Genomic DNA, 144,179 nt, shown 5'->3' on the forward strand with positions numbered 1-144,179 from the left:
ACTAAAGTATTGAATGCTGAAAGATGAACTAAGTACTAAACTGATAGTGCTAAACTGAACATGCTGAAATAAAAGCTAAGTGCTAAACTGAACTTGATGAAATAAAAGCTAAGTGCTAAGTGATATGAATGCTAAAGGTTGAACTTTAGAAATGGTCTTGGACCCCTTCCTTGTGAGGTTTGAGTGGGTATTTATAGAGGCTTCCACCTATTGTTGTCCCTTTCAACCATTTCTCTAGAAATTGATTGGTTGTAAGCTGAAAGTGACTTTTCCTAACCACCTTGCTGAGCTGGTCAAGTTGACTGACTTGCACATCCCTCTATAGGAAGATACAAGTATGTCTGACATAGTATTTTTGACTAAATGGTGCCTTTTCTTTCATGCTTGATGATTTTGATCTTCAAGCCATTTTCAGCTCTCTGCACCTGTCATGTCTGGCTTAATTTGTACATTAGCCTTGAGTCATCTGATTACTGACAATTCTGACTTTCCTCATCAGATGTGGGTAAGAACCTTCCATCTGTAGTTCTGAACTTCTGATATTGTCAAGTTGTCCTTTTCTATTTCAAGCTCTTTTCACGTTTCCAGACCTGACTTGTTGGGTTCTTGAATCATTGGGATTCACAGCCGGTCTTCATTTGAATTACCCCAAAGATTCCTCAAGTGATTATGACCCGAGACCCCTGATCATGACCTTATTTGGTCATGAGTCTTGATCAGGGCCATAGTGACTAAAAATCTTGGTTAAGGTTCATGCTCATGACCATTATAACTTAGAGTCTTATGATCATAGTGACTGAGAGGATTTTGACCGAAAACTTATGATCATTGAGACTGAGAGAATTTTGGCTGAAACTTATGACCATTGAGATTGAGACTCTCATAACCACAGTGACTGAGAAGATTTTGGCTGAAAACTCATGATCATGACCATTGAGAAGATTCTAGCCTAAACTCATAACCATGAGACTAAGACTCTCATGACCATAGTGACTGAGAGTATGATGGCTGAGAAACTCATGATCATTGAGACTAAGAGGATTTTGGCCTAAACTCATGACCATAGTGACTGAGAGAAATTTGGCCTAAACTCATGACCATGAGACTGAGACTCTCATGACCATAGTGACTGAGAGAATTTTGACTGAAAACTCATGATCATGACCATTGAGAAGATTCTGGCCTAAACTCATGACCATGAGACTGAGACTCTCATGACCATAGTGACTGAGAGTATGATGACTGAGAAACTGATGATCATTGAGACTGAGAGGATTTTGGCTTAAACTCATGACCATAGTGATTAAGAGAAATTTGGCCTAAACTCATAACCATGAGACTGAGACTCTCATGACCATAGTGATTGAGAAGATTTTGGCCTAAACTCATGATCATGATGACTGAGAGAATTTTGACCTAAACTCATGACCATGGGACTGAGACTCTCATGACCATAGTGACTGAGAGAATTTTGACTGAAAACTTATGATCATGATACTGAGAGAAATATGGCATAAACTCATAATCATAGTGACTCAGAGAAATTTGGCCTAAACTCATGATCATGACCATTGAGACTGAGAGTCTCAATCATGGCCAGTTATGAGCTCGAAAACCTTATCTCAGTCATAATGGTCTAAAAATCCCACTTTTCTTAATTCTCAACCTTAAATCTGATCACCATGATAAGAAATTAATCTTTCGCCCCGATGATCATGGGTTGACCCAAAATTCAGACCTCGTGATTTCTAACCACGTGGCATGTTTGCTTTGACTTATATTTTAGGTGTTAACATCTTCATCATGGGTCATCTCCACCAAAATTTCATCCTTCAATTTTAAGTTAGGTTCATAATTTGAGGGGTTGTTAGATTACAAATTTACCTTTTTACCTATCACTTAAGGTTCCTGCATATTACAAATTACCATATATGATTACTCCTGCTATAGTATTATATAGGTTACTTGTTCATCACTCACCTACCCCCAAACCTTTTCCTATATATAAGACATTTATGTAATCTTCAATAATACAATACAATACAATATTATATTTTTCATTCCTTTATTTCTAACAATACGTTTTTAGGATAAGAGAGTTTAAAGGTGTGAGAGATTAGTTGAAAGTGAGACGTTAAAGCCCTTTGTAGAATGATAAGTTTGTAAGTTAGGTAGTTAGTTACCAAATATTTTCAAATTTTCATATTAGAAATTTTCCTTTAATTTCCCTTCAAATTCCATTGTGTCATTTTTTGAATAAAAAATTTGAATCCTCTCCTAAATTTTAACTTGTGTATGAAGTCATACAATTCAACATTCATGTATTGGTAAAAGGAATGGTACTCAACACCTGATTCAATCTAATTAAAACTCTCATAACAAGAAAAGTTGACGCATCAAAATTTAATATAATATCTTAAAAATAAAATAAAACAAAATAAAAAACCTTGAACTTAGGTTTTAATTGGATTAGAACATCAACTGATTTATGATCTTGGTAATTTTCCATGTACAAGTCAACAAAGTTATGTTTTGCAAGGATTAGACCATCTGGTTTATGATCTTGCATGTACAAGTCAACAAAGCTATGTTTGGTAAGGCAATTGTCGGCTCAAATTTTATTTCCAAAATAAGAAGGTTTGTTATGCCAATATTTTTTATTTATATATTTTCGTTTTGTCCGTGATAAAAAAATTCATACATCCATTTTGTTTTTTTTGAAGATATGTTATGAGACCCTTGGTGTTTGTTTATTGCCAATTGCAGATTAGTAGGTAACGTAACATTTGTATTTGAAGAGAATTCAAACTAAATCATTAACAGCTAACTAATTACAAATTTTGATTTAGAGCAATTTGTGGGAAGTTTGATAAGAGAACACGTGATTTAACAATAAAATTAATGTAAGAGAAATGAAATCACCTCAACATTCGTTTACAATAAAATTAGGGCTCATGAAGTGTGCAACTTGTGAAAAATAACTTGTGAAGTTTCTGTAGTACCAAATTGATGCTATAAAAAAAATAAAAAATAAAAAAAATCCTAGAACATGGTTACCAAACGCGATTATTGCTGCTGATTCTAATCTTTTGAAAATCGCAACAGAAAAATTGAAAATTGTAGCGCTTCTGAACAAGTAGGTCCACTATCAGATTGCTTGATTTCATCATTTTTCCATCGTAGTACTACATTTATGCTCTGGTCAATACAAATCCCCATCTTCCATTCCTCTCTCACAAGAAAAAGGAAAATATCAAAAATTGTAAAAGAACAATAAGATATTAATTTGATTTTAATTTCTGGGGAAAAAAATATTTTGGATTTTACTATTTCCAATATTTACATTATTGATAATAGAAATGATGTCAAATTTAAATCACATCCTCAATCTTGGACCACTGCGTTCTGTTTTTTGTTTTTGTTTTTTCCATAAATAGTATTTGGAAAAAGAAAAAAAAAAACCCTGAAATGATGGAAATGCTCCCCTAAATGCTTTTTTTACATATCATATTCTTTTTCCTTTTTACGAGAAAAAAGGAAACACTTTTCAAAAACACTATCCCAAATAAACTTGATTATTTCACAACTATAATAAATATTATTAGGAGACTTTACAAATGCAAAAATACTAAGGTCACAAGCAAATGGCTCTTGACGAGAGCAGTAAAGGACCGTTTGGCATAGCTTTTACTTCTACTTATACATAAAAATTATATATTGATATGGGTTTTGACATAGGTAATAGGTTTTGAAATTTTGATTCTTGCAAACAGATGGATAAACTGAACTATATGGGTTTTGAACTTCTGATTCTTGTTGATTTTGTAGTTTGCGGCGGGCCCGGGGAGGGGGGTGGGGGGGTATGGGTTTTGAACTTTTGATTCTTGTTGATTTTGTAGTTTGCAGGCAATTGGGGAGGCTGAAATGATTTGCCCTAATAAGCAGGTTTGGTCGAATCTACAGGTCAGAAAGCAAGTTTGGTATTGGAGTTGCAAGAAGCAGGTCTGATACTAGAGTTGCAGGATTTAATTCTGATATGGTGATAATGGTATTCAGTGTTTGGAGTCTTCAAACTCACAGAGTACAATAATTTATCATCAATATTTTTTTTTTTTTTTTTTTTTTTTTTTACAATGGCTAAAATGATTTGCCCTAAAAATATTTTGTTTTTGTTTTCTATAGTACCAAATTGATGCTTTGAAAAAAAAAAAAAAATCCGAAAACATGTACCAAACGCGATTATTGCTGCTAATTCTAATCTTTTGAAAATGGCAACAGAAAAATTGAAAATTGTTGCGCTTCTGAACAAGTAGGTCTACTATCAGATTGCTTGATTTCATCATTTTTCCATCATAGTACTACATTTATGCTCTGGTCAATACAATTCCCCATCTTCCATTCCTTCCTCACAAGAAAAAGGAAAATATCAAAAATTGTAGAAGAACAATAAGATAATAATTTGATTTAAATTTTTAGGGAAAAAATATTTTGGATTTTAGTATTTCCAATATTTACATTATTGATAATGGAAATGATGTGAAATTTAAATCATGTCCTCAATCTTGGACCACTGCGTTCTGTTTTTTGTTTTTGTTTTTTCCAAAAATAGTATTTGGAAAAAAAAAAAAAAAAAATCCCGAAAATGATGGAAATGCTCCCTTAAATGTTTTTTTTCACATTTCATATTCTTTTTTCTTTTTATGAGGAAAAAGGAAACACTTTTTAAAAGCACTATCCCAAATAGACTTGGTTATTTCACAACTATAATAAATATTATTACGAGACTTTACAAATGCCAAAAAACTAAGGTCATAAGCAAATGGCTCTTGATGAGAGCTTTAAAGGCCCGTTTGGCATAGCTTTTGTTTCTGCTTATGCATAGAAATTATATGCCAATATGGGTTTTGATATAGGTAATAGGTTTTGAACTTTCGATTCTTGCAAACTGATAGATAAACTGAACTGTATGGGTTTTGAACTTCTGATTCTTGTAGATTTTGTAGTTTGTAGTTGGGGGGTGGGGGGTTGAGAATGAGAATAGAGATGGAGATGATTGGGGAGGTTGAAATGATTTGCCCTAATAAACAGGTTTGGTCAAATCTATCGGTCAAAAACAAGTTTGGTACCGGAGTTGCAAGAAGCAAGTCTGATACTGGAGTTGCAGGATTTAATTATGACATCGTGATAATGATTAGGGATGGCAACGGGGGCGGGTTTGGGCGGGTGTACCCTCACCCGCCCTTGCAACCATTTAAAAACCCCGCCCCCGTCCCTGCCCCCGCCCCAGCCCAAAACCACAAAAACGACGGAACTTTCCACCTCATTCCAGTAACCATTTAACATTTTTACCCCCGCAGGTACCCGCCCCGCACCGTTTAAGACCATAATTTAATTATTGATCAAATGGATTTGCTCTTCTTTTTTTTTTCATTTTCAATTATTTACCATTGCAACTTTCTTTTTAATAAAATTCATTTGTTATTTTAATATTATTATATAGGGTACTTAATATATAGTGGAAAATATATAAATTAATGAAATAAGATTACTTAAGTAATTTGTCTATCTAAATGGGGCAGGGCGACCTTCCCCCACCCCCGCATAGAGGTGTCAATTTTTACCGCCCAGTCGGGGCCCCGGCCCGTCTCGCCCCGTTAATAACGGATATGGAAACACCTTTTATACCGTTGGGGCGGGCATGGATACAAATTTTGTACTCGTTGCTGGTCACGGGGCGGGTAAGGGTTCAGTAAACATATCTGCAGGCCCTACCCCGCCCCGCCCCGCTAAGCATATAACTAGATTTAATATATATATATATGTGTGGTTAAATTTACTTTTGTTTTGGTTATTGTGGAAGTTGGAGCTTAGAATTTCTTGTAATTTGGTTATATTAAATCCTTAATTTTATTGATTATGTTTTCTGAATTATGTTATGTGCATGTTATTTTTATTTTTTATTTTTTATTTTTGTTGGGATTCATAATTTCATTTACGTTGTGTCATTCCTAGTCGTTCTATATTTAAATAGCAGCAGCTTAAGTCCCAAAAAGTGGGAGAAAAAAATTTGTTAGTGAGGCGAGCACGGGACACAATATTTTCCAATTGGGCGAGGCTGGACATGAAAATCCAACCCGTCGCGGGTCACGGGACGGGCATGGACTTGACAAAAATTAAATGGGGAGGGGCGGGATTTAGGGAAACCCGCTCCAAACCCGCCCTGTTGCCATCCCTACCCCCGCACCAAACCCTATTTGGCGGTTTTAATTGCATCAAACCATTCCCGCGGGTCAAATTAGCATCCCGAATAATGATATTCAGTGTTTGGAGTCTTGAAACTCACATAGTACAATAATTTATCATCAATTTTTTTTTTTTTGACAAAGGCTGAAATGATTTGCCCTAAAAATATTTTGGTTTTTTTTTGGTGACCCATCATCCATCGGCCTATAAATTTTGAGGCCCGACCGCCTTTGTCAGGTCAGGACGGGCCCGAGCCCTTTTTGTAACGGAAAAAGGTTTCTATAGTACCAAATTGATGCTTTGAAAAAAAATAAAAATAAAAAAATCCGAAAACATGTACCAAACACGATTATTACTGCTGATTCTAATCTTTTGAAAATGGCAACAGAAAAATTGAAAATTGTAACGCTTCTAAACAAGTAGGTCCACCATCAGATTGCTTGATTTCATCATTTTTCATCATAGTACTACATTTATGCTTTGCTCTATACAAATCCCAATCTTCCATTCCTCCCTCACAAGAAAAAGGAAAATATCAAAAATTGTACAAGAATAATAAGATAATAATTTGACTTTAATTTCTGGGGAAAAAAATATTTTGTATCTTACTATTTCCAATATTTACATTATTGATAATGGAAATGATGTGAAATTTAAATCATGTCCTCATTTTTGGACCACTGCATTCTGTTGCTTGTTTTTGTTTTTTTTTTCTAAAAATAGTGTTTGGAAAAAGAAAAAAGAAAAAAATCCCTTAAATGATGGAAATGCTCCCCCAAATGCTTTTTATACATATCATATTCTTTTTCTTTTTTCTTTTTTCTTTTTATGAGGAAAAAGGAAACACTTTTCAAAAACACTAATCCCAAATAGACTTGGTTATTTCACAACTATAATAAATATTATTACGAGACTTTACAAATGCCAAAAAACTAAGTTCACAGGCAAATGGCTCTTGATGAGAGCTCTAAGTCTTCTTCTTCTAACGCCCCATCAGCAGCCATGCCTTTTTCCTGCAAACCAAGGCCGAACACACAACACAAAAAATCAGGAGGCAATTGAAATTACACAACTCCCTTTGCCTAATTCAAAATCACAAATCCATCCCAGCCAAATTACAAACATAATCATTCTGAATAAAAAAGTTGAACCAATCTAAATCAAATATCAATGAAATTAAAACAGAATAATGGTATCAGTTCTTTTTAAAAAAAATAAAAGAAACATATAAACAATGGTTTTATACATGCTACATAGATTGTTTGTATCAGCTACTGTGTATGTTTCCACACGAATTCAATAACACCCTTAGTAACAACTACACAGTAAGGCCTTAATGATCTCCCTCTCAATGACAGGTCTATTGGTGCTCTATGGTATGAAGGTATGTCGGAACTTTCCTCAGGGAATTGGAACTACATCATATTTTTAACACCGGAACCTACCTACTTGGTTTGTCTAAAAAGATGCCACAATATTAACTTTCAGTCTATCACGGCCCCCTATGTAGGCTTTAAATAACCAAAATGATGATACGTTCATTGAGGTGCATCCCAACTTCATGAACTATAGAACAACTGACCACAAGCATGTCCTATAAGCATGCTCAAGTTAGGCTCAAGTGTTATTGATGAAATTCATTCTGATTCTCAAAGCCCCTTTCATTTCATTTTCTTCCTGTATAATTTTTTTTTTTTTTTTTTTTTTTTTTTAAGTATTCTCCCAAAATTTAAAGAAAATATTTAAGTTTGGATTATCACTTCAATTTCTACCAGGTCCTAGAAAAGATGGTGAAAAGTGAAAACGAAAAACAAAATAAAATGCCTCAAATTGGAAAAAAAGATTGAATGAGAAAGTCTTGACAAAATAAGGAATAAGAGAACATACAATGGGATCTTTAAAATTTCTTATGTGGAAAGGCGGGTCAGATATATCATCACCACTGAGAATTTTTGCTCCGCATCCTGCTGTGTCCACCGTTCCTACAGCCTCTTCATCAACCAAAACTGCATCTATGGTATTTTGTCCTGTTTTGGCATCAGGAATCTGTGCACAGTGCAAATGAAGTTATGATGGTCCACAAGGGAAGTATCTAAGGACTAAAGATGATAGGGTTCAGTTCCTGTCAATCAGCAATTGCCAGCTTGTCACCAATCTCTGCTTGTCACAAGAAAGTGAAGAGGGGCACCATCATTGCTTCACCAGACATATGATGAAAGTTCTATGCTAGCTACCAGTTACCTAACACAAATTCTAATTGCTCATGCCTAGGTCTGGCAGTTATAACCCTCCTTTTCCCCTCACATGTTTCACCATACACCCAAGGAAAAATATTAAGGTCAGAACGTGATGAAGATGAACACGCCTGCAGGGAAAATTTGAACTCAAGGAAGTGGATTGCCACAAACATCAGTACCCGAGAACAAACTAGAATTTTCACAACATGAGGGGTGTTAGGTGGATCAACTGTGAGTTTATGAATATAATGCCCCTCCATACTGTTATGTAGGTTCAATGTGACTGGCAACATCCTGGTAATTGTGATTGCAGACGAGCTTACTGAAATGAGAAGGCAGACTTGTACTTCCATTATAATAATTTGCCAGAAATTGGATCCAACAGTATACCTCAAACATGGCTTCTGTAAGTATATTTTCTAATATGGTTCTTAAACCTCGGGCACCAGTGTTCTTTGACATTGCTTTCTTTGCAATTAACCTCAGTGCAATATCCGTGAAATGTAAATTGACCTGCCACATTATAGAACATTTTACCACAAAGAGGTCCACCTCATCTGCATGGAATGTTAGAGACTTTCTACAAAAGGAAAATAAGAGTACAGTATTTCCTGACCGGGACATACAGTAAATCAAAAGCTTACATTGTTCATGCTGAACATTTTCTTGTACTGTTTACCAAGAGCATTTTTGGGCTCCGTGAGGACCTAATAATACCAAAAAATTTGTTAACCTTTTTGTGACCGAGTAAAACAGAAATCTGTAAAATTAGAAAATTTTCTTTTCCAATTACGACTCTACTACTATTGCTCAGTGATGCGTAAGCATCACAGGAATTAATATACTTATATGAAGATCAGTTCAAGAAGGCAGTATTACTTGTAGGATCCACTCATTGGATGACTAAAAAACTTAATATTCATAAATAAATGTAGCAAAATGTGAAGGTTGAGATGCATGTGCAGCAATAAAATGGATATAATAAGAAATGAAACAGAATGTTGGTTGGCTAAAAAACAACATATTCATAAAGTGGACTTAATCCAATGCAAATGTTGATATGGACCCTCGGCAATTGGCAAGACAAGAATGGATATAATAAATAAAAAATAAAACTAACACATTCATGAGACAATCGAAGTAACACTTGCTCAAAACGGAATGAGAGAACTAGATTAATAAGTTTAGGCCACACTTGGGGAAAAACAAACAGATGCACCAGCGAGAAAGACTACAGTAATGTGATCCATATTGAAGGTCAAGGGAAGGAGAAGACAGAACAACTAACAGGATTGAGATAGTAAGAAAAGATATAATAGAATGAACTATACAATTTTAATTATATCGAATGTAATGACAAAAACATATTCATGTAACGAACTCCAAATAGTTGGGAAAATACTTTATTGAATTGACTAGTATCAAGCCAACAAGGCAACGCACTCATGTCCAGAATAATCATCAATTTTCTTCTAAAACTGCAGGTGCAGGACAAGAACTGCCACCCATCACTATACAGCAAAACAAGCCCCCCCGTGTTTACCGACACACCATCAGGAGGAACAAAAACAATATATATTTATATATATAAGTAGAGGAAAAAAGGCACTCAAATAAATATGATAAATATATGAACACACCTGAACAAGTTGATCCTCGTTTAGAGCAGAAAGACTCACTAAAATAGGAAATCTTCCTACAAATTCAGGTATGAGGCCATATGCAATAAGATCACCACTTTCTACCTGAAATACCAAAAGCAACTTTCAGGCAACCTTTTCAGGGAATTTGGAATCTAAAACCTTATATTAGAAAAAAACTGAATATAGAATAATGAGCAAAATCTGCATATAGCCATGATACGTTTAAGTTCTCACAGATTCCAATAACGATGACGTCACTACAGCATTAGTTAGTCTGCCAAGTCTCATATTTGCACGAACTGGTGCTCCGAAACCGATAGAAGAATCCTGTCGTCTGTGACAAAGTAATGAAGAGTTCGAACTTTTCAATCCCATAGCCAAAGAAGTTATCTTTAGTAAATCATTTCTGAAATCAAACAACATTAAAGAATAATTAAATTACCTTTCTGAGATGGTCTTTTCCAAATCAACAAAAGCTCCACCACATATAAAAAGGATATTTTTTGTATCTATCTGACAATCATCTCATCAAAATAAGAAGATGAATAAAAGAATAACGATCCTATATGAAAATAGTGATGAAAGGTACAAGCAATAGGGAACACTTGTTCTTCCATGCTTTATGTTAGGTACAAACAACCATCTCGTGTTTCTTGGTAGAACTAAAAGATTATTATTTTCAGAGGCAGTGGAGAAAATCCACCCCTGGGTGTGCCTCAAAGAGAAGCATTAGAGAAAATGGTTCAGTGTATGCTTTGATCAAGCATTAAGAGAGTATTTATCAAAAGGAAAAAATATATATATATATATTAAAAATACTAGTTCACAGAAGTCAAATCTATGAAATATTCTCTCTTTAAGAATGATAAAATGCAGTCTAGTGTCAGCAGTAATGTTAAACTATTCCAAGAAAGACATTAAGATAAGAATGCTCCATTGTTCAATGTTGAAATAAATGTTGAAAAGAGAGTTCGAATTCAGCTTACTCATCAGCATTTTGAAATAAATGAATTTCCAGCTTATTTCGTCTCATTTTGACGATGCAAATAAATGAGTCCAACATCTATAAATAATCCAATTTTAGAGCTCTGTTAAGTATAATATATCTCAACTTCCATAAAATCTCTATTCTTTGTGCTCACTTTTCTATTTCCAATTTCCTTTTACACTCATGTTCTTCTAAAAGTCAATTGCCATAGCACTTCCAGTTTTTTATATCCATTAATATTCCTCAGTAATTTATCAAAAACGTGTAACGGGTATGGCGACTCGAACCAACCTCTTGTTTGACTCATTGATTTTAATTCTAAAAGAAATGAACATCTAGTGTTTCCTGTTCTAGTGCAGGTCGTTTTGAGAAAATAACGGTGATTACTCTAAGAGAAACTCCAGACTCAGAAGGTTTATGCCTCATTACCAGGTGCTGATACCTCTTGCATTAGGGAAGTGGAGTGCTTGAATTTATAAAAAGACCAATACAGCATATCAACTTTTGTTGGGAAATTTGGCCAGTAAAAGGCACAAATTTGGGAGAATTCACAGCAGTAGGAGCACAAAGTTCAGAACTCTCAATCTTTCTAAATTTAAGTGAAACTGAAATTTTGTTCTTCAAAATGCCAATATTTGGTAAAATTCCATAGCCTTCTGCTGATGATTTAACATATGAGCGTTTTTCTACTATTAGATAGTTTTTACTCATTTTGGTTTAATTCAACAATTAGTTTTTTGCATGGTTATTCAAGGCTCCATTGATCTCAAAACGTATTCGACTGTCAAGTCTGAGTCAAAATTTTGACCATGTCTATTCTTAATATTTCTCTTTTTTGAGGAAAAAATAGAGAGAAACATTTTAGGAAAAACATCCATTGACATTTCTGAAAAGAAGAGACAAATTAGGTAACAGTCATCACTCATCAGTTATTCTGGAAGGGATAACTCGGGTGGGAAATAGAAGGGATACTGTTCCAAACTTGTTTTAAGACACCCACTACCCTGGTAAAACACTTAATGCCAAAAGTCATAATAATGAAAGACTAACTTCACTTATGGTTGAGGCTAGATAGGGAAAGGACAGGAAGATGGAACACTAACTACAATCTCTTTTTTCCATTTATGGCCGTCTGTTTGTTCTATTTAGTCCCTTCAAACATCCCTACCTAGTTAGTTCACAATTTCACAAGAATTGTCTACAAAAGCAAAATCCATAACAAAAAATCTACAAGAATGGCATATACAGTGAACATTTATACTAGTGATCGCAAGAATCTGTACAACCATTTGACCTAACTGTTACATGACCTTAATATTTTTACAAATTATACAAATAGAAAAGAGGCGAAATCATTAATAATTCCAATGAGTTAATGAGGAAGAACAACTGTAACAACAGAATTTGAGTATCAATTTGAGGCAATGCATAGAATTCAATGACCAACACAAGCGTAGAATGATACTTATCAGTGACGATATATAAATAAAAAATAAAATTATACTTATTACATAAATACAAGAAACAATCACTTGGAAGGCAAAGAGTGAAAAGAAAAAAGACAGAAATAGTGTATAAGGCTCAGGATACCTGAATGCTATCACCACGAGGATGCCTTCGAGCTCTATTATCAGGAACATTAACTATCTGAACAAGAAAATAAACAAAATAAATAACCAACAGATGATGATGTTTAAAGCATCAAATTTGACATTATCAGATCTATAGACGAATAAGTACGGAAACAATTAAACCACTGGACCACTGTCCCAAGTGAGTATAACCCCTCCTCCCCAAAGGCAGGTGAGGGTTCGAGTATTCAAACATTAACCAGTATGAAAACAATTAAACATAAAAATAAAGCTGAACCACTGGAAGCAGCATAACACCTCAGATGCATGGCTGGAAAGACTTGATCAAAATTAAACAGAAAAGGCTATAAAGCTAATGCACTCACGGTTCCTTCCAACATTTTCAGCAATGCCTGTTGAACACCCTCTCCAGATACATCTCTGCCGATATTTAAGCTCTCAGCCTGAACAAAAATTTCAAAGAGAATAAAAATAAATCAGACATAGAAATATTACATTGCTCAATCCATAACCTAAGAACAACCTTCTTAGTTATCTTATCAACTTCATCGATGTACACAATCCCTTGCTGAGCTGCTTCCACATTAAACTCAGCAACCTAAAGGCCAACAAAAACAATCAAAATTCATACATACATACATACATATATATATATATATATATATATAGGTGGAGAATGCAGGCAGAAAGAAGTGGCACAAAACGCTAAACCATTATTACACATGGAAAAAACTAATTTTTTTAACAAATAATGAGAAGACAGATAACTGCATGCATGAAATAGAGCTCCTAGCTGACAAGATGTAAGATAAAGTTGGACAGAAGGCTCATAAGCACAACTGCACAAGGGCAATAGCATTATGCAAAGACATTAAACTATTTACATTAGAATATCAGTGAATTGAATTTATATAAAATCAATCAAGAGGACCTGAACTCACAATCAAATTCCCAAGACGCCATAAATTGATAGAAAAGATAAAGGCTGCTACTCCCTCCATCCGATACTAGATGCCATGCTTTTAGGATGTCCCAAAATAAGCGTCCACTTTCCTTTTGAGATGTTAATTTTCCCAAATTGTCCATAGCTTTTGAAAAAAAATCTCAAATCAATACGGCAAATGTCCAGATTTTGTCGGGTTAGTTAACTTCAGGATTGGGCACAGTATGAAAGAACTTTTAGATGCACATATTCCCCTGGGGGACGATTGGTACATGGACCTAAGGGTCTTTATGACACAATCAATAATTTGATTCGTTTTCAATTAGGCCTTGCTCTAGCTTCTTTAGGGGTCGATATAGTCCGTGGTGTCAAGCCCCCATGCATGCACCTCATCGGATGTTGCCCTTGGAACTGGTAAAACATGAGAAGCAGATGACATAGTTTTCAAAGTAGGAGTCCCAAAAGGACTTATTATGGAACGGAGGGAGTATTAAAATTACTTATGGACATATTAAGCAAAATGTTTCATAAACATGATTAAACAAATATGTTCTTTCAACATTCATATGCTTGCCATTCATTTAAAATGTGAAAATTCGTAAATAATATTTTGACATTTATGTATAAACAATATAACATATTTTATAGGTCAACCCATTCCGAAATCCGCCTTCCATATCAAGTAGTGTCTGGCGGGTGCGGACCAGAGACAACACGACAACGAAATATTAGTATTATCGCTGTAGTACCTATTATATGAGGTCAGTAACATGAACCTATAAGATTCCTCAAACCACCAATTGCAAAAAACTTGGGATTTGTGACAAAAAATAGTCAGGAGAAGTTATATGCAGGAAACAGACTGGATGTATATGCACCCCTATTAAATTTGGGGTGGGCCCAATTGAATGTAAAAGCTCAACTAATGGGTGTGTGTATCGGCATATGCATATGCATATTCACACATCATCATCAACAACAACAACAACAAGAAAAAAGGAGTATATGCGACACAATATACATCTACACGTCAATTAGGCATCTCACTCTTCCATACATCAACTTATAAATCTAAGAGGTGGCTATTAGACATAAAGAAGCATGGGAGAGCAAGAACAGGGAAAAAAAAACATAAAACAGGAGCCATAAGAAACAAAACATCACAAGCCATCTCAGAAGCAACAAATTAAAATATTGAATTATAAAAGCTCTTGAGGATGTAAATTGAGATACAATGACCTAAAGGCCAAGCCCGAACAAGATACTTCTTTCATGTATTTATCCACACTTCAACAGATCAAGATATTTTCGACACATATGTTCTTCGGGTGAACTAACTTGGATCCCCTAGGGGGTATCTGAAATCCAAATTATAAGAAATCCTCAGTCTTATTTAGTGCCTATTTCCTATATTGGTAATGATAAAAGATTTGTATAGTAGAAAGGAACTGAATTGAAAATATAGATCTTTGCAATGGGGAAACGGGTCCACACCCTTCACAGTCACAAGTCAGCCTTTTAGGTTTGAAGAAATTGTAGCTAAGCATTCAGGCATCGGCAGTTCTGCATTTCATTGGCTTATTCTTATTTTACTGGTTAGTAAAAAGATTATTTCTTTCACATGATACATTCACACAACCAAACTCCATAGATATTAATCATATCTCTTTCACATTGATATATTAACATACCAAACTTCATATAGATTCAAATCTATCAAGATTACTCTGCACATTTGTATATCAGACACATGGAATGAAAATGACCATACCGTAAGTAGTTTGGACAATATGGATTCCACATCTTCTCCAACATAACCTGCCTGAGAGAGAGCGGATAGAGAGTCAGTGCCATTCATCCAAGCTAGAGAAAATGTTTATCAACTCTACATCGGAAGATATTCAAGACAATATGCAGTAATAGTGTATTATGGCAATTGAAAGAAGCCAAAATCATATTTGCATGCATAAAAAACAGTAGTCCAGAGAGACTTGTACAAGGATCCTGCCATTTATAATGAAAATAGAGTAAGGGTATCCCTTAGTATCAAATGGAACTTCTACAAATTGACAGCAACTAGAAGAGTAACTAAGAATGCCCCTAGAAGGATTTATTTTTTTTTTTTTTTTTTTTTAATGTCTTTGGTAAATCATGGCAATCAATGAAATCATTTATGCTTAAACTTATAAAGAACGAAAAGAATATTTTTGCAAACAACTAAGAAAGGAAGGGTGAAAAAGAAAGAGAGAGAAATTGTGAAAAAAAGAGCATACTCTAAGATACAAAAAGGAAATCAATCATAAACAGTATCACTTTTCTACAAGCTTAACACTTTGCAACCAACAAACTTGAAGAAGTAACAGTTTTATAAACTGAAGCAGTGTTGACCCTTTTAACCACTACAATGGTGTCACACCGATTGCTTCATTCCAAGGTTCCTGTCCTTCAGCTGCCTAAATAAAGCAAATAGATATTCCTAGGGAATTTATGAGTCTGAACCATGGTGTTTAAACTCCTACCAGTAGGAACTAAACCAAACTATGGAAATGATATATGTGGAACCAGAACAAACTGCTAGCGTAGATGGATGTTTAAACTATTTTGTGCTCCATTGTTTCTCCATCATCCTAAAATAGCACAAATCTTTTGACTAGTAACCTTTGCATCAGTCATAATAGTTCCTTTCCTAAATCATAATAATTTCCATAAGAACCAATTATACTCTTCACACTTCAAGAATCTAACTGAACTCCAATGGCCTCAAGTTAAACAACAAATTTACATCCAAACTTTGTTTAGCAAGAAGCTATGGAGATTTCCCAATGCATCTTCATTGTTTTAGCTCGAACACCTCCCTCCATTGAGAAGATGACACCTACATAGGTCCACCATCCCTTCGCAAAGAATTCCTTTCCATTATCTAGGTCATAACTTCCAAATTATAGCAAAGATGGAAAGTATCTTAGTAAGTTAAGAAACGATTATTAGAGCAGTTATTTAACTTCTTCCTGATGGAGATCAGGGCATTACTCGTACACACAAGTTGCACATGACTCTCACCTATGCTTGGACAATGGGCAAGGACAGATAGGTCTTAGAGTTCTATATATTTTAGGAATTATAACAAATATGAGTAGTTTTCGATATTTCCTTTTAATTAGTATTAGGTTCTGTTTGCTTATAAATAAGGTATGTGGTCTTGCAGCTTTGTTGGAAATGAGCAAAACTACTTTCCAATTTTAAGCATAGACATGGCTACATGTCTCACTAGGTTCATGGCAACAATTTTTTTTGACTTTTTATGTTGGCGGCAGCTATTTTAGACTTTAGGGTCATTGTATTGCCTATATATACATAGGCATATGTATTAAGTTGATGACCTTTTGATGGTTGAATAATATTGAGTATTGAATTGCAGAGTGCTTCTCTCCTCTCTTCTTTCCTCTCTCTTGGTTTACATCATTCACACCATCCATTCTACATCACTTCCAAGACTCCAAAACTAAATAATCCTTTCAAACAGCCCAACCCCGTGACTTAATTAACTGCCACTATGGGCGATTTCACCCCACTAGGGGCGATTTTAAGGCGATAGTGACTTTGTCCTTTTGTTTTAGTTTGCGATGAAATCTTATTTAGAAACTGCAAGGATTCCAAGAATTTCACTGAGAGGGGATGTGAAGTCGGCAGTTCCACATTGAGGGCCGTCTTTGTACATCGACGGGGAGTCCGTCGGAGGGAGGAAATCAGTTCTCTCATCTTGCTTGGTTGGTCGTTTTGATAAGGAAGTTGGGGGATGTGATCGGGTGGAGGAATGGGTGGCGAGAGCATGGAACACGTCCTATGGAGTGCGGGTTACTCCCTTATCTGATTCGTTGCTCCTATTTAGGTTTCCTTCCCAGGCCAAAGTTCAACGTGTGTTGAAGGAAGGCCGGCGTCAATGGGGATCTGCAACCTTGCGGATCGATGTGTGGTCTTTTAGGGTTGGTTGTTGCGGCGTTCTTAGAGACAAAGGTCTCAAACAAATCCGGATGTTTGGACTTCCCCTTCATCTATGGTGTCATGCTTTATTTGTTGAAGTAGGGGAGTTGTGCGGCGGATTTGTGGGAGCTGTTGCTGATGAAACAAGGGACGCCGAAAGCGTTCGGATTTCAGTGAGAATAGGATCGACCTGTCCGCAATTTGTGTTTATTAATGATGGCACTTTCTGTTACAAGGTGACGATCTGGGAAGAAATTGCGCCAGCGTTGGTTCCCTCGACAGAGAGTATTGAAGGCAGCAACGGCTCTCCTCATATGACGGAAGAAGGATGGGTGCGAGGAAGATCAAGTAAACGACACGTGCCGGTCACGCGCGTTACAGCTGACAAGGATACATTTACACGTGGCGCTCGTAGAGGCTCACTTCCAGATTCGTCCCTATCCTTATCTACAAGGGTTGGTGAGGAGGTTGGGCTGGGCCGCACAGATTGGCCTAAAGTTGATTTGGGCCGGAGGGGTTATGGGCAAACTAAAGTGTTAAGTCATTTTGGGTCTGGGAGGAATGGGCTCAAGTCAAGCCCAATTTTGGGCCTAAGCCAGCCTACACTAAAAGACGGGTTTTAGAAGGAACCAACTCATTTTCTTTTTTCTTTCTTAACGAACCAGATTCGAGACAAGCCCAGGTTCAAATTCAAGCCCAAAATCAAACTCTCTCCTCTTCTTCATTTCAGCGTTGGACTAAGAAAGAAAAGTGGAGACGGCCGGTTGCTTCAGCTAGTCGCCAGGGTACTCGATAGACTCGCACTAAAAAACAGAAATGGGTAGCACGCTCTCCTTCTCCTTCTCCAGGTTCAACCTCTGTTTCTCATTCTAAGAACTCATCTTCTACCCTTTCTTCGTGTGAGGTGATGGGAAATGGTGAAGGTGGTGTGGAGGATCATTTGGATCAAAAGAAGGGTTTTTCTAAAGCCATTGTTCCACGGGATACAGAGTCATTGTCTTCAATGACCAAGTCCAGAAGTATTGGTTGTTCCAACGGGGTGACAGTTTGTGTTGGACGGGACCTTCATTTTAAGTTGACAGATGATTTAGCCTTTACTTTACTTAACGAACTTAAGCTCTATGTTGCTCTAAAAGGCTTAAATGGTCTACCCTCCGTGACTGGGACGAACTACACCCATGATTTGATGACAAATTTTACGGATGACCCTGGAACATAGTTGAATCTGCAATTAAACTTGTATCAGAACAATGTTGAAAGCAAAGGGGAGGACTTTGAAGATCAGCTTTCTTCTCAACAAATCTGTCCTTTTGCCTGGGATATTGATCAATCTGATGTGGACATTATGGAACCCTTAGCAACTGTGCACCCTGATTGCTTAGAGACGATTAACGATTTGGGTATGGACTGGGTGTTGGAAAATATTGGTGAGGTCAGTGAAGCTTTGGGTGTCTCCTCGGAAGGAGATGATGATCGAACACAAACCATTCTTCATGATATTGTGGCAGGAAACAATAATACATAGACCTTTAAAAGCACAAAAGTTGTTAAAAATAGGAAACATGCACATCGGAAAGGAGATCAGGAGGTTAAGAACCTTATTTCCAATGTCAATTACGAAGGGAAGGATGGGGTGAATAGAGAAAGGGGAAGGACTAGAAGTGGGAAGCAGGGAGGAGGGGCACTGATTATTTTTGGTTCTCAATAAAGATACGAATTATCACATGGAACGTCCGTGGGTTAAATGATCCGGACAAAAGAAAGGTGGTTAAAGTTGCTTTAAGGAAGTGGAATGCCCATGTTATTTGTTTGCAAGAAACCAAGTTGGTTTCTATTTCTGATGATGTGATTAGAAGCCTTTGGGGAAGTAAGTTCGTGGATTGAGAAGCCTTGAACGCCTCTGGTACATCAGGCGTCATTCTTATTATGTGGGATCATAGATGGATGTCCAAAACGAATTTCTAGAAAGGGCTATTTTCTTTGTCATGCGTGTTTCAGATGGATGATGATAACTTCAGTTCGTTTATGGACCCGTTATTGATTGTGATAGACCTGTTTTTTGGCAAGAACTTAGCTACATTAAGGAATTGTGGTCGTTGCCTTAGTGCTTAGGTGGGGATTTCAATTCTGTTCGGTCTCCATTTGAGAGATCCACAGGGGGGAGGTGGTCTTCGGAGATGACCCAGTTCTCTGACTTTATTGATGGTCACTTTCTTATTGATTTGCCATTGGAAGGGGCAACTTTCACTTGGTCTAGCGGCAGAGACCCAGTTACTCTATCAAGGCGTGATAGATTCCTGATTTTTGGAGATTGGGAGGAAAAGTTCCCGGATGTCACTCAGGCAGCTTTGGTTAGAGTCACGTCTGATCATGTGCCCTTAGTTCTTGATTGTGGAGGTATGAGATCTAGACGTACATCATTTCGTTTCGAAAATATGTGGTTGAGAGCTAAGGACTTCCAAGGGAAGGTCCAGTCCTGGTGGGGGGAAGCAATGTTTACTGGCTCTACAAGCTATGTGCTTGCTAAGAAGTTTCAGATTCTCAAATCTGAGCTTAAGAAGTGGAACAAAGAGGTGTTTGGGAATCTTGAATGGAAGAAAAATAAAGTCCTGGCTGACATTGCTAAACTTGATCGTCTTGATGAGATAGGGCAAGAAACAGAATCTCTACGCTCTAGAAGAGTGTCATGTCAGGCGACTTTTGCTGAGATTGCTACTTTGGAGGAGATTTCGTGGCGTCAAAAATCTCGGGCTGACCGCAATACTAAATTCTTTCACAGGCTTGCTAATGCTCATAGAAGATACAATAACATTGGGCGTATTCATGTGAATGGTTCAGAGCTGTGGAAAGAAGATGAGGTGTGTGGGGGTATTATTTCTTTTTATCAGCAGCTCCATACCGAGACTTTGGAATGGAGACCAAAACTTGACGGTTTGCATTTCGATGCTATTTCTACACTGGATAGTGATATGCTTGAGGTTCCGCTCTCTGAAGAGGAAGGTCTTAAGGCGTTATCCAGTTGTAATGGTGATAAAGCTCCAGGGCCAGATGGATTCACTATACGGTTGCTTAAGGAGAGCTGGGAGGTGGTGTGTAATGAGGTAATGGGCACTTTTCAAAAATTTCATTCTCATGGTACGTTTGAGAAATCATTGAATGCATCTTTCATTGCTCTTATTCCTAAGAAGGGTAACACTTCTGACATTAAAGACTTCCGGCTAATCAGTCTAGTGGGATGTATGTATAAGCTTATTGCCAAGGTCTTTGTTCTTAGAATGCGAAATGTTTTGGATGGAATTATCTCAGAGTCACAAAATGCTTTTGTTGGTGGTAGACAGATTTTAGATTCCGTTCTTATCGCAGGAGAATGTGTCGACTCCAGGTTGAAGAGTGAAGTTCCTAGTGTCTTATGCAAACTTGATATCGAGAAACCTTATGATCACGTGAATTGGAAATTTCTTCTTTACTTGCTTCGGAGAATGGGGTTTGGGGATCGATGGATAAAATGGATTGAATCTTGCATCTCGTCAGTTATGTTCTCTGTGCTTGTGAACGGCTCTCCTGCTGGTTTTTTCCCGAGTTCACCTGGTTTGAAACAAGGAGATCCTTTGTCGTCTTTTCTTTTCCTTATTGTCATGGAGAGATTGAGTAGATTAATGAAAAGGACAGAGGATCTGGGTTACATAAAGAGGTTCACTGTTGGTAGAGATGTCGCTAACCAGATTGAGATATCCCATTTGTTGTTTACAGATGATACCTTGGTTTTCTGTGATGCTAATGTTTCCCAACTCAGGTATTTGAGGTGCATTCTTATATGCTTCCAAGCAGTGTTTGCTCTTAAGATTAATGTTGGAAAGAGTGTGCTTGTCCCAGTGGGGGATGTCTCTGATATTTCCTCCTTAGCTGTTGTTCTTGGGTGTGGAGTGGGTGCTTTTCCACTCCCTTATCTGGGATTACCTTTGGGAATCTCCTCCAGGATAGTGGGGACTTGGGATCCGGTGATTAACAGGTACGAAAAAAAATTGGCAGGGTGGAAAAAACAGTATCTTTCGAAAGGGGAGAAGGTCACTCTTATTAAGAGCACCCTCTCGTCCCTTCCCACATATTTCTTATCTCTGCTTCAAATCCCGTGCTCTATTGCTGAACGGATCGAAAAAATTCAAAGAGATTTTCTTTGGGGTGGTAAAGGAGAGGAGTTTAAGTATCATCTTGTTAATTGAGAGCAGGTTTGCAAACCTTTGAAGTTTGCCGGTTTAGGAATTCGGAAGTTGGTCCCTTTTAATAGAGCCTTATTGGGGAAATGGTTATGGAGGTTCGGTAAAGAGCGTCATCGACAATGGAGAAAAGTTATCCCTTGTCGTTTTGGTGAGGAAAGTGGAGGTTGGTCCTCTCGTCTTGTTTCTATTACCGGGGGCGTTTGCGTTTGGAAGTTCATTCGGAAAGGTTGGGATGTGTTTTCCACCCATATTCGGTTCAAGGTTCATAATGGTATGAATGTTAGATTTTGGGAAGACTTATGGTGTTGTGATCAGTTGTTGTCTCTTTCTTTTCCTCGTCTCTTTTGCATTGCCGAGAATAAGCATGCTTATGTAATTGACTGTTATCATCTTGATAATAGTGGAGTTACATGGGATGTGCGTTTTAGGCGTTCTTTTCAGGATTTGGATATAGCAGAAGTTTGCGTCTTTTTGAACCTGTTGTATAGACAGAAGGATGTTGGCAAAGGTTGTGATGACATTTTGTGGACCCCCTCTCTTCATGGTAGATACGAAGTTCGATTCATGTTCTTGTGTTTGTCTAATTTTTTTTTTTTTGATAAGTAAATTGTATTAAAAGCGTTCAAAAGGGGAACGCGACCCAAACTATACAAAGACAAAACGGAGCCTATGAATTCAAAGAGCTCATAAAATCAACAATTTCCTCAAGAGAGGAGTAGTCTCTCCCCTGACCCCAACAAAACAAATTACAAATGATAGAAAATTTTAACACCCCAATGGAGGATTCCTTTCCCTCAAAAGATCTTCCATTACGCTCTCTCCAAAGGCTCCACCAAATACAAAAAAGGATCACCCTCCAAAAAACTCTGACCTGAGCCCCCACCCATTGGCCCCTTCACATATCTAACAACTCCCAAGAAGACCGAGGCATGACCCAATGAATACCAAACAGGCCAATCATCAAACTCCAACAATCATGAGCCACAGGACAGTGCAACAAAAGATGATCCACCGACTCCCCATTAATCTTGCAAAGACAACACCTATTAACAATGATATGCCTTCGCTTCCTCAAGTTGTCCAAAGTCAAAATCTTACTCCAAGCTGCAGTCCACACAAAAAAGGCCACCCTAAGAGGCGCCTTAGACCTCCACACCGTCTTCCATGGGAATGAGGTACCATGAAAACCAGAAAGGCACACAAAAAAGGACCGGACCTGGAACATCCCCTGAGAAGAAGGCACCCAAATCAAGGAATCAGCCTCAGACCCCTCCACCTCCTGTCCGTAAAGAAGAGCCAAAAACCCAGTGACATCATCCAGCTCCCAATCCTGAAAAGCTCGCCGGAAACGCACATCCCAAGACAACCTTCCACTATCAAGGCGATAGTAGTCAGCAACCATTGCATGTTTGTCAACAGCAATCCTAAAAAGCCTGGGAAACAATAGGGCCAAAGACCTATCATCACACCATGGATCCTCCCAAATCCGAACAGTTCTTCCATCCCGAACTCTGAATCTAATATGTTTGGAAAAGGCATCCCACCCCTTACCAATGGCCCTCCACACCCCCACTCCGCTAACAGACCTGACTGGTCTAACTGACCACCCTCCTCTCTCCTCCCCAAAGCGACATGAGATAACCCTTCTCCATAATCTATGTCTTTCCTTACCAAATCTCCAAAGCCACTTACCAAGAAGAGCACAATTGAAAAGGGCCAATCTCCTAATTCCAAGCCCTCCCAACCGAATAGGCCTGCAAACCTGTTCCCATTTGACAAGATGATACTTGAACTCTTCTCCGCGACCCCCCCAAAGGAAATTACGTTGGAGCATTTCTAGTCTTCCAACAATAGAGGCTGGAATACGAAAAAGCGAAAGAAAGTACGTTGGAAGGCTTGACAAAGTGCTCTTCACTAACGTAACTTTACCGCCCTTTGACAGATATTGTTTTTTCCAACCCGCTAATCTTCTCTCGACCCGCTCAATCACCGGGTTCCAACTTCCCACCCTCCTAGCCGAGTCCCCCAGCGGCAAACCCAAGTACGAGATGGGAAAGCGTTGCGTCCCACATCCTAGAACAGCAGCCAGAGTGTCCACCTCCTGAACGTCCCCCACAGGAACAATCACACTCTTTCCCACGTTAACTTTCAAACCAGAAACAGCTTGGAAACAAACCAAAACACATCTCAGATACCTCAACTGGGAAATATCAGCCTCACAAAAAACAATAGTGTCATCCGCAAAAAGTAAATGAGAGATCTCCAACTTCTGAACTGATTCAGGGCCAATCTTGAAACCCCTAAGAAAACCCAAATCCACCGCCCTTCTCATCAGCCTGCTAAGGGCCTCCATAACAATAATAAAAAGAAAAGGGGAGATAGGATCCCCCTGTCTCAACCCACGAGAACTGCCAAAGAACCCCGAAGGAGAGCCATTCACCAACACCGAAAACCTGACAGTGGAAACACAAGAAACAATCCACTTCCTCCATCTCTCACCAAAACCCATCCTCTCCAACAGATAGAACAGGAAATTCCAGCAAACATGATCATAAGCTTTCTCAATATCCAACTTGCACAGAACACCAGGAGTCCCACTACGAAGTCTAGAATCCACACATTCGCTAGCAATAAGAGCGGAATCCAGAATCTGTCTACCCCCAACGAAAGCATTCTGAGACTCAGAGAAAACTCCATCCAGGACCTCCCTCAATATAAAGGCAAGGACTTTTGCAATGATCTTGTAAATGCACCCGATCAGACTAATGGGTCTAAAATCCTTGATAATCTGCGTAAGAGAGGTAATACCATTGTTAAATGGTACTGTCTCTGTAAAACTGATGGTGAGTCCGTGGACCATCTTCTTATGCATTGTCCTGTTGCATCTGATTGTTGGAATCTCATATTTAGTATTTTTGGAGTTTAGTGGGTAATGCCTAAACACTCTTTCCAATTAATTAACGCTTGGAGAAGATGCCCTATTACTGGTCATGCTTGTGATTTTTGGAAGGTTGCCCCACAATATGTTTGGTGGTGTATTTGGAGAGAGAGAAATAACAGAAATTTTGAAGGAAAGGAATCGTCTCTTGCAAACCTTAAGTCTCTTATTCTTCGCTCTCTTTTTTGTTATGTTAGAGGCAGCGCTTGCTCCTCGATTGATGATTTTTTTGTTCTATTGGACTCTATTGGTCTGTAGGTTTGGCTTTTGTTCTTTCGTTTTTGTGTATTAGGGACGCGTTCCCCTTTTGAACGTTTTTCTAATATATTTTTCACTAATTAAATTAAAAAAACAGCCCAACCCCTTACCATATCCAAACAGGACAATACACCTTAGATCAACCCAGGTTAAGTAATCAAGAGGTAAGCCCAAGGTTCACATTAGGACGAGCATACGGGGTCAATCACTCAGCTAACCAACCAATCAATCTTGCACCTCGTTTTCAAGGTCAACTCATTTAAGCATGCAATCAAAATATCACTATTAATTATTAACCAAGTCATAAACTTAGTTTTTCGCAAATTGTTTCTTTGGTTTTAATTGTATAAACTTAGTTTTTCCCAAATTGTCTCTTTGGTTTTAATGGTAATCTAATGCCACAACCTCAACCTAAAATTAAGGTTGCATATTCACTAGTAAACCTGCCCAAAAATAGATATCCACTATATATATGATTTCAATTTTCAGTTTTGTTCGGGTAAACCAACTGTCCGACCTAGATTTGAACCACTCGTGGTTGTTTTCCTAATTTCACACTTGACCTAAGCGATCTCATAGGAGAACCAGACTGAAGTCACTAAACAAATTGTCTCTTTGGTTTTATTGGTAACCTAATGCCACAACCTCAACCTAAAATTAAGGTTGCATATTCACTAGTAAACCTGCCCATGGTTCAATGGTAACCTAATGCCACAACCTCAACCTAAAATCAAGGTTGCATATTCATTAGTAAACCTGCCCATGGTTCGGTTCAGTGACTTCAGTCTGGTTCTCCTATGAGATCGCTTTGGTCAAATGTGAAATTAGGAAAACAACCACAAGTGGTTCAAATCTAGGTACCTGAACAAAACTAAAAATTGAAATCGTATATATAGTGGATATCTATTTTTGGAAAGAGAGATGAGAATTTATAACTTTTAAAGTGAACGCATCTTTTATTGCTCTTATTCCTAAGAAGGTTGGTGCTTCTCACATTAAGGATTTTCGACCAATCAGTTTGATTGGATGCATTTACAAGCTCATCGCAAAAGTCCTTACTTTCCGTTTGAGGGAGGTCTTGGATGGAGTTATTTCTGAGTCCCAGAATGCTTTTATTGGGGGTAGACAGATCCTGGATTCTGCTCTTATTGCCAGTGAATGTGTGGATTCTCGGTTGTGTAGTGGGGCTCCTGGGGTTCTTTGTAAGCTGGATATCGAGAAAGCTTATGATCATGTCTGCTGAAATTTTCTATTTTCCTGTTGGAGAGGATGGGATTTGGTGAAAGATGGAGGAAATGGATTGTTTCATGTGTTTCCACTGTCAGGTTTTCGGTGTTGGTGAATGGGTCCCCCGCGGGGTTCTTCGGTAGCTCTCGCGGTCTGAGGCAGGGGGACCCTCTCTCCCCGTTCCTTTTTATTATTGTTATGGAGGCTCTTAGTAGGTTGATGAGAAGGGCGGTGGATTTGGGTTTTATCAGGGGTTTCAAGAACGGTCCCGACCCCGTTCAGCAAATGGAGATTTCTCACTTGCTCTTTGCGGATGACACTGTTGTTTTTTGTGAGGCAGAGGTGTCCCAGTTGAGGTATCTGAGATGTGTCTTAGTTTGCTTTCAGGCTGTCTCTGTTTTGAAAGTCAACGTGGGCAAGAGTGTGCTTGTCCCTGTGGGGGAGGTTCAGGAGGTGGATACTCTGGCCGCTGCTTTAGGGTGTGGGACACAACGTTTCCCTATCTCGTATTTGGATTTGCCGCTGGGGGACTCGGCCAAGAGGGTGGGAAGTTGGGGTTGAAAGAAGATTAGCTGGTTGGAAAAAGCAATATCTCTCCAAGGGTGGTAAAGTTACGCTAGTGAAAAGCGTCTTGTCAAGCCTTCCAACGTATTTTCTTTCGCTCTTTCGGGTTCCAGCCTCGGTTGTTGGCCGTCTGGAGATGTTGCAACGTAACTTCCTTTGGGAGGGTCGTGGAGAGGAGTTTAAGTATCATCTTGTCAGGTGGGAGCAGGTGCGCAGGCCTCTTCAGTTGGGCGGACTTGGGATTAGGAGATTGGCCCCCTTTAACAGTGCTCTCCTTGGTAAGTGGCTTTGGAGATTCGGCAGTGAAAGGCATAGATTATGGAGAAGGGTTATTTCCTGTCGCTTTAGGGAGGAGAGAGGGGGGTGGTCAGCTAGGCCAGTCAGGTCTGCTAGTGGAGTAGGGGTGTGGAGGGCCATTGGAAAAGGATGGGACGAGTTTTCCAAACATGTTAGATTCAAAGTTCGGGATGGAAGGTTTGTCCGGTTTTGGGAGGATCCCTGGTGCACGGATAAGCCTCTGGCTCTTTTGTTTCCAACGCTGTTCAGGATTGCTGTTGACAAACATACTATGGTTGCTAACTGCTATCGCCTTGATAGCGGGAGGTTATCTTGGGATGTGCGATTCCGGCGATCTTTTCAGGATTGGGAGTTGGATGATGTCACTGGCTTGTTGGCTCTCTTGTATAGACAGGAGGTGGAGGGCACCGGTGTTCACTCCCTGTTTTGGGTGCACTCTTCTCAGGGGATGTTCCAGGTCCGGTCTTTTTTTGTATGCCTTTCTAGTTTTCCTGGCGCTTCCTTCCCGTGGAAGACAGTGTGGTTGTCTAAGGCGCCTCTTAGGGTGGCCTTTTTCATGTGGACTGTAACTTGGAGCAAGATTTTGACTTTGGATAACTTGAGGAAACGAAGACATATTATTGTTAATCGGTGGGGTCTTTGTAAGTTGAATGGGGAGTCAGTGGATCACCTGTTGCTGCATTGTCCTGTGGCTCATGATTGTTGGAGTCTCATTTTTGATTTGTTTGGTATTCATTGGGTTATGCCTCGGACATCTCGGGATTTGCTGGATATTTAGAGGGGCCAATGGGTGGGAGCTCAGGCGAGAGTCTTCCGGAGGGTAACCCCCTTTTGTGTTTGGTGGAGCATTTGGAAAGAGCGGAATAGAAGATCTTTTGATGGGAAGGAGGCCTCCATTGGGGGTTGAAATTCTCTATTATTTGTACTCTTTTTTGTTGGGGTTGGGGGAGGGATTGTTCCTCCATTGAGGATATTGTGGACTTTGTGGGTTCCTTGAGATCATAGTTTCAGTTTTTTGTATAGCTTGGGACGCGTTCCCCTTTTGAACGCCTTTTATACATTTTACTTATCAAAAAAAAAAAAGTGGATTGAACAAAACTAGATTGATATTTTCCGAATTAGTAGATCAACTAACACAACTTTTTAAGGTTATTCCAATAGATGCTTGACATGAACCAAAAGCATACTATATTAGAGGTGTATATAAGAAAGCACAATCAAGAAAAAGAAAAGAGGTTCGAAATCCAAGAACTAGGTACCAGTTTTTAGAACGAAGAAAGTAAGAATTATTTGAAAATAAGATGTTAAAAGAATCAGTACGAGATTTATAATAAAAAACCAATATAAGTGGAATAGGACAATGCATTTTAATATAAAAAAACATAAAAATAAAAAGTAAGGTTCTTAGAAAATCTAAAAGAAAAAGGATTGTTATCTCAGTAAACTCGAGGGTCGATGAGGACACCCAAACCACACTAAGAAAAAAATGGAGTGTTATTAAAAAGAATGACAAATAATGTTCTAAATATATAGATATACATTTCTTCTTCCATAAAACGTGCCTAACCCTGTCTCTCATACACGAACACATTGGGACACTTATCTAGATGGACTACACCCTGAAAATTGGGTTACTTAATGGAGTTAAGCTCACTGTATTTAGTCACTATGGCGGTTGATATAGATGATCTTTTGAAATTTTCATATCAACTTGAGAATGGAGAAATGAACCGAACAAACCAAGTTTACAGGTCTTAGTATTATTATACTTCTCAATCCTTTTGTCTGGTATTTGTTTTGGGTTGTCACCGTGAGAACTACCTGGGTGATACAATTTTAGGTTTGATAGCACTAACCGGACTAAAATGAGCCATGTGTACCAGTACTTTAGATCTATGTAAACAGTCCCGGTCCTCACTTCTCAGTTGCAGTTCAAAATTATCAATATTTCCATCACCTTTCTGATATATTGATAGCAAGAACTAATACAACACTAAAAGGCATCTCTTTCAACATAGAACAAAAGTAGAGAACCAATAGAATAAACCTGTGAATCATAAATATTGTAAAGCACTAACTAGCTCAAACCTGCCTGTGTTAATGCCGTTGCATCTGCAATAACAAAAGGCACATTAACCACGCGAGCTAGTGTTTTGGCGAGTAATGTCTTCCCTGTCCTTGCAGTAGAAGTTAAAATGTATGAGTCAGAATAAAAGTCCTTACATGCATAGCTGGATCTCACAGTACAGCCACAAGAAATGGTGAATTGTAATTCGAATGCAAGACAAAGCTTTTGCACTACATTCAACAACAATCGTGTGTAATTAGAAATTAACCCATCATACCTGAGCCTGTTGGACCCATCAGCAGCACATTGCTCTTTTCTAGCTCAACAAAATCATTATCATCATTTTCAACATCAGCCTTGCAAAATTCGGCACCTGACCTGGTATTGAAATCAACAGTGGTAGTCACAACCACGTATATCAATCACTTTGAATGCACTATCGACTAAGGAACAAAAAAGAGAGTAATTAGTATGAACCACAAAATTAAAATGTAGAGGCATAGTTCATAAATCATATGTTCAGTTAAATGTCTTTTTCTTGCATTTTTCATACTGTGTATTGTTATCATACGATGCATCATAAACATGGTTAAACTTATACAATAACTTTTAGTCAGGAAATATCATGCAAAAATATCAAGTACTTGGAAATGAAATGTTTAACAAGTAATGTACATAAATAAAAAACTTGGTACCAACTATTCGGTACCTAATTTCTAATTTTAATAAAAAGGTTTATACTTTATATTGAACACAAAAAACAAAAACAAAAAACAAACATAAAAAATCATTTTATAGCATTGGTTTTGCCGTTTTGGTACTAATTCGATACCACTTCTCTAATTTTAATAGGAAGTTTATATCTATATTCAATCGTAATAACAACTGCACCTAAAATTGGCTGAAACACCCATTGGGAACTCACTCTTTATGCAAGGCAGCATGATGTATTCTTTTGTAGTGGTTGTAAACTGCCACAGAAAGCACCTGCCATGGAAAGCAAATTGTTTCAACCAAAAATTCTGAAACTCTAAGAAATGCACAAATACAATAATCAATGACAAACTAAACTCCATTTGCACAATTATTAATGAAAATTCCAGAGATACAAAGAAAGACATAAGGAATTATAATCTTAGAATAGCCCTGGTTCATTGTAGAAATGCATATCAATAAACAGCATGCAATTAACTTCTAACTACAATGTGTGCAATAAAACGCTCACATCTTAATTAGAATTGAACTACAATATCTTCGTTAAGTTACAAAAATTTGAACCTCTCTCCATTGGAGAAATGACACCATTTCAATCAAAATCTTGAGTAGGATTTAACAAGATTAAATCAAAATTTGTGCAATAATTGCATTCCTCAAACCCGTCATCCTGTTCTTGTCAAAAAAATTACAAAAATTCACCATTAATGAAGCGAAATTCAAACCTTTTTAGCTCTTTCTTGCCCAATGACAAACTCATCGAGTCCCTTGCATATCTCCTTCGGAGTGGGTAAGTCCTTCCCCATATTCGACCCGCCCCAACCATTTCTCTCTCTAGAACACCCATCACCACCACTACCACCCGACCCACCACTCCCCGTCCGCACCACAGCATCCGACGCCACCGGCGTGCGCATCTCAGCCCCAATTGGACTCGCGGGCGTTGGGAAATCCTCCACCGTATCCCTACCGTACGACCTCAATTTCTCCCTAATCTTGGCTCCTATTTTCCTATTTTCGTCACCATCTGTGCAAACATTTCCATCTTCCTCCTTCCCTTTAACCCTACCAATCTCTATGAAACTCCCCTGCAACGGAACCAACTTCAACGGCCTGAAATAGAAGGCGGTCCTGCAATTAGGGCAGAGATTGAGGGCTTGGTATATACCCGTCTCTCCACCAGTGATTGACAACGGACGGTTCGAGAAGAGGACGTTCATGAGCTTGGAACACCGAGGGCAGTTCACTTCGGCGCGAATGTGATCGTACTCGTCGGAACTTCCATCCCATTTGTGCCTCTCCTGAAACCCTAGCCCTAGAATCGATTGGCGGTGACTGTGCGAGTAGGGTAAGAGTGTGAGTGGTGGTTTAACTGACAAATGGTAGAGAGAAGAAGAGGTTTTTGATAGGGACATGGATGTAATACTGCAGGTAATGTGTCTGAGTTTTGTCTTCCATCTGAATATCGCAGACATTTCTTCTTCTTCTTCTTCGAATTCAGAATATATGTTGCTCCGTGTGCATCTATGTGTGTGTATGTGTGTGTATAATAAAGAACAATGAACACAGCGAAACTGGGCAATCAGGCAGTCGGCCTTCCAAGCGCTCGTATGAACTCGAGTTTTGTGGCAAATTACAAATACAACCTTCAAGTTTCAAGTACTTGAAAAGCATTGAATAGTAATGAATACTTACAATTATACATCCTCTCCCACTCAAATACTTACAATTATACATCCTCTCCCACTCAAATACTTACAACCTTCAAGGTCTTCCTTGGATGGGAAACAATAAAAATTTTCAATTAAGGTAAATGTCTAAACTTTGCTGGGTTAGTTTTGTCTAAAAGACAGTTTCAGACCATGTGTGATTCTGTGACCATTTTGGATAAATTATAACCTGATCAGAAGATGACTAGTGTGATTTTCAAACGTATCAAATGACGATATTGGTCTGATTCTAAGGCAGTTTCAGGAATGACATTTGTTGGGCATGATAGATATTATGCTCCTTGAGGGGAGTGTATTTCTTAATATATTTATGTAAATTTTTCTAAATTAATTAGAGTAGTTAACTGATATATTGTAATTTATGTTTTACCATAAAGTTTCTCTGTATCTTATAAATTACTTTAAAATGTATTATAAAATATATTATTATTATATTGTGTAATACATTACCATATTTAGGTTTATCATATAAGATTTACGTTTTTTACTCTTCACATATCTCGACATTTATATAAACCTCATGTATCATATATCAATACAACAATGTACAATTTATCTCTTATATATCTCGAAGAGTAGGAATGATAAGTAAAATGATGAAGAGACAAATAAAGATGTAACTAAATTAGGAGAGTTGATGCGAGTTGCACAAAATTGAGGCAAAAATTAAATTTTTAAAGATGTGTCATAAGACCGGCTATGTTGTGTGGGCAGAGTTTTGGACACTAAAAAGGACAAAAACACCACCTTCATGTACCAAAATATTAAGGTGGACGAGTTGAGTTGAGTTGAGTTGAGTTGAGTGGAGTGAAGTGGAATGACTACAGCAGACCAACGCTAATGAGAATGTGAAAGAAAATTAAGGCTATATTTGGTAGGGTGGGTTTGAAGGGGAAGGATAACATTAGTTATGAAGGAAAGGGAAAGAAATGAAAGGGAAGGATAATTTTAATTTGGTATTGTGTGTTGGTTGATTAAAGAAGAAAAATAAAGGGAAGGATAATAATCATGTTTGGGAAAGAAAGGTAATGATATGAAGGACAATTATTTTTATAAATTTACTATTATGCCCTTTTATATTAAAAAAAAAAATATATATATATATATATATATATAGAGAGAGAGAGAGATAGCTATAGATGTATATATTCGTTCTATCTCTGTTCTCGTTCTCAACGCCGAACCCCCCTCTCTCTTTCTCTCTCTGCAACTACAAAGCCGAACTTCTCTCTCTGTCTTTCTCTGCAACTACAAACTACAAAAGCCGAACTTTTCTCTCTCTCTCCAACTACAAACTACTACAAAACCCAGATTGTTCAAAAAATCAAAACCCAGATTGTTCAAAGAATCAAAACTTCAAAACTCAGATTGTTCAAAAAATCAAAACCCAATTTCAGATTGTTCAATCCATCTCTGTTCTCGTTCTCAACACCGAACCCCTTTCTCTCTCTCTCTCTGCAACTACAAAGCCGAACTTCTCTCTCTCTGCAACTACAAACTACTACAAAACCCAGATTGTTCAAAAAATCAAAACCCAATTTCAGATTGTTCAAAGAATCAAAACCCATATCAGTTTCCATAGCCGCTGTTCCAATTCCGGTTCGCTGTTCGCCGTCCCTATCTCTCTCTGCAACTGCTACATCAACTAATCAAGGGCAAAATTGGCATCTGAAATCACACACCAAGCCTTTCCTTCCCTTTCCCTTCATTTCCACCCAATTTTGGGATGTTAAAAAATTCACTGTTCAAGGAACAAGTTAACCTTCCAAACCCTTTTCTCTCCTTCCCTTTCCCTCCACTCACTTTACCCAAACACAATTTTTTTATAACCCTCCATCACCTTCCCTTCACTTTCCCTTTAAACCCACCCTACCAAACTGAGCCTAAGTGTATCCCCGCATAATGTGCAAAAATAATATAAAATGAGATTATAAAAAAAAAATTTAAAAGCTATACTAGAGGAAATGACATAAACAAAAATAAAATTAAAGAGCTAATTCAAACGGCCTAGTCCATTCATACGGATTAACGGAGGACAATGGGTTTTAATTGAAAGCCAAATATTTTACTAGTAAAATTGAAATTCCAAAAAAAAAACAAAAAAATTTCTCAAAAAAATTTATTATTTTCTGAACCTCACATATTCCATCTAAATATCTCGTACAAACTTCATGTCACCACGTCAGATCCACGTGTCCTCCCTTCTCTCTCTCCTCGTTAGAGAGAGCGGCTGTAAAGTAAACTCTCTTTCTCTCTCTCAAACCTTTTTAGCTCCGTTGCCACTTGTTGGCAACCTGCCTGTCGGCCTTTCTGTTCCTTGCCACGGCGTGTAAACACGCCTCTCTCTCCTCCGCCTTCAACACCCAAGCCTTCACTCCCCCAATAACCCCCCACCACCACCACCTTCTCTATCTCATTGCCCCAACAATTCACAAATCTCATACTCTCTCTCCTCCAATCTCTACAATGAAAATCAAACAATCTTCAAACTCGGCCTCTCAAACCCTCACCGCCAATACCTCTCAAGATGCTCGCCTTCTCGTACGCGAGACTCTCCGGATCAGCGCCAACCTCGCGTCCTCGCCTCCGCCGTCGACGGTAGCGGCGGAGAGTGGTGGATTGAGGCGTGAGGCGAGCTCGGGACTGCTTGATGAACAATTTGTTGATTCGAGCTTGAGATTGATTTGCTGCGAAGAGCTCGATGGTCGCCGCTGGAAATACTTTGCTGAGACCGGCGGTTCTATGCAATTCAAGAAGGGATCGATCCGTGCTGTCAGTTTACAGACACCCCAGGCTCCCGTTGATGTCAGTTTGTTCACCTTTCTATATTGCATATATCTATAATATATATTCTTATATTTGATTTTAAGTATATGTGTTTTACCAACTGCTTGAATATAGATAGGTTATACACTTGTTTTACTTTATGCCTAATATGTTTCGAAGTAATTGATTGTTCATTTGTGCTTGTAATGTTGCATTATATTATTTACATTGATTTTAGTTCACAATTGCTAAACATCCCCAATAACCTATTTTTGAGTTCCATTTCCTATTATTATGTCACTTTATCATATTGAAAACAACAACAATTACAATAGTTGAAATATTTGAGAAAAGAAAAAGAAAAGTTTATTATTCAGTGTATTTTAAGTTAATTGTTTTCAGATGGACACATTTTCACAAAGCACGTTGATAGAGAAAGACACACAGAAAATGCTATCAAGAGGTTTGTCTAGTGACAAGCCATGAGCTCTTATTGAGAAAGTCATAAAAAAATTGCTTTGATATTGTCTTTCCATTCACGAATTTCATAACAGTTTTAGAACTCTTCTCTTGTCATGAATTAGACCTCTTGATTGCCTCACTATATGTATATAAATGCATACACATACCTATAACTAAAGTATTGTTAATTTGTTATTATACTGAGCTTTTGAAATTGCACTGTTGTTTGTAATGAATCTGTGGTGCAGGAGTTGATGTCATTTATAAGATCCTATGTAGTGCCAGAAGGTTTCCCTGATAGTGTTAGCCCTTCATACGTGCCATACATGACATGGAGGGCTCTAAAGGTATTTTTCTAGAACTACATTGCCAACACTGTTGTTTATTAAGTGATTTAAAACTACTCACTGTGAATAATTATATTGTAATTTAATGTGATAATGTAATATATGTTTGTATTTCTTTGTTGTCTTTGTGCCGTTAATTGCTATAATTTTGATTACATCTTTATCATAGCACTTCTTCGGTGGAGCTATGGGTGTTTTCACAACACAAACGCTGTTGAGTTCAGTTGGAGTATCCAGAAACACAGCAACTCAAGGTGCTGTAGCCGTCAACTGGATTCTTAAGGTATTTGCCATGCGTGCGTAGTTTGACTGAGCGACTATCCTTACTTAAAACAAGTGATTGATTGTTAGTGATAGTTTTTTGTATTTCTTGATCGCAAGATGGGATTGGTGTCTCTGAATGAAGTTGCTAAATTTACAGAGTAACATCGCCTTTGTAGAATTATTATACTGGCAGGGTGTTGATATTGCTTGATAGAATTATATGCCTTAACATGGAACTACAAGGTAGTCAAGCCACTATTATATTCGTTTTTGGCATTTCCATGATATCCTGTACTTTATCTTTGAATGTTTGACTCTTTTTGGTTAGATAATCTATATAAAAGAGTTCATAATTAGAAATTTAGGTTTTATGACGGTTACTCCTTTTAGATTGTCTATTTTTCCTATTTAACTTGGAAATATTTGTAAGTCAAATTTTTGGTAGTTGTTTTCCAGATTAATTTAATTGTGTGAAGATGGAGGATGCTTATTTTTTCTTGTAGTGATGAGATTTTATAAAAAATGGAATTTGGTTTTAGGTTAAGAATCCTAGCAGCCACAAAGAAGTGCCATGAGTGCTTAAAGCAAAAAGTGAAACTGGAAAGAGTATTAACTGTTAAGTAATCAAAATAGATCCCTAACTATAAACAGCAAGGCATATTGGTAATAAAACTAATGCTAAGGTTTGAGCTTGAACACCTCTTCATCCTCTTCCCTGTTGCCTGTTGCCTATATGAAGGTACCAGTATAAGCTTTCCTCTTTTTAGAACATATGAATGGAAATGAAGAGGGGAGCTTGACGAGACGAGCTGTTCTTTAATCTCTCTTCCACCCCACAAACATGAAACATATAGAGTTAGCATTTTCTTTCTGCCAAATCCGGCACAAGGTAGCACTTGGCGACATATTCCAAAGCAACTATTTGATAAGGCTGAAAGCAGAACTTCAAATGAACCAGGGAAAGCCCAAGCAAAGTTGGAGTGTTTAGAAAAATTGAAACACAGCTTTGATCTACTGGTGATTATGTGATTTTGGCATTAACCTACAAAAGGTTAATACATCGAGTTCTTTAGCGAATTTACTGCTAAATCAATTATGTTCTTTACTGCCATATCATACTCTTTGCTCCATCTGGCTTTACCACTCTTGTCTTTAGAGCTCCCATCTAGTGTATTAGAGATATTACTGGAGATTTAGTATTCCATGAATGGAAGCAAATTATATGATCTATGTGTAGGATGGTGCAGGCCGGGTTGGGAAAATGCTTTTTTCTCGGCAAGGGAGGAAATTCGATTATGATCTGAAACAGGTAAAATTAGTATCAAATATATATATAGTTTTGTGAAAATTTTCTCTGGACATAGTCTTGATTCCTGATACCTGTGATGCATTTTAGCTTCGGTTTGCGGGGGATATTCTGATGGAGCTGGGTGCTGGGGTAGAATTGGCAACTGCAGCAGTGCCACACCTTTTTCTGCCTTTAGCTTGTGCTGCCAATGTTGCTAAGGTTTGAATTTCTTTTCCTCTTCTTTTTCTCCCGTATTACAGTATTGTGGGTGTGGGTGTGGGTTATTTATTTATTTATTTTTTCTGCCTCAGTATTATGTGGTTGAGTTAGCTCTATTGCTTTTGATTCTTCTACATTTACTTGTAGAATGTTGGTGCAGTCACATCAACATCTACTCGTACTCCAATATACAAAGCTTTCGCTAAAGGAGAAAACATTGGCGATGTTACTGCTAAAGGAGAATGCGTTGGCAATATTGCAGATTTGGTATGCTTATCCAATCTATCCTACAATTTCCAAAATCTTATTTTGCAGTGGCACCAATAACCTTCAAACAATGGATTGTGGCAAGAATATTGTGCTTTCTGTTTCGCATCAATGTGTTAGTGTGTCTTACATGGACATGAAAGGCTAAAATAGAATGGGCAAATTGCGATATTTTTTCCCTCTCTCCATATGTCTCTTTTATTTGAGAGTTAGCCTTCTGATTTTGCCAATTTCTTGGTTTACAGAATTTAATAGAATGACTTTGATTTATCTTATACACTTTGTAATATAGACTTATTAGCATGCCAAACTGAAATCATGGGGTTGGTTCACTAGTTTATTTCAATCTGATCATTTTTTTTCCCTGTAAGTTTTCAATCTGTGCAACTTGACCTTGACGTGTTTGTATAATTTATAGATTTTATGAGTCGAACTTATTGGTCTCTTGAAACTAAATTATTTCTCATCTCTCTCTCTCTATATATATTATCTTGGCAAATAACACAAATCCACTTTACCCCTATGCAGACTCGAACTCTCCATCTTCCACTTTTGGAGGCACCAATGGGTCAACCCTTGCTCATTTATGATAATTATCTTGGCCCTAATTTAATATACTATAATTACTATTATTTAGTTTGTCTGTGCACTAAGTTCTTGTTAGCCTGGATTAATTTCATACTCATAATTCTTCTGTTCTAAAATAAGTTTCCCTTCGGAGATCTCAATTTTTAAGGGCCATGCGTGTCCCCCTCTGAATTTTCTCACTAAATTATCCACAATTTGAATATTTACATTGTTAATTTGAAAAGGTTTCAGAAGGGATAATCTATGAAATTCAAATTTTGTAATTTGTTTTTCGGCATCGGAAAAGGAGTTTACTTAATGTAGCCCTATTATTGTTAGGTATAACGGATACTTTTTGTGTGTATGCATCATTCTTATTTGCTTGGTATGGACTTGACTGCAAATTTATTGGACTGAATATTGGGAACATCACTTTAAACATGAAGTAAGATGCTATTTGATCAGAAAGGTTGCCTAAAGTAGGTTATGCATTAGGAGGATAGTATTACAATTTCAGGGTGAAGAATGAGTTTATGAATGCGATAAAAAGATAATTAAAGGGAAATAAGGAAAAAATTAGAGGGATGGGTTTGGTTTAGGTGTATCACCTTTCTATAATATGATGAACTATTATTCTATTGAGTTTTCTGGAACCCACCATAGGGGTTTCGTGGGAGTTTCATATTTGGAAATCGAACATTATGGTCTTTGTGAAATTTTAGGCAGGGAGATGCCCTGGTCTTATGTAATAATTTGGGTGTTTCGGAGTGTTTCTAATTTTCCTCACTCAGGTGAGTGAACAGATCTCCAAAATAAGGCGATAGAACAGTAAAGACAGAGTTTGTTTCCCATTTTTTCTTTCCTTTATTAAGAAGCACAAAAATCATCATTATCATAAAAGAAGAAAGGGATCTCCGAAGGGAGACAATCTGGAGAATGAGAATGGCAGGGTCAACAAGAACAGAGAGAATGTCAACTGAGCCAAAATTTGAGTTTTAAGCCTCTGCACTATGCAGTAAAATATTTTACAACAATATCCATCCAAGGAGAAAAAGAAACGATAAGAAAGTTCGTTACAATTTTATATTTTGTCTTTGGGACTTCAGGGTCATATCAGTGAGCTGAGAATTGGGTATGCATCACATATGTGTATTGTATTGGTCTAGTCCCCATGATAACATATTTATGCATAGTATGCATTTCAGTTCAAGCTAATTCCAGCAAACTTCTTTTCATGCGAAGCTGGGAACTGGATTGAGCATCATAATGGCAAAAAGAAATCCTTCTTTAGTCAACACATTTGCCCTCCTCTCATGTGGATATGTTCTCAGCTCTTACCAAGAGGTTTGATAGTGTATTATACACAATTATTTTTGTTTCTATATTTTAAAGTGTTAGTTCTCTTTGTTGATGGTTTGCTTATATCATCAATGTGTTTTGCCAGGTAAAATCTATTGTGTTGCATACATTGAATAGGGCAAGATTCACAGTGGCAGTAGAGTCCTTTCTTACGACAGGTTAGATGAATGCTTCACCTTATTGTGCAATTTTTTTAGCCATTGCAGATGATTTTACTGGGTGATATTCTCATGATTTGTAAAGTCTCATATACAAACAAAAGAAAGTCCTTTTTCTGATATTGGTGGCGTGATTTTGCTGTATATTCATTTTCAGGTCGAGTTCCGACTTTGCAGGAGGGAAATATGATGGAAAATATATTCAGTTTTCCATGGTCAAAACACAGGCCTATTGTTCTTGGTGCGCGCCCCCCCACCCTTCCCCCCTCCCCCTCCCCGACTTTCATGTATTTGACAGTGTTTCTACATTCTTTAATTGTAAATGTTTGACAGGATCAAGATTTAAAGATGCATTCCAAGACCCAAATTCGTATCTTGCAGTACAGCCTGTCTTTGAGGTATGCCTCCGTTTTTAAGTGGAGATGGTTATAACATGTGAAATCTGTGTCTTGCTCTCTCTCTGAGACACACACACATCCACCCTGCCCCCACCCACACACAACTAGTTCTCCCTTCTTCCTCACATACGTATCTTGAATACAGAAAGAGAGATATATAGTGACATATAACCCATCTAAGGGAAATATATATGCTCTGTTCAAGGATCAAGCAAAATCAGATGACATATTGAAAGCAGCTTTTCATGTGAGACCTCTGATTTCTTTGTGTTATATCACCAGTAATATATTGTAGTTTTGGTTTATGCTAAATTTACATTGTGCGACAGGCCCACGTTCTCCTGCATATAATTCGTTCATCGAATGAGCATCAGTCAGGAAAGTATCGAGAAGATAGTCATTCAGTTTTCAAGCCCACCTTTGTCAATCTTGAGGCTCGTATTGCAGAATCTTATAAACTGGTCTCAGCTTTATATAGGCCATTCAAGAGCAAAGCCATAGAAAAGGTAGGGGTTTTAATTATTCACAAGTACATACTAGTTATTTTCAACTCAGAATTGTACATAATGAAAAAGCTGAGAAGAAATATTCTAGACAGGGTAAATTGTACCAGCGTGCACACTAGTAAAAGAGAAATTAACTATTTTCAACTTAGAATTGTATTGGTGTGCTTGTAAGGAAAACCAAAGGGTATTTTAACCATTTAAGTGCAAAGTGCAATTGGCTCATTGATCATGAAACCTATTTGTTGTTCAATTTGTGTGGACATCATAGTCGAAGCACTTTCTTGAAAAGCATGGTAAATTTTCCTTCTAAAAAGAACTGTGTAACTAAGGCAGTTGTGTTTGTAAGCATATTTCTCAAATTTTTTTATGGTTGGGTATATCAGTGTGCTATTTTTTTCATATTATTTTCTTTTCTTTTCAAGTAAGATCGAACAGTCACCAGTGGAATGCCTAATGCCACTTAACTGCAATATATCTGTAGTGATTATTCTGTTCTTAACAAACATTCAATTGGTATGGATTTTTTGCAGGGATGGATGATGTCTGAATCACTTCTTAATCCTGGCCATGCTCGTCTATGTGAATTGGTTAGTTGAGATGATATGATTGCACTCAACCATTTCTACACAAACTTGGGCCTGGTTTGCCTGCCGTTCAGCTTGCTTTTGATTCTTCGAACATTTAATGGATAAGATCACAAAAGCATGCACGTAACAGGGAGGGTTTGCATTGCACCAATGAAGTGATGGAACTATGATTGCCATCGGTTCTCTGCTTGAGAAACTAATGCTCTTAGCCTCTACGTGATCTGATGTAGAGGACTGCATGACGCTTTGGCTCAGCTAAGGGGAAAGTGCAGTTATCATAGAGCTGTGAAGCGTAACAGTAAACTCTGGAACAAAGAGTTCATTTTTGTTTTCTTGTTTATATTGGTTTTGTTTTTCCTTCATAATTTTCTTGGGGCTGCTTGGTTTGTCAGCATATATATATATAGACGACCTGGGAATATTGGTAGGGGTAATGATTTCTTTATGTATCTTTTATTGCACAGGGACATTGAAAAATTGCAGTAAGCTGTTTTAGAGCATAGATACATGAAGAAAATCTGAGGTACTCATTTCTCCTGATGGAACTTGAGAGCCATGTTTGAGTAATTTAATATAACGAAGAACCAAAATTTCATGCTTGTTCCTGCCCATTTGGTTTCTGATTACGGACACGCGTTACACATTACTCCTGTCATTTCATTGTCTTGGATCGTCTTAAGCGTAGGATACTTAACAAAGCCTTATCCTATTTCCTATCTATCTCGGTGTCTAACCGTACAATCATTATGCTAATTATAGAGATAGATGGTTGTTTGATTTTTAGTAAAATACACATAGATGGTGAAGTAAATGTTGGTTGTTGACTCCCTTTTTTCTTGGTAATTACATGAGACTTGTAGTTATAAGCTGTACTATAGAGAAACTATTGCTATTAACCAATTCCCTCTTCAATCATGATTTCTAGCAAATAGGTCCCAACTTGATTTTTTGGAGTAACAGCATGCCTGTCCTTTTAAGGGAGTCTCTCTGCCTCCCATGTGGTGGTCCCCCTTTTGTAGTCCATTGATACAGCTGTGGAGTTGTAGATGTGAATGACCCTACTAGCACACACCCTTCACCGAATCGATCTGATCTTCATGTGGGCATATATGTCATTTAAGTGCCCAGCATAGCTCTGTTCAATTTGTCCTCTTTAACATATTAAATTTGGCTCAGAAGTTCATGGTTCTGAATTTTAGAGGCCTCTTAAATGAAAGGCAAATTACCCCCTAAGATACCAATACTCCCGCATTGAAAATTTGCAGTGGTGAAAAGTGAGACTACAATTTTCTAGAACCAGGTGAAAATTGTAGCATAGCTAAATACTTGCTTGCTTGGGAAAAATTGCTACACTGGCTGTATTTGGCTAGTTGAGCTGAGAAATTAGTGTTTGGGCTTGGATCGACCTCAGGTTGTTATATATATATATATATATATATATATATTTTCCTGAAGGTAAAATGGTACTTTAAAACAAAGTCTTTTGAGTTCAGATTCAAACAGAGAGAGAGAGAGAGAGAGAGAGATTGATGTGAAGAGTGGTAGGGACTATCCTCGAACACTACAGTAATACAAATTGGTCTCAGCAGATGTACTAACCTAACATACATTGGCAGTTTGTGCCGGTTTCACCTATGTTTTCACAGCAACAGGATGCTAAAAACATTATATCATAGCTGCCCTAGGCTATACTGAAGAATTAATCCGGATCCTCTCCTGTGTCTTTTTTTTTTCCTTTGTCTGTCCTGTGCTTTTACATTGCTAACGCAACAACTTATATTGCTATTGCAACAATTATTTTACATCCTTGTTTCACACGATGAGTGGCGCAAGATCTCCTACACAGGAGTGGATCCGGGTTCACTGAAGAATTGCTGCACTGCTTGTTTTCTCAACATAATTTGGCTATGAAGAATTGCTACACTGCTTGATTATGTGAGGGGTGTGTGTGTGTGTGTGTGTGAGAGAGAGAGAGAGAGAGAGAGAGAGACAACTAATTTATGTCGACGAGGCCCAGGATAGGTATGTTACATTGATAGAAGCATAAAATGTCACACAATTTAGCAAACATCATTGATGTTGTTTTAATGTCCTTTTCTTTCTTTCTTTCGAGTAGGAACTTATTATTGTGGTCAACTTTAGGTTGATGTGTGTCATAAATTGAAGACATTTAAGATGCATGTGAAAGTAATACAAACAGTTCTAAGCCTGATGGAGCTGTGCTAAGCCACCTTTTTAAAGTGAAACATGTGTGATGATGGAACAGATTATTATTATTTGTGTGACTGTTTATTGATAATTACACTAAAATCTGCCCCTTCTCTTTTGTGTTCCCACTGGGGACAAACAGGCTCTTTTAATAGTGACTATATATGTAAACACATACATATAAAATGATAGCACTTTCATGGTTTGACAAATATATATGTGTGTGTGTATATATATATATATATATGTACATCTTTACAAATTTTGAGAATCACATAATGTTGGGTTTAAATTAAAGTTTTGCATGTACACTTCCATACCTTTTTCTTTCTTAAAGTGAACTTCTCTTTCTTGAAAAAAATTGTTTAGTCAGACTAATATAAAGGTCAACAAAAGAAAAAAAACTGATTCGAGATCATCATCAACTGAAAATCACTATTCATAACCAGGGGTACAACAAAAATAACAAACCAAGATTTTTTATGTTTTGGTTATTTGGGTTCGCTACATGAATTTAATGTTTCTATTTTATCACGTAATCACGGATTGATGTTTTCAAAAAAAAAATATACTATTATTATTTAGTGATAAAATTGTTAAATATAGAAGAGCCCAAGCCTGATTGAGCAAAGTTTAGTTTTTTTTTTTTTTTAATTAATAAAAAATATTGAGAAGACATAAATTTTATAAGAAAGAAGAGGAACCACACCTAACCAACAGGGATACTGTTAACATCAGTAGGGACAAAAGACTTTGTCATTTCAACAGCAGTGTGAGGCCATTCCTTGCTGAGAATGAGATCCAAAATTCAAGGAAAGCTTTTTCTTAGTAGTGTTTTATTAGCATTTTGGAAGTCTTTAAATTACTTCAATTTGTCAAGTAAGTAGATTAAATCAATGTTTTTTATTAAAAAAAGAAAAAGAAGAAGAATAAATTCAAAAGTGAATTTGTTCTCGTATCGATTACTAAAGTTGAGATATCTTTTAAAAGGATGGTCAAAGATTCAAAATTCCTTACGAATAAAAATAAGTAAAGTGGTCGGAAGGCAGATAGTTTTTGTAGATCGATTTAATTGTCTAAATTAAAAAGGAGAAAGAAAAGAAAAGAAATACTCTCACATCCAACAGTAATTGTTTGATTAGAAGGGACATACTAATATTGTGTTCTATGTTCAAAAAAAAAAAAAAATCAATGTTTTAAAAATTACTTCAATGAGTCAAGTAAGTAGATTAAATCAATGTTTTTTATTTAAAAAAAAAAGAGAAGAAGAATACATTCAAAAGTTAATTTGCTCTCATATCGATTACTAAAGTTTAAATATCTTTTAAAAAGGATAGTTAAGGATTCAAAGTCCCTTACGAATAAAAAATAAGTAAAGTGGCTGGAAGGTTGAAAGTTTGTGTAGATCTATTTAATTGTCTAGATTAAAAAGGAGAAAAAAAAAATACTCTCACACCCAACAGTAATTATTTGATTAGAAGGGATATACTAATATTGTGTTCTATGTTCAAAAAAAAAAAAACAGAAAAAAAAAAAAGAATGATTTGACTAAAATTAAGATTCAAGAAGCTCTTCCATATATTAGAATATTCATACACAGGAGATCTTCATAGTGTATGTCAACCCATTTCTACCTAAAAAGGATTGGACAAGAAACATCATATATCACCCACAAATCATACCAAACTCAATTTTCCCTTAACTACATTACATCACCACTATTATTAAGAAAATAACTCCAAGAACAGACTCAGACAAATTAAAATAGTTAAAAAAAATATAAATAAAATAAAAGAGAAAGAACAACAACAACAATAATAATAATAATTTCTAAATTTGATCTTGATCATTGGTGGGAGTGATCTTCTTGGCTAGATTGTGCTTGTTGTTGTGCATCCAGACCTTGAGGACTCTTCTTTTGACACCAATTTCTTGGCAGAACTGTTGAACCACAGCTTCCTCTTGCTTCTGAATCTTCCACCCAACTTTCTCTGCAAAGTTGAGCATTTTGTCCTTCTGTTCCTGAGAAAACTTTGTCCTGAACCTCTTCTTCACCAGCTGGTAAGGCCTAGTCACAACTCCACCATCATCCCGCTCATCAGACTCTGAGGGCAGGGACCCCCCAATGTTGTAGGACACTAAGGAATGGTGGTGGTGTGGAACTGCTCCTCTAGAAGGGATGAGGAGTCCTGTAGGGTACCCTAGAGCCTCTGGGCCTCCCAACATGTTCTTGTGGTGGTGTCCCAGAATGACTTTCCTCCCAACATTGATCCTGCTGGGATGTGGGCTGTGGTAGTAGTCACAGGAGGAGGAGTTGGGCAGCTCATGACCTCCTCCTGTCTCCTTTCTGTGGAAGTTTCTGTGGCAGTTGCAGGCTGAGCAGATTAGGGCTTCTAGGGTACCCTCTTGTCCAGAGGGCATGAACTCCCCACAACCATCTGTGGCATTCCCACCCATTGCAGCTGCATGATTCTTGAGACACTCCCTGTACCTCACCGCCTGCAGTTTCTTGTTGTTGTTATTGTTGTTGTTGTTGTTGTTGTTGTTGTTGTAGGGCATATGGTCCTCCAAGGTTGTGGGCATGGGGGGAGCAGCAATATTGGAGAGCAATTGTGGTGGTGGTGGTGGTGGTGCTGAGGATGGAATAATGTGATTGTGGGGTGCAGGATCATGATGGATCATGTGCCCATGCCCTAGGCCATGACCATGTCCATGTCCCCCACCATATGAACTGTTAATTGGTATTGGCATCACCCCTTCTTCACTTGAAAGTTCCATTTCTTGTTTCCCAACCCCCCTTTCTCTCTCTCTATCTCTCTCACACACACACCCTCTCTCTATTTGTGTTGTTTGGTTGGAGACCAAAAGAAGATAATTAGAGGCCTAAATGATTAAATTAGGCTAGTTTTCACAACACTTTGTCTACTTTTCTGGAAGCAACAAACTATAGAACTAGAGCTTATGGATTGATCCATACATTGTTGGATACCCAAAGTGAGCACTCATAATTAATAGATTAATTAACTAAAAACACAAGCTTTGGTCCCTTTTTTTTGGGCTATGTTGAACTGTAAAAGACAAAGACCAGCCCTACAGCAACCTAAACTTGAAACATTTTCATTTCACTATCTCACAACTCTTGAGGGAAGAAAACAAAAGCAAAGAAAGAACCAATATGACCAAATAGATCTCTCTTTCTCTCTCTAAAAGTTGAAGAGAGAGAGAGAGGGGAGTCAAGAATCAGAAACAGTCCCCTGAAAAAGACAATGATAGATGAAGATGGAAAAAAAAATGTTTCTTCTTCAGTGTTGTGTTGTGTTGTAAGAGATACTCACATTATCTGATCTCTCTGAAAATCTTGAGCTTAAAACACCTTTGATAGCAAAAGACAAAACTGTAAGAGAAGACAGTGTTTGGCAAAGATAATGGAGAGAGAGAGAGAGAAGAGAGGTTTTGAATTAAGTTAAGTGTAGCAAGTGGGTGATGAAAGAATAAGAGAAGGGAAAGGAATGGGGTGAGAGAGAGAGAGACAATGGAGGTTTGGTAGCTAGTGAAGCACTAAATATGAGCTTATAGCAGTAGTGAGGACCAAAAAGGCAGAGAGAGAGAGGAGAGAGAAAAAAAAAAAAAGCAGATTATTTTTTTAAAAACAGAAATACAGATTATATGATACAGAGAGTTTTAGAGAAGGTGATAAAAAAAGGTGGGGTTCTTGCTTTGCTTGCACTATTAGGCATCAAGTTTACGCCATATATGGAGAGCAGTGTGTGTGTGTGTGTGTGTGTGTGTGTGTGTCAGAGAGTGGAGAGGACAAAGGAGAAAGAAGGAATTCTTGAAAAGAAATGGCCTTGAATATATATATATATATATATATATATATTGCAGAATATATTTTAGTCTATGATTAACTTGTCTTAGAACTTCAAAGGTTTGTGATTAATGTGAACTTTCTTGGCCTATAATTAGAACTTTGGTCACCACTCACCATCACACATTTGTATGTAATTATATATATATATATATACATACTGCCACATATTAAAAGAAAGCATAGTTATTGGTTCTCACTTTGTGCTCTTAGAAAGCACCTCAACTGGTTTTTAATTTCTTGACACAAACTAAGACCAAAGAAAAATTAAGTACAAACTCATTTTTTTTTTTTTTTTTATAAATAATTTGCAAAATTGCTTCCTCTATAAAATGAAAGTAGTCTGTTACTATATATTTATAAGTAACACGAACAATGACCAGGGACGAAATCATGATTTCAAGGTAGGGGACACCGTACAAAATATATATATATATATATATAGGGGGCACTGTATAATTTTTTTCACACACACATATATATATATATAGGGGGCACTGTATAATTTTTTTTATATATATGAATTTTTTTTTAAAAAAATTAACACTATATTATAGAGGGTGGGGCAAGGCCAGGGGTCCCGGCCCTTCATTGGTTCCGTTCCTGACAATGACCCTTTTGTGTTAAAATGATTCGTTCAGTGTGCGAGTTTCCCGTTCATTACATTACTTTATTATAAAAATTAATAAATCCTTACCACCAAAAAATAAAAAAATAAAACTTGGTGAAGACATTTAGGTTTTAACATTGCACAGGATTTTAGTTATGGAGCTATATATAACCTTTTATACATCATGCTTAAATCTTGATTTTAAGTTCGACAATTGACAAGTGATATCTATTTAATACATCATGAAGTTATATTTTTACTGTATGGAGTACTATATTCAATTTTGTTACATCTTGTCAGCTAAGCATTTAGCTAGAAGTGAAGAGACAATTCTGCCATGTAATGTTTATATAAAGCAGAGAGTGTGTGCGACTGTGTGTGTGTGTGTGTGTGTGTGTATACAAAAGTGATGATGAAGTGTTGAGCTGAAAATAGGTGACTTGTTGAGTGAGCTTTTCCAGAACCTGCTAGAATTACAGGTGTGGGAAAAAACTTACTAGAGCCAATTAAGTCCTTACAGTATTTATAAGTTACATGACACATAACATTGTCGTGTTGTATCGTGTAAAATTGTAAAAAGGTACTAGCACTCGATGACGACAATGATGTCCCATTGGAATACTAGGGACATTGGCATTTTCATTCTCAGACTCATCACATGAGAGATGCCTTTTTTAACCCTCTAATTTCAAATTATGAATGAACCAATTACCATAAAACACTATTTTTTTTCAAAAAAAAAAAAATAATTTAAAACATGGTCAGTCTGTATTTGATATATTTAATCTCTGACTTCTACTGGAGAAAAGACTTAAAAATCATACAACACCCTACGGTCCACATTTTCCAATCGGTTCCTAGGCACCATTGAGTGACCGGGACTCCTTGATAATTTAATGAGTAAATTAAACTAATGACGTTTGGATAAATCTTATATGGATGAATTGTTTGAAGTTTATTGCTCTGACAATTATAAAAAGTTAATTATATTTTTAAATATAATATATTTTTATAATACAAAATATATTATATTTAAAAATATAATTAACTTTACAAAATATATTATAAAATCTAAAAAAAAAAATCAATTTTCTATCTCATCTCTTTGCTCTCCACCATTGTTATCCTCTCCTAAAAAAATATTGTAAATAAATTAAAAAAAATAAGTGTAAGGGCAACTTGATCATTTTATAAATTTTTTTTACAAGTTTTGATGGAGAGGGGGTTTGTTGAACATACACTCAAATCTCAAGGGGGGATAAAACAATAAATCTGAAATGCTTCACTTGTGTTAGATTTGTCCAAATCTTAGGGGAGGTCAGTGTAATTTACCCTAATTTAATCCTCCAATTTGTTATGTTTTTATTTTTATTTTTTATTTTTAAGGTATACCCCGTCCAACTAATACCAAAAATCGTAGTCTAGTAGTACTTTTTCACCTTCAAAATAAAATGTTGATAGTTTAAATTCTTATAGGGCTAAACATTGAGTCCGCAAGTTTCTTGCTAATAAAAAAAAAGTTATAAAAAGTAATGCTCAGTTATCCGAGTAAGCGGGTATACGTGAATTCGAATCACTCTCGAAAAAAATAAATAAGGAATCTAGAAAACACATTTCCCCCTTCTTTCATTACGCATCCCAGAGGTCCAAAAATTTAGAATCAGAACCAGTTTTGGTGAGCTGATTTGTTGAATCAAGTGGTTCCTGATTGAACAGATTACAAGTTTGTCATCCACATATATATGCATTCCCAGTTACACACAAGCAAACAAAGATAATAGTAAAAAATAAAAAAAGAAAAGAAAAGAAAAGAAAAAGGTCACACAACCAAACACCAACCTAACCGATAGGAATCAATTTGATCATGAAATGATATTTGTACATGGGTCATTTTGTCGGACATTGTCGTTGTACTGCAATTAAATGAACGTGTATAGAATTTATTTTGATGCCAAATGGTAGATAAAACAACTTAAGTCACTCTGTGAGATTGTGACAATATTTATAATTTTTTTTTTTTAATCAAATGCACTCACCAATACCGACTCGAATTTTCAACCTTCTCCAGATCGTTCTTCATATACGTATGTTTTATGTACGATTTTTTTTTTTTCCAAATTTATGAAGAATCGTACGATCCGAGTCACCTTGTTGTGCCCCAATTTGAAGCTTCTTTGTCACCACCAAGAGATTATTACTTGGTACTGGTGCTCCTCCAAATGTGACGTTCATAGCTAACAGATTGATATAAATATTAAATTATACAATTTATATGAAATAAAATTATTCAAAAGAGTAGTGACAACTAAATACTAAAAAATACAAGGTATAATTTTTATTTCATTTCCTAAAATTTATTCTAGTGAACCCCCTTTATTAAGTTATCCAAAATCACTTTATTCTCCATGCCTTTATTCTTCAACCCACCAAAATTTAAAGTCTCTTTATATATATATATATATATATATATATATATATATATTGTCAGCACTTCAGTTGTCCCTAGCTTATTCTATAATTACTTTTGTTCTTATCTACATCTCATACATGGTATATTAAATTTATTAAAATATATATATAAAGGTCAAAGCATTCAATTCTGATTCATTAATTCTCTTTCCAAAGGAATATTAGAGAGTTGGATTATGAATATTCAGGATATACAGGCCCTGAATATGCTTATTATTATTATTATTATTTTTTCTCAAACATGGTTTATTCAAAATTGATTTTGTTATTAAAAACCATTTTTTTTTTCTTTATTCACTTTTTTGGTAGTTCGCTTATAAAAGTATTCCTGTTCCACTTTCGCAAATGCATAAACTATGTTACATATATATATATATATACACACACACACAGATGTGTGTGTGAGAGAGAGGTTTAATTGTAGTACCATATGAGGGGGCTACAAGAATAAATAGAGTTCGATGACAAACCTTTGATCACAATTTTCAAGCTCCATTGTTGGACCACTACCCTTATTTGATACGATCTCTCTTATTCAAATTAATAGGAGAGAGTTCGAAGAAGTTGAGAGCTCGAGTTATGTTATAAATATATTGAAATAATGAAAAAAAAAAAAAAAAAAAAAATCAAAATCACTCACGGCCAAATTTCTTTCCTTAAAAAACGGAAATGGTACATCCATTCGATCAGTCCCAATCAATGCCAGCCCAAATTCTCTGTATTGACTTGAGTAACTTAGGTCATAGGAGATATATATATATATATATATACACACATTTTCACATAATGTCTCATATATATATATATATATATATATATATATATATATATGAGACATTATGTGAAAATGTGAATTGCAAATTGCTATTGATGATAAGGGTAACATTGGCATAATCCTCACCAATGGATATCCTGTATTCAACAAACTGTCCTCACTATATAAGTGTATATATACATTTACACAAACACACATGACAAACTATAAGATAATTTGATTAATTTGGAGCATTTTACATATAAATTTTTACTTATATTATAAAACCCTATCAATTTTTGTTGAATTATTTTTTGCAGAATCATTACATAAAAATTTATGTCTTATTTGAACGTTATTGTATTTTACTAGTTACAATTATTATTGCTAGCTCTCTCTCTCTCTCACACACACACACTCACACACCATAAATAACTTAGAACAATTGAACCCTAACAGTGTAAAACTGATCGATTTTCTTTCATCATCATTTAAAAAGAATAGAATTCGCCTCAAGTGTGTTTATCTCAATCATCGATTGTCACATCAGTTGATTTTCTTTCTTTCGTGTGTAAAAATGTTGACACCCTTTTGGTAAATTACATGGGCATTGAGCAATGGGCTAAAATGGAACGTTTGGTAGTACTATGGTCAATGACGTGGATATAGTTTGAACAAAAGAGAAGTTATATTATTTAAGTGGAAGACAAATTGCATGCAACAGAATTGGAGGTATTTGAAGTAGGTGATAGATAAGGATTACAATTGTAGTATTTATCTTTTAGTTAACTTCAGAGGAATATTTATGTTTATGGATTAGGTTATTTTAAATTTATAGTTAGTTTTGATAAAGTTGTAATGCAAGTAAAATATTTACGTATAGGAGTTTGTTTTACATACTATTTTTCTATAAATAATTGTAGATATATGCTAAGATAGAGGTTCAACATCCTCAGAAACATTTATTATTATTATTGCTTTCTTAAGCTCTTTCTTCATATAGCATCCTTGCTATCCTCATCTCTCTCACCCTCTATTTCTATCTCGTTCTATATTTCTCGATTTCTATCTCTTCTCCCTATCACTTTCAATATCTATATTTTTTCTCTTTTTATTATCAAATTGTTACTATATTTATTCATTGATAAAAGTCTTTTTAATTAAGGGAATCCTCAACTCAAAAGAGAAGTTTTATTGTCGAACCACCTTATTGGTTCTGACACCCAGTAAATATTAAATTAGAATCGACTTTAACCGGCTGATTTTAGCGTCAACAAAAAATAATAAATTTCATCTTAAATGTGTTTGTCTCAATTATTAATTATCGCATTAGTCAATTTTGTTTAATGTTTTTCTAAATCAAGTGGAATCTCAGTCCCCTTACAAAGTAAGTAAAATTGAGGTTCGAGGAGGCTGTGATCGATGCCGGGGCCTACAGATCACTTACATATTAAATAAATAAATAAATAAATAAATAAAACACTTAAGATAATGAAAATACTAAAAGTTGTTCAGTTTGCTTTATTTAAGCTTTTTCATTTCTCGAAGAATAAAGCAATTAAAACATTAGATTCAAAGCTTTATCCTCGTAATATGATTGTAACTTTCAACTGAACTTTATAGTACAATCAAAGCATGCAATTTGGTCCTGCTCACCGACCACGTTTATCCTCATAATAATCAATGATATATATATATATATATATATATATATATATATATATATAAGCCAACTTTTGATTAGTAATCTCAAACCAACCAACAACCAAGCTAGCTCCTTTTTTATTCTACAGGTTCTAATAATCTCAGACAACCTTTTTATCTCACAGTTTATTATCTTGGGTTCTAATAATCTCAGACAACCTTTTATATCACAGTTTATTATCTTCCCCATAACTAAAGCTTGCTTTTTTTGTTTTATTTTATTTTTTTGCCAATCATTAATTTCTACTTACAAAAGAATCTCTCTCTCTCTCTCTCTCACACACACACACACTAATTGAAGAGTAAAAAATCTAGGGCTGCTCGACTTTAATTAATTAATTAATGATAAAAAGAACATAATAACAATAATCATGTCCTTTAAGAAATAATTTACATGATTGACACAGTACTTATAAATAATCATGTAAAGATCAGTCAAAAGGAGATTATAAAAAAATAATTGACCCTAACAATACTCTTCAGTACTTGTATCTATTTGGTTGATTTGAGTTTGAGTCAATTATTGGTTAAAAAGCTTCAGAAATTAGTGCTTTATTAGTTTGAGTTTAAGGTTAACATATTTGAGATAGTCAAATGGATATATATATATATATATATATACACTAGTTGTACTATGAGTTCTCCACTCTGAGATGATAAGAGATATTGTTGCTAGGCAGCAGTGACACTTTGTTTGGCAAGTACTCAACATATATGCAATATGTTTGTACTAGAAATAATAGGCATCAGTTGAAAGAGAGAGTAACACCATGTGGACATATCATGCTTGCTAATTTCATACTCATGTAGCCACTTTTCTATACCCTCTCACACACACAAACACACACATACATGTGGGGGAGTGGGTTCAAGTTCATATTCCACAAACACAGCAGCTCTTGAATAGTTTGGTTGCTTGAGTGCTTGAAATCCCTTGCACTGTTGGGATTTTAATTGAAAGCTGCAAAAACTATCATTTCACCTCATTCTGCACTCATACAATTTATATGATTTTGTTCAAAACACACACAAACACGCGCGCGCACACACTCTTTTTTCTCTTTCCATATTTCACTACTACTCTGCTCACGTCTCTTAGCCAACAATTTTCTTTCTTTCATGCATTCACTCACTTTTTTCCATCAAATGCCATGTGATGTGCACAAGCATAAGCATTTTTGAGTCAGAATTAATATGCTGCTTCAAGAAATATCAGACTAGTACTTCATGGACCATGGTCACTAAAATTAAATTCAATAATATTTGTCAGCACAGTCAAGAAAAGCCACTTAATTAAAGATGACAAGAGAGTACTTAATTTTAAAATCGAATGGAGATTTGCTTGTAACGTTTGGATTCTATTAAAATTAGCTTCGATTTAATGTCATATATTCAGCATTAATTGTTAAAAATTAAGCAAAGATAGAGTAATGGATAACTATATATATATATATATATATATATATATATATATATGCACTTAATTTACACCATATGTAGTAGCTTAATTAGTGTAGAAATCAAATTATTAATCCTAATCCTGATAATTTTACGTTTCGTTTTTCAATATGTAATTGTAGGAGCATTCTTGCGCATACCATTTTTCCATATTTTATGGCGTGTGGCGATTGAATGAATGGCTTTGGCGTGGGCATTTTGCACTTGTGGGCCCCACCTAATATTCTACACTCAATTCTCTACTTTTGTAGAATCACGTAGAGAATGTACACTTTAGAATAGTGTGACATTTGTGTCCTTTTATTATTTTAAATAAATTTATGGTGTATGAGTAGTGGGGAAATTTTTTAAAAATGCCATCGGGGCATAGCTGTGATGGTTGGAGCTTGGAGGCAGGTTTGAAATGGCTGGTGTTCGACTCTTTCCAAGCCATTTATTCCTCTCGATTGACTATTGCGCGTGTTGAGGGGCCAGTGTGCGTGGCACAGGTTTGTAACTTCGGGTGGATCCCTAAGGGGCCCTGTCCAGGGGAGAAAAATATAGAATATAAAAGATGAGTTAATTACTTACTGGCATGACATTACACTTTATGAAAGCGTTGAATGAGAGTGGAGATGTTGCATTGGGATACTCTAAAAATATCAATTTTACACTTATTTAGATATTGGGTCTATGCACGTAAATCAAAAACTTGTGGATGTGCCAGCGATAAGAAAGAAGTTTAATTTCATACAAGGTTAGAGACAAAGAAGACGATAATATTATAAACGACTTCAAAAGTTAAACATAATACGTCTGTAATATGACGGGTAATAGAAAATAATGGAGACATAAAATTCATATGTCGCGTCTCATTCATATCTAATTCAAATAAGAAAGACGATGATAACGATTAGGACAAATTGTGCAGCGATTTAGACATTGCGTAGGCTGTGCTTTCTGTCTTTGGGGCCCTATTCTTGTGATGGAATTTCCCCCCATTTCTTTATGAATTTTGAAGAAACCAAAAAAGCACAAAGAGACTAGCCGTTGGGAAACTCCCATTCACTTTTAATTTTGTCTGGAACCAGACATTCTTGGCATGAGATTCAAAGCAATTTTAGGACACATACTTACATTACATACATTAAAAGACTACCTTTCCTTTTACACAATCTGTTAGTATCACTTTCACTTTCTTATGCCCTATCACCACCTTCTAATGTATGATTGAGAATGTGACCAAAAAAAAAAAACATTTTAGAATTTTATAATTAGTGTCATAAAATTAATTAATTAAAATTTTCTTCTATTATTTTCCTTTAATGGAGGGTGCAACAATAAAAATTTGGAGTGACAGTCATGAGATCGCCTGCTTGGGTTGATGTAGTTTAATTATTTTACAGGTAATTTGACGATATTAAGCAATATTTTAGGCAATTGATGATTTAAATCAAATTAAATGCCTTAAATTTACACTATCACTAGCAAAATGGAGTGTAATCTCATTTTTAAGACACGGAAGTTCCATTCTATATATATATATATATATATATAGATGAGGTCACTAGCAAAGAAAGAAGTAGAGAATACTGCTTTGTTCTTTGCTTTTTCTAAACTCTTAATTCACATTCTCTCGTCAGTAGTGCTCTTTATTCTACAACAATCCTAGCTATATACCATGGCGAAAAAGATAGGTCTACTAAAGCAAATACCCTTGCTACTCCATGCTTTGGATTTTCATTTCTCCAAATACCTCATTATTAGTTTAAGGAAAATGGTACCTGATGTCCGACTATTCTATATGAATGGGGATGATATCATGACATCATTTTTTACTCACACAAATGCAGTCATATGTATTAGACTTTCGAATATTGTATCATACTCTTATTTTAATTGATGATTTTGTATCTCCAAAGATGGTTTTTTTTTTTAAAGAAAAAATGATAATTGATTCAAAAATCGGACAAATCCAACTATTTTATGATATGATATCATCATGACATCACCTTCCATTCACATAGATACAATCAGATTTATCCGACTTTAAAACGTTATATCACGACTCTTGTTTTATTTGATGAATTGAGAAAAAAGAGAGCAACAAGAAAATCTTCTTCCAGTCATGTGAAATTAATTCATGTATCTCACCTCTTAATTATATAAGAAAACCACTAATTTTCAACATGCTCCTAGGAGATTGCCACAAGCCTTAGGCCCTAGGTGATCATTTGAACTTAATTTGTATCCCAATATTTTTAAATGGGAGAATTGTATGTGTTTGATAGTGAACTTAATAGCGGTGCTCTCAGAGGCTCGGCGCCAACTTCATCAATCAAAAAAAGAAGAAAAAAGTTTACAGTTTCACTATTCAAATTCTAACATACAAACCATTACTAAAATTACCAATATATATATAATCTTTATATAAGGTCACGTTCTTGGTATACTTTAGGGAGTAAAAATATTATGCGAAATATATTTTAAGAGTGTTTTATGCACTTGTCCCCTTTATTTAAGCGGGCGTTCCGAGTAAATTCATATGTCATCATATATTATCTAACAATCTCGAGGAAAAGACTGTGCAACAATGCAACTCATCCAAATAGAGTGATAGCATTACTTTCCTATACACACTGTTCTTAATTGGAGTACTAGTTGTAACGAAATGAATATTTTTCAATATATAATAATAAGGTAAAATGTGATGTCTATAACTTTGCCAAAACATTTGTTTGCATAGGTAACATTTCTATGGCATAAAAATTCAATTTTAATATTAAATTAGGAAAGCCAAAGGGTGAGTTGGGACATACATATGGCTAATAATTGAGCACGTAGAGACATTACATCATTGTATTTAAGAACATTTAAAAAGGTTAAAGTGCATTTGCGTGATCCAAAGAGTTGCAGAAAGTGGAGAGAGAGTGTGTGTGTGAGAGAGAGAGAGAGAGTGTGTGTATTATGCTCATATCTTAGGCCACATTTAGGGCCCATTTCATTTCATTCGTCTCGTTCTCTCCGCGTCTCATTACCACTTCCACCTTATGCACATACACATTCACACTTCATTTTTCAATTCACTGTTAGGAACAGAAAATATGATTAAAACTTCACATTCACACTTCACTTTTTACTTCACAAGTTTACTGTTTCTTTTTTTTTTTTTTTGACGAAGGATTGTCTAATTTTACCAATAACACCCTGCTATTGTCACAAATCTAACATTCATTGTGATCTATAAAAATATTTATTGGCCTTAATTTTATTTAACATACCCTCGTTAAATAAGGTTGCGTTCTTCTGACATTCCTCATATCCTGTGAAAGATCGCGGTTCATTCTCATAAAGTATAATATCCATAGACCCCTAAATCTACCATTCAAACGATAAAGCAAATTCACTATTTTATTAATGTACGTAGGTTTTGTTTGCTTTTTTTGGTTTTTGTATGCTCAAAAAAACTAGTACTTCTTTTAATTTTCGGTAAATAAAGAAAACTAGTACTTAATCCAAATTATAAGGGAATCACTCCTCCAAGATGTTTCTCTGGTGGGGCACATGTGGGAGGGCGAACCTTGACACAATAATAAAATTGCACCACGCTTGTGAAGACTAGTGTACATCTAATTTGTGGAACTTCATTCAAAAATGAAACTCTTTTTGAATCACTATGGAATAAAATTGGAAAATCATTTCTATTTTTTCTCAGACTCTGCAACAACAGAAACATGGAACTCTGAGTTTGCCCCCTTTTAAGAACACATGGATGATAGAAAGGTTGATCCAATATTTAAAGCCGCGCCACTATAAAAGGCGGATGAACACTTGCATTGCACATAGTCCGACCTCCACACTTTAAGTGGATGAGAAAATCCTAGCAAATGGAAACCCTAGTCGCCTCAAAACCCCAAATCCCAATAAAAAAACATGTCAACATGTAATATGAGTGGCTAGGACACAATACATGGACGAATCAAAATCCTTTTGGACAACTTTTTCTTCTCATTTACTGGTGTGATATTTCATCCACTTTTAATCTAACGTAAAAATGATAAAATTCACCATCTAAATTGTTGAAATTCAAAGTAACGAAGTTTACGGTGGCAAAATTAATCACAGAAAGTGGTAAAATTTGAAAGTAATTGTGATAAAGTTGCATTCCGTACCATGTACTGCAGTCTGCATACCAACCAACATGTGGATAAGAGATTTGTAGGTGAAAACAGACAAACAGTTGGATACAAGATAAGCACTTTGGGAGGCAACAATAGGCCGTGCTCATACAGACTAGACTCTAGTCTATAGTGGAATACCAATGTGTTCGTTCATCAAACCACACACTAAAGTAAAACCAATTTGGCATCACTCGTCTCTACTTGTGATTACAAGTTTTTCGTACATGTATGCTCATTTTTTTGTGTGTGTGTGTGTGTGCACTGTCACCATGGTTGTTGCGTGTAAGAATCCTAATAAATTACATTGGCTGTACAATGCACTTGAAGCAGAGTCGCAAATGTTGTGGGTGGATTTCACTTTTATTTTTTCTCACATGAGCAGATTATGGAGTCAATCCAATTTATTTATTTTTTTATTTTTTGGGAGCAAACTCGCACACACCCGTAATATTGCCACTAATGAAACTTGAATACTCAATTTTTTATTGAGAGATCATATTAGCTAACCGGTCACTCCACTTTCCTAAGGGGTAAAATTGCAAACAGAATTTTTGTTTGCAATTTTTTATCCCTATCACCAATGACCTTACATAGCAGGCTTTTTTCTCCATATTATTTTCTCAAAACTAGACTAGAAACAACGTTTAAAAAATTAAAATAAAGTGCACACTAAATTTAAGAAACTATTTGGTTTAGTTCTATTTTTAGGAATTTTGCAAACATAATATCAGCTAATTGAATCTAAACTCTACTTTCCAATTTAGAGGAACTGTTAATTAAACAAACTTTGAACTGTTTTTCAATTTTTAACTCTAATAATAATAATAATAATAAAATGAATAAAACATGCCTTAGAATCCTTTTATGTCTGTCAACTGATAAAAGTTAATTTTTGAACTGATTCGTGTCTCATGAAAATAAAAAATAAAAAACTGTTATCAGAAATTGAATCGAACTTTCAACAAAAGAGTAATTCGGAAGGCAAAGAGAACAAAGGAAAAGGTTACTGGTCATTGAGCATTCCTATTGTTGCTTCATCTTTCTTACTTTTTCAACAATGATAATAACAACTAGAAAAAAAGCATTAGATGGAATAACTTGCCCAGGATAAAAAAGCATTATATAGAACAATTAATTACACACACACAAACAACAGACGTACAAAAAGTGGAAGAATAGATAAATCATCCAACACAGTCATTACAAACAGAAGCAGACGATATCAGAAGAGTAATAAAAGGGAAGACGTGGATAACTAACCAGAATAAACTCGTTGGAACCGCCACAGCTTAACATTTGAATTCCAGTGCATCCGGAATGAATATTTTGCGGCTGATCGCTTGACCTTGGCTATGTTTTCTACGGCTACAGAACCTGCAATACATATCAAGGAAAAAAATAAAATTAAAAATTAAAAAAATCCCTGCAATAACATTACCATCTCTTTTGTGTGCCCTAGTGATCAAGGTTGTATCAGATTTGATTCTAAAGAACCCTATCCTGCTGCACCTTCTACCCTGTTATATTATATGAACCGCATAGGAGCTATAAAATTTTGCTGGGCCATCTATAAACAATAATTCCCCTGTTTCAGTTTACTATGAAAATGGCAGCACCACCCCAATTCTTGGATGTTGTGAACTATGCTCGCTTTACCTGCGATAAAAAGAAACGTCATGGCCATACAACTCCCAAGCTCTCGACTAGACAACAAAGCCTAATAATTCACCTATTTGGTATTGACCATGCAGCTCCAAACTCTGGTGAAAGAACTGGAATAGATCGTTACTCCTTCATACTCAACCTTCTCTTCAAAAGAAGCAGAAATCTACAATGCTCAAAACCATTCATCCAACTATGAACTTCTCAAGTCATACATTGATCACATCAACGTCTCATATAAACAGAATCACAACTGCCTTCATAGTGTCACATAACGATATGGCAACAGATTAATATAAATGTAATTACTTCATTTGGGCAAACAACAAAGTTTGGCCTGGGCTGGAAAAATATTTGTGCTAAAAAAGGCTTGCATTTCTCATAATCATATCCACATGGTAATTAAACAGGTAAAAGGTACTCAAGATCAAATGTTGATGTGGTACATATAAGTAAAATATCTGAGTGCGTACATCCAGGAAATTTATACAAGCCTTATGTCCAACCATACAAGTTATGTCATAGTGCTGCTTTACAAAAGTCAACTTTTTAGGAGCATTTTTCTGAACTCATCATTGGACTTCGGTTTCTGGTCTCCCCCTACTGCGTTTCCATCATCAGTTTTTGGATTATTCGTGCTGGTCCAACCAAGGGGCCTGACATTTCTTGGCACCGCAAATGTATTTTTCCCCTTGAGCTGAAAATTTTCATCTCCTTGCCTATTATTAGATGATTGTACCTGAGATCCCCTGCTCCCTTCAGAGATTTCGGTTGGACCTTTAGTATCAGATCTCCCAACTGTACCAGTTTGTGCATCAACATATCCTGACATTTTACTTACTGAAGTAAGTGAAAAGAGTAACAATAGAATGAAAAGTAGCCAAAAGTACTCCTTTTGGATATCCACAATCAATCCAAAATCATTGGTAAGCCCAAGACAGAGTTATACAACCAGAAACAAAAAAAAAGTTTTAATAAAAATTGTCTATATCTTATGACAAGCGACAAGGTGTTTTTTTTTTTTGGGGGGAGGGGGTTAACTCCTCTACACTGACCCTATATCCATAGATCTTATACTAGACAAATGACACGGCACAATACATACAATAAACAGTACACATACTTTTGAATTATTGATCCTAGATATCGAATATCGAATATGGTTATTACGAACAATCCTTCAGTCGTAAGTGCTATAATTATAGTAACAATATTTGAATCTTAAATTTAATTACTTTTTAAACTCAATTTTAGTTACACTAATTTTCAATCCTTTAGATTTTAACCCAATTTTCCACTCTAAATTTTATTGTTAAGTTCTCATTAGATTTGATAAGTAAATCCACAAGTACTATATCTTTTTTTTGATAAGTAAATCCACAAGCACTATATCGCCGGCAAAGAACATGCACTATGGAATGTACCCTTGTAAGTCTTATGTTATTTTATCTATAATTATTGCAAATAAATATGGGCTAAACATTGATCCTTAGTGCAATCCTACATTTATTGAAAACTCATTGATCTTCCCACACATAAAACAAACTCTAGATGAATATGTCGACATTCCATTGCATTCTATCTGGCTGTAAATATAATTTGAGTTACTTCCCTATGGGTGGTTAAGCGCACTCCAACATTTCACAGGTCCTACAGAAGCATACTACAGGGTGGTTAAGCACACTTCAACATTTCACAGGTCCTACAGAAGCATAGAGTAATGCAGAATCTTCTAAACTCACCTCAGGACGATGTTAATTATGTATTTGCCAAAGGATTATCGGTATAATTTTATGAAAATGTTCTTGGATATTAAGAACTTTAAAATCGGAAGTTGCTAGTGGTTAAGAAATTTATTAGTGAGGATTTCCATTATTGATCATCCCAAGATCTAGTATTGTTTTATATTGATCATGACTTACGCCATAAGGACGTTGACCGAAGAGGGTGTGATTGTGATGTCCCACATTGCTAGTGAGGAAGATGTTTTCCACACGCATAAGGGGAAATACCTTCTACTGGTGTAGACGTGTTTTTAAACCATGAGTGCCTGGGAGAAAATTTGCAGAGTGTGAAGCAGGTTGAAAGATGGTATTAGAGCTAATGCCCAACCAGAAATATGCGGATTTGAGCCATGCAGTTGGACCAGTGTCTTGAGTCGCACATGTGTGCGGGTGGTGGACACCTGTGGACTGGACTCCCACTGTGGCGACCTATGTGGGCTGGTGTGAGACACTGAGCGACCTACCACACTAGGCAAGCTACAGGTTACACAATTCCACATTTCTTAGGTAAGGTTAAGGTGAAGTGCTTATATATGCCAGTGCTATCTCCAAATGGTAGGAGACCTTTTGGGACCCAAGACCAAAACTGTCCGAGCTCAGGCCAAAGCGGACAATATCATACATGTTACACCCACATCATTTGGGAAGTCAAAAGTTGTTGAGATTGTAGGGGGGAGGAGGATTATACACCATACATCAATGACACATTTTAAATCTGTGAGGGGGAGCTAAAAACAAACAATATTATTGACCATGGTATGAGCCAATCCCCAGCCGAAATATAGGGGAGATTAGGATCACGCGGGCAAGGATGCTAGGTTCAAAGAGGGAGTGATTGTAACGTCTCAAATGGCATGACGGGAGTTGTTGTTGACACTCACAAAGGTGATAAGATCGTGAGTGCCAAGAGAGTGCAAAGCACACAATATCTTCTTAGTGTGAGGAGGGTTGTAACAGGACATATCAAGGAGACATTGATTTCTTTTTTAAGTATAGGTTGTAACCAATCAACTGGTATAAGCCCATCCTTAATCTTCTGGGAAAATTGCTTATTAAGTAATAACGATCCAAGTAACATCTAACTTTTGTAGCAAAGAACCTAGTCATATTGTGATTTCTAGATCAAGTAATTGATTACTCATTCATTAATATTGAAAAAAAATTTTGTCCACGTTCCAAAATTTTACGCAAGAGTTCTAGAATTATAATTTGTCAAATCTCATGACCTTACCACTGTATCCACACCAAGTGCTAGGAATACTTTTTCATTTTTTTTTTTTTTTTTTTTTTTTTTTTTTTTTTTTTTTTTTTTTTTGTTTCACCATGGAATGTAAATTGACATGAGGACAAGAGACAAATTTACAAAAAAAAAAATTCTTCAAATTTAATTATTTTAATAGCATTTCATTTATGCTTCGTTGGTTAGGAATGAAAAATTTTGGATGGAAGGGAGAGAAGAAGGGATGAATAAGACATCCCAAGTGAAGAGATTTGTGTTCTATTCTCTTTTTGTTCGATAATAAGCTCACAATTTACTGTGTTCATTAAGAGAAAGGAAGATAGAGTTTCATATTATTTTTACCATTATACCTGTCACTATCTATCATATTATAACTTATAGATGATAGTATTGTAATTTTAAACTTGTATAATTTAGGATAGTATTTAATTTAAAATTTCTATAATAATTCTTGTTTTCCCTCCTCTCTTCCAGCCATATTTGGATGGATGACTCACCCCTACTATTATCCTCTCTCCTTATCTGCTCTCTACCGAACGAATAAAAATTTTCCTTCTTATTTTTCTCCACACCTGTTCCTTCATACTGAACAGAGTATTAGTTTTGTTTTACTTTTCTAATAAGTGAACAACGAATATATAAGCGCATATCTCAATCTTACTGGCAAGATTTTTCACAATGACCTGATTGATTTGGCAAGAAAAAGAATGCATGCAATTCATAATGAACATGTCATAAACACCCCCAAAAGCATGCATTATTAGCATACCATGTTCTCTATTTTTGCCTTTCTTTGGATTTGACCGTGCAATGCTTAATTTCTTTCCAAGAAACATTTGCTTGTTCTTTGCAACAGCTGCAGCAAGGAGTGCATCATCAGAGAAATCCACATACGCCAATCCCTGCACAAAATGGGAATCAAGTATCAGAATTCATTTGAATGCATTAAATTACTTATTTGAAATTAACATGAACATAAACACTCCACAACCATTAGCGAACATTGTAACTATCCCTTCACTTGTTTATCCCGAGGATGAGTATTCCCTGCATAATTATATATGTACAGCCAATACCTAAACTTGGCACTTCCCTCTCTAAATTGAAACCACATGCAATTTTGGATATCACCCAGACATGGGTAACACTCTCAGCACTTTTGACCCCATTTCTTAATCGATTGGATGAATTAACTAAATCTAATACAACCGTCGATGCCAGCTTAAAAAGAAAGAAAAAGGAAAGGCAAGAAAATAAAATTTCAAGTTTTGATAGGAAACAAGCCCTGGATTTCATTGACCAGCATCCAACCGAAGTGATGTATCTCAACCATTGCAAAATAACAAATTACTTGTACAAGGCTCAAAGAGTATCACGTATACCAAAAATATTCCTATTTTACCACAAAAGGGATAAAACTTTCAGCTTAACATGAAGAACCCAAAAGCACGTCTAGAAAACCCTTGTATAGCATGCTTCATGGAGTAAGTACAACGGCAGCCACAAAAAGAAGAAAAATGTGAGATTGAGCTAAGCTTGAGGATATTGCATATATACTAAATTGCATGCGTGTTTTGGATGCTTCATATGCGGCTTAGAGGTGCAGCTTTGATGAAAAATTAATAATGGAACACCAAGTGACACATTTCACAGACCACGAATTATGAGTACACCCTTTCCACTCTGGGATTATGGAGGAATCGTACCATTTGGGCCATTCTTTTATCATGCTTTTTCCGAATCTAGCTGTGAAACAAAGAAGCATGGACACAACACATGGGTACAACATGATACAGACAGGACACATTGGCAAATTTCAAAAAAATAGGACACATACATGACAGATACGACAGAAAAATAATAATATTATATTATATTATATAAAAAATGATTGATTTTATCTAAATTATCATGGATGTAATCACTAATTTACAGCTTGATTTTGTTTTCTGAAACTTCATATTATTTTTCTTATAAAACCATAATATGTTTTAGAATTATATTGGAATATTTTTTAAAAATTAATTACAAATCGAACTCGCCATGTCGTGAAAGTATCCAAACGTGTCCCACCGTGTCCAACCAGCAATATATATATCATATATATCAAATTCGACGTCACTTCAGTTCTGGCCATCCGAACATGTCAGACATGGACACGACACCACTAGAGGAGAGACTGTGCTTCTTATCTGTGAAATCTACCCTTCAAAAGATAAGAGTAAAATTCTATTTCTGTACCAAAGGGAACAATAGGCTAAACCTGACTAAGAAGAATGTTTGGCCTTTGGCATAAATTAAGTAATACCTTAAGCCCCCAAGTCAATACAAATTTCCCCAATAAGTGAAATGGAATGTGCTTATTTATCACTAAATTTGCGTCACAATAAAAAAATAAACAGAATGAGAAGAAAATGAAGAAAGACATCTCCTGAACAATAAAATTATAGCCAACTGTAAAACTTACAATCTCTCAACTGACCAATAACCAACTTCAAAACAGGAAACCCAAATAACAGTAAACCGATGACCTTGATTTAAACTAATCAGTATCAATTAAAAACAAGAAAAGATGAATGAAAAGATACAAAAAAAATTACAAGTCAACCACTACAATACCACAAGAAGTATTAGACCACAATAGCATGGATAGTAGTTCCTGCACTAGTATGAACAGAGCTTAATAGTTTAACCTACTTGATATATTACATCAAATATGAAACATACAAATAAATAAGGTCTAGCAAATAAAATAATTGAAACAAAGCTGCAACGGGACTGACATGAACACTTCTCCTAGGATGAAAAACGTTCTTCACTAGAGTGAATCAACCTTCATCTTAATAAAAAATAAATAATTACTTATTTTCAAGGGGTATATTAAGGCCAAGAGATTGTAGACAGAAACAGTTCCTTTTAGAAGCTTCATATAAAGGAGCATTCCGCATGAATTGCATTATCAACATCAACTCACAGCATTGTGGTCTATGAACAACTATATGTTTGACATCCATAATATGGAACTACTAACTTGCACTCCCCAACTAATATGGAAATGCATCTTCTCATTTCACATTTGAAATGCATAAAACACGGGGATAAAAAGATAAAATAAGAGAGAGATACCCTTGATTTTCCAGTCTGCTTGTCATTTAATATTCGGATTGCAGTAACTCCACCAACATCACTGAAGAAACCACGTAAATCTTCATAATTTGCCTGTATACGATATCATTGCCCCAATAAGTTTTGATATACAAGCATATAACAGAAAAGAAATACCGGTTTTATTGTTTGAATATGTGCACGAGCACATGCCTATCTAAAAAGGAGAAGACGCAGTTGATAACTCGCCTGGAGGCTAAGATTTGATACAAAGGCAGTGCATTTGTCATTGTAGATTCGGGGCTTTTCAGGGGTAATATCTTTCATTTTCTCCTCATGTGCACTGCCTGGCTTGCCATCGTGGACTTTGACATCTTCCACTGTCTTTGCTTTAAATGAATTCCTTGTTTGAGAATTATCTTTTTCATACGCTTGTCTTGCATTTGGAGCTGTATCTTTCTTACGTTTTGCTGGAGGCTTCTCATCAGATATGTTTGAGGAGGCCTTTCTCTTTTCATGCAAATTTTTCTTAAAGGAATCATCTTTCTGATCTATCGATGTGCCAAGGATTTTGCTCTCCTGCTGTAATTTGAATAATTGTAACTCTTCCAGACGAGGAGTCACCTAGGAAGCAGGCAGAAAATTAAGCTTCATTCACCAGATTGGCAACTATCTTCTAATCTCTTTCCAGAGATGAAAACAAATTTTAAAAAGCAAAATTGGAAACAAGATAAAAAGTGAGTGAAGTCTCAAAATGAAGATTATGGATTGATATAATTCACGGGATACAGTATGACATCATTCAAGGGATAACATTGATATCACTTGAATCTCATTTTCTTCATACAAGAAAAACAAATTAAAAAAAAAGGTCCAAAAATAGAATATACAGTATAGTATGGCTTCTTTCCCCTAACTGGTGAATATCATATGGAAGGGGCCAAATAACTTGGTAGAATGGTCAATGGTATATAATCGTAAGGTCAAAATGCCCACCAAGGCGTCAATTTTAATATAAGCGGCCATTTGGGATGTCATTTTGCCAATGCTGCAGAGAGGCAAGCTGCTTCCTACTTAGTTTATGCAATTTATAAGATACACAAGGCCATAATTTCCTTTCATAACTATAAGGTGGCACAAAGTATGAATATCATGTTGCTCTCTCTTTTCATGATTTGTCGAGTCATGTTGTGGTATGCTCAATACTCTCTTGTTGTCTAGGAAGAAATGGTAAGGCAAACACTCCATATGCATTCTCTTTGTTAAATATGGAATATTTGGAAAGAAATAAAAAACACACCTTCAAGAATGTGGAAAATCCATCCCACAATAATAAGCATTTGATGTTGAACTATTCACAGTTTAGAATCTCTAAAAATTTCCAAATTCGAAACACCGTTTTGTTTTTCATATACCTGATATAAATTGTATAGAGGGCGTCTAGTCATAGATCTTGTAATCCCTGTGTGCATGAGCTGCACCTCTTTTTGGTGATAACAATATAAATTCTTATTCCCTAAAAAATATTAAAAAATAAAAAGACGAGAAAAATCTTACCTTACTACCTAAAGGCATACACTCTAAAGGCCTATTCTTTCTATGCTTGGCACTTATTTTCCTCTTCACAAATGCTGTTTCATAAAACTGAAAATTTAAAGAGTTGAATTCAAAGTGATAATTTAAAACCTAAGATTTATTTATATCTTTTTGAATTCAAGTGTAGTAAAGCAAGTGTCACTTAAAATTTTAACTCATTTTAAGTGGCTCTTACCTTTTTAATAAATTGTATTATCAATGGTACTTAATTGGAAAAACACTTCATTCATTCAGAATTAAGTGCCGACTTGAGTTATCAAACAGCCCCTTACTATCAAATCTTATAAAGAGGGGGGCCCAGGGGTTTGTTTCTTGTAGTTATACATATACAAGGAAATAATTATGAAGGAATTCCATTCCAACCATGACCCTCACCCACTAAATAACTACATACAGTTGCATCCAATAGGTGAGAGGAGCAAACCACACACAATTTTACAGACAATTAGTTTCCATAAGCATAATAAATAAATAACTAAAGAACTCTGTAAAACCTTTGAGCTGAAGAAAACTCTTTGTGAAGCATCTTAAAGCAACCAATCATGACAAAGTTTCATTTATATCTTCTATAATCAAGGCTTGGAGACTCAAACAATCGTAACAAATAAGGTCACACTTCCTTCCCTAATCAAGTTGGAAAATTTAACAGTTCAGTGTCGAAATTCAACGTCACCTTCAAATCGAAGATCTTGAATAGAGGAACAAATGATCATTCTTCTATGGAAGAATATCCCGAGACTGCACTCATTTTAAAAAAAAAAAAATAATTGTATTATATTCTCTGTGTCAAAAAATTCGTGTCCCTTTTCGGTATTCCAACTTTTAAGTGGAAATGCAGTCAATGCATTGTACCCTTTTAAAATAAAAAAACAACCCAATTAATGTTAAAAAATACACATTATCAGTTTGAATAACTTTTCAAACATTAAGGATATTTTGGAAAATATACCATATCTACACTGACTTTTCAAATGGGAACCAAACTTTGGGACAACAAAAAATGGAAAAAGTGGCAAGTATTTTGGGGTGGAGGGAGTATCAGTTATGTAACAACCCTCACCGACACAATATTGTCCGCTTTTGGCTCTCCCGGACAAGAGACTTCCTAGGAGGTTACCCATCCTGGTACTACTCCAGAGTAAGCACGCTTAACTTTGAAGTTCTGATGGGCTCATGGCCATCACGGCTTTAAAACGCGTTGTGTCATAGAAGGGTGTTGAACCAACTTAGCACTTCAAATTTCCCAAGCGATGTGGGATCATGATATCCTGTAGCCTGCTAGTGTGGTAGCTCGTCCAGTGTCTCGCACCCTCCCACATCACACCCACCCACAGAGGTCGTCACAATCACTCCCTGTAGGAGCCCAACGTCCTCGTTGGCCACACTTTCGGTTGGGCTTTGGCTCTGATACCATTTGTAACAACCCTCACCCTATCCACATACAACATTGTCCGCTTTTGACTCCCCAAACCAAATACTTCCTAGGGGGTCACCCATCCTGGTACCACTCCAACTTAAGCATGCTTAACTACGGAATTCTGATGGGTTCACGACCATCACGACTTTAAAACGCATTGTATCATAGAAGGGTGATGAACCTACATATTGCACTTTAAAACGCATTATATCATAGAAGGGTGATACCCTGTAGCTTGTCCAGTGTCTAACACCCGCCCACAGAAGTCATCATAATCTATCACGATCCAAAACTGAGGTTTAAACACAAAACAGCCTACTTTCCATCACTTCCTTTCGACATACAACCCACATCAGAATGTAGTCCCAATCACCCAAAATCCTTTACCACACATTATATATCATAGAATCTGGCTTCAATTACATTAAGATTGTCAAGTCAGCTCTTAACAAGCACTTCAGAAGATTACTAACATACAAAAATGGCGCGGTCCCTAAATAGAGCTAGTCAGCAACTCCCAAATCTCCAATTGATCTTTGGGTGCCAGAAAAATGATAGGGTGAGCTAATAGCCCAGTAGGAAAAACCATAACAGGAGCTTCAAAGAGGTTTAAAGGCACATGGAAGTGAGTTTACAAAAAATATAATCATTTGTATCACAAAAAGTATATATACAAGACATGGTTGTTTCTCAGCAAAATGGAACAAGAAACTCAAGAAAGGATGAACAACATCAGGATTTGAGTACCAATTTGAGTGAAACACATGTAGCAATTAAAACAGATAATTTCATGGCCAAACTAAGGAATTTAGGAAATAAAACCACTCCAAGCAACTCAAGGTATAGAGAACCCTACCCAAAGATGACAAAAATGAAGATGGGGATGAGGTGATGAAGTATTCTAACACCCAGCTCCTTTTTTCTTCTTCCTTTCCCTTCCTTCTTCTCTCTTTCTCACAATGAAACCTCACCGGACCTCTCTTTCTCCCTCTGTACTGTCTTCTTTTCTGTCTTGGTTCAAGTGTGCATGTAATAGAAGAGAAGGCAGCTGGCAGTAACAGGTGCAAGGTTACACGTCTCTCTTGGGTTGTGATATAAGACCAGGTATTAGGAAGACTCTTATGGCTTTGACACATGGCTGCCACCAAGACAGATTTCGGTTTAATTGCAACCTCTCCCCTACCAACTAAATAATCACACAAATGCCTCCAAATAAAATCCCATAATTTCAATAAATCATACTTTATACCCAATTTCACTATTCATGATTAAAGGTCACTAATCGTGATTAAAAGTCACTAAGTACAATTAAGAGCCACTAAGCACGTTTAAGAATCACTAAATACGACTAAAAGACCAAATTAAATCTTAGGATATGACAAGTTACCACTTTTTTTAAGACTAGAAATTTATGTCTGCAATCTGCATATATCACCCAGTAGAGCAAATACTATGTCACAATTGGTATAACTATTTTACAATTGGTATTTAACTATGTTGCAATTGGTATAACTTTCAAAAATGTTGATATATCACTAAATTATATAATAACACATCACTCGCTGGATTATATACGTCAATATATATTTCTTGTAGCAAAATGTTATTGGCATTTCATTTAACTTTCAATTAAGTACTCAAGGATGCATTATATATTTCTATATATCTGAAATCCTAGTAGATGTTGCAATGCAAAAATGTTGCCAAATAGTATCAGGACATAGAGCTAGATTGGTAAATGAAGGATGTAAATTAAACTGCAGCACGAAATAGTACCTTCAGTACAGCATGATCATAATCTTCCAGTGTACCAAATTCCCTCTCGAACCGTAACCAAGAATGGCATATGTCCTGAATGATTCTGTTTTTTAGGAAAGGAAGGTATCATCTAATCCAAAAAGTACTAAGAAGACTAGAAAATCAGTCAGCCTATTAATACAAGATCAACAGTTTTCTTTTATAAACAAACAAATACAGGGATAGGCAAACAACTCAGACAAAAAGGTTTAAATAATAATAATAAAAAATAAATAAAATAGCCCACCATTTTAAAATTAGAATAGCAGAATTGGAAATTAGAAAAAGGCAAAACATATTAATCCATTCCAAATTCCCCTTCATAGAAAATAATAAAAGAAATAATTTTATACTAAAACAGTGGACCTGGAAAAGACACCACATTCACCAAGTACACCACGAAAGGGTCAGATACACCAACCAAAATTGTCCGGTCTCGTCAATGAAACTTAGTCAAGGAACCCAAAATAATTTCAACCAAGAAATGAATGGAGGAAAGAGGGAAAATCACATTTATGCGCCTTAGTGACTCATTTCATTTGATGGCTTGTGTTTCTTGTCTAGATTTTTTAAAAAATTTATTTTTTATTTTAACCACAAAGAAAATAACTATACTATAACAGAGCCATATTTGATTATACATACTAAGAATGATATATTTAACAACATTGATAATTAGGTTATCATGCAGCGCTTTCAAAACACGAAAAACTTATCGAGTGTATGAATGATTGTGTTAATTAAATGTAAAAACTATCAATCCACCTTTAAATTAATGTATTCATTATTTTGGTTCAAGAAAATCTCATTATTGTTCATGGTTGCCCCACTAAAGAAATTCCTGGCTCTGCAACTACTCATGTTTACCCCCAAAGCCTTAAAAAATTGACTAATCGCACAAAATCCTAAATTTAAGAATTCAAGGTCTTGTCACCCATATTTTTGAGAAAATTTTCATTCAATTTTTATTTGTAACCACTTATGCATAATATTGAAAAGAAAAAAAAAACTTTCCTAACAATTGTTGAAACTGATTTGTCCTTTTTGACAACAAGAATTTAGGTTCAGCATCCATCCATTTAGAGTAGGTTTCAAGCTAGAGGGCAACCTCTTACAACTCCCGGAAGAGGGTCTCAAAAAAGAACAAGAGAGAGAAGAGTCTCAACTTTTTTCTCCAGAAAGTGTCTCAACTTCACTTATAACAGGCTTCAGTGAAGCAATCAGAGATTGAAAATAGCTCAGTTAAAGTCGTAAGAAAGTCTAGTATTAATCCAATCATGTCTAGATTTCTAAAAATCAGAAAAGCCTGAAGCTAGTTTATGGTCTCATTAAATACTGAAATTATACTGACAAAACTTGTTACAGCAGAAAAGGGGGCTGCCCTTCTACAATATAACTACCAATAACCCTGATTTTTCCTAGAATGACTTTTACAATTCCCACACCACATGGGAACATTTAACAACTACCAAAGCTATCACTTTGCTTGAAACCTCAATGAATATAAAACAACGATGAATTTTGACTTTGTTAAATAGCAAGACACTTTTCAAGGCGCCATTAGTTATTTGCATCAGGAGAAAGACCTAGAACTTCTATGATAAAGCCCCCACAGGATTTTGCAACATCTCAAAAATAAAATACAAATTATAACCAAGCTATTAACAGTAATTATAAAAAGAAATTGGTGAAATATGGTTCACTACAGTCAACAAGAAATATACCTCCGAGCCTGTCCCAGAAAATCGTTTACTGTAGCATCTTTTATAGAGGGATCTAGCCTCACTTATATGGCCCATTTCAATTTCCATTGCTACATACCCTTGCCAGGCTTCCAACATAGAGCCACTGCATAAGGAAAAAACAGCATGTTATACACAAGCCACGTGATTAAAAATGGAAGACACCGTGACACATTTTGCAAATGGCAAAAAGCAATGATCAAACCTATTTTTAAGTAAGCTCTCCCAAACTCCACGAGCTGCAGCTAAATTATTTCCCAGATTTGATTCCAAACGGGCCCAGTAAGTATGCATCCGTAACAAACTACTCATGTTCTTGAGGTGAGGTGATAGGTAATCAGATGCACGCTGGAACAAGTAAATTAAATAATACAAAGTTATAACATGTGTGAGAGTTCTCTAATACCAACAATAAACTAATGATAAGCAATCAATATAGAGATATCACAAGCAATAATAACGGGACCCAAAGAATATGAAATGGATGGAGGGGAGAACAAGGTAAATTCCAAGGATTTGAGGGAAGGCAGGAATGCAATGAGCTCAAGACCAAAGTCGTTAAAGGCGCGCTTAGGCTCCAAAAAAGCCCCAGGCTCGTCAAGGCTCAGCTAGAGCGCCTCAACCTACTACAGGCCAGGCCCCTTCAATCAGGCTCACATAAAGCCCTTGGGCTCACGCTTTTTAGTAGGCTCGAGGCTCAAAAGAGGCGCGCCTTGTATTTTTTAATCATTTATTCATATCAATTTATTTTTTACTTAATGAATACTAATTAAAAGATTCTACATCATTTATCGTATTGTTTAACCTTATGAAATATTTGACAAAATTCATAAATTTATGGTTCACTACTTAAATTAACTGCAATTGCTGCTGGATTATGAATATATATAATAATATATGTTGAAATATGAATTATTATATACACGCGCCTTGCTTCAATCAAGCTCGCGCCTTATACTGCACCTTGAGCTTAGGCTCCAGAAGGCCTTTGGCGCATTAGTGCGCCTTGAGCCTTTAACAACTATGCTCAAGACTACAATTTTTAAGGTATTGGATGCTGGTAGTAATGGTAAGGCCCTCTAAGCTTAATGTTCTGAAGTTCGCACTATTTAAAATATATTGTTGGTTGGTCAATGACCATTGGGTAATACTTCAAGGAGAATCATCTGCCAGTCTTCTAGATAGTGACTGTAGGACAATAACTCAAGGGATTCGAGGTTGATACTAATCAGCCTCCCTAGCTACTCTACATAGAGTAACTCGAGGGATTCGAGGTTGATACTAATCAGCCTCCCTAGCTACTCTACATAGAGTGTGCATGGTCATATTAATGAAGCTGGTTGAGCATTTATTGCTCTAGGTGGCAGTTGGGGTAGGCTAAAATTTTGTATCTATAGAGATCCCTGTCAGAGCACATAGGTTCCCCTCCCTAGGGTCAGGTCAAAAACTTAGTGTTTGGACGAACTCTAGTTCCCATCCTCCATTCCAAATCCCTTCTGAATATCATATGGGGAGGTTAATAAACCATGCCTAGATTTATTAGTCATTTGAGTATTATTGGCTTGAGGATCCAAGGAGTTGTGGGCGAGGCTCCTTGAGCTTTGAGTACTTCGATGTTTATTTGTGGGATAATAACTCTAACACTAAGTATAACTGTAAGGAAGAATTCTTCGAGGGGTCAGAGGTTTATCCAAGAGGAAGAGCTCCTCGAGGTTCTAGAAGTTAGAGGTTTATCTGTAGGGAATAACTCCTTGTTCCTTAACTCGAGGTTTATTTATTTGGAAGAGCTCCTCAAGATTTGCAATTTTCGAGGTTTAACTGTGGGGAAGAACTCCTCGTTCCTTCATCTGTAGGGAAGAACTCCAAGCTTCGTGGTTCTTTTCAAGTTTTATCTTTTGAACTTGAAGTTCATCTGAGGGGAAAAACTCTTCGAGTTTCATATGCCTTCGAGGTTTATCTATGGGGAAGAACTCCTCGATGACGTGATAATTTTGACTTTTCGATCTTTATCTGTTTGCCATGTTGGTAGTGTTGTATGTGCAACATTGGTGGCACATGGGGGACACCTACAACACAAATAACTACTTGCTTGTCCCAATATGCATGAAAATTACAGGTGTCATCCTTCTAGTTTTTGAATATGAACAGCTTCATGATTTGAATATACACAAATCTTCAAGGCTTTCTATGAATAACCAGATAGCTGTTGCGTAAACATACATATCAGTTAATACATATCAAAGACCAAAGTTCAAGGTCCGCCAGTACCGAATGGATTTTTCCCGAATCGCGTAGTTATTGAACAATTTGAAATTAAACTAAGTGCCTGAGACTAATACACCGCTTTGAAGTAACTAAACTTTTTGAGAATTGAGAGTGAACTTTCAGGTTCAGAACATGGATATTCTACTTGTATATGATATCAAAGTAAAGGAAACAAGACATTTGAGTCATTTGACACTCGCGGCTACTGTGTACCATAGTAAAGAGCTACCAAGGTTTAGTACAACTACTTCACTTTGACAAGAATAAATGAAATATATAATATATTTTGTTTTATAAGAAAAGCATATTTCAGGTATTAAATGTCAGCAGAAACCTAAACACCACAAAACTTGAGATGATCCCTTGCAAAGCTAGACAACCAAAACAACTTGCCTAGTGCCCAGAATGTCCAGATTAGCAACACAGCACCATAGGTTACCATACTGCATAATAAAGGAAGCCACTGAAGTGGCCAAAAATGTTTGGTGCAGACGTTGTCAAGTTTTTTCATTCATATGTGACACACATATAAAGGTTTGATACAAACTCAATTTTTAAACAAGTTATGTAATATTAGAATTTTCCAACTCAAAGAGAAGCCAAAAGAAACATAAAATTTTACCTTCCATTAGACATGTTTAGTATATTAGACTGTTAGTAATTACCATACACTAAACTACTAATAATGTAATTAATAATAACTGATTATTACTTAATCAATTTATATTGAAAAATAATTACTGATATGTTACCCATGTTAAATGAACTTCTAATTTCAACAAAGTTAACGAAAAAAACATTAAAACCCCACAATTTTACAAGATTTCGAAGTTAAAACATGAATGTCGGGACATTTGGCTGAGAGTTGGGCAATGTAGACAAAAATTCACGGTCACGGCAGGCACAAACATTATGTACCCCAGTTAGACCTCCACGTCCGTTACCATTATAGCAGCCATTACCATTACCCCCAAAACCTGTTTTCATATTAAACTCAAATGTCATACCAGATCCTCAGTTTCAACAATGCTCGATGATAGAAGATCTACAAAGATTACGAGTGTGCAAGAGCAATATGGTTATTGTTATTGTTGTTGTCGTTGTTGTATACTTCACCCGTTTGCCATGATTTGACTAATGCTAATTCAACACCATACAATTTTTGCAATTGGCATACCAAGTATAGCCAATTGCCAAATACACTATCCAACAAGAAAACTATCATAACCCCTGACGAAGGTACAGATGAAGCAAAAAGACGAGACAAATTGGAAAATGACACCGAAGACGAAAAATCAACCATATTATAATTGATGAGTAAGTAACATGCCTACTTGACAAACTGTGAAATCTACGTAACAGGGAAAGGATACAAGTTCTGCAACCAGCGAATACACTGTCAAGTAGAATATAAAACAAACCTGGAATGTGTCCCTTATTATTGAATAATCCAAGGCATCCTCTAGTTCACCAGATGACGAGATTCTCCGCCTTAAGCTATCAACTCTAGTGAGGAATATATCAAGGTACTGAAATGAAGAGTTCAAGTGTCTTTAACAACAACAATTTTGATGAAGGTCATGTTAACAAATTCCAGAAGATAAAGAACTTGAATAAAATTTTACAATAGAAACACGTGATGTATGCACCACCAATCTCCCTAGATGTGTCTGAAACAAGACAATAGAGGAAATGGATCTCACCAACAAAGCTCACAAATAAAAGACCAGTTGTGCAATAAGAGAGGGTATCCAGAAATTTGGAACATGGACTGCCAAGTGATGCCAGATCTGGCAACAAATTGGGAAATATTTAGGTCACACAGAAAGTTGGACCTAGCTGAAACATTCATACTCAAAGAACACTGTAAGCTAGATAGTATACGAGCACATATAAAACCAGTGGATTAAATGGCAATACAAGAGGTGGCCTTGATTTAATGGAGATGCTTCCCCTGTCCATATGTACAATAGCGTGTCACAGCAAATGAGAATCAAGACTGCGACTCCTTCCAATGTGGAATCATTTAAGAATGCATTAGATAAAAGCATTTCATGCAAAGGCATTTTACATTTTATTGCTTCTATTCTTTGTGCAAAGTTTCTTTCACAATCTATTCTTCTTTTTAGTTGAAACCTTGGGAAAGTGTCTCAACAGAAGAAGGAAAATTTTTGCGAAATAGAATTGAACCAACAGAGTAACAATTACCACCCTACCATATCCAAAGGAAAATGATTAAAAGGAAATTTGACAAAGAAAAAGTGAGAGATGAAAGAAAGAAATTAATTTTCCATGAAAGATCAGGCCTGTGCAAAAACTCCAAGACGATACAATTATGGCAAAAAGACCAAATTCATTGTTGGCTTATTATACATCAATTTATGAGCCAATGGAGTCACCAACTCCTTGACCAATTTGAGGAGAGTTCTGCATAATAGAACTCTACCCTATCACATAAGGGGAGTCCCCTCCACAGATTTTGTGCATAGAAGCCCAGACCCCTGATCGGTATGACCTGAACACAACCCAGAGTTTAGACTACAGATTCTAAAAAGAGAGCCCATTTAACTAAATAAAGCCATTTCTTCAGATACAAATGCAGCAATATAAGAAGAATGACACTTAAGAAAACAATAAGGACAGAGGCCAAGGTTTTAAGCCTTCATGCACCGGAAAAATAACAGAACCACATTTCTACTTTCACACCACCAAAATTCAACACATTTAAAAACCTTTTACATATAAGGTTTAAAATTTGAACTTCCCTAAACTTCTGCATATCAAGTTCGCTTTTGATATTAAATAAAGTTCAATCCAATGTCAAAGTTTTAAAACCTATAATACAGCTTCCCAAGTGAAATCCCAAAAGTTCCGTTATACCCTTTTTTAATAAATTAGTCATCAAGTAAAATGATTGTTTTTTTCGAAGGACAAATATAATTACACAAACCACCAACAAAAAACAAATGGAAGAGTAATTGCTTCATGCCATATAAAATTACTGATTCAAAAAGATAAAACATTAAATATTATTCTATTTTTACTTTAACACCAAATAAATACCCTAGTACTTTCTCACTCTGACATTCTACCCAGGTAAATTGATAATAATAAAAGAAAGAAAAAATAACCGTAAGCTTTTTCACAGAGGCCTTTCAACATTCACAGTTCGTCCAGAAATTACAAGCATTCATGTAAACTTAATGAAATGTTGCCAGGATTCAGGAATCTCGTGGGACTTGAGTAACAACCAAGGAGATTATTGGAATATGAACCATGCTAAATAATCTGGAACAATTGAACTTAACTGGCATTAGTAAGCCTTCATATAAGTGATCTGTCCTTTCTATACTATTTATATAATTACAAAGTTGCACGTATATTAACAACAGTGAGAAACTAGCGAACTTCAGAATCATAGAACTTTCTAGCAATATTCCATGAGCTTGGAAGATGGGAAGGTCCAAACTTTAAGTGAAAATAATGGAGCTTCTATGAAAGCTTGTTCGTTCAGTTCATTGATGATTGTAGGTGTTAATAGAATCCTGTTGCAACATTCACTAACCTTTGACAAAAGCTCACCCACTCTTAAGGAAGCCTGATCCGACCTCCAGTAGATTAAGGTGAGTGCCGAAACTAATGGTTAATTACTTACTAAAATGCATCATAATTTTAAATTTTTATTTCTTTCATACCGTAAGAGGAGCAGTAACTCACACTACAATGAATAGTAACTTGCTCTCTTATGTTCCGTGAAGGTAGGTGAAATTTGACTGAGGCTCCCTGGAATCCAATAACTTCAACAAACTTCTATGAGTGCTAGTGACTTCTAACAAGGTTCATTAATGCAGTGAATGTTTCATCAAACTTCAACAAAGACCACTGAGGATCCAACAAGACTACTGACTCCCTGAAACTCAGATGCACGTTGACAAGATTCCATGAAAACCAAAGAGGCTCCACTGGGTTTCCATGAACTTTGGCAACATCTGAACGCTAGTGAGAAATTGAGAATCAAAGTTCTTTTATTTATTCTTTGACATTGGATTAATTCAAAGGAAATGCGGTATATAATATTCCATCATGCAACAATTTATTTCAATCAATTCATATTTTCATAGTTACAAAAGCTCCATATAATGCTACATAACAATATCAGCAAGTTCTGAACCCATTAAGGAGCATTATAGAAGTCGTGTTGAAATACAAGGTGTAATGACCATTTTGGCACTGTAACAGCCATGCGATGAACCGCAACAGATCTAAGAGACGTGAACTATTTTTATTCTCGTGGCACATTTGAGAAATCACTGAACGCATCTTTTATTGCTCTCATTCCCAAGAATGGCGGTGCCTCTGATATTAAGGACTTTCGGCCAATTAGCTTAATAGGATGTTTGTATAAGCTCATTGCCAAGGTTCTTGTCTCCAGGATGAGTAATGTTTTGGATGGTCTTATTTCAGAATCACATAATACTTTTGTTGGTGGACGGCAGATTTTGGATTCTGTTCTTATCGCAAGGGAATGTGTTGACTCTAGATTGAAAAGTGGGGTTCCTTTATGTAAGCTTGATATTGAGAAAGCCTATGATCACGTTAATTGGAAGTTTGTTATGTATATACTTTGGGGGATGGGGTTTCGAGACAGGTGGATAAAATGGATTGAAACTTGTATCTCGTTCGTTATGTTCTCTGTGCTCGTGAATGGTTCCCTGCGGGTTTTTTTGCTAGCTCGCGTGGTCTGAGACAAGGAGACCCATTATTGTCTTTTCTTTTCCTTATTGTCATAGAGGGACTGAGCAGATTAATGAGAAAAGCGGAAGATTTGGGTTACATCAGGGGGTTCAGAGTTGGCAGAGATGTTGAACATTAGATGCATATCTCCCATTTGTTGTTCGCGGATGACACTTTGGTTTTTTTGTGATGCCGAAGTCTCTCAACTCAGATATTTGAGGCGCATTCTTGCTTGCTTCCAAGCGGTTTTTGGACTAAAGATTAATGTTGGAAAGAGTGTGCTTGTTCCAGTGGGGGATGTTCCAGATATTTCTTCCTTAGCTGCTGCTGTCCAGATATTTTAACATTGGACAACTTGAGAAAGAAAGGCAACATCATTGTCAATTGGTGTTGTTTATGTAAAGCAGATGGTGAATCCGTGGATCATATTCTTTTGCACTGTCCTATGGCGTACGATTGTTGGAGTTTTACTTTTAGCATGTTTGGCGTTTATTGGGTAATGCCTAAGCACTCCTCACAATTGATCAACGCATGGAGATGATGTCCTGTTAAAGAACATGATCGTGATTATTGGAGGATTGTTCCACATTGTGTTTGGTGGTGTCTATGGCGTGAGAGGAATGACATAAACTTTGATGGAAAAGAATAGTCTTCAGCAAATGTGAAATTTTATATTCTTCGTTCTCTGTTCTGTTATGTAAGAGCAAGCGAATGCTCCTCGATTGATGATTTCTTTGATCTTTTGGATGCTATTGGTCCTTAGGTCTTTTTTCTTCTTGTATTAGGGACGCGTTCCCCTTTTGAAGGCTTTTCTAATATACTTTTTACTTATAAAAAAAAAAAAGGTTTGGAGCATAACAAATCTCACTCATGAAGCAAATGGTATTGTAAAGTGCTCTAAATATGATTGATTTCTTACAACCAATAACTTTCTACCACACACATAAAAAAACAAAGGGAACACTCAAAGATTTAAAGTTAAATGCGATGCAATCAAGCAGATAGGCAAAAGTGCTTGTACCTCGTCAAAGCTTGAAAAAGTGCACAGCAGGGACTTCTCAAAAACCTGAATGAAATGAGAAATTAAATTGCATGACTTCAGTCGAACAACAAGAAAGAGAAAACCCCAAACCTCAACACATTTGCAAGCATGTCAATCAATATGACAGATAGGACCATGCACATATTTTTATGCATATGACAAAGCAAATCACTTTTATGTTGCATTCATGTATAAATGCATGAGATTATATAAATGCATGAAAGTATATAAATGCATATCAAACTAGTTAGGCTACGGCTTAGGTAGAGCAGAATTGCAGAACAGGATGTAGCCAACCCCAAATAGTTAGGAAAAGGCTTTGTTGAGCTGAGCTGAGTATATTTCCATCCGATGTGTCCACCAGTATTTCTGCTAGTCATCTCTATATATAAATGAAGTATACACTCATCTATAGGATATATAAACATTGAATACATGCTAGCCTATGATGCCATGTAGATTGATTGGAGTGTACGTGTATATTTCCGTAAATTATATGTGTATAAATATGATATACCATAACACTGCGGTACCTAGGATCCAAGCTCGCAAATCTCTAGCTTCATAGTTCATATTTGTGACAAAACCACTCACAAGGCGAAAGTCGAGCCCGTGAACTAGAGGATAAGCACAACATTCATCTTCTGTATTTACAAGTCACCAGAGTGTTTATCCACCAAAAGTTTTATACCACCCTTTAGAAAGGGGGAAGAACAAAAGACAAACATGGAAATACCCTAATAAATTGACATAACAAGAAAAATGAGATAACACTTTTAAAAAGGTAATGGATAATGTGGGGTCCAAGGTGTAACACAAGAACGGACACTGAAAGAACCATAGAAACACATATTCCAGCAAAAGACACTAAATGATTAGATACTGATTAAATGATAAAAATCAAGAGAAAGGAGGAGGGAATTTATAACTTAAGGGATGTAAAATGGCAGGGACAAATGCCATCAGGAAGAGCAGAGGCAAGGTCTCTAACAATTCTTTTTTTTTCTTTTTTTTTTTATAAGAAAAGATTGTAAAAAAAGAGGTGTCTAACAATTCTTAGTTTGATCAGATATAAGAAGGTCTGAGATAACTTTAAGCAGTTGACAGAACAATAAACCAAGTATGAGGTTGCAAATATATAACCTTTGGGAACTCTGAAATGTCAGAACATGAGACCATTCATTTTTATACACCTCTACTATTAGATCCTCTAAAACTCCCAAATGAACCAACTGGCAGAAGAAAATGAAGGTAACAGAAGCAAATTTACTAGATTTCCCACATACCAGACACTTTCCTGTAACATCAAAGCCAACTATTAGAATGTTGGAGCAAAGGGGAAGAAAGGAGGGAGGTAATATATGTGTGTGTGTGTGTGTTTATGTGTGTGTGTATAGAGAGAGAGAGAGAGAGAGAGAAACATCCCCGAAAGTTGCTAAAATTACCTATATTCTCTGAAAAATCAAAACACAAAAAAGTAACAGTAGGATGTCCAGAAAATAATTCACGTATATATTTCGTACAACATAATTAATTAGGTAAAAAAACTCTACGTCGTTATAAAAAATGAAAAAATAAAAAAAGGACGAGCCTCTTGAGGCTCGCTTCACTTGAGCAGTTACACCAACAGAAAGACCCCAAGTAGAATAACAAGTCCTAACAGTTAGCATGTTAATACATGTCTATTTAAGTCATACTCTTAAAGCTGCTTACATAGGTTATAGGCATCTTATTTTTCACACGCTATACTGATATCTAAGACCTGTATCTGCCTCAGCACCAGAAAAACTGGATTTTTTTTCATCAGTGAAGTAACAAAATCATCATCAACTGAGCAAACTGGAATGGTCAAATAACTACTAAAATACAGAGTCGAATGAAGTTTCAGAATCTCAGATGAAGTTGGACCACAAACTGTTATCTTTTTCAGGACAATCAGATTGAACTTCACTAGGAAATTAGGAATTCTAAAGAATAGGTAAGACATGGAACATACAGCAGATGTCTCTTTCTCAGAAGCATGGCCGCGTTCAAGCAAAAGAAGGTAACGAACCCAAAGTTCACCAACCCAGGGACAGTTCTTTGTGGCCCTGGAATAAACATCCTTTACAACACTGGCGGCCTGAAACGAAGAAGACAGAAAATTAACTCAAAACTGAAAACTTCTACAACCAAAAGACAAGACGGATCCAAGGAGAACCTTCAAGGTTTTGTCCAGGTAGCGAGTGTAATCAAGCCACAGATCACTGGATATGGGAAACTCAGTTATGGCACGTTCATACAGGATTTGAACACGAGCTGGATCACCTAAAGACTGCTCAAATTTCAAGTAGGTCTGCAACAACATGATATGTTTTCAGAAATTAAATTTAATACCAAAAACATGAAATTCATAATTGCAATTTGCTATCACCTAAAAAAGAAAAAAATGGAACAAAGTAATGTTCAACAGGGGAAAAAAAGCAGAGACCTAGTCTTTTTCAGGATCATAAAATAATAAAGTCAAAAGCATTTGTAAGATGCCAATATTTCACACATACATACACAAACACACACACAAAAAAAAAAAAAAAAAAAAAGAAGAGCAAAAAGAAAAAGAAAATAGCATAATATATATGTTGGTAACCAATTGCAAAGGAACATGGCGAAAGTACAACAATGTTTGGAAGTACATAGCCTTAGGAAATAATTGCCAAGGATTGGATATGTGGATGTTTTCCAGTTGCCTCGTCAGATAAAAATTCCCAGCATCCAGATAATTTCTTCTTCCCCCCCGCTCTCTCTCTCTGGTCTGGCAAATGTATTTAGATTTTTTTCACAAACATACAATTTGCTTATTACTTCAACAGTGAAGCATAGATTTGTACCTTAACAATTGTTTTACTAAATCTAATAAATGTTATATTTTTCCCTGTATTTTCTCATTTCAAAGTATTTTCAGTAATTATCTTAAACATTAGTTATTCCAGCATATTGTGCATTTCTTCAACTAAAGTCAGAGAACTATGGACGCATGGAGCTGCTTAGTTAAAGCATTCCTTTTCAAAAGACTAGTTCAAAATGTCATAAAATGTTACCATGAATTGTGTAAGTCTATCCAAGTGAGGTATATCCTGCAAAGAAATCTGTTCTTCAAGACGAACACGAGCATTCAGCATATCCGTAGCCTTTTTGTAAGCAGAGGAAACATGAGAAGAAATTCCATCTAGGTCGCTAGAGTTGACATCAAAAGCATTCCCTTGTTCAGCTTCCCAAGCCTTGTAGGCGAGAAGTGTTGGCCTTAGGTCACCAAGGGGTACAGACAACTGACGGTGGAATATATTTCGAATGCGCTGGACCTGCTTTTCCCTTGCCTTCAAAACCAAATGTAACATTCTTAATATAATATCAGAAAAACAAAATTCCATATGCCTTCTACAGGAATAACAATCAAAAGTAAGGAGAAAGTATAGTGATCACAACAACAATTAAAACACCATGCATTCAACATAACCTGTGATTTTATGTTTCATCCAGAATCCAGCAAACGATAACATATACAACAAACGCTTGTGCACTTATTTAAGGGCATCTTAAAAGACAGAATTAACAGCCTTGAAGAATCAAATCGAAAGTGAGAAAGGAGGTTGTATCTATAGAGATTGACTGTTAAAGGAGAGCGTGTCTATTGAGAATGACTTTTTTTTGTTCATTTCCCCAAGTTGCATTAAACAATTTTTGAAACAAGCAACATTCTCTGTGGAATTCATCTTCCAAAGGGAACATAGAGAAATGGGAGATATCATATGTAGCATAAATGTTGGAGCTTCTTTAATGTAACAAGCTCAAGAAATAGTTCAAAACGTATTCCCACTGGCAACCTTTTACATTACATCAATTACAACATTAAATTGAATACACATTCATATAATTGTATATTTAATATCCCTGTACCTTTTTCAAATTGTTAAGGGAATAAATGAAAAACAAACACACACGTACGTAAACAAATGAGGTCAGATAGGAAAGACACAAAATTAAAGACAGAGATTACTTCTTAACTAAATTCTGACCTCAGTGTCATTCCCATCCATCATGTGGAGGATAACTTGCTCGAATTCCCTGTATGCTTCCCATATTTTGCTGCCTTCAGAAAGATGCAAACCAGCAGCAGTGAGAGCATGCTCAAATAGGTTTCTTGCCTTCAAAATCCCAGCAGGTGAACATTCACATACTGATGGATCATATTTTTGAATAAATTTTAAGTAGTCACACCACAAAGGGACTGACTGCAAAAAGAAAAACCGTGGTCAATTTTTTTTTAATAAAAAAATTCTAAAAGAATAAATTAATCATCATTTGCAGATGTAAGGTTTATGCTACCAACCATCCATATTTTGGAAAATTGCAAATGCGAATACCAGAATTTCGATCTTAATAAAAGTTAACATGAAAAAATTAGATGGAAGTCTAAATTAAATTCTTCCTTTTCCTAAGATGGAACTTGATTTTTCATATGGCCATAGAACTGCAAATTGTCGTACTTTTCCCCAGTTTTTCAAATGAAGGTGATAGCTCTGTTTTAAACTTGTGAGAAGACTCAATTAAAAAGTCCTCTGAGATATCTGATCTTATGCCAGGGCACTAATCGTGCAGCTTCCTAGATGAGGACCTATTGGTTATATAGTCACAGATCTTGCAAATGAAGCTGAAGATTTTCCAGCCAATGAAAGAGCTCCATTATTAGAGAGAGTTTCAGAAACTCGTATTCCATTTAGAACGTTTAAATTCCTTCCTTTGTACATTTTTTTTCTTTCTTTTATCTATAAAGATCACATCTCTCACTTTATTTTGCTTCTAACCATTTCAATGACATAACATGAGATGTCAAAAAAAATGCATGAGAACTATTGTCTACTGTATTTCTTTTTGTACGTAATTGTAACTTCTACTTCTAGTACTAAACACGGAAAAGGAAAAAAAAATGGAAGTCCAAGCCAAGAATCAGAACCAACCAGATAATCAAACACGCCTCGCTCATAAAGTTTCTCAACCGTAGTGAAAGCCTCTGGTCTGCAAAACAGGAGTCGAGAGAAATATAAGTATGAATACTCCAAGACAAACACTGAACAGTTTAATAAAATTCCCCCCTAAATCATGCACAAAAAAACAATAGAACATGATTAATGTGAGACTTACAAAGTTCATCAAATTTCTAAGGAAGTGATTTGTATTCTATTATGACACAAGGTTATTTCAATGAATAAATATGGATGAACTTTGAGAATAATCATTAACCCAAAAAACTAGATTCGAATTTATTCTAAAAAATAAATAAATAAAATAAAATAAACTTCTGATGCAACTAAATGATCAGGACCTCAGGGTCCAGAACAATCTAGCCATTTGCAAAAAAAAATTAGGGACATGAATATAAGAATAAGAGATATGCATTCTCTGCAAAACTAATTGTTTGTCAATGAATTGTGAATAAAACAATAAATTAATAAATTTATTGTTCCAACAAAAGAATAAATCAATGAATCGTGAATGCATAAATAGATCAAGAGTACCACTTAGCTCTGTCAGTTGAGTTGAGTAATGCTCCAGTGGAGTCATTAGAATTTAGATCTTCTAGACACCATAGATATACTTTCCTTCATGAGTAAACCAGTTCAATGAACTATAAAACAAAACTCAGTAACTTATAGTGCACATCCCAGAATGAAAAACTGGAGCACGCCAAACTTCTGATGTTCAATTGTGTCAAAAGGAAAAATATATGAGTTGAATTGGATCCTTCATCCTTTAAAGGTCAATTAGATTTATTTAAAAAAACAAAATAAGGGGTCAAAAATCCCATCACCACGTGTTTGATCCACTAAACAGTTAAAATAAAATGTTCAACATTAGATAAAAGCATATGAAGAACGAAAGTAATTTATATCAAAAGCAGTTACCTGGTTAGAAGCAAGGCACCACCTATAAGCAGTTAATAAAGATTTCCCCCCACCCCCAATCTTGACTCGTAAGGGAGATGAAAGTTCCTTGTATCTCGTGTTTTTACCATTTCTTATGTATAGCAAGAGATATAGAATGTTTCAATATTTGAACTTAAAATCTTTAAATAATTTTATGATTTTTATCTAAAGTCCAATTTTGGATTCATGCAATCAACATTGTGCAACACCCAATCTGGTGGGAGAAAAGGAAAACTAGAAGAATAATAAGGTAGGAGGGATGGAATAAGTACCCCATCAGAAAGGATACAATCTTCCCCTCTATCTGATTGATTGGTCAATAAGGGGAAATGAAAAGAAATAGGTGTTACTTTATCACCATTATACCCTCCATGTAATAAAAGGGTGAATGGAAATAAAGTATGATAAAAGGTCTCCCCCCACCCCCTATCTTTTCTCTCCCTCTCTTCCCTTTAGGGCAGAAAGAAAAATGATCAGCTCAGGAGGATGTGTACACCAAGTATCAAGAAGGCAAGCCAACTAACAAGGCAGATTCTTTATTATTAACTTACTTATTTATAATTCCATCGTGCCCCGATATACTTTTATAATCTCACGCTACAGAAGTAGAGCTCAACCGTTCAATTTCTAGTCTTGACTATTTTACACCAGCTAGAGCTATTTAGGCATCCCGTCCAGACATATTTTTCAAAAAAAATGCATTAATCATTTCCAATGGAATTTCTCCATCGTTCTATCATTTTACGACTTGCATTGTCCCATTGTCCCACGAAATCTAAAGAAATGCAAGCAGTCACAAAAGATTAAAAAATGACAACAATCCTGACAACCATTTCCCCAAATTTACCAAGGTATTCTTCCAATAAAGAAACCAATAACTTAATAAAACTTAATAAGGTAATGAAAAAAACATAATATGACTCATGCATATGCATATATTTACATGTAGTGAATTGACTGCAACAAATAAAAAGAAAAGCAATAATATACAACGCCATTCACAAAAAAAATAATAATTATTATTATTATTAAATAAATATATACCCAGAGCATAGAGAAGTTTCATCTTTAGCCCACTCTTGCCACATAGTTGGGGTTAATGGAAACAATGCACTCATGGCCTCCCTCGCTTGTCGAAGCTTCTCAATCTCACCCTGTTTCCTCAGAGCCCTGATATACTAAACAAGGACAACAAAATGTGTAAGAAAGGTATCAACAAAAAAGAACACCAGCTTAAGAGAAATAATAATGAGAAAACACATTTGATATAAAATATATATGTATATATGAAGATAGAGATCGAATTAGAAGAGATACTTGAACATGTGCGTCGTAGTTGGCGTGGTTATTGGAGAGTTCCGTTTCTAGGGTTTCGATTTGAAGATTCTGTTCGGCGTCGGAGTCCGAGTTGTCAGAGTCCGAATCAGAATCGGAAGATTTTTGAAGGTTTTGAGTCTCTGATACAGCTTGGGCTTCCACTCCGTCGGTCGCTTCATCGGAAGGTTGTGGATGCGATGAATTTAGGGTTTCTTCCATTTCGCTTGAAAATGTGCTTTTGCGAAATCGTTCGACCAGTGAGTCAGTGACAGAGCAAGTAGTCCCCTCTCTCTCTCTCTTCTCTCCCTGTGACTGTCTGAAAATGATGGGCTTTATTTATACGCAATGGATCCTTTGCCTGGAAGATAGGGCTGTGGGCTAATTAATAAAGCCCGATCTGCTTTGTTTACACGCAGTCGCAAGAACCGACTTTCAATTTTAAGAATGGCCTTTTGGTTCTTATTGAATACGGAGTACTCCGTATTAAAATGATTTTCAAAATGAAAAATTCAAGTCAAAAATAATTATCAAATTAAAAATGGGGTGTAAATTATTGGGAGATATATTCTCAATTTTTAAAATGAAACGAAATGAAATATATGTGTATATATATATATATATTTCTCAAGTAGAAATTAATCAATGACACTAAAAAACAATTTATAAGTATTTTATGGGATGAGACATACATAAATATAAGTAATTATAACACAATACATAAATCAGTTGTGACCAATATATTGGGAACCAATTTTCTTTCCTGACTGATATATATATATATATATATATATATATATATATATATATATATATATATCACTAGTTTGCATAAATGATCCATCTGGTAAAAAAAGGGTTATTGGTTATTACACAAAACTCTCATTGGGCATTAAAAATAATTTTGAGCATTTGGCAAAATAAAATTAATCCCACCAAATTTGCTAATACAACAGACTTTAGTTCTTAGGTCGCTGTGAAATGTGTCTTGCAAATTAATAAATTGTCCTTTGGATTCTAATAATTTATTAACTTTCCATGTACCTTCTAAAAAAGTGTGGTACAGTACAAATTCTTATAGTACGGAGGGATTTATGCAATTAATCTAAAAGGGTAAACTTTTATATTCACAAGGCTCATGCACCATTTATTTTTAAATTATAACTTGTTAACAAAAGATTATTTTCTATAAATGACAACGGATAAGTTCAGGACGAGGCACTCCTTTTCCCAAACTCATCCCACGATTGAATTTCTTTTTTCAAATCCGGTTTGGTTCGGGGTGTTGTGATATACATATTTTTAAAGAAAAACTATTCAAACTTGAATAAATTTAAAACAAATTTGGTAAATTTTTTGTGATATAGTCAAATATTTAACAATAATAATAACAAAAGTGTTATTAAAATTTAAAATTATCATAAGAAATAAAGGTAAAAGAAAAATTATAACTAATAAAATAATATTTATTTATATATTAATTATCAATCTTTAGGCTTTGTGGGTTTAAACTCTCTTTCCAAAACCGATTAGCATGATCTCAAACCGCCGGGCTATATACATTGACATCCTAGTATTTTCCAAGATCTTTTTATATTTATGTTTCAAGGTGGTCAAATGCTAAAAGTTAACTACAAAAACAGATAACACGCAAACATAAATTACAGTTCGAGAGAGTTTTAATGCATTTAATTTATAAATAAATAAGATTATATATATATATATGCTGAATTACCTGTTTTGGTATTTTCTAATGTTCACCTTTTGTTTCTAATTTTCAAGCTTTGGAATTCATCCAACAACTCTGGCTATTATGAACTGCTAATTAAATTCTCACAATATTTGAGAGTAACTACCAAAAGGCTTTGGTTGAAGCCAGGAATACACCAAACAAAGCTAAAAGCGATGGTAATCACACAAAAGAAGCATTGTGTGACGTAGAAAAAATAATAATAATAATAAAAATAATAAAATCATTGTGTGATGTGAAATATTGTTCTAAATTTAACCATAAAGAGTTAAGAAACTAATTATAATCACACAAAAGAAACATTTTTTGTTCGTTATTATAAGAACTGCAGATATGCAGATATTTCACATAGAAGGTGTGATCTGCTGGACATTGTGTAACAAGACCATTAAAACCATGATCATGAGAAAACACTGCATTTGTAATTTAGAATACAAGCGCATGTATAAGGGAAAACCTCAATTAATGCTTGATTTGTGTAAAGAGCTCGAGACGAGTTTAAGCAACTCAACTATGGGAACGGTTTAGTTCTTGGCACCTAAGTTGTAGAACAATCAGAGAGGAGTCGACAGCAGCAAAGCATTTCAGTCGTCGATGACGTTTTTGAATTTGACTATGCAAGCCAATGCGCGTTCAAAATCATTATCTTCCAAGGCAATTGTGAAGCGGCAATAGCCAGGAATTCCAGTCCACGAAGCACTATTGATGCATAGCCCGGTGGCCTTGCAAATGGCTTCTCTGATATTTGAGTCGTCAAGCTTCGCTTCATAAGCAATGGCATCTTCCTTGAGCTTAATACTCTTGCCAAGATAGGCAGATGGCTTTGCCACCATGGAAACACCAGCACGAGCTTCAAGCACCTCCCATCCACAATCTTCAAGTGTCTGTTGCAAGTAAGCAAGGAAATTGCTTTAAGAAATGTCATCGAACAAATCACTTTATCGAACTGAACTAACAACCCACTCCAAGAAAATTTTCAATAAAATAAACCCAATAGAGGGTTAATAAAACTCAGTTTTTCTCGCCTTCAAGTTCAATGTTTAAACACAGACAAGAACATAAATAGAAGGGCAAGGAGTCAACCACAAGTTTCTAACTCTGTCTCCATTTAGTTCATTGATATTCTTGATCTGTAATGATGCATGGCAATTCACATCACAATTCTAGTACTAATGGTTGCTTATTAGGTCCAATTAATTGTTTATGACCAAGTTTAAAATCAATTGCATAAACTAAGCATTAATGACCAATTAAACAATTGCCCAAAATTTTATATAGAAATTCCAATAGAAAATTTCATGGGATTTCATCGAGGCCCTCATCGGTCCACTATGAGAAGTTCTTGGAATATAAAGGTTTAGACACAGTGTGTTAAGACTAGTTACCACTTGACCCGTGAGCCTAGCCATTGCTTCAACACTACCTGAGCACAGCAATCTCCACTAATACCCACTCACCAACACGTGCCCAGCCGTTACTTCTCATGCTCTCCTTTTAATCACCATGAGATGAATCCATAGCTCTCCTTCACATTAGTGATTGTCAGCACCAATCTGCTCCCATAGATCAAGCGCTTATAACCACAAGCAATGCTCAAATAAGAGCAATATTCAAGAAAATAAGAATGTTGTCATTGCCAGTTTTCAGTGCATGAGAAACTTCAAAGATCAAACACACACAAACATAATGAAGCCTCTCTAATCCTTACTGTTCTCTCTCTATTCTATGCAATCTTACAAACATCGCATGCATTCTGCGCATGTACAAACCCCATGTCCCAATTTCTAGATTTAAGAGAGTTTCGAATCAATGGTCAAACTTGTTGCATTAGTCCGAAAAGGAAAAAAGGAAAAAGAAAAACAAATTAATGGTTGAGCAAGAACCTATCTATTTAACTTAAAATCCATATATTCAGTTTGTATTGTCACGTCAATGCATCTAATTGATGCAGATTATATTGTCACGTTAATGCATCTAATTGATGCAGATCAGTTGCTTTTTTCACAATATTTACTCAAGTCATAACAACATCCACCATACTTTCATACGTGGTTGAAGAACATTAACACTAACAAAAGCCAAAAAAATCAGGAATGTTTGTTATGGAAAGCCTATCATAGATTTAACAATTACCTGCTTTAAGTGCTTAGATCTACTTTGCAGAAGCTTTTTTTGGTCTGCGATGATATTCAGAAAGTCACTTGCCTTTTGTTCCCTCAGATCCAGCAACTGCTTTATGGTGTATTTAACAGTTTTATGAGGTTTACTTAACCCTGAAAAGCTATGGAATGCATCAACCAAGAAAGGCTGGTTTAGAACCAGAAACCCAAATGTCAGCCCTCCAGTAAGCACATTCAAAGACAGTCCTCCAAGGAGCGACACACAAAAAGATGGTTTGCCAGGACAACTTAGTTTTGCCAAGCAGCCTTCCAAATCCCAACCACGCCAGTCCTTAGAGTCAAATTCCAATCCCGAGAATGAAGTATCAATTATAACTCTTGCCCCAAATGTAGCACAAATAGATAATAAATTTTCTATATCTTCCTTACTGTAAAGCAAGCCAGTTGGGTTGATTGTCGGACCAGAAATGTACACCCAAGGTTTATTCAATGTCTCAAGTACACCACTAAGTATCTTTTCTGTCAACTTAAACCCTTCTTCAGAGTGGGTAGGGACGCTGACAATGTTAGCTTTCAGAAATCTAGCAGCAGATACATAATTCCCATTTGAGCCAGATGGGAAGCACATGGTTCCACCTTCTTGGATGCAACTGAGGACCAACTTATTGAAAAGAGCTAATGAGCAGTCTGCAAATAAGAATTCAGTGTTTCTATCACTGGGGAACCCGTAATTGCTATTGATAGATTGTCCAATGCTGGTTTTTAAATCATTTTCTGATTCTGCTATATTCTGTCTTGCAAAACTTTCAAAAATAGCAGCTTTGACAGGAGAAGGTATAGGCAGAAAGCTTTGATCCACATCCATGTGAATTAGGGAAGTGTTATCTGCTTCTGTAATTGATAACTCAGCATGATCAAGGACTGAGATGGCAGAACTAGCAAATCCAATCATGTCAACGGCTTTCTCCTTCTCAGCTTCTCTCTAATGGACAAGCATGAAGAGTCAATTCGGAAACTATATTAATTTCTTTAGAAACGACAAAATCAAATTTCATAGAATTTCAAGGAGCTTCTAAAAATAATGAATTGCACATTGATATTTATAACAACTAGAAGCGTTCATTTAGCTTGCAGTTTTAAGTGTGCACTTGACATTAACGAAGTTCAGTTAAGCCACAAATCTTGCTGTATTTGTAAAAATATGTTCAAAAGGGAGTGGCAAAAGATCAGGTAAAGCTATCCAGATCTTAAACTATCGTACAAAGAGCATGGCTTTTAGAATTCTAATGTTACGCTTCATTGTTGAGATGCAGGATCATTATATAATTTCAACTACCTGATTTTTTGCCAATAGATTTAAAAGCAGTTGAGAACTCTTGAACGGATATGGAAGACTGATGTAATGTCCTAGATAATTAAAGAAAACAGAACCCTGTTTACTTTTTCAATTATCTTTTCTGTGATCTCACTTTCCTGCCTTTGATATATGTCAGAATTGCTGTTTTCCAGTAGTCAGCATTCCATGAATATCTCAAGTGGTAAGGGAAGAGTAAAATAATGAAAGTGACATATTTATACAACAATCACATATTTAGGAGCATATTAGTAAAAAGTATCTTGAAATTATAATAAAACTAATTAACCTCTGCAGGTGGATGCCGATCAGCAAGCTGAAAAGCTAGAAGTTCATGGAAGAGACAACCATAATAGTATTGACTAATCAGTGCAGTATTTCCTTCTAATAGCTCGACAGTCTTGGATAATGCTTTAAAGATACTCTCCTCTTCTGATAACACAAAAGCCACTTCCAGATCTGAATAAACCTGGAAAGAAATGGGAGATCGGTAATAAAGAAGTAGTTGATTATATTAAACCTGACAACAATGTGTCTGAAAACCAATCCAAGGGCTACAATTTGGTTAAAGGCATAGAATAGTATCAATGAGTTATAGACCAAGTAACCGAGGTTGATCGCGACAAGGAAAAACATACCTGATTTTTCACTAATCCACATATAATTGCCGCATGTGAAGGCAGAGGAGTTCCTGCAATATATTTCAGGACCCCATTGGAACCAGGGAGGCTAGATAGTTCGAAGTGGTCTGATATATCTAAGAAAAGACGACACCCAGTTTTTCTTGTAGTAACTAAAAGGTGCTCAAAAGCGGAACTAGTAACAGCATCAAAATGAGCCATCCCAGTAATTACCACCTGCGGCTTCAACTTTTTTATCAGCTCTATCATCAAATCTGACTGATGTGGGGCTTCAATAACAGTGAGTTCATCCTCTGAAAGATTATCTATTTCTGTATTCTGCAACAACGAAAAGATTTGTACTTACCCATCACACATGCACCCAAAATACCTGAAAACTTAGTGAGAAAATTGCCAAGGGGCATTTAAACACTCATAAGGTGATTGTTCATTAATTTCCTCATACAATCTAAACACACAAATCCATCCATCCTTTGAATGTACATGATGTAATACTTAAAATGAGGAATTGAAACATAAATGATGCTACTTTATGAAACTCCTTTAACTGATTCTCTAAACAATATTAATAGAACCCGATTAAAAGTATAAAACAGAAAGAGCTAGTTCCAAGCACAATGTGAAACTTAATGAGATGATTTATGTCTATTAGGCGTCTGTAACTCAACTGGCATGAATATGTCACCAATATTGCTATCCATAGTCAGGTTAAAATAAGTCAGTTCACTAAACTAAGAAGCAATAAATGGCAACACGAGCTGATCAATATATCTGGAAAATGTTACAAAGGGTACAATTAAGACATAGAATATATAAAAATATACTGATTAGCCAAAAGCTGACTGCCTTGAACGTGGTCCTTGAAGATGAGGAGTAAAATTAGCAAGGACCGAACTTCTAAATGATTGTTTGCCACAAGAAATGAAATTTTATCAGAACAACAAAAATCAAAAGGTGTATTACCATGTATACTAATTAGTAGATAGACACTATAGACAGAAAATAGTTTCCAGGAGGAAAAAAAAGGTGTAAAAAATAACTTCTAAAGGCTTTGATGATGACGGAGGTGGAGATGATGATTATATATAAATTTATCGAATTTTATTTTTTTAATAAGTTATGTTAATAGTTTGTAAGATATCAGGGTTTGATACTTAGTTGGACTTTCTTTGTCCTTTAAGAGCACTTCTGGAGGTATTATTGAAACTCTAGCAACCGGATTGGAAAATATATCTCAAAATGGACAAGATCCTAGAAGCTATGCATCGAGCATAATGACACAAGAGGCACTATTTTGCAGGTACAAGTTGTCCAATATGGGATCTAAAAATGATTGAAGTAATTAATAATGATACTTGATTTGGTGCTTGATGAGGACTTGTGAAAAAAATGGTAGTAAAGGGCTGCAGCATATTGAAAGGACATTTTAATAGGTATATTTTCTGCTTGTTTGGCCCATCATCCCATGAACAATATAATTCATTTCTTCCCACTTATACACCTTCAATGGGCACCAAGAAAGGTTGGTTAAGTAGCGCTAGGTTGATATCCACAACGCAAGCTTAGGGATGTATTGGCCTTGGAAAATATATATAGTTAGGTACGAAGGCTATATATTAGCTTCATTGTTTTGTTACATAAGTGTAAAAAAAAATTTAAAAAAAAAAAAGGTTACAGTTTTTAAACTTAAATTTTGAGGTGTTTAGGCTTTGTGGATTGGTTCTTAGAGCTAAGATATAAAAAGTCAGAGAATAAGGTTGGATGACACGGTAAACAAAAACTTAGGCCAAAGATATAAAAACTTTTGTGGCTGATAGTAATGGAATAAATGGGAAGTAAATACAGAGGACAAAAAAAAAAAAAAAAACAAAAACAAAAAAATAGAAAAGAAGAAAAGAAGAAAAAATTTGCTTAGGAAAGGTAGAAACATAGAAGAATTTATCTATAAAGAATCCTAAACGTACCATACCTCAATTGTCAGTGATGTTAACCATTGCCTCGGTAGGTGTCGAGTCAGGTTTTCATCAACAATGGCAAGACGTGGTGAGAATAATCGAAGAGCATTCTCGATTGCCACAGCCCTCGAAGGAAAAACAACAACATTCTTGCACAAAAATTGAAGAGTAACAAGTCAGAAAAGCAGCTTATTTTACACACTATGAAAGGTATACTAACAACTCATATGTACTTCTGTAAAGGGAATACTGGTTTTTTAAAAGGTCTGTTCAAGATATAAAAAAACAAGTAACTGGAAATCCTTGTCTCTGATAAATTGAAAGCAATATTTTGAAAATTTATCATGAGATAGAATAGCCACTGATAAAGCTTACATGTCCAATATGCATTAGAAAATTATAAGCCCACCTAAATATTGAGATTATGGAAGCATTGAATTATACAAGTTTCCTTTTGCAGCTTATATAAAAGCTGAAGGGAAAACCATGTGGCAGTTTATTTCATGGTATAGCTACCTAGCTCAAACAATTAGAAATTAGAACTCAGAAGAGATTTAAACACATACAGCATAACAATGCACAAATGGGAAAACTACTGTTTACTTGAATGAAAGGGGTACTAGACCAATGCATCAACACAAATCCAAATCATGTTCTGATGCTAAGACTCAAGCCTAAACTCCACAGGAAGGATAAAATGAATAATAAGCAGAGTATTGTTGATTACTTGAACATGGAGAACAAATCAAGAACGGATGGGGGGAAGACCTGATGCAGTTAGGCCTTAAGGAGTCCATAGGATCAGTCATAAATTATCAAATAGAGACAATAAGAAAACGAAAAGGCATGATATAAGATGAATTTAAGATGGAATAGTCTCTTACATCGGCGTTAAGCGGAATATGGTGGTAAGTTTTCATAAAACCTGCAATGAGATTACGAAATCGTTTGCTTCCAGCTGGTGGTTCATATGGGAAAACTGAATTCTCTTTCAAAACACTAGCAAGATAAGCCAGGAATGGAATCTTCTCATCGGCAACAGAATCATCCTCAAAAGATAAATCTAAAGAATTGCTGATCTCCTGATATCCATTTTTGAGAAACTCAAAAATCATCTTAACCTGTCAGTTTAGCTCCATTAGTGTTCATTCCTTATCCTGTTCCATTAAATGATATAAATTTCCACAATGTTGAATAATGACATGAAGTGTATACCTGGTTAGGTTGACGAAGCTGACAACTGTAAACTGATAAAGCATGAGAAATACGACCACCAGCCTTTCCATAAGCCCATGCTGTTCGAGCACAAATTGGCTGATCTCCCACAAGCCCCATGAAGAACTCAAAACGGTGTCGACTATTCTTCTCAATTTCGACCAAAGCTGAAATATCTGTGTCCCCAGCCTGAAATAACAAATATCAACAAGAGTGCAATTTTGGTGGATATGTGACTTTCTATAAAGAATGGTTTACTTGCCTGGAGAATTTTAGTCTGCCAAATCTTGTTAACACAGAGACCACGGCGTTCAAACAAGCGTTTACAAACACCTTGTCCTGGACGGCCTCCCATATTAAAGATCATAATCCCCATAGGTTGGATTACATTAATTCCTTGTTCAACGGCCTTAGCAATTAGACCTAAGCCAAACTGATCCTCAACAAAGCCCTAAACAACAAAAAAGTTATAAAGTTGGATTGATATAATCAATGTAACAAATCCCTTCCATTTTTCAATAACCTAGAAACAAGAGAATGGCATATTAACCAATAAAGTTCACAGTCTTACCCAAGGCTACTTGAATTGATTAAGAAATAAGGCAGATTAAATATATCTATGACCAAATGCATCCAAGACTAGAACTCATGAAACAGGTACCATAACAAATCCTCAAACCAAGGTAGTGGCTATGAATTTAGGAAAGTAAAAAGCTTTTTGGATTCAATGTTTCGCGCTTGCACTAGCAATTAGACATTGCCAAAGGGCCTAAGTAGAGGGGGAAAAAAAAAAAGGAAAAAGGGAAATCTTACTAATGAATCCTACTCTTCTTGACAATGAAGGGAAAGAAGAGTATCAATAATTATCGATAAACATTCATCAGCTCTCCCTATGTCTTGACACAAATTAAATATGTGTGCTTGGAATAGGCAAATTTATGAATGACATATTCAAACTAGTAAGCATATAACTCGAAACACTTGGTTAAGTATATAGAAACTGATTATGTAAATAAAATATAGATTTTCAGGATTTACTGCTCAAAATAAAGTTTTCTAGATTCACTGCTCAAAATAAAGTTTTCTAGATTCACTGCTTATCTCTTTTCTCTCTTCCAACCCTGCTCCACATTGAGTTTCTCTTCCTCTTTGTCTAGCACTCCAAGCGAAAAAAGAAAGGGCCATGATATAAGGAATCAATAAACTTCTACCTTGCACCAGCTTGCTTTATTATTTTTACAGTTCTGGAGATTATAACTTGAGGTAACAGAAATTGAAATCAAAACTCAAATAAGTAAAACCATATAGAAGCACAAGCAAGAGTGATTCCAATTGGGTGCATAGAAAAGGAGTATATATCATGATAAAGTTTCAGTTTAAAAAGAATCAAATCAAGAATCTCAACACAATCAGCTCTCTTTTATTCAATTGATGCCACGACAGGTCTAATTGATATTCCCCTTTAATGGTTCTACATTTTCTTTGCTTTTTTTGCTTAAACATTTTTTTTCTAAAAAACCTTAGAAAGACCTCAACTACAAAAGAGGAAGCCAAATAGGGATGGAGTCTTCAAATGTCACCAAGTAATATCAAAATAGTTAGACTCTCTTCCAACCTGAAGTGCACAATAGTTACTCAATGAATGTAGAAACTCCTCGCTTGCATTTTCTGTAATCATCTTGGACATTGCATCTGGATTTGGGTTAAGAATCTGCAATAAGAAAACGATGTTGGAGATAAAAATGACTACACAAACATTAACCTTTTAACTAGCTGTCATAACATTTAAATAAATTATACAAATTTTAACCATGTTAAAAGGAGACAGAGAACAACTTCTTTTACTAGCGTTTCCTACAAGATATCGTACATACCTGAGGTATGCACCCAACAATTCGTTCAAGTTCAATGTGTTGATCTCTACAGTAAGCTAGCAGATCAGATTCATGAAATTCCACCCTGTCCAGTAAAGTTTTCTTCTCCCCGTCATAGATGGGTTGACCCTTTTCATCCAGAGCATTTAGATACAGGTTTATCCAAGAAACTTTTATGGCTCTCGGATTGATGTCAAGGCCATACACCTGTAAAAATATTATTGAGGCAATATTAAGATAGCTTGTAGAAGTAGATAAAAAAAAACTTTTCTCGGCAACAAGAAAAATATCTCATTTCCGCTAAACACTAATGTGGTAAATTGCAGCACATGTCACAAGTATCGTTAGTTTTATTATTATCAACAGATACTGGCATGGGAAGGACCAAATAGGCATCATTAATTTCTATAATAGCAGGATAAGAACAATAAACCTTCAAAGGTAACCACTTCTCAGCAATGGCGATGGAGATCCACCCATTTCCACAACCAAGCTCAGCTACTGTCTTGTCCTTGAAGATAGAGTCGGGATGTCTATTAAGTCCCTCATAGAAAGTGAAGGACCAATCCTCTGGGATAAAGATGCTAGGGATCACCATCATTGTCAATTTCTTCCTCCTCCGGTATCCTACACCACACAGGGAAAGTGTCAAAGCATCTGGTACAACAAGCACTGTGAACAGACTACAGCATTTAATCCAGCTACAGTTTACAGAAAAGAATGTTGAGCAACCAAGAAAAGCCACATTTATACAACAAGTGTGGCTTGGTCTCAATGCCAAGGTGAATCAGTTACCCAACTTTAAAAGACTAGAAACACGTGAATTTGATTATGTTCTATTGTTTTCATTAAATAGATAAATGTGAAAATGGAAGGGTTTTGAATGTCGGGATTACAGGTTGGTTAGTCTAGTGGCAGGCGTTCATAAGTTTTTGGAAGAGATGCTGGCCAAAAGATTAAAGCAGTGGTGGCAGGACAGCATGCGATTCTTATATTGTGGGAGCAAACAATTCAAAATCCAGTCAGTCATGGTGGGAAATGAAAGCTTGGATTTCAGGTTTAAAAGCAGAAGGGGACTTTGACAAAAGAATTCCCTCTGCTTTTTCTTACTGTTATGATGATGTTTGCTACAGGTTTTGCAGGTGGTATACAGAGGAACCCGACTTTGGTTCTAATAGAATGGAGGTAGTCTGGAACTATCAATAGATAGAAGTATATTTCGTTTTTTTTTTGACAAGTAAAAATTCATTAAAGGCGCTCAAGAGGGGAGCACTCCCAAAGAAACAAAAGATGCCATTGGTGAGAGCTTGAGTATGTCAGTTGATTTAGAGGTTGAAGTCGTAGAGGGTTTTCTAGAAATATGTTGCAAGGTGGCTTAATTTTAATCCTCTCATCTAACTTTCCTGTAACTTTGAAATTTAAAGCATATTGAAACTCAGTTGTGAACAGGTCAAATAAGATCTTGCATTGTCAAAATGCCCTCCTCCTATAGAAGAGTGAGGTTGGAAGAAAAATCATGATACTAGCATATATATTCCAGTTCCATTCGCATTGTGCTGCGTGTGACTCAGAAAAAATGTGCGCTCTTTTTCTTAGCACTGGGGATCTTCAAGTTAGTTTAGAATCTAATTAAGCTTTGATAAAATATGGTTGAGGTGATGCTCACAAGAAGGGTTAACATTTGTAAACAATTGGTTTCTTGTGAATATGGGAAGGAGAGGAGGTTGGATTTCTTGGTTAGTAGATTTAGAGGGTGAAAATAAGAGGAAAAGCCTAAAAGGAGAAGGAAAAACAAAGAAAAAACATTTTCCCCTATATTTTCTCTCATGGTTGAATAATTGTAAAAGTAACAATTTATCAAAAATGGTTGTGAATAGGAAAAAGAACAGGGGGGAAAAAGATCTCTTAACATTTTATTTCCTTCATATTTTTCATTGCAACTGAACAATCTAAAATAATTACCTTTACAATGTCCTCCCTTTCCTCACTCTATCTGCAAACCAAACAGAGTCTAAAGAACTTTCTCTAGGATACCAGGCTATAGTATAGATTCTACGTTCGGAACATGAATCTCGAGTTAAGCATGTATTTTTTTGAATCAAGGACGATCCTTCCTCAACTTCATATTTCAAGTCTTTTTGGATGGTTTATGTTGCCAAGCTTTTCTTGTCAGTAGTTATCGTTCTTCTCTATTGTTTTCAAAATGTGCCCTCTATTTGTCAATATCAATCAGGTAAAAACAAGAAAAAAGAAGCACCAGTTAAGGCGGTTTGAATATTCCCTAAGAAAACCATACTTTGCTTGATTGTGCAAGCTTAAGCACTCAAAGAACCTTCCAAGTTGTGTAAATTGAAGGTATCACAAATGTGTTAAGACGCACAACCCAATAAGAACAAAATAGTAGAGCAAGATTGTAGTTGAGCTCAACCTACTAGAATAAGGTACTTTTTATCATTATTATGATATGAAAAACAATACATTAGTCAAAAACTTGGTATGGAATCATAACTCAGCATATGACAAATTCTTTATCCAAAAATTTATCACCTCTTAGCTAGAAGTTTTGAGAACCCAGTATCCCTATAGATTCAGAATCTTCATTCTGCCTGATTTCATCTAAATGTAAGATGATTAGGATACAGTTACATATACACACACATACATAATTGAATACATGATACAACTGGCCCTCTAGCCCCATTTGTATGGTCCCTCCTCTTCAAATGGGAGGTTGAGAGTTTGGGTCTCATTAGGGGCATGTTGTAGGTAATGGGTATGGTCTGGCCTCCCCAAAGGAAAGTTAACAGTTCGAGTTCCATTAAAGACATGTTGTGAATGGCTATGGTCTCTCCTCCCCAAAGGGATGTTGAGAGTTCAGGACATCTTGTGGGTCACAAGTGTGTTTGTGTTTCCCAAAAATTGATCTTTGCATTAATGTTCTGCACCTAAAACTAAAAATAAATAAATTAGTGTTCTATTTATGTTCTAAGAATAACAATCTTGATAACAGTACATATATGTATATATATTATATATATATATATGGTGACAATGAAAATGAGAACTGGATGTGAGAGATAGAGACAGGGGCTAGCTACCTTCATATTGCTCGATATAGATGTCTTGAATTTGGAAATGGAAGGTCGAAAGGCATTGTTCACCGGCTTCCTTAGTATCGAAGCGTTTCTGAAGATCCGACAAGAAGACCCGAGCTTCGACTCGGGTGCTCGGATCTTCGAGCCTCTCAAGCAGTGATCTGAACGCACCGTACGCAGAGTCACCAGACTGCTCACACTGCTTCAAGAACTCATCCATTGATTCCCACAATCTCTTCAGTGCCATTACTATTCAACAATAATCTCAAGACTATATAGTATAGTGTGTGTGTATGTGTCTGTATATATATATATATACTACCGAGTATATAGTGTTGGGAAGTGAAGATGGAGGGCCTTCCCGGTTTCTTGTAGTGTGTGTATAAAAAACAAATAGTAATGGGAGTGAATCATTAGGTCACAAAACCAAGAAAAGGTCATTATCAGCCAAGTGGTGGAATGTCATTTTGACACGCGGAATGAATGGGACCTACATTTAAAAAAGAGTTTTTTTTTTTTTTTTTTAGTACAACATTTTGTATTTAAAATTTTAAAATGCAAAACATTTACGTCTAAACAAACAAAAAAAATTTCTAGCAAAGCCTGGAATTTTGATGGATTGCTGTCACCTTTGAAAGTAATTTTTTTATTTGTATGCAAAAAATAAAAAGTAAAATAAAATAAAATAAAGAAATAAATTTGGAACTTTCAAGATAAATTTGAAAAGAAAAAAAATTTGTGTGGGGCCCACACAAGCCCACTCCCAATCTCCCGCCGTCAATATACAGATAAACATAGTCATAAATATTCATTTATGATGACAACAAAATTCATAATTGCTTAACAAAATGGCACTGCTTTCTATTTTTGAAATCGATCCACTTAAGATTATAATTTTTTACATTATAATTTTTTTTTTTTAACAAACAACGAAGAACATTTTATAGAGAAACTGAAAGAAGTCAACAGCAATGAGATTGAGTAGCCATGAAAGCCACACGTTCCAATCAGTGAGCAACATAGTTACACTCTCGATTAACACAAGACGAGAGAAAATCACCATTACAATCTCGGCAAGAAAAAGGATGCAACTTTGATGGGTCTGCCATGATCATCCCTCAATATGAAGCCGCCGCCACTGCAACTTGTATCTTTGTTAAACGCCGCATCAAATTTCAATTTGAGTGAACCATGAGGAGGAACTTTCCAGTGCTCAGACAAAACATTCCCCTCCGAACCCATAATGCACGGAATCTTTTTTACTCATTCAATATCCCAGAATTCATAGAAGTTTGATAAGGCTTTACCCAGGATATCAGAAAAATTCCAGTTAATACCATTGTAGACTCCATCATTTCTACCCTTCCAAAGTTGCCAACAAATGAAAATATTTATGCTTGAAGATTTTAAAGAAATAATGACCTCCTCCACTTCCAGTGGCCAAGCAACTTTTGCAAGAAGAGCTTTATTAAACTCTGTCATCTCCTTAAATCCCAAACCACCAATCTCTTTCGCCTCACAGAGCTTTGCCCAGCGGACCCAATGTGTTTTCCCATTATCCTCTTTCCCAGCCCACCAAAAAGATGCCATTTTTTCCTCCATTTTCGAACAAAGTGTGGATGACAACTTAAAGCACTGCATAGCACAAGAAAAAACCCCAGGTTCACCATTTAAAACCACAGAATAGGAAACTGTAGTAATGCAGCTCATGACAACCTTCACCCACTGTCTGTGGAACCCAAGATGAAGAAGCATTTTTTCAATAAAGAACCAATCAACTCTATCATAAGCTTTGGCCATGTCAAGTTTAAGGGCAAGGAAACACGATTTACTCTTCTTATGAGATTTCAAATAATGCATCATCTCGTGAGCATTCATAATATTGTCATGAATTAAACGCCTAGGGACAAAAGCACTTTGAGCATCACTAATCAACTGGTTTAGCAGAGGTTTAAACCTACTAGCCAAAACCTTAGAAAAGATTTTGTTAATGACATTGCAAAGAGAAATTGGCCTGAACTGGGTGATCTTGGTAGGATTTTTCAAAAGAAAAGAATTAAACGCTCTCACCAGATCATGTTTAACAATATCCCAGTTAGCTTGGAAGAATAATGGTGTAAACCCATCGGGACCTGGTGCTTTAAAAGCCCCCATACCTCTGATAGCACCCTTGATCTCTTCCTCTGTTGTTATCTGAAATTTTGTTAGGAATAAGATTCCAAAATGGATCATTGGAAGAATCAGAATGAGGAGAACAATACAATGTATTGAAAAATTGTTCTGCAATTCTTCTGATATCTGCCCGGGAATCCATCCAATTGCCATTATGATCTTCAAGCCCTGAAATACAATTTTTCCTTCTCCTAACAACAGCTTTCCTATGGAAAAAACTTGTATTCCGGTCACCATGATGAAGCCAAGCGATTCGAGATTTTTGTTTCCAGTACAATTCTTCATCTTGCCAGGCTCTTCCCAACTCTGATTCAATGCGCCTAATAGCAGAGGGATTATAAAAAGATTGCTCCTGTCATTGCATGAAGTTGAGTCTGTAAATTCGCAATTCTTTTGGCTGAGTTGTCTTCTGAACCTTGCCTCCATTGACGTAATCGCCAGCTACAATTCTTCAATTTCTCATGACATCTAAACATTGGGGAACCGACAATGGGAGCATCCCATGCCTTCTTCATTATGTCACTAAAATCTGGACAACGAGCATCAAACATGAATTGTTTTCGAACTTGTCCCAGGTCTTCATTTAAATGTAATAGGAGCGCACTATGGTCTGAACCAGAAACACTTATATGATGAACAGAGCTGTGACTGAAAGCCTCAACCCACTCATTAGTACACATTCCCCTATCAATCCGAGACCGAATTGCATGGCCTTCTCCTCTATTATTGTATGGCCGTCATTTTTTGACACACGGATATGGGATCCATATGTCAAAAAATGACGGGCGCCATTTAACTTAAAGGGGATGCCAATCAGATCCAACAATAAATTTGAAACAAATACAATATGATTATTAATACACTACTTCAAAAAAAAAAAAAAAAATTTATTAATACACCTTCGAAAAATAAAATAAATTATTAATACACTTCATTACCACCTATCAAAAAAAGGGAAAAAATAAATTTTAATACACTTCTTTACCAAAATTCGATGTAGCTATAATTGTAAGATACGGATTAAAGTCCATTACCATTTTATTACTTCAGGACCTCAGAATACTTATTGAGTACATCAATTTGCACATGCCCATGGAGAGAGATTCATTTGATTAAATATTTCACATAATAGCATATTGAACCACAGTCACGTAGCAAGTGTTTACCAAAACAAAAACCACATAAATTAACATCCAAAACATATCCGAAATTTATGAATGTTTTACAAAATCTGGAACAAAACTTTTCTTGGTCATCAGGCGGAAACAGGCATTGCATCTTCTTCTTCTGGTGAAAATGGAATTGGCTTGGTTGGTGCTGGCAGGCGCCCAATGCTATCCACTTTATCTTTCAGTTTCGGGGGAGGTCTAGCTGCTCTTGGCAGCAACCTTCCCTTCTTTTCAAACCACTCGGGCTTCAGCAATGCCCGGAAGCCTAACTTGTTATAGTACACTCTCCTGACAGACCCACCCGCGGCTTCAACTGCTGCCTTTGCCCTGACAGTCACCCTCGAAACCTGTAACCTCTAGGTGTAAGTACAGTTCTACGTTGCATGAGAGAGTGAGTTATTTCCATGCTTTGAATAATATTGAAGATGGTAAGGTAAGCTGTGACAACCTTAAATTTTAATTAAGTCTTCCCTGTGTTTAGGACCAGAATTACATGATTTTGATTTAATTTCTTTCTACCTATTTCATGTGTTGCATTTTCAATATTAGTACATCCCTAATTGCTTGGAATTTATTAAATGCATCAGAAGTCATTAACTTGATTTCTACCTATTTTACATGGTTCGTTGGCAATTTATAATTCCTTAATTGTCTAGTATATAATTTTTTTTTTGATCTAGTATTTAATTTATAGTCATGAGTTTCATTTAATTTTTCTATTTTACTCATGGGATGAATTTAGTTGTTAACAAAAAATAATAATAATAAAGAAATAAATAAAATGGGTAGGGCCATTGAGTGATTACTTTTGCCAAACCAAAAAGAAAACTCCCAGCCTGGGTTGTCTGACAGAGAGAAAGAAGAACAGAAAGTGAAGAAGAAGAAAAAGGGTTCGGACTAAGGCTGAAAATGTAGGCATTTTACCCTCACACCATCTAATCTCACCACCTCCAGTTGTTACCTTCAATTGGGTAGGGATTCTTTTAACTCTTGTAGCCTTGAGAGTTATTTTTAAAGTTCTGTTTCCCAATTTAATGTTCCATGAAATTATAGTTTTTCTTGCTGCAAGTACATGATTTTCTTGTAGTCAAATGCTTGATTATAGCTAAAGATATTATACATATGATTGGTCATGATCTGAGTTTTGGTTACATACAAGTATTGCTTATGATTTTATTTCAGAACTCTACACGAGTAAATGTTTTCCAATCAGAACTTAGCATGTTAATAGACTAATGTATATTATCAATTCTACGCCAAAATAATTCTGCTTAGATTCTGGAATGTTGTAATTGTGTTGTCTTCAATTGTTTGGGTTGAATTATTCTATTACTTAACTTTGGGACTAGGAGGGTGATGTCCCGGGTGAAAGGGGTGAGCAATTGGGTATGAGCTACCCATTGGTGAAAGACCATAAACTCGCAGCAGTAGACCCTAGATGGGTATTCAGAGTTGAATCCCTACTAGTCGAAGGGGGAGAGATAGTTGGGATCACTCTAATTGAAGTAAAGTTGTTTGACAAAAGGCCCAAATGAAGACTAGCTCTTTACTAACTCACTTTAACTCTTAAATGGTTTTGGAACTGGGATTTTCTTTTAGCTACTTTTTTAATTCCATCATGTTATAATTGGTCTTGGTAGAAACTTGGCCAACGATTCTCATGTAAATCAGATCATGTACCTAAAACCTCATGGAGGCATTTGTTAAAGGCTTTCCTACTGGGTATTGTCTCACCCTTTTTATTTTTCAGGTCTTAGTGCTCAGGACGGCGATGCTAGACCCGAGCTTGAGTTCCCATAGATGGGATCCTTTTGTGAAGCATCTTGTGCTTGGTGTTTTTGTGTAAAATATTAGCTTTAAGTACTATTTTGTTCATGTTTGATGCCTTATGAAACCATGTTAAGGTCGTGGTTGCTGTGCTAGAGTGAAGATGACAACATGCTCTCTGCTATGTGTTCTTTAGGACTGGGTACTGTATCTAGATGTTTTGTGTATGGCCTGCTAATGGTAGCATATGTACTTAGTGACTGGGCATCGGAGCTGTGACACATTATTTTGGGTGTACAAATTTGGACGGAAATTATCTTTCTATGGATGACTTTATGCAATGTATATATTCTTAGCATCTTTAGAACTTTGTTACAACTATGTATTATATAAGTTGTTTTGTTCATGGGGTATGCTCTGAATTTCTGTTAAGAGGGTTTTTGTTTATTTAAAAAAAAAAAAAAAAAAAAAAAAAAAAAAAAAAAAAAAAAAAAATTCTGCTTTAAAATTTCCTCTAGTTCTTGCCTGGAAATGAATTTTAATCAGAGGTTGTAGTGCTTCAAATGCTGTGAAATTTTTATCATACATTCCCCTTTGTGTATAAAGTCTCTCACAAAATTTTTATAATTTTTTGATTGGTGGATATTTTTTTCTAAATCTTATATCATCTGCTGTTTGGTTTCCGGTCACGGTTTGGAAACTGAATTTTTTAAAAGAATTTGACGGCCTTCCTGACATCAATAAATTATGAAAATTTCCAGTTTTATTATTTCAAGTGTCTAGTTTCTAAAGGTTAAGGCCCAAAATTTTTATTGGCTTTCTAAAAGACTAAGCAGGCCAAAGTTTTGCACTTGGTTCCAATTCAGCACAAGCTGTGAGAGCCTTCTTCCTTCCAAAACCTGTTTTCCTTGGTGTTTTTCTAGCATCTGGGAGTGGCTCGGTCACATTGTAATCTGAGTCTAGTTTCTAAATAATTTTAGTTTGCTTCAGTTCGACAATAATTGAATTTTCTACGAATTTTTAAGTAATTGCTGCGCAGAATTTTCTTAAGTTGAGAACTGCTGTTCCATTTTTTTTTTTTTTTGTTTTAACCTTATTATCACGCCCTATGGTTTTGGGGTGTGACATAAGCTTTGTGTATGTCCACAGTTCTATGTTGCATTAGAAAGTGAGTCACATGCTTTTGAACTACATTAAAGATCGTGAGATAAAATTAATGTCAATAAGTTCACAATCACAAATTCCAGTTGTAAGACCACGGATAAATGGACTCCTAAGATAGACCCAATTTATTTAGAAGAATTAACTAGTTTCATCCAGTAGATGACTTAAAACACAGGTCGGATGCTTCCTTCATTGCCATGTTTCAATAGAGGGAGGAGCATTGAATTTGAGGGGTTTTAGGTCCATTAGTTTGGCGAAGAGCGCATGTAATATGCTGGTTAAGACTTGCTCAAATTGAGTGGTAGATAGCCAGCCCAATTTCCAAACTCGACATTAAGAAGACGTAAGATTATGTGAATTGGGATTCTGTGTGCTTGCTACATGGAGAATAAGGACCAGAGAGTGTATCTCGACTGCTCACATTTCTATCCTGATCACTGGATTCCCAGCAGGTTTCTTTGACAGTTCAATGGTCATTAAGGCAAGGGATCAACTCCATTTGTGATCATGATGATAGGGACCTCAGCAGAATGACTAGGCCTAATATAGTGGCTTCTTAGATGGATTTGATGCAGGTGTAGTAGAAGGAATCTCTACCGTAGTTTCCTACCTTTTAACTTGCAGATGATACAATCAGTTTCTAGGGGGACACAAGAGTTCAGGGATTTAGAGATGAGGTGGCGCACCCTGCTTTACATTCAATGCGGAACCTAGAGAAGAGCAAAACCATCCACATTCGGAAGGTAAGAGACATGGTTCAACTTGGAACTTGGGACACAAGTTGGTAATCTCTTCCCAGTTCACACTTGGGGTTCTCCTTGGCACCTCTTTAAGGCAACTTCCTCGTGAGACTAGGTGGTAGAGATGTTTCAGAAGAGATTGACAGAGTGAAAGAGCGAATACTCCAACAATACCTGTGGAGAAGAGGCAAACTTAAATCTTATCAAGAGTACCCTCTCAAGCTCGCCCTACTTCATATTCACCATTCTGGCCTCTTTTGCCAAGGGACTTGCGAAACTTGAGGAATTTTCCTTTGGAGAAATGGGAAAATAGTTCAAATGACTTGGTTTGCACCCTCTAACTGGCTGGGGGGATCTTGTGTGTGTGTGGAAAATCAGAATGCTTTGAGATGGCATTTAGCCAGGATAAAAAGTTCATTTGGGCTGATTGGAAAGAGAACATATAGGAAATACAACGCAAAAGGCAAAAATAAATAACACGCTTGAAAAAATAACGTGAACCCGTGATAAATGAAGATGGGCAAAATAAATTAATTGAATTAACAAAATTACACTAGGGTGAAATTAAGGAGTAAGGAAATATGAATAAGTCACCAAATAACATCAAACAATTCTAACTAGTAAAAGCAAAACTAAAGAGACTGAAACTAATTTTCTCCTACAATATTGAGTTATTTTTATAAAAAGCAACACCATAACGCTACATATATATGAAGAAAAAAAACACATACCATACCGCAATACACATGAACTTTATAATAATACATGATATAGACATTTTGACAAAAGATGCACAAAATAACAACGCAGGGAAGATAATTAGCTAGTTAATCTAACATAATTAGTAACTAAGTAATAAAGGGGGACAAAAACCCTTCTCATAGTTGTCAAAATAACAATGCATGGAAGACAATTTTGTTAATGGAAGTTTGAAAAGACTTAAATACCCTTCTCATAATTGACAAAAAATATATATATATAGAGATTATGAAAGGGAAAAAGGAAAAGCCAGATGACATCATTTGGCTTGCCCTAAATGACCCACTTGTGGAAAATCCTCTCTCTCTCCCCCTCTCTAGTCCAACACCGCTAACCTCCCCACCATGACAGTTAATTCCGACTGGCGGCAACAAGTACAAGCCCAAAGCAAAGCTAGTGGCCCCCATCGGCCACTTCAAGAGCTTTTCCGTCAATGGCATCAATGCCAACTTCTTTGAAAGCCTTTACTGTGCCTCCACCGCAGACGGCAGCGAGTCAGAGAAATTTGGCACAAAGCCAACAATGGAGACAAGAGTGGACATCATAGGCACTCAATCTGATTGATCCTAAAAGAGCTAAAAGGTCACACTTTTACCTAAAAAGTGGACCCTGTTTTTATTCCGTTTTCTTGATGTTTATTTTCTGTTCCCGTTTTCTTGAATTTTGCTACATTTTTTTTTCTCTCGGGCTGGACCGAATTTCTTGGATGAGTGGTTCACAACCATTTTATGGATTGATCTGAGAGGTTTGATTGTGAGGGTTGAAACAAAAAATGAGGCATAGTGCAAGGAGGAAAAAAGAAAAGGAAGAAATTAAAGGATGATATATTGTTTGTGTGTGTACTGTATGTACAATAATATAACTTGACTATGCTAGATCATTTACAACATGCAGTAGAGAGAGAAAAAATATATATAGGGATGATACATTGTTTTTAGGAACTATCTTGTTGTATAGAGGGAGCTTAGCTAGTTGTTCTTGTACACTTATGTACACAGAATATGAACACCCCACCCCACCCCCATGAGGGGGATTTATTTATTTTTATTGCATTTATACTTTGAATTAAAAATCACATAATATCTTGAACTCTCTGTACCCTTCAAAAGTATACTTGTATCGGACACATGACACTCGGGCTAGGGTATGAAAAATGTGTTTGACATGATTGGTAATCCATGCATCTAAAAAGCAAATCCAATAATTTAATTTTAATGCATTATTGCTTTAAAAATGTGTGAAATCTGTATATTCACTATGTTGTCAAAAAGCATTATTTTACTCCAAAAAACAAAAGAAAATATACTAATAATATGAATTTAGAATATTTAACACTGTTCCAGTGTCTAAATAATTCTAATAAACTAAGCAATACGATAAATTTGATGCTTGGGCACATACCCGAGTCCATGTGACTCAGAGTTTTGTCAATATCAACTTGTTCTGCATAGCAGAAACATTTTATCCCCATTAGACAAGGAAAAAGAAAAAACTGCCCAAAAAAAATCTCATTATTTCATGCAACGTCATATCATACCACTAAATCCGGTATTAGGGAGGGAAAATGAAGGAAACAAACAAACTAGAAATAAAACAAAACTACATGAAAGGAAGTTATATGGGTTAAATTAAGAGTCAGAAACAACATGCAGAAAGACATAAATTAGGCTTACCTCAAGATGAATAGGCCATTTTATCTCTTCGGCACCGCGTCCCATCAATCTTACTCCATCTTTAATTTGCTTCCCTATTGCCCCTGTATCCTATAAGGAAAACAATAGCATTGGTTATTAACAAAAGCATATGATTGAAGAGTGAAGGAAATTATCCAGATAAGAAAGTAAGTACCTTGAGAGTTTTCATGGTGATCAACTCTGAAGAGTCTATCTTCCCTGCATTGATAAATTTAGCAATCTTCCCTAGTCCCACTGGCTGCCACAACAATGAGTGAACTTAATGAAAGTAACAACCAAAATCCTCCTTCAAATAGAAAGACGTGAACACAAAATATTTTCTTTAATCTTTGAATTGAAAGCAGGAATTTCTAATAACCATAGCTCGTAATTTTCCCTTAAAAGTAAACATTGCAATATCCTATATCAAAAGGATATAACAACAAAAAATGCACCAAAATCCCCTTTTATAATGGTTGATAATAACTGGTTTAAGAACAGACAAGCAAGACATACAAATTGGAGCCAAAACTCCTACGCGAATGTATTAAAAGCAGACAAATGTCGTTGCAGGATCGATAATACAAATAAAAGGCAATATGCCTATAAGATTACAACAGTTGGCAAGATAGTCATTGTATCAGTAAGAGTCCCCGCAGATAAAGGCTGTGGAGGATTTTAATCTCCCAGGTGACACATCCAAGTGATGCAAATTAGATCAGTAATAGTCCCTGCAGATAAAGGCTGTGGAGGATTTTAATCTCCCAGGTGACACATCCAAGTGATGCAAATTAGACTAGCAATCATCGATGAGATTTTCACTAAGTTTATGCATTCATTGGCCTCTTATGAGCAAAAATAAAAAATAAAAGGCTGTAAAAAGAATCAGCATAGATCACGAGCAACTGATAACCAATTCAGTTGTTCCAAAAGTTCAGATGGAACAGTGAACCTAACTCCAATAGATAATTTCACAGATGAGAAATCCCCAAACACATAAGTGTGTTCTCTGTACAGTGACCACGGCCGGTCACTGATTGGACAAAGTTATAATTGAATCATCAGAACAGTGCCAAGAAATTATATTTTATTGGACTGTAACATAACCGAGTCCTCAACCGAGTCCTCAACATGTATACAGTATGATTTATTGCTTTGCACTTGTAAGTTGACCGGTAAGAGCATCATTCCTTCTCTTTTTTTTGGCCTTTTGCTTGGTCTCCATGTTCTTTTACATTTCAATGTCAAAAAGCTTTGTTCCATGGAATAGATGCTAATTTATGGTAAAAGTTGCCATTTTAATTGTGGGACTTCCTTGAAAGTCATATTTACATCCTCTTAAGGTAAGAACACTGAAAACTTTTTTTTGCTCTGTTAAATTTGAATGATTGTGCTTCTGAGAGCATTTGACAACTGGGTTATTCTTATTGAGATTGTATTAAAGAAAATTGTGGTTTTGATGGGTTTGTGTTGTTTGGATGGTCAGTTAGTTCATGTGAGTTAATTGGGTATCAGAATAAATTGGAGTTTGGTTGCAATCTAATAGTAAACTTGATTAATTCAACTAATCTCACACTGTTGAAAGATGAAGTTCTATAGATATTTGGAAATCTGAGTATGATCTTTGAACCAGATCCAAGAGCTTAATAGGGCCACTAATGGGGATTCTGGTTTTTGAAGTTCCTGACTTTTATCAAGTTGGGTTTTTCAATCTTATTAATGGGGGTTTCTGATATTTCTCAAAAATTGATGTTTGAGATTTTGTGAAGAAACTTCTTGCAGCAATGTTTCCGTATTTTCCTTTCATTCTTGGAGAAATTGGATTTTTATTGTTGCCACTTTGAAGGCCTGCCGTGGGATAAATTATGCAATTATTTGATTGCAGCTTCTTGTGGCTACTTGGTCTAATGTTGTGGGTACAGTTATTTGATTGGAGAAGATTTAAAGAAACTAGTTGTGGGTGTATTTTTTTGGATTCAAATGGATGCATTGCAAGTTATTGCTTCTGCAACACAGATAGTCTCGAGTATGGTAGGAGCCGTTGGTGCACTGGAGCAGGCCTCTAGAAATCTTGATGAAGCTCCAAAGAGAATACGAAGCATAGAGGAATTTGTATGCGATCTTGAGAATTTGACACGCTGAATTAAGCATAAACATATGTACAAGCTACAAAACCCCCAACTAGACCGCCAAATTCAAAGCTTAAATGGCCTTACAGAACAGCTGCATCCAAACATCCAGAGGGCAAGAAGGATCGTGTCAAGGAGTAAAATTAAGAAATTGGCTAAGGTTGTGTGGAGTTCTGTAGCAGTGGATCCACTTGGGAAGATAGTGAAGACAATTAGAGATGACTTGAACTGGTGGCTTGAATCTCAAAGATTGACTGAACAAGTTGAGAATGCAATAGAATCAACTGCGAAAAACATCCCGGTTCAACTGAAAATAAACACGGATCAATGGTACCCAATTTCTAGTAAGTGCAAATTTGTGAGTAGTTTACTAGAGAAAGAGGATTCCCATAAGGTCATTCTAATAGTTGGCTTATCTGGTATTGGAAAGTCATGTTTGGCTCGTCAAGTGGCTTCCAATCCTCCAACAAAGTTTGTGGATGGAGCAGTTGAACTTGGATTTGGGCAATGGTGCAGTAAGGCTGCTTGTAATGGTAGTAAAGCTGAATACCAAAAGCGCTTAGCAAGAAAAATTTGTAAATTTTTTTTGCAAATTGGATATTGGAAGAAGATGAAAGATGACAGTGGAGATCTTGAATATGTTTGCAGCCTGCTTCAGGAAGCATTGTACAGGAAGAGCATTTTGATCCTTCTTAATGATGTATGGGAACAAGACATTGTTGAGCGGTTTGCAAAGATGTATGATAATGATTGCAGATACTTGGTAACAACAAGAAATGAATCAGTTTACGAAATAACAGAAACTGAGAAAGTAGAGTTAAGCAAGGACGATGTGAGGGAAATAAGCAAGGCAGTTCTTCTCTACCATAGCCTCCTTAGCGAGGAAGAGCTTCCGGTATGAGCTATATTTTTCTATTATATTCATCATCTTCAAAATTTTATATGGATATAAGCTGCATGTATACTAAACTTATGTCCATCTGCTTAGATCACGAGCATCAATAAGTAAACTTATGTCCATCCGCTTAGATCATGATCATCTATTGAGTCTTGGCACTGGAACATGGGTTCACTTCTACGAAGATATCTTTCCTAAATTTTGAGCTTCTAGATATCCAAGTGTTTCCATTCATTCTCTTTCTAGTTACCTCTGCCATCGAGCTATTTCAACTTGTGCCATAGCACTCACTAATGGTGCTATAATAGGCCCTCCATGCATGGGGCACAAACCAAGCATTTCAGTTGGCCCTCTTTACATTATAACTTATTGAAGCTACTTTGATGTTCTCTTCCACATATCAACACTTGTCCACCTACCACCCTCATGTCAGCCACTTGTTTTTTAACATGTCTTTTTGACTTTCCGTCACTGATTCTATGGTTGGCCTTAAATCATCGTCCAGAATTTTTATTTAGATATAGTTGTTGTGCACCAGCTTCAAAGAACTTTCAATGACATGTTGGAGTCACCACAAGATAAAATTTCTCTTCATCTATGAAAATGAGCTGAAGGATCTTTTCATTACTATAATTAGTCTATTCCAGAGCTCTCACACACCAAAAGGTCCGCAGAAACAACACATTTCTGCATCCATCTTCATTGAGAAGCCATGGAACATTCAGCTATTTCTTGTTTAAAGGCATACATAATTCCAAATAGAAGAAAGATAAACAAATTAAACCTACATTCTGAGTCCTTCTGGAGATTAATAAATATGAAGGGTGTACGCTATTGCATTCATTCTTTCATTTTCTTCCACCTGCCAAGTCCAGCGTTTGTCAAATTTTGGACAGAGAAACAACTTTTATGAGGTTATAGTCATGATAAAATTCATGCGGCTTTACAGGACCATGAGAAGATAGAGATTTGGTCAGAATCAATCGACCTTTTTTTTTTTTCCCATCATATTTAATTTATTGGCTTTGTTAACTCTTTTCCTTACTAGTAGCCATATATGTGGCTTGGGTTCAATATGTATCTTGACAATTACTTTAGCAAATAAATGCAATTATTTTTGTATTATCTAGTAACTATTGATGTCATGTTACATCGCAAACTTGTGTGTTCAAAATGTCATGTAAAATACTATGGACTGATCGCGACAAATGTGCAAATAAACCAAGTAGAGTTGAGTATCTGGTTTTCGAAATCAGCTAGGTCAAGGTGAGATGGTGTTCAGACATGGCTCAAGCTCAAGGTGAGCTTAGTTAACCTTGTCCAAACTTGGCTTCCTTGTTCAGCTGAGCTTGAACTTGACTCATCTCATGCTCGCTTGTACCATCAAATAACAAATTAAAAGAAGTAGAAAAACTATTGTCCCAAATCAAACCCACATATCTGAATGCACACTTTCAATTTCTGACTCTTATATCTAGAAACCTTAATCCATGTATCCAAACTGTGCATACCCAGACTCGTAAACAAAATAAAAACAGAAGGTCCTAGACTCTTAGATATATTAGATCCACAGAAAATACATCAAGAGCACACAATGTCTGTATGATCCGACTTACATTACAAGTATTGATCATTTCCACACACAAAAAAAGTAAAAAATAAAATCTAAATAGCACAAAACTAATCAACTAGGCAAACCCATAAATGATCAAACAAACAAACCTGAAAACTGAGTCTGTATGATTCGACTTAGAAAACCAACTATTTGATCATTTCCACACTAAATTAATAGGAAAAAAACAAAAAAACAAACAAATAGCACAAAACTAAAACTAGGCAAACCACAAATAGCACAAAACTAAAACTAGCCAAACCCATAAATGATCAAACAAATAAACCTGAAAATGGAGGGTAAAGGGGTTCTTAAACCCTCTTTTGGGCATTCGTCGACGCATTGGAGTCTGGCCGCCTTCAAAGCCAAACTTCATGGTGCCTCTGGCCTTCTGCCCCTTGTGACCTCTTCCAGCAGTCTTGCCTTTCCCAGACCCAATCCCACGACCCTTCCTCGTCTTCTGCTTCCTTGCCCCCTTGTTATCTTGCAAATCGTTCAGACTCAGAAGGCTATAAGCCCTAATACCCCGAGGAGCAAACACTCCATTGCCATTGATGAAATTGGGATTAGGGTTAGGATTTTCTACCAACGGTGAAGGCAAACGTGGTGATGATACCGCCCTTGAGACGATAGAGCTGGGTTTGGAATTGTAAATGGAAGCATTGTGAATCGAAGTTGCTAGCAAAGAAGACAGCCTTCTTCTTAACATTATTTGCGTTGATAGAGAGTGATTCTAACCGTATTTCCTAGATGTGGTTTTGTGTCTTCTTCATCTTCGAAAATTCAGGGTTTTTCGAGGAGTTGCAGAGGGTTTAAACTGTTTGGTTGATGGTCTAGGTGTGAAGTGGGTCTTTGCCCTATGGTGTGATCACTGTGAGTCTGTTGTGACCATGGCAAGCACGTGTATGTTACTTCAGTGCTTTCCATATACTGAAGGTTTCAGACTTTCAGACTTTCAGACTTTCAGATCATGCCCTGTATCAAACGGTTGATTTTACTCCACTGGGACTACTCGTCTGCTAACTTTCAGTGTGAAATGAAATGTGCTTGCAATTGTGAAGATAAATAAATCTGTAATACTTACCGTAATAAAAAATAAATAAAAATCAGTAAATCATAAATAGTATGAGTTTTGTGTTAAGGCTTGTTTGTATTGGCTTTTGAAAAGTTCCTTTTGGCTATCAAAGCCAAAAAGTTGATTTTTTTAGGTTGTGTTTGGTGAGGCTTCTTGATGCAAAAAATCCTTTCATTATAAAGGGCTTACAAGAATGACTTTGCAAAAACAAATTTAAGAATAAAAAGTTGTTTGGCTAACATCATGTTGAAAAGTGCTTTTATTTGGAAAAGCAATTTTATTCACATGATGTATGTTTGGTAACAATGTGTGAAAAAGTCCTTCTACTATTAAATAATTACAAGTTTACACTAATAACCTTATATAACATTTACGTATCTTGCTTCAAACACAATTATTGAATCATATTAGCACCAGTGTTTTGTCATCCCAAAAAACCTCATGGAGTATTGCCATTAATATTTCTAACATATTCTAATAATGTGTTGAGATAATAAAGATATGCATGATAAAAAAGCAAATTTTTCCAAAAACAAAATTCATCTTCAAACAAATAGAAACAAAAAAAATTTCGTAAATTATATACCACTTCATTTCACATATTCAGATAGAGAAAAATAATTACTTGACTTTTGGTCTGGAACTAATGGTGACTTGGTGAGTAAACTAGTTGTTCTCCTCCCTCTTTATTTGATGAGCATCATAAGTGGTGAAAAACACAGTGATCATCAATCATACATCCACAACAAACCCAGGAATCTTTACATCCATAACAAGTCCAAGAATCCTTACATCCATAACAAGTCCAAGAATCCTTATGGACTTCTTGTGCAAATTGCTCTGTACTTGGATATATTTCCAATTAAATCAAAAGAGAGGAGAAACTCTATTCATTTTTCTTTATCAATTTGAATTCATATTACATGCTCTTACATTCAAGTAAGAAAGAAGAAGAAGAGAAACGGAACGGTTATTTAAGCAATGTAGCCAACTCATAGTGTCTTCGCATGCATTGAGTTATATTGACAAGGAGCTAAAAAGATTAAAATCATTTGCTCTTTAATTTTAATTGACATGCTCTTATTTTGTTCTAATCATCTAAATTGCATGAAAAGAGCGAAGAGTACATCCAGGCATAAAGAGTATGAATTGCAAAGCCCATCAATAAAACAAGAAAATTGATAAATACAATGCCAACTTCCGTATAATCTAAAAAAAAAAAAAATCATATGCCTAACCTAAGTCCTGACAGAAAAAAATAAATAAAAAAATTTAAGTGAGCTGTGACAAGTGGAGAGATTTCTTACTTTACTTTGCAGGTTAAATTGAGTGAGAAAAACAGAAATATATATAGAGATTTTATTTTAGAGAATTAGAAACTAAAGAAACACACAAACCTTCCAAAAAAATAATAATAATAAAGGAAGGAATACACAAAACAACAATACCAACATATCATACATCGTATAAAGAGCCTGAATGGACTTTGCGAAAAGTATAGAGAATTTGCAGGTGTTGGAAATTAATATAGGTCTTGAAAATATTAATTGGATGATGGAAACTGTTGACCCTAAAATCGGCTGGTTAGAGCCGATCTTAAATTGATGAGTTGCGGGCGTGCCAGAACCAAATATATGGTTCAATTGTGAATTGTCAACTTATAGTCTCTTAAGGAATGTTGACTTCAGGCGATTATAGGAGATAGAGAACAAATAAACTCCTAAATGAGTTCAATATTGCCTTAGTTAAAAAGACTTTCTGTAAACAAATTATAGTAACGTAACGAGAGAATAGAAAGGGGGAGATAATGGATATAGCAAGAAAAGAAAAGGAAAGAATAAGGAGAGAAGAAGAGAGAGAGAAAGAAAAAGAGAAAGAAAGAGATACAGAGAGATTAAGATAGAAAAATAGAGATGAAGAAGAAATAGCAAGGATGCTATTCTTAGAAAGGCTTGAAGAAGCAAACAAATAATAATAAGGATTCTGATGGTGCTGGACATCTAGTACAACGTGCCTCTCTGTCTATTTATAGAATAAATGGTAAAACAAATTCCTAAATACAAGCATCCTAGTTATATTCTAATACAACCACATAATTATTCAAATTAAACTAATCCTAACTAAATACTAATTCAAAAATCAAGTAAACACATAAATCACATATAGCATAAAATTCAAAAACATTCTATCCATGTAGCATCCTTGCATATAGCGTTATTTTGTATGAGAACTGCCACGTCACTGTTCATGTATAGCACTAATGGATTTTATTCCAACTAAAATGTTATTCCAAACCACTTTCAATCCAATCACCTTCCATGACCCAGATATCCTTCTCGGCCCAAACTCCTAGCACATCATCACTGACCAGGCTTTATGTTCATGGCCCATATTACTATATCATTGATCATCAAGTCCAATTGAAGCCCAAACCCAATTACCAAAATGGGTGTCAACAGAAACTGAAATATATATATAGGGAGAGAATTAGATTATTAGTCTCTCTACAATTGTAATTGCTAGAGAATTTTGTTGAATTTGTAATTGCTAGACTTTTGGTGAATTTCTACACAAAAATCTTCATTGGCCCACATAAATCTAAAGAGAGAGAGCAACATATCTGAAACATTGATTTAGACTTGAACTATATGGTAGAGGCAAACAGGCTGACAAACGTTGGAATTAGATTAAGAAGATTAAGAATGATATATACTATGAATAGGAGTGTAGCCATACTTAATTTCATTCTCTTAAACTAAAATCCATATTAATATATGGAATTGGAGGATAACACATGAGTATATTTTTTGTGTGCTTCTCCCCAATTTCACAAATAAATATGTTGATCGGTCTTCAAAACCCTAACTTTGCATAAATTTAGCAATAAGCACTCCCAGAGTCGCAAGAATTGTTTCAAGATAAGAATTTGAAGGGGATCTGCAACTCTTTCACTTTCTTGTGTAGCATCGTTATTCTTGTGTAACTAGCATAGACTACTTTCTGGAAATAAAAGGGGGTAAAATCGTTTATGCAATTATTTACTTAAAATGAGGTATTGGCTTATCCAAACGTGAGTTTAGAAAGCAAGTTTCATAAGCTTTGTTGGAACGGACTTTTAATGACTTTCGATTTCATTGGAAATCAATTTCAAATATTTTGCCAAACACTTAAAATTTTCACAAACGGGCTTTTTGGGTTTGGAAGCCCGTTTAAAGCCTTTAGGAAGCTCAGGCAAATAGGCTCTTATTATTTGGATGATTTTGTAGAAAAGCTTCGCCCCTCAAAGAGAATTTTATAATTATCGTAATCTTGTGTTCTTAATATCATATTTTCAAACTGTTGAGATATTGTTCTGGTAAAATTTTCATTTATACCAGTGAAGAAGACACATTGTACTCTTACATGTGATTCTTTTATTTATAATCGGCGATAGTTGCATTGTCCTGTGAGATGTCATACATGTAAAAAAATGTTAGCTAAATAAATTGATAATTATGATATTAGTCCATATTCACTCAGAAAAAATTTACCCTTTAAGCAATTTTAATCTTGTTTGTGATTCTTTTATTTTTGTTGTTGATTAAGTCTCTCATTTTTATAAAGTGTATATCTTCATTGTTGCTTTTTATTTTATTTTATTTTACTCTTTTTTTTTGTTTATTTTTTTTATTTTTTTTGAGGAGTTAAACAAGACGAAAAATAATTACATGGTGGGCCTTTGGGCAAACTGACAGTTCAATTACTGGGAAACAAAGCCCAAATAGCTAACAAGAGATCCAAAAAAAAAGGAGCCCCAGCCCCAAACCCAAACTAATAACCTAAATTAACTGCTAATATAATCGTGAATGAGGTTATATGTTCATCAATTTCGATAATCAATCCTATTTTGTAAGGATTCCAAATATTCTGAATGCTCAGTCCGGTGGTCTTGGAGGAGGACAGAGAGAGGTTCCAGTCACTTAGGTGTGCCATGCAACAGCATGGTCTTTGAAGAAACCAGGCTTGAGAATGGAGGTAATGGTGTGACATATTTTTATTAAAACAACCTTATGTAAACATTTTTTCAATCAAAAGATTCGATTATTTCTTTCCTCCCGTCTGTGATAGACAACATATGAGAGACATACTTATCGTTTGGTACAAAATTGAACTTCCAACGATTACTAATCCATAGAACTAGAATGTTTCACTTCCAAATTTGGGAGTGAAATTTGCATTTGTCTTGAATGTATCTCTGTTGATGGTGGTTCATGAAAAGGATGAGGAGATCGTTCCACGTAAGCCAAGAGATCTGAGATCAGTATTCAAGTGGAGATCCACGCAACACAAGGGATTCTCTAGGTATGGAGATTAAGAAAGGGAAGGCCGACCTCGGTACCATGCAACCTCGAGCTTGTCAGAGGATAAGAGTTAATGTGGTGGTTGTGTGTGTTTAAGGCTGATTAACACCCCTATTTATAGTGTTTTCCTCCTCGGTCAATGTCTTTTGGTCCTTTAGCTGAGCCCGCTCTTATCCACAGGTTTAATGGTCTCTTCCTCTGACGGATGAGACATTGATGGATGGGCCGCGGCGCTTTGCCCCCTGGACAAAGGAGGTAACGGCGCACCCTAACTAATGCGGGTCTTATCAAATGTCTTTCGCAATTAATGCATTGCTTATCCTTTATCGCTCGAGCTTAGATACCGGGTATCAATTCCCCATCGTGCTGGCCTCGGACTGAGGCAACCCCTTAGATCTCAGCCACCTATCCACATGTCCTCAGATTCCCGTGTTTCAGTGGGGATAGGCCCCTTTCGAGGTCCTGCCTTCATGACCTTGCAGGTTCCCATCCCAGTTCTATCCCGAGGTCTTCTTTGCCAAGAAGGGGACATGTACACAGGTTAGTCGAGGTTACTCTTGCAGAGAGCACCCTCGAGCGAGCCAGGGGGGGAGGAGCCCATCCGACTGGAGCGGGGCGCGTCCATAGTAGAGGAAGGGTAGCGACCCCTCCCTCAACCAGTGAGTTCCGTTATTGGATAGGTAGCTCGAGAATACCTAATCCACCTGGGCACGCCAGGTCAGCACTGGCCAGTTGTGCCTATGTTGCAGAGGTGGCACTACTTAGTCAGCTATCGTGGCGTGGTCATCAACATTTTGCCCCTCTGCTCGAGGTCACCAAAGGGGAGCTCGAGCAAATTATTAACTTGGTTCAGGTTTGCCGTCATTATTGCTGGTACTAAAGAGTCGCATCTTTTCAGTCTCGAGGAGTCACATTACCTTGAGGAGTCATGTTGCTTTGGCTTCCTAGGCCACGTGTCGCTTTTTTACCGGTGCGCCGAGTTGCGACGCCTCAAATACCGAGCCTCTGTCTTTTCATTTGTCAGAGGCCGCTTGGGGTGTCGACCCCTACTATTTAAGTCCATACTTGTTTTTTCCTTGTGAGATCGTGCAAATTAAATTTGACTTCTTAAAAAATCTCACCTTCCCCCACTTTTACTCGAGGTAGGATAACAGTGATGGCCTTGCATGACGATGTCCCAAACGTCCCTCCCTTGGCTGAATGGCGAGTTGCTCCCTATTTTGGCCCGAACGATACCTTTTGGGCGAACAGCGATAAGCTTAGCAAGGTGGATGAGACCCCAGCGGGCACATTCCTATTTGAGGGCGAGCCTTATGCACAGGCAGGAATACCCATCCTTCCTAGTTCGGTACTGCGATTCAAAGTCGAACGCGATGACTTTCCCATTCTAGTCTCGCTTTTACCGGTCAGACCGGTCACGGCCGAGGCTGGGATCTGTGGACGGATGCCATATTATCTGATGCCGAGTTTCTTGAGACTCTGAATGCTTCAAGGATTGCAGACGTGGTTCGGAACACCCGCGAGCTAACCATCCCCCGAGACGTGCATGATCTCGCCCTTCTCATATCTCGGTGGAGTCGCGATACCCACACTTTTGTTACCTCATGGGGCGAGTTTACCCCCACGACAGTGGATGTAGTACAGCTTATGTGTTTGAATGTGTTTGGCGAGCACAACCCTGGCTCCTGGGTGCTTTCTGAAGACGAGGTCAAACTCGTTGCCAAGCTTCGCAGCGGTGTCACAGCGGCCGGGAAGATCGCTTCGTGCTATCAGGATTACGGACTTCGTGAGGAGTTTCCAAAGACTGGAAAGAAATGCACTTTTGTGTCGCCCCTCCGTTACTATTTTCGGGACTTTCCTCTCAGGACCAAGAAGGAGAGGCCTCCTTCAATGGTCCTAAATGCAAAGACTCAGCTCGCCTCGCCGCATTTCTTCTATCTTGGCTATCTAGGTTTATTTTTCCAGGTCCTCCTGATAATGGACCTTGTCCGGATCTTATTCCTTTGGTTGTTAGGTTATCCTGCGGCAACAGCTTTCCTTTAGCCGCGCTATTTCTTGGTACGCTCTATCATGAGCTCAACTTGGCGCATGCCCGGATGGAACGCTCCGTTGGGCGTATGAGCGTGGTTTCTCTTGTCAATACAATCTTCCTTCAAATGTTCCTTTATGAGCATTTTCCCCGTTATGGCCCTCGCCCGACAGCGCTTCCTCGGGACAAAGGTTTGAAGCGATCTTTTCAATGGCACAAACATTCCACAAAAAAGAAATTGGTGGAGTACATTGACAGGGAGAGTTGCTTTCTAGCTCGTCCCTATACTCAAGGGCCGCGGGTGGAGTGCTGTGCCTCAAAGGATGGCATGGTTATCTCAGGCAAGTCTCTGAGACGTACCCCAGCCTTGACAATGATTGCTCTGTACACTGCGGGTTACCTTCCTGCCCTTCTTCCTCCTAACTCGGGTGTGGGTAAAGTTTACAATCCCCATAAGGTGGCTCGACAGTTTGGATTGGATCAAGGACTCGCTCGAGACTATGGATATGGTGCGCGCCAAGACCATAGTACCTATGCCTTGGGATTTCTACGTTTCATTAATTCTAAGGAGGCTGAGCTCTTGTGAGATCGCCATATTCTTTATGTTCCCTCGACCTCGCGAGTGGGACGATGGGGGGCACAAACGAGAGCATACTGGAAGGAAGTGATCAATTCTTTTAAGCAATTTGTGGTTAGCACTCCAGTTCATATCCCTGCTCGTTCTTTGTTGAAAAGTGACACCTCATTTCGTCCCTTCAAGAACACGTAGATAGCGGCTCGTGGGAAGATTTACAGTACCTCAGGCTTGCTTCCCTTAGTTTCATCTAGTGCTGCAGCGCCCGTGATAGCTCTCCGAGCTACAAAGACTCGTCGAGATAAGCGCAAAGTCGATCGGGATGTTAGTACTTTTGTCCCCGTGGCCACTTCTTTCAAGAAACCTAAGGTTAGTGCAAGTTACTGTCTTCGTAATTTCCATCATTTCTTAATACTTAAACTGTTCCTCGTTTGTTTCCAGAACACCTCAAAAGATCCCCCCCTCGTTCACAGTTCTATTGCTCCCGCGGATGCTTCTCTTCCATCTAGTCGAGCGGGGGTGGCTTCGAGCACAAGATCCCACTCTGTGTTACTTAAGAAGACCTCTACTGCAGGCGCCACAGTTCATGTTTCAACGATTCATACTGGCTTGGCAGTTCCTTCCGATCCACTTCACACTCTTGCAAGCGTCCTTGAAGACCCCGATCGAGCAGCAAGAGAGATTCTGGCATTGGACCTAAATCCTCCTGTACCTTCCCGTCGCGGGATGGGGAAAGAGCTGATCCCCTTGGCTCGAGGCTTAGGCCGTCTTAACGAGGAGACGGGATAAGTCAATACCGAGGTGGACCCTGCCATGGGGACCTTTAACTTTGAGAGAAGCCCAACTCACTCGCCTTCAAACGCAAGTAAAATTTTTTTTTATATTTTTATTTTTATTTTTTGAAAGACACCTTTGTCTTCATGATGTTACAGACGTTGAAGCGACCGCCTATGATGCAGCCGAGGCAGCTAATGGTTCTGAGGGTCATCATTCAGGTCAACGAGGTGAGGACAGCGACACTAGCTCGCAGGTTGAGATCGTCCACGTACTACCGCGAGAGCCTATTGCCGAGCTGCGGGAGATGGTTGAGTCAGCCATCTAATCCCTTCCTCCCCCTGAAGAGGATAGCTTAAATGAGACGGGGAGCTCAACCTTCAACGACTCTTCCAAAGATGAGGCCTCGGGCTCACATGGTCCGGAGCAAAATGATCCAAGTGTTGATCAAGTCGAGGCCATGGCTTTGTCTGAACCAGGGCGGGACGCGCATGCGGCCAGTGAGAGACGTCATTCCCTCGAAGGTGACGAGGAGAGGGAAGACACCGAATAAAGTCCTAACAGGCTAGATCAAGGAGATCGCGTTACTTCACGCATTTCGTGGGGTGGTACCGTTGTCTCGAGGGAAGAGGTAGAGATCCTAGAAGAGATAAAGGACAAGTATCGGCAAACTTTTGGAAATCTCGAGGGGATGCTGCCTTTATTCCTGGAGTTTGTATACAAAACCACGTGCGAGCTTGTGGTAAGTCTCCGAGGAGCCAGGGATCGTTCCTTAGGCAGAAAGGAGCTCGAATCCCTAGATCGCCTATTTGTAAATATGAAAAGAGCACAAATTGACGTGACTTGGGCCGAGGAAATCTTTGCGCGAATCAAGGCCTTTGGGGAGCGCGAGAAAATGGTAGAGGAAATTAAGGATTTTCGTGATCAGGTCCTTGAAGAAGAAGGTATCTTTGAAAATGAGAGGATACGTTTGGTCGAACTGCAACAACAAGTGAATCTGAGGGAACAACATATCACCTCTTTGAAGAACGAGATCGAGCACAAGTTGGCACAACTCGGCCCTGCCCTTCTAGTCCTAGGCGATCTACCTTAATGATGTATTGCTGAGAACAGTTTGTGTACAAGGAATGGATCAGTTATTTGTAAACGGTTTTTTATTTATTTATTAATGAAACAGTTCTTTTTTTTTTTTAAAGTGTTATCCATTTTTGTGTTGTCTGTTTTTGTGTATAGTGAATATTACAGATGCCAAAAAAAAAGGATATATGATATGGCGATTATGAAAGACCTCTTCCAAGGGTAAGAGGTTAGAGGCGCACCCATTCAGAGTTTCATTACACATGCCTTTATGACCTTTATTAGAGATGAGGTCAATCTAGGAATTTGGTTCGAAGGGAATTACTCAGACATTAGACATTGATAGGGAGGCACAGGGTCCCTCGGGCCCTTAATACAGTAGCTTGAAATTCAGAACTTTTAATACAGTCATAGGGCCTCGAGTAAAGCTTACAGGTTAAGAATAAATTTTTTTCAACCACTTGGCATTAAATGTACCCAGTATCTTGTTGCTTCCCACTTTCCCGATGTCATAGTATCCGCTGGGGCTAGTAGCCTTGACTTCGAAGGGTCCTTCCCATTTTGGAGTGAATTTTGGGGCGGCCAGGTTTCGCATTACATGCATTGCGGCCTTCAGGACCAAATCACCTTCTTGAAATGCTCGAGGTCGGACAGTGGCGTTGTAGGCCCGAGCCACCCTTCTTTGATATACCACTATCTTATCCTTCGCCTGCCTCCTCCGCTCCTGAAGTCCCTCGAGCTCTCCAATCCGTTGATCGAACTGCAGTTGGCTTCGCTCGGCTAGACTTCCAGATGGGATTGCTATCTCAATTGGGAGCACTGCTTCTGTCCCATACACGAAGAAAAAGGGTGTAGTGCCTGTAGCACCCCTTGTGGTGGTACGGTAAGCCCAAAGGGCGAGCGGTAACTGCTCAGCCCACTTGTTGTGTTGCTCCTTCAACGTTCTGTTCAAAATTCGAATCAACATCTTATTAGCGGCTTCGGCTTGTCCGTTCCCTTTCGGATAATAAGGTGTTGATTTTCGATGGGCCACCTGATATCTTTGAAGAAGCGCACGGACTCTGCTATTGACAAAGGGGATTCCATTATCCAATACAATGACCTGAGGTATGCCAAAACGGCATATAATATTCTCTTTGATAAAGTTTGACACCACCTGGCCAGTTGCTGTTGACAAGGCAGTCGCCTCGACCCATTTAGTGTAAACCTCTGTTGCCACCAGTATCCACTTCATCTTTTTGGACTTGGGAGAGATTGGACCTATCAGATCCATGGCCCAAGTGTGGAATGGCCAAGGAGCCTCCGTGGGATGCAACTCCACAGCTGGTGCGTGGATAGCATGGTTGTGAACCTGGCATTCCCGGCATCTTCGGGCATAATCTTTACTATCAGTTTACATTGTAGACCAGTAATAACCTAACTATATGATGCGATTGTACAATTTTTTCCATCCCTGGTGCTCGTCCTCGTGTGTTTGCTTCAAGACTTCACGGGCTTCAGTCTGACTGACACACCGCTTAGCATTACCATCAAAGCCTCGTCTCATTAGCTTACCATTACAGATAAAGAATCGCCCAGCATCTTTCCTAAGCAGCGCGGCCTCCTCAGGATCCTGCGGGAGCGACCGCTTTTCAAGATACTCCATGTACTTCTGCCTCCAGTCCTCTTTAATATTAGCCACACATTGGGCTTCCTTAAGTTGGTTTCGGCATTCTGGACATGCTTTTTGAACAGCCGCTGCATCTTTTGCCATTGTCAACCAGTAGTATCCCTGCCTTTGTATTTTTCGATACAGGCTCAGTGAGTTGTCGCCACACGTGTGCTTATGAACCTCGTTTAACACTCGGCTAGCCTCCCGTTTCTCGATGCATCTTGCCAAGGTTCCACCGGGTGCTCTAAAATACAATACTCCGAGGTACAAAGTATAGCTTCTGAGTACTTCAATGGAATTTCTCCTGCATTGCCTTTCAATTGGGCTTCATACGGGCTTCGCCAGTCCTCCTCACTCCTTCGTTCAACAAATTCTTCATTATGTAAGCAGGATCCCTCCTTTTTTTGGATTCGAATATCCACCAATTCTCCTATAATTTCAGCTTTAGATCCTGAGGTTGCCAGGGCATCCGGGTGTCGATTGGCTGTCTGAGGTGCATAAGTTATACAGAGCTCGTCAAAATTACTGCTAAGTTTTTGAATGATTGTTCTGTACGCTGCTAACGCCAGCTCCTTGATGGTATAGGATCCATCCAACTGCTTCGCCGCCAAATTTGGGTCACCTTGGACACGCAACCTCTTGATCTTAGCTTCCCGCGCTGCCAATAAGCCCAAGACTAGGGCTTCACACTCTGCCGTATTGTTGGAGCATCCGAAAGTGAGTTTAAATGATAGATTTTAGACTTTCCCTTGCTCGGGTGTTAACACTACTCCCGCGCCGTGTGATACCCCCGGATTTCTGGATGCGGGTTGGCCAGGCCCACGCCCGATTACCCGAGGATATCAAACAGATTAGCAATTAACGAACACAGAATAATTATATCAAAAGAGATAAATAAAATTTGCTGAAATGAAAACTAAAAGAGTAATCCAATATTTGAAAACCTCAGAAAAATAACTCCATTGATAAATAAGATATTTCAGATACAACTGATTCACCACGAACACATATCGTTCTCCAATACAACTCGGGAATCCATTTAGTGGACCCCTAAAATAACCCACTGAACTCAAAAGACGGAAAACAAAACCCAAGTCTACACACAAAGTATACTCCCATGTCATCGGTGGAGTGAACAACTGTATCTGCTCAGCACGATCAAGCTCTGCAGCCTGGAACTAACGAACACCTGTAAAGAATAATAGAAGAGTGGGTCAGGCCCACGAGCAAGTTCTAATCTAACTGCAATCCATACAGTGACCCGATACGCAGATACACCATAGATACCCCACAATATCTATCTAGTCCATACATATATATATCCACACTATGGGACATTCACTGAACTACAATAAGGGTCTCAACCTGAATAGAAGGTAACATGTGAAAACGCACCCAAATGTGGGCATGAGTACCCAGACCTAACAGGGTACACCTCAACCTACTATAGCTAGCTACGCATCCACTGCATATACGCGTCCTAACCAACGAGTCTGAGACTCAAGCTCATCTCGTGGTACCATAACCATATATTTAAAGTCCATTCAAATCCATCCATAGGAACTCCAATAAATCGTTCAGCTTATTCAGCTGCACAGACTTATATAAGAGATCCAGTAAGTCGTTCAGTTTTTTCAGCTGCACAGACTTAAATATAAGGAGAATTATGTTTTTATAATTCGTACCCTTCTTTCCAAAATAGGTAGGACTGAGTATTCTGAATCAGTCTGTCCCCAATATGCCACCGTCCCATACCGGTGTATATAATCCACAAAATCCATATAACTGATAGAACATGTAAAACTGTTCACCAATTTAAAATCCATAAGGCAGGAATTAGCATTTTAAGCTAAACCATACCTAGTATGCCACCGTCCCATACCGGTGCATACAATCCTCCATATCCATGTAAATTACAACATTCAAATGATAAGCAAATAATTTACAATCCAAAGCCAAATCCAGATAATTGACAGAATTTTAATGTGAGAATTTAGCAATTAAAATCCAATACATAATTCCAAATAATTGACCAAATTTAATATAAGAATTCAGCAATTATAATCCAATATATGATTCCAAGTAAATTACAAGGCATAAATAATAAGCACGTAATTTATAGTCCAAAACAAACCATCCACATCGTTGCAGAATAGTATTTAGTATTTCAACAACTTAAAACCAAAACCATGTAAATTACAGACTATGAATGATAGTACAGCAATTTAAAATCCAAAACCAATATCCAATTAATTACAGAAGATTTTTAAATGTTTCAGCAATTTAAATCCAAACAATTAACCATATAGTTGCAGGAGATGATTTAATAAATCAACAACTAACATCCAGAGCCTGCATAGATCACATCTAACACATCAATGACCCTATAATATATTTAAAACCATTTTATAAATATATTAAATCCCACTGGAATGCCTAAATATAAGCTTAAGTATTTAAAACTTCATCTATCCACTAACCGTATACAATGTACATAGTGTTATACAGTTTGATCCGTTAATTTAGAATTAACCTTAAATCAATTTAGGGTCTTAATAACACCCAAAAATTAACTAATTAATCCCTCCGTGAAGTCTCATTAAATTTCTAAAATTTAATCAAGCCATTTAGTTCCTTTCTTTGTTAGTAGCATACACCGTTGTATATTTTTACACTGCTTCATCCTTTGTCTTAGAGACTTAAACCATACAACAATAAGTTTAATAACACTTAAAATTAACTACTTAGATCCTCTATTAAGTCCCTACAGTTCATTAGAATCACTCAAAAGCTCAAACAGTGCTCAAAACACCAAGCAGAGCCCTAGAAAACACTTTCTGGACGTAAAACAAATTGGAGCCGGCTCTTGGAATAGAAGAGCTGGCTCTTCCCCTATTGGAGCCGGCTCCAATTCCCTAAGAGCCGGCTCTTGCTGAAGGGGAGCCGGCTCTTGACTTCCTAGAGCCGGCTCTCTCCCTCTTGAGAGCCTCCAGTTCATCTCTGCTCCGTTTTTACCTATCTGCTCGTTCTCTGGTCAGTCCCTACCCTTCTGTTTATTTCTTAAACTGATCTTAAGGGTTTATTATCACTCTATTAACATCTCCAAGGTTTGATTACAGTAATTTAAATCAATTACAAAGCTTAAGGTTGCTATTGAACTTACCAAGCTTTTAGTATCAAAACTAAAACTATATGCAGAAATAGAAACGGAACAGATTGCACACGTATTTAAAACAAAATAATAACATCCCTATGAGTTTTGTATAACCCCAGTAGAGTTCCTATATTGTCTACAAGAGTTGCAATCAAATACAGAAACTAAGGCTACGATAGAAACCATATGCTTAAAGTACAGAAAACTGAAACAACACTTACATACACTGTAACAGATATTGATTTCAACACATACAGACCAACAATATAACACATAATAAACATATCAATTCCAGTTTCTGCTTGATTAAACCCTAGAGATTATCTAGGTGCACAGAACACGGCCCAAAGGGAAAGAGGAAGATAGAACTTACCTGAATAGGTTTGCAAACAAACCCTTGTTGCCGTTGGTCTCAGTTTTTTTTCGACATCCACTGAAACTTGTTTAACCTCCTAGAACCTCTGCTCCTTCCTTCTCCTTGGTTAAACCTTGGAACCCCAGTCGAAATTCTCACAAACTGCTCTGTTCTTACCAAAACTCCCTCTGTAACTCTCTCTATTTGGCAGACTTTTCCGTGTAAAAGCTACGACAATATGTAACCCTAGGTTTAACATATACTGAGGTATTTATAATTGCAAGATTAAAACCCTAATCCACAGAGCCCTAACTTCGTCGGCCCACAAAGTAACCCAGTTTAGTTACATATCAGATGCTTATGAGACGGCTCCAAAAACCCTAACTAAAACGTATCTAAAACCCCAGTTAATGGGAATTACATAATTACCCTGTTCAAAAATTAAATACTTAATAAATAATTAATTTAATAAAACCCATTAATTAAATCAAATAAGCAAGCAACGAATCACTTAAAACACATAAAATAAATAAAACAGCTAATTAAAATAAACAAATAAATAAAGAATTACACCCTTAATTAAAATAAACAAACAATTAAAAAAAAATAACACAATGAATTAAAATAAACAAACAATTGGACACATAAGCATATAGATACAAAATCAATTTAAAATGCACAAAAATAAAATTTAAATTCCATTTTTATCCCTTTTAAAATTAGGGGTATTACATTCTTCCCCCCTAACAAATGGAATTCCGTCCTCGGAATTCATGAAATGTTGAATTATATTTTAAAATTCATTTCCGTTCCATTGTGGACTTTGCCTCTGTGTATAGGCTCCACCACATTCCAAAAATAAAATATATATATATATATATGTTTGATATAAAGGACACACAAAAACTATCCAACACGTACTGATAGATTAACTATCCCATCCTAAGTAGCATCCCATACTGATGCAGATCCAGGTCTAATAGATTGGCTAGAAATTTTCATTTCTACCTAATCCTATGACCATACTTTCCCAAATCCTAGCGTACATAGCGCTATTACCCATGTCATTAAAATAATAGTTGATTGATCACATATTTGTGTCCCTAACCAATCCATACTCCCAATCCGAACTAATTAACAAAAATAAAACATGTAATAACAAAACCAAAACACATAACAATCAAAGATGAAACACGTAGATACACACAACATATAAAACAACCAAAATATAATCCTTTTTTAAGATATCCTCCATTCCAAAGAAGAAAACCTCCTTTGAACTCAAGTTCGCAAAAGTCTGTTCCATAGTTTCGTTGGTAATTATCCAACCCTGAAACTGATCCATTAACCGTAGCTTAACTGCACAATCGTTTGCTTAAGCAAATATCCAATGGCTTAACCCTCATCCACCTAATACGCAAACCGTCTATCGTGGCTTTATTAAAGCAACTTAGCACGTTACATCCTAATTCCCGTACGCTCCAGAGTATGATATAAAATCACATCTTTGTTCTGACAAGATCTCCATCCGATTCCCAAACTCCTAAAGAGTACTTTTCAATTAACTCCTTAAGACATGATATAAAAATTCATCCATATGTAGATTGGTTCACACCAACTTTACCAGTATCATTCACTATACTACTGGTGAATGAAAACACATTTGTGCGATTTGTCATCCTCAAATTTCAGTATCCCTTTTCTTGGATACGCCGAAATCTCCTTCCTTAGGATCCTCTTCAGAATCCTACTCTTCGCTTCTCTCCTCTTTGAACACAACTGAAATTGTGTTGGTCCCAATAAACGGTGACCTACCACCTACACCTTAATCCTTCCTTGGCGTACACTTTCTAAGCAATGCTAATCTTAGAACTAAACCTTCGATCCTAAGTTTTGTTTCTTGCAAAGAACTCGACAACATACTCCTTTACTCCGTTAGGTCCGTATTGCTTTCGTCCTGGACCCCATCCTTCTCCTATTGCCAACCATTCCATAACTATGGAATATAATTGACATCCGTTCCTCCTAACGATCCATAACAAGAGTACAACGAATCCTAACATGGCTCTAAGTTTTAAGAGACGCAACGCGGAAGTCTTATAACGAAAACACTCCTAAGGACACTAGAACCTGGAGTGCTCTGATACCAACTGTGATACCCCCGGATTTCTAGATACGGGTTGGCCAGGCCCACGCCCGATTACCCGAGGATATCAAACAAATTAGCAATTAATGAACACAGAATAATTATATCAAAAGAGATAAATAAAATTTGCTAAAATGAAAACTAAAAGAGTAATCTAATATTTGAAAACCTCAGAAAAATAACTCCATTGATAAATAAGATATTTCAGATACAACTGATTCACCACAAACACATATCGTTCTCCAATACAACTCGGGAATCCATCTAGTGGACCCCTAAAATAATCCACTGAACTCAAAAGACGGAAAACAAAACCCAAGTCTACACACAAAATATACTCCTATGTCATCGGTGGAGTGAACAACTGTATCTGCTCAGCACGATCAAGCTCTGCAGCCTGGAACTAACGAACACCTGTAAAGAATAATAGAAGAGTGGGTCAGGCCCACGAGCAAGTTCTAATCTAACTGCAATCCATACAGTGACCCGATACGCAGATACACCATAGATACCCCACAATATCTATCTAGTCCATACATATATATATCCACACTATGGGACATTCACTGAACTACAATAGCGGTCTCAACCTGAATAGAAGGTAACATGTGAAAACGCACCCAAATGTGGGCATGAGTACCCAGACCTAACAGGGTACACCTCAACCTACTATAGCTAGCTACGCATCCACTGCATATACGCGTCCTAACCAACGAGTCTGAGACTCAAGCTCATCTCGTGGTACCATAACCATATATTTAAAGTCCATTCAAATCCATCCATAGGAACTCTAATAAATCGTTCAGCTTATTCAGCTGCACAGACTTATATAAGAGATCCAGTAAGTCGTTCAGTTTTTTCAGCTGCACAGATTTAAATATAAGGAGAATTATGTTTTTATAATTCGTACCCTTCTTTCCAAAATAGGTAGGACTGAGTATTCTGAATCAGTCTGTCCCCAATATGCCACCGTCCCATACCGGTGCATATAATCTACAAAATCCATATAACTGATAGAATATGTAAAACTGTTCACCAATTTAAAATCCATAAGGCAGGAATTAGCATTTTAAGCTAAACCATACCTAGTATGCCACCGTCCCATACCGGTGCATACAATCCTCCATATCCATGTAAATTACAACATTCAAATGATAAGCAAGTAATTTACAATCCAAAGCCAAACCCAGATAATTGACAGAATTTTAATGTGAGAATTCAGCAATTAAAATCCAATACATAATTCCAAATAATTGACCAAATTTAATATAAGAATTCAGCAATTATAATCCAATATATGATTCCAAGTAAATTACAAGGCATAAATAATAAGCACGTAATTTATAGTCCAAAACCAACCGTCCACATCGTTGCAGAATAGTATTTAGTATTTCAACAACTTAAAACCAAAACCATGTAAATTACAGACTATGAATGATAGTACAGCAATTTAAAATCCAAAACCAATATCCAATTAATTACAGAAGATTTTTAAATGTTTCAGCAATTTAAATCCAAACAATTAACCATATAGTTGCAGGAGATGATTTAATAAATCAACAACTAACATCCAGAGCCTGCATAGATCACATCTAACACATCAATGACACTATAATATATTTAAAACCATTTTATAAATATATTAAATCCCACTGGAATGCCTAAATATAAGCTTAAGTATTTAAAACTTCATCTATCCACTAACCGTATACAATGTACATAGTGTTATACAGTTTGATCCGTTAATTTAGAATTAACCTTAAATCAATTTAGGGTCTTAATAACACCCAAAAATTAACTAATTAATCCCTCCGTGAAGTCTCATTAAATTTTTAAAATTTAATCAAGCCATTTAGTTCCTTTCTTTGTTAGTAGCATACACCATTGTATATTTTTACACTGCTTCATCCTTTGTCTTAGAGACTTAAACCATACAACAATAAGTTTAATAACACTTAAAATTAACTACTTAGATCCTCTATTAAGTCCCTACAGTTCATTAGAATCACTCAAAAGCTCAAACAGTGCTCAAAACACCAAGCAGAGCCCTAGAAAACACTTTCTGGACGTAAAACAAATTGGAGCCGGCTCTTGGAATGGAAGAGCTGTCTCTTCCCCTATTGGAGCCGGCTCCAATTCCCTAGGAGCCGGATCTTGCTGAAGGGGAGCCGGCTCTTGACTTCCTAGAGCCGGCTCTCTCCCTCTTGAGAGCCTCCAGTTCATCTCTGCTCCGTTTTTACCTATCTGCTCGTTCTCTGGTCAGTCCCTACCCTTCTGTTTATTTCTTAAACTGATCTTAAGGGTTTATTATCACTCTATTAACATCTCCAAGGTTTGATTACAGTAATTTAAATCAATTACAAAGCTTAAGGTTGCTATTGAACTTACCAAGCTTTTAGTATCAAAACTAAAACTATATGCAGAAATAGAAACGGAACAGATTGCACACGTATTTAAAACAAAATAATAACATCCCTATGAGTTTTGTATAACCCCAGTAGAGTTCCTATATTGTCTACAAGAGTTGCAATCAAATACAGAAACTAAGGCTACGATAGAAACCATATGCTTAAAGTACAGAAAACTGAAACAACACTTACATACACTGTAACAGATATTGATTTCAACACATACAGACCAACAATATAACACATAATAAACATATCAATTCCAGTTTCTGCTTGATTAAACCCTAGAGATTATCTAGGTGCACAGAACACGGCCCAAAGGGAAAGAGGAAGATAGAACTTGCCTAAATAGGTTTGCAAACAAACCCTTGTTGCCGTTGGTCTCAGTTTTTTTTCGACATCCACTGAAACTTGTCTAACCTCCTAGAACCTCTGCTCCTTCCTTCTCCTTGGTTAAACCTTGGAACCCCAGTCGAAATTCTCACAAACTGCTCTGTTCTCACCAAAACTCCCTCTGTAACTCTCTCTATTTGGCAGACTTTTCCGTGTAAAAGCTACGACAATATGTAACCCTAGGTTTAACATATACTGAGGTATTTATAATTGCAAGATTAAAACCCTAATCCACAGAGCCCTAACTTCGTCGGCCCACAAAGTAACCCAGTTTAGTTACATATCAGATGCTTATGAGACGGCTCCAAAAACCCTAACTAAAACGTATCTAAAACCCCAGTTAATGGGAATTACATAATTACCCTGTTCAAAAATTAAATACTTAATAAATAATTAATTTAATAAAACCCATTAATTAAATCAAATAAGCAAGCAACGAATCACTTAAAACACATAAAATAAATAAAACAATTAATTAAAATAAACAAACAAATAAAGAATTACATCCTTAATTAAAATAAACAAACAATTAAAAAAAAATAACACAATGAATTAAAATAAACAAACAATTGGACACATGAGCATATAGATACAAAATCAATTTAAAATGCACAAAAATAAAATTTAAATTCCATTTTTATCCCTTTTAAGATTAGGGGTATTACACGCCGCCTCCCGTAGAGGTTGACGATCCGTCAAACGACAGGGTCCACATCATGCTTTGATCCGCGCAACAGACCGACCCGAACTCGTCATGGGGCAAGTCATCGTGCACTGGCTCGAAGTTTCTAGAAGGGAACTGGGCAACTCAGATACCCCTCGGATCCGAGACACGGGTTGATCTGGCCCAGGCCCAAACCCGAGGGAATATCAAACAATTAATATTTTATAATGAACACGGAATACAAAATAAATTAAGAAATGAAATTAAAGCTGGAAGGAACTAAAAATAGAATCCGTAAAATATTATAATTATTAAAATCCATCAAACCCAAACTCCAAAACTCCATCAGTTTACAACTTGGGAATCCATCTCTAGTGGACCCCTATTAAACATCCAAACGGAAAATAGAACAATTGTAATAAACGTCCAGAAATAAAACTATAGAGAGAGCCCTACATCGTCGGAAAAGTGAATAGAGACCTCTGCTCAGCACGAACACGTCTAAACCTGGAACTGTCGTGTACCTGAAAAATAGAAGTGGGTCAGGCCCACGCGCAAGTTCTATACTACTACAATCCAAACAAAGGCCCGATACGCATGTACATCTTAAACAATTCAACAATAGCTAATAGTCCGTAAATATATATATAGTCACATTAAAGGATTCTCACTGGACTACAGGCCGGTCTCAACCTGAATAGAGGTAACATGTTAAAACGCACACGAAGTGGGCATATGTACCTATACTTAAACAGGGTACACCTCCAACCATCGTAGCCAGCTACACATCCCGATGCATATACGCTCCCTAGCCATCGGTCCTGAGGCTCAAGCTCATACCGAGGCACCATAACAGTATATATATAAAATCCATCCAAAACCCCTGGTAATGCCGCTCAACAAGTAGTTGCCATGACAATACAAATCCACGGGACTTAACTTTTAGTTAATCCCATCCTTATTCCAAGTAGGTGGGTAATAGTATTGTTTTAAAAACCAAACCCATCCTTAGTATGCCACCGTCCCATACCGGTGCCTACTTTCCAATCCTCTAGTAGTCAATAATACCAATAAATCAAGTATATATCAACTAAATTCCAACATCCAACATTCAATGTTAACAGTGATAAAATAAGCATTGATAAACAGGTTCACAACAACAATATATACATGCCCAATTTAAGTTGTTCCCTTTAGTCTGATATAAAGACAGAATTAATTAAAACTTCCATTTAACACCTTACAAATAACATACAGATATGTAGGGTATGTATCACAAAATCCTAACCTCCACAGTTGATACTAACTGTGATAATGTAAGCATCAAAATAATATTCACAGTATGTATGTAGACATGCTCAAGTTATAGTGTTCCACAAAACCGATCTAGTGTTAAACTCAAATCCTCCTAATATTTAAGTTCCAACAGTTGCTATTACAGAAGTTAAGATAGCTATCATCTAGACCCATCCTTCCAATAATTTATACTAGCAGTGGTAAGGAAAAACGTGAACCACAGAACCACAATGCATCCACAAACATGCTTAGTCTAGGTTGAACAAGCATACAACACTACTGTAACTACCAGTTTCATAGTAAAACAGATATCATTTTAGTTTGGTTTAATCTTCATTAATCCTGGAATCATTTAAGAGTGCAAAAAGTATGAAGCCTAAGGGAAAGAGTAAGGATAGAATCTTGCCTCAGAAACTTTTGCTCAAAGTTTCAACGTCGTCTTCTTAAAAAATCCCGGCGAGTTCCAAAACCCGGTTACTGTTCATGGGTACAAAACACTATTCCTGAACTCAAAATCTGATCTCCACCGTTCAAATTGTGCGACACTGAGTCATGAACCTATCCTCCAAATTTTAGCTCGATCGGACCACGGACGAAGCGGGATCCGATGTTTGATGAAATCTGGGCAGAATGGAAAAAAAAAACCTGTGCGACCCAGTTACTGTTCACAAGTACGAATCACTGTTCCCGAGGTCAAACTCTGATCTCCACCGTTCAAATTGTGCGTCACTGAGTCATGAACCTCTCCTCCAAAATTCAGCTCGATCGGACCACGGACGAAAGGGGATCGGAACTTTGATCAAACCTTGGCAGAATGTGAAAAACAGCGTTTTTCCTTTTCCACTTCCACAAAACGTGTGCTTTGTTTAAAAAAAACCCTACACAGACGTCTACCTTATACTTATAGAGTTTTCCTAACCCCTATGTTCATTTAAGTCCAACTCACAATCCTAACCAGCCCATCCAATTAAAGTAGAAACCTACGACGGCTATAATATAAAACCCTAATTTATACTGTAATTAAAACCCTAGTTAGATGTATTTACCTAATTACCCTATTCACCATTAAATACTTAACAAATAATCTAATTGAACAAAATAATAATTAGTAAACCCAATAAAACCAAATAAGACACACATAAAATAATTAAACCAATTCACTTAAACCATTAATGCCAATTAAATAATTAAAACACTAACAAGTAATTCTAATCAAATAACTAAAAATAAATATCATTTAAATAAATTAAATCACCACAAAAGAAAATAATTAAGCACCTAATAAAAAAAATAATGACATATAATCAAATAAAATGCACTTAAATAATAAATTAAATACCATTAAATACCAGGAATATCCTTTTTTAAAATTAGGGGTATTACAATCAAGTCAGCCATAGCCTGACTTAAGATGGCGCGGGGTGCGAGGCACTGGATATCGAACTCGGCCAACATTAGAAGCCAGCGCGCCACTCTTCCCGAGATAATGGGTTGCGAGAGCAGGTACCTTAAAGGGTCATATTTGGTGATGAGGTGAATGGTATGAGCCAAAAAATAATGGCGAAACTTTTTGGCCGCAAATGCTAGAGATAGACAATGGCACTCTATCGCGCGCTTCGGCTCTTTGAATGATTCAGCTTATATAATACACAGGGCATTCTCGGCCATCCTTTTCCTGGGCGAGAAGCGCTCCACTCCTACGGAGCGTTCAGTCGACGTGATGTAAAGCCTGAGGGGGACCCCGATCTAGGGAGCCATCATGGTAGTGGTCGATGCTAACAACTTCTTGAGTTGGTCAAAAGCCTGTTGATGATCCTCTTTCCACCTGAACTCAGAGCCTCCTTTCATCAAGGTGCCAAAAGTGTGCGTTATCTCGGCAAGCGCCGGTATGAAGCGTCGTAGGTACGAGACCTGCCCTACTAAACTCTTTAGCTGTTTGAGGGACCGCGGCGGGGGCATCTCCATGATGGCCCGAGCCTTACCTTCCTCAATATCCACACCTTGCCGATGAACCATAAATCCCAGGAATCGGCCGACTTTGACACCAAAGGCGCATTTCAATGGATTCATTCTCAACTTGTACTTTCGACACCTTTCAAAAACACTTCTCAAGTTTGCCAAATGATCGGCCCGAGCTCGCGATTTTACCATCAGATCATCCACATAATCTTCTAATTGCCTGTGCAACATATCATGGAAAATAGCTATCATGGCTCGCTGATAAGTGGCCCCAGCTTTCTTTAGGCCAAAGGGCATGACCGTGAAGTAGAAATTCCCATGGGGGTACGAAATGCCATTTTTTTCGCATCACACTGTGACATCCTGATCTGATTGTACCTGCTATATCCATCTATGAAAGAGAACATTTGGTGTCCTGAGGTGGAGTCTACCAAGCTATCAATCATGGGCAGCGGGAAATCATCCTTAGGGCATGCCTTGTTCAAATTTTTGAAATCAACACAAATCCTGATCTTTCTATTCTTTTTCTTCAATAGGACCACATTCGCCAGCCACGTAGGATGCTGAATCGGTTTGATAAAGCCAGCTCGCAAAAGCCGTTGTACCTCCTCTGTTATTTGTAACTCGAGCTCGGGCCGGAAACTCCTTTGCACTTGCTTGACTGGGCATGCGTCCGGTCGCACATTAAGATGATGAGCCACTACCCGAGGGTCCAATCCTGGCATTTCTTCGTACGTCCAGGCAAAGACGTCTTCAAATTCCTTTAGTAGGGCTATTAATGCCAACTTTTCATTTTGTTCCAACTGCTTGCTTACATAGATCACCCAGTGACAACCGTCAGTGGCTAGATTGACCTCTTCCAGCACTCCCTGGGTAAGCCGGATAGACTCGGCTTCCATTTTGACCTCGTCCTCATGACAAAGAGACTCCGCGTGACATGTCTCCACATGGGGGCGACGGCCTCGCCCGAGATCGTGCCCCCCAACACCATCATAAGCGGTAGGCGATCCACCCGTCGACCAAACGTACTCTCTTGCAAACGACCAGCCCCTTCTGACTTGTATTCGCTTCTGGCATCATTTTATTTCCTTATCGGTCGATGGCCTCCCACTTTGGCAAAGAGTAGGCCTTCAACGGTTGGGGTTCCTCCGCCTCCTCAAGTTCATTAAAGAATGCAGCCTCCACCATATAAGATTCCCTGTTGGTGAACGGTCGATCAGAGCAGCGGACCGTTACTTGCTTCCCGTTCCAGAACACTTTTATACACTGGTGGTACGAAGATGGAACAATTCCAAACTTATGCATCCAACCGCGACCCATTAATAAGTGATAAGGAGTGTCTGAATCAATGACATGGAACTTAACTGGGCCTTTGAATTTTCCAATAACCAACTCGGTTGTCACATATCCCTCAGTTCTTCGAATATCACTCCCAAACCCGGTAATTTCAGTCGACTTCCGGATAAGCTTCTCACTTGGCAATCCAGTGCGACGGAAAATTTCCAATGGCATGATATTGAGGGATGAACCGTTGTCAAGAAACGCCCGCTTGAGTTCGACCCCATTAAGAGAGGCCGTAACATACAACGGCCTGTTGTGCGGTGTAAGAACACATTTGTCTTCTTCAGTAAAGACTATGGCCGACCCGGTCAATCTCTGAGGTACTGGGAGCGATGTGATCGACGCGACTTCCTTTACACCTTCCTTCGCCGCCAACCACAGGATCTTGGCAATTTCTTTCTGAGCAAGAGGAGAAAAATCCATCTTCTGAAGGATATTTTTAACTGGAGCGGTTTCCAGCAATCGGAACGCATCGAGATCGTCTTCCCTTACTAGCGCGACCTGGGCGACACTGTCCCCATGCTGATGGTAGTCATTGCTGGAGGAGGAAACATCCTCCTCGACTCGTCCCTCATCATTTGCTACGCCGGAGACCATCATTGCAGCCCCTCGATCATGTGCAGGAAACGGTTCCTCCCTCACGTCCCTGGGAGGGAAAATGAGTTCACCGTTAGCAATCCGCTTATGGAAAGTATTTCACAAGGCCTAACAATTGTAGGTAGGGTGACGAGTATGCCGATGATACATGCAATATTTGGGGTGAGCCATTTCTTCCGCAGTAGGCTCATGAAGAACCTCAGGCAGTCTGATATCTCCATGTTGGATCCACTTCTTAAGGATGGTTTCTACCTCTTCCGGGGTGCATGGGAATGGAGGAGGTGCCTTGTCCGGATTCTTTGTTCGAGGGGCGCGGGCTGGCCTCCCATTCCTCTTGCTGTTCGGCTCATCTACAGCCGCAACCTGAGGTCTACGTCTGCCTCGGTACTCTTCTTGCGTAGCGCCCTACGCACAGATAACAAAGTTACTTGCCAGATTCTGAGATGCCTCTATCAAATCGGCGAAAGTGGGTAACTTTAAGTTAATGAAATGGATTCGGTAAGATCCCTGCATGCCTTGTATGCATATCTTGGCCAGTGCCTCTTCTTCATGGGTTTCGTAATATTCCATGGCCTTGGTCAAGGAGAGAGTGGTCACCCTTTCCTCCGCCTGAAAGAACTTCGACTGGAAAATCGTGGCTAATTGGTTCCAGGTAGTGAGCGACCCGGACTCTAAATTTGCATACCATTTGTAGGCCCTATCTGTGAGAGTTTTTGAGAACTCTCTAAGTCGCAATGTGTGATCGTTTCCAAAGGGCCCCAAAGCTTCAATAAACAGGACCACATGCTCTCGCGGATTCCCTTTCCTCCCATCAAATTTGTTAAACTTAGGGGTCAGATACCCCCGGGGGATAAAGGAGGAGTGCAATGGATTGCGCATATGGTGGTTCGGGAGCCGCCTCCTGCATTAGCATATTTTTTTCATTTCGTAGCAATGTTTGCAGATCCGCCACAGTTACATACGGCGACGGCTACACGAGATCTTGTTGACATCTGAGCTCTTCTGATCCCCCATTCCCGCGTCGTGCCTTTCTTCGGCTAGTACTTGGCATACTCAACCTTGCAGGTGCCGTGAGGGGAGTGCTGAAAAGAGTTCGGCGGGCCCGAGGCGGCGCGTCTCGTGATTGTCTACATTGGCCAGCAGCTCGTCTTACTTCAGCTGATGATGAGAGCGAATGTCGTTTCAAGTTTTCTGGGGTCATGTGTCCCCCAGTAAGCTCGTCGGAGGGGACACTGGTTGGGCCTAAATCTCGCCGAGGTACCCCTCTATCGACAATCTCCCGCAGCAATGTCACTACTTCTCTTTGTGTGCCCTCTAATTGCTCCATTCTACGAGATAAAGCATTGTGAGCTTTAACCAGGGCATCAGGATAGATAATCCTGGTCCCAGGGAAATACGACCCAAGCATACTCACGGATCCGTTATAGCCTTCATCTAAAGCAGGGCTAGTTTGAGAAGGTGGACTGATCTCCCGTATACTTGATATATGCGAAGCGCTCCTCCCTAACAGAGTCGCCAAAATGTTGATGGTGGTTCGTGAAAAGGATGAGGAGATCGTTCCACGTAAGCTAAGAGATCTGAGATCAGTATCCAAGTGGAGATCCAAGCAACATGTGATACCCCCGGATTTCCGGATGCGGGTTGGCCAGGCCCACGCCCGATTACCCGAGGATATCAAATCAATTAGCAATTAACGAACACATAATAAAATTTGAATAGCAGGAATGAATAAAGATTTACTGAAAAGAAACTAAAAATGTAAATCCTTTATAGAAAAACCTTAGAATAAAAATTTTATAAATAAATAATTAGTCTGATACATCCAACTTCTCCAATTCTAATACAACTTGGGAATCCAATCTGGTGGACCCCTAATAAAACCAACACTGAGAAATGAACCACCAGAAATGAATCCAATTCTAAATCATGCAGGAACTGCCTATGTCATCGGTAGAGTGAGTAGTCGTCTCTGCTCAGCACGAACAAACTCTAAGACCTGATACCGTCCGTTACCTGAAAAATAATAGTGGGTCAGGCCCACGAATAAGTTCTATCCTAACTACAATCCAAACAGAGACCCGATACGCAGATACATCCTAGATGTCTCAACCATATCTATATAGTCTGTAAATAAATATATACATATAATCACAGTACAGGACTCTCACTAGGCTATGCTGAGGGTCTCAACCTGAATAGAAGGCAACATGCAAAAACGCACCTGAGTGGGTATGACTACCTAAGCCTAATAGGGTATACCTCAACCAGCATAGCTGGCTACGCATCCTACTGCATATACGCTCCCTAACCGTCGACTATGAGACTCAAGCTCAGACCGCGGTACCATAGTTTATATATAAAAATTCCATCCAAACCAATGTAGTGCCGCTCAACAGTTCGTTGCCATGACACAACATAAAATTAGGATTTAAATGTTTTAATTAAGTCCCTATCCATTTTACTAACAAAAACATAAACAACCATCCGTTATGTTGTTCAACTATTTTAGTTGACAGGACATGCATCCATGTAGGAGTTAACT

The 144,179-nt window shown here is 36.8% G+C and overlaps 7 protein-coding genes across 8 annotated transcripts; 1 reads left to right on the forward strand and 6 right to left on the reverse strand.

The window, feature by feature from the left end:
- Window positions 1-7,002: 7,002 nt before the first annotated feature.
- Window positions 7,003-31,507, reverse strand: LOC132294465 (CLP protease regulatory subunit CLPX2, mitochondrial). Of its 2 annotated transcripts, XM_059792335.1 has the most exons (15): window positions 30,636-31,507; window positions 30,122-30,183; window positions 29,474-29,574; window positions 29,217-29,300; window positions 15,418-15,464; window positions 13,227-13,301; window positions 13,069-13,146; window positions 12,702-12,758; window positions 10,566-10,636; window positions 10,358-10,457; window positions 10,121-10,225; window positions 9,125-9,187; window positions 8,871-8,993; window positions 8,131-8,289; window positions 7,003-7,256 (listed from the first exon to the last, which is right to left on the reverse strand). In XM_059792335.1, the coding sequence occupies exons 1-15, from the start codon at window positions 31,383-31,385 to the stop codon at window positions 7,182-7,184; spliced, it is 1,950 nt and encodes a 649-aa protein (XP_059648318.1). In that variant the 5' UTR covers window positions 31,386-31,507; the 3' UTR covers window positions 7,003-7,181. The 2 variants fall into 2 exon arrangements, with proteins under 2 accessions (XP_059648318.1, XP_059648319.1); XM_059792336.1 differs by lacking the exon at window positions 13,227-13,301.
- Window positions 31,508-33,886: 2,379 nt separating this feature from the next.
- Window positions 33,887-41,427, forward strand: LOC132294466 (protein root UVB sensitive 6-like). The gene is made up of 13 exons (XM_059792337.1): window positions 33,887-34,445; window positions 35,117-35,215; window positions 35,385-35,498; window positions 36,717-36,788; window positions 36,876-36,986; window positions 37,134-37,253; window positions 39,063-39,164; window positions 39,265-39,337; window positions 39,495-39,578; window positions 39,671-39,735; window positions 39,881-39,982; window positions 40,065-40,241; window positions 40,772-41,427. The coding sequence occupies exons 1-13, from the start codon at window positions 34,107-34,109 to the stop codon at window positions 40,835-40,837; spliced, it is 1,524 nt and encodes a 507-aa protein (XP_059648320.1). The 5' UTR covers window positions 33,887-34,106; the 3' UTR covers window positions 40,838-41,427.
- Window positions 41,428-44,579: 3,152 nt separating this feature from the next.
- Window positions 44,580-46,793, reverse strand: LOC132294467 (zinc-finger homeodomain protein 4-like). The gene has a single exon (XM_059792338.1). The coding sequence runs from the start codon at window positions 45,812-45,814 to the stop codon at window positions 44,867-44,869; it is 948 nt and encodes a 315-aa protein (XP_059648321.1). The 5' UTR covers window positions 45,815-46,793; the 3' UTR covers window positions 44,580-44,866.
- Window positions 46,794-60,139: 13,346 nt separating this feature from the next.
- On the reverse strand, window positions 60,140-88,124 carry LOC132294468 (uncharacterized). The gene is made up of 16 exons (XM_059792339.1): window positions 87,721-88,124; window positions 87,448-87,581; window positions 85,438-85,495; window positions 84,496-84,711; window positions 83,521-83,796; window positions 82,644-82,778; window positions 82,440-82,565; window positions 80,423-80,467; window positions 76,089-76,196; window positions 72,608-72,750; window positions 72,385-72,508; window positions 70,640-70,714; window positions 66,100-66,474; window positions 65,872-65,964; window positions 63,515-63,647; window positions 60,140-60,546 (listed from the first exon to the last, which is right to left on the reverse strand). Exons 1-16 carry the CDS (start codon window positions 87,937-87,939, stop codon window positions 60,263-60,265), a joined length of 2,544 nt encoding a protein of 847 aa, XP_059648322.1. The 5' UTR covers window positions 87,940-88,124; the 3' UTR covers window positions 60,140-60,262.
- Window positions 88,125-89,733: 1,609 nt separating this feature from the next.
- LOC132294470 (methionine S-methyltransferase-like) lies at window positions 89,734-102,086 on the reverse strand. The gene is made up of 12 exons (XM_059792341.1): window positions 101,725-102,086; window positions 99,060-99,253; window positions 98,627-98,833; window positions 98,368-98,463; window positions 97,015-97,203; window positions 96,753-96,941; window positions 96,422-96,658; window positions 95,552-95,686; window positions 93,580-93,900; window positions 93,231-93,410; window positions 91,601-92,569; window positions 89,734-90,351 (listed from the first exon to the last, which is right to left on the reverse strand). The coding sequence occupies exons 1-12, from the start codon at window positions 101,966-101,968 to the stop codon at window positions 90,052-90,054; spliced, it is 3,261 nt and encodes a 1,086-aa protein (XP_059648324.1). The 5' UTR covers window positions 101,969-102,086; the 3' UTR covers window positions 89,734-90,051.
- A 2,824-nt stretch (window positions 102,087-104,910) lies between these two features.
- Window positions 104,911-116,746, reverse strand: LOC132294469 (uncharacterized). The gene is made up of 4 exons (XM_059792340.1): window positions 116,091-116,746; window positions 111,341-111,424; window positions 111,166-111,255; window positions 104,911-105,409 (listed from the first exon to the last, which is right to left on the reverse strand). Exons 1-4 carry the CDS (start codon window positions 116,511-116,513, stop codon window positions 105,149-105,151), a joined length of 858 nt encoding a protein of 285 aa, XP_059648323.1. The 5' UTR covers window positions 116,514-116,746; the 3' UTR covers window positions 104,911-105,148.
- Window positions 116,747-140,788: 24,042 nt separating this feature from the next.
- LOC132295922 (uncharacterized) lies at window positions 140,789-143,045 on the reverse strand. Its single transcript, XM_059794184.1, has 4 exons — window positions 142,696-143,045; window positions 142,085-142,538; window positions 141,786-142,042; window positions 140,789-141,686 (listed from the first exon to the last, which is right to left on the reverse strand). Exons 1-4 carry the CDS (start codon window positions 143,043-143,045, stop codon window positions 140,789-140,791), a joined length of 1,959 nt encoding a protein of 652 aa, XP_059650167.1.
- Window positions 143,046-144,179: the final 1,134 nt, after the last annotated feature.

This window comes from Cornus florida, unplaced genomic scaffold (assembly GCF_030987335.1).
Source record: "Cornus florida cultivar Cherokee Brave unplaced genomic scaffold, ASM3098733v1 CherokeeBrave_3.0.0_Hap2_Chr02, whole genome shotgun sequence".
NCBI classification, from domain to species: domain Eukaryota; kingdom Viridiplantae; phylum Streptophyta; class Magnoliopsida; order Cornales; family Cornaceae; genus Cornus; species Cornus florida.

Excerpts from the sequence above, each read along its gene's own strand:
- LOC132294465 (XM_059792335.1), bottom strand. The coding sequence starts at position 31,385 with ATGTCTGCGATATTCAGATGGAAGACAAAACTCAGACACATTACCTGC. Across the intron at positions 13,302-15,417 it reads TATTGTCCAAACTACTTACG|GTTGCTGAGTTTAATGTGGA; the intron begins GTATGGTCATTT and ends GTTGGCCTTTAG. Across the intron at positions 10,226-10,357 it reads CGTCATCGTTATTGGAATCT|GTAGAAAGTGGTGATCTTAT; the intron begins GTGAGAACTTAA and ends TTGGTATTTCAG.
- LOC132294466 (XM_059792337.1), top strand. The coding sequence starts at position 34,107 with ATGAAAATCAAACAATCTTCAAACTCGGCCTCTCAAACCCTCACCGCC. Across the intron at positions 35,216-35,384 it reads TGACATGGAGGGCTCTAAAG|CACTTCTTCGGTGGAGCTAT; the intron begins GTATTTTTCTAG and ends TCTTTATCATAG. Across the intron at positions 37,254-39,062 it reads TTGGCAATATTGCAGATTTG|CTGGGAACTGGATTGAGCAT; the intron begins GTATGCTTATCC and ends TTTCATGCGAAG.
- LOC132294467 (XM_059792338.1), bottom strand. The coding sequence starts at position 45,814 with ATGGAACTTTCAAGTGAAGAAGGGGTGATGCCAATACCAATTAACAGT.
- LOC132294468 (XM_059792339.1), bottom strand. The coding sequence starts at position 87,939 with ATGGAAGAAACCCTAAATTCATCGCATCCACAACCTTCCGATGAAGCG. Across the intron at positions 85,496-87,447 it reads GAAACTTCTCTATGCTCTGG|ACCAGAGGCTTTCACTACGG; the intron begins GTATATATTTAT and ends CCTGTTTTGCAG. Across the intron at positions 66,475-70,639 it reads ATGATCATGCTGTACTGAAG|GTGACTCCTCGTCTGGAAGA; the intron begins GTACTATTTCGT and ends CCTGCTTCCTAG.
- LOC132294470 (XM_059792341.1), bottom strand. The coding sequence starts at position 101,968 with ATGGCACTGAAGAGATTGTGGGAATCAATGGATGAGTTCTTGAAGCAG. Across the intron at positions 96,659-96,752 it reads AGCTTCGTCAACCTAACCAG|GTTAAGATGATTTTTGAGTT; the intron begins GTATACACTTCA and ends CTAAACTGACAG. Across the intron at positions 95,687-96,421 it reads ATATTCCGCTTAACGCCGAT|AATGTTGTTGTTTTTCCTTC; the intron begins GTAAGAGACTAT and ends TTTTTGTGCAAG.
- LOC132294469 (XM_059792340.1), bottom strand. The coding sequence starts at position 116,513 with ATGTTAAGAAGAAGGCTGTCTTCTTTGCTAGCAACTTCGATTCACAAT. Across the intron at positions 111,425-116,090 it reads CCTTTACCCTCCATTTTCAG|CCAGTGGGACTAGGGAAGAT; the intron begins GTTTATTTGTTT and ends TTGTTGTGGCAG. Across the intron at positions 105,410-111,165 it reads AATGGCCTATTCATCTTGAG|GTTTCGAGGGTGACTGTCAG; the intron begins GTAAGCCTAATT and ends TAGAGGTTACAG.
- LOC132295922 (XM_059794184.1), bottom strand. The coding sequence starts at position 143,045 with ATGCTTGGGTCGTATTTCCCTGGGACCAGGATTATCTATCCTGATGCC. Across the intron at positions 142,539-142,695 it reads CCCCTCACGGCACCTGCAAG|GAGGCGGCTCCCGAACCACC; the intron begins GTTGAGTATGCC and ends ATGCTAATGCAG. Across the intron at positions 142,043-142,084 it reads CTTTCGCCGATTTGATAGAG|GGCGCTACGCAAGAAGAGTA; the intron begins GCATCTCAGAAT and ends ATCTGTGCGTAG.